The sequence below is a fragment of the Schistocerca serialis genome, chromosome 11 (assembly GCF_023864345.2).
Source record: "Schistocerca serialis cubense isolate TAMUIC-IGC-003099 chromosome 11, iqSchSeri2.2, whole genome shotgun sequence".
Classification (NCBI taxonomy): Eukaryota; Metazoa; Arthropoda; class Insecta; order Orthoptera; family Acrididae; genus Schistocerca; species Schistocerca serialis.
The window spans coordinates 17,137,267-17,281,445 of NC_064648.1; positions in this window are offsets into that span (position 1 = coordinate 17,137,267).

Here is a 144,179-nt window from a genome sequence, read left to right on the forward strand (position 1 = left end):
AACAGGACTCACAGGAGAGGTTCTAATCATAGAAAGTTATAATGTCAGTCCTCTTGTACTTAAGTCGGCATTGTGTTTTTTGTATTAAATGCGGATGCAATTTCTGTGTTTCATCGTCAATAAGAAGGCACAAGGTATACAGTTAACCTGAAGTGAAGCATCGGAATCTAAAGCTGGACTCACAGGAGAGGTTCAAATCATAGAAAGGGAGAGTGTCAGTCCTCTTTTACTGATGTGGGCATTGTGCCTTTTGTATTAAATTCTGATGCAATTTCTGTGTTTCTTCGTCAATAAAAAGGTGCAAGGTATACAGTGAACCTGAAGTGAAGCTTCGTAATCTAAAACTGGACTCATAGGAGAGGTTCAAATCACAGAAAGTGAGAGTGTCAGTCCTCTTCTACTTAGGTCGGCATTGTGCCTTTTGAATTTAATTCCGATGCAATTTCTGTGTTTCATCGTCAATACGAAGGTCCAAAGGATACACTAAACCTGAAGTGAAGCATCGGAATCTAAAACTGGACTCACAGGAGAGGTTCAAATCATAGAAAGTTAGAATGTCAGTCCTCTTGTACTTAAGTCGGCATTGTGGAATTTGTATTAAATTCGGATGCAATTTCTGTGTTTCATCGTCAATAAGAATGTCCAATGGATACAATAAACCTGAAGTGATGCATCGGAATCTAAAACTATACTCACAGGAGAGGTTCAAATCATAGAAAGTTAGAGTGTCAGTCCTCTTTTACTGAAGTCGGCATTGTGCCTTTTGTATTAAATTCGGATGCAATTTCTGTGTTTCATCGTCAATAAGAAGGTCCAAAGGATACAGTAAACCTGAAGTGAAGCATCGGAATCTAAAACTGGACTCACAGGAGAGGTTCAAATCATAGAAAGTTAGAGTGTCAGTCCCCTTTTACTTAAGTCGGCATTGTGCCTTTGAATTTAATTCCGATGCTATTTCTGTGTTTCATTGTCAATAAGAAGGTCCAAGGGATACAGTAGAACTGAAGTGAAGCATTGGAATCTAAAACTGGACTCACAGGAGAGGTTCTTATCATAGAAAGTTAGAATGTCATTCCTCTTGTACTTAAGTCGGCATTGTGCCTTTTGTAATACATTCGGATGTAATTTCTGTGTTTCATCGTCAATATGAACGTGCAAGGTATACAGTAATCCTGAAATGAAGCATCGGAATCTAAAACTGGACTCACAGGAGAGGTTCAAATCATAGAAAGTGAGAGTGTCAGTCCTCTTGTACTTAAGTCGCCATTGTGCCTTTTGTATTAAATTCGGATGCAATTTCTGTGTTTCATCGTCAATAAGAAGGTCCAAGGGATACAGTAAACCTGAAGTGAAGCATCGGAATCTAAAACTGGACTCACAGGAGAGGTTCAAATCATAGAAAGTGAGAGTGTCAGTCCTCTTGTACTTAAGTCGACATTGTGCCATTTGTATTAAATTCGGATGCAATTTCTGTGTTTCATCGTCAATAAGAAGGTCCGAGGGATTCAGTAAATCTGAAGTGATGCATTGGAATCTAAAACTGGACTCACAGGAGAGGTTCAAATCATAGAAAGTTAGAGTGTCAGTCCTCTTTTACTTAATTCGGCATTGTGCCTTTCGAATTTAATTCCGATGCTATTTCTGTGTTTCATTGTCAATAAGAAGTTCCAAGGGATACAGTGTACCTGAGGTGAAGCATTGGAATCTAAAACAGGACTCACAGGAGAGGTTCTAATCATAGAAAGTTAGAATGTCAGTCCTCTTGTACTTAAGTCGGCATTGTGCCTTTTGTATTAAATTCGGATGCAATTTCTGTGTTTCATCGTCAATAAGAAGGTGCAAGGTGTACAGTAAACCTGAAGTGAAGCATCGGAATCTAAAACAGGACTCACAGGAAAGGTTCAAATCATAGAAAGGGAGAGTGTCAGTCCTCTTGTACTTATGTCGGCATTGTGGCATTTGTATCAAATTCGGATGCATTTTCTGTGTTTCATCGTCAATAAGAAGGTCCAAGGGATACAGTAAACCTGAAGTGAAGCATCGGAATCAAAAACTGGACTCACAGGAAAGGTTCAAATAATAGAAAGTGAGAGTGTCAGTCCTCTTGTACTTAAGTCGGCATTGTGTTTTTTGTATTAAATGCGGATGCAATTTCTGTGTTTCATCGTCAATAAGAAGGCACAAGGTATACAGTTAACCTGAAGTGAAGCATCGGAATCTAAAGCTGGACTCACAGGAGAGGTTCAAATCATAGAAAGGGAGAGTGTCAGTCCTCTTTTACTGATGTCGGCATTGCGCCTTTTGTATTAAATTCTGATGCAATTTCTGTGTTTCTTCGTCAATAAAAAGGTGCAAGGTATACAGTGAACCTGAAGTGAAGCTTCGTAATCTAAAACTGGACTCATAGGAGAGGTTCAAATCACAGAAAGTGAGAGTGTCAGTCCTCTTCTACTTAGGTCGGCATTGTGCCTTTTGAATTTAATTCCGATGCAATTTCTGTGTTTCATCGTCAATACGAAGGTCCAAAGGATACACTAAACCTGAAGTGAAGCATCGGAATCTAAAACTGGACTCACAGGAGAGGTTCAAATCATAGAAAGTTAGAATGTCAGTCCTCTTGTACTTAAGTCGGCATTGTGGAATTTGTATTAAAGTCGGATGCAATTTCTGTGTTTCATCGTCAATAAGAATGTCCAAGGGATACAATAAACCTGAAGTGATGCATCGGAATCTAAAACTATACTCACAGGAGAGGTTCAAATCATAGAAAGTTAGAGTGTCAGTCCTCTTTTACTGAAGTCGGCATTGTGCCTTTTGTATTAAATTCGGATGCAATTTCTGTGTTTCATCGTCAATAAGAAGGTCCAAAGGATACAGTAAACCTGAAGTGAAGCATCGGAATCTAAAACTGGACTCACAGGAGAGGTTCAAATCATAGAAAGTTAGAGTGTCAGTCCCCTTTTACTTAAGTCGGCATTGTGCCTTTGAATTTAATTCCGATGCTATTTCTGTGTTTCATTGTCAATAAGAAGGTCCAAGGGATACAGTAGAACTGAAGTGAAGCATTGGAATCTAAAACTGGACTCACAGGAGAGGTTCTTATCATAGAAAGTTAGAATGTCATTCCTCTTGTACTTAAGTCGGCATTGTGCCTTTTGTAATACATTCGGATGTAATCTCTGTGTTTCATCGTCAATATGAACGTGCAAGGTATACAGTAAACCTGAAGTGAAGCATCGGAATCTAAAACTGGACTCACAGGAGAGGTTCAAATCATAGAAAGTGAGAGTGTCAGTCCTCTTGTACTTAAGTCGCCATTGTGCCTTTTGTATTAAATTCGGATGCAATTTCTGTGTTTCATCGTCAATAAGAAGGTCCAAGGGATACAGTAAACCTGAAGTGAAGCATCGGAATCTAAAACTGGACTCACAGGAGAGGTTCAAATCATAGAAAGTGAGAGTGTCAGTCCTCTTGTACTTAAGTCGACATTGTGCCATTTGTATTAAATTCGGATGCAATTTCTGTGTTTCATCGTCAATAAGAAGGTCCGAGGGATTCAGTAAATCTGAAGTGATGCATTGGAATCTAAAACTGGACTCACAGGAGAGGTTCAAATCATAGAAAGTTAGAGTGTCAGTCCTCTTTTACTTAATTCGGCATTGTGCCTTTCGAATTTAGTTCCGATGCTATTTCTGTGTTTCATTGTCAATAAGAAGTTCCAAGGGATACAGTGTACCTGAGGTGAAGCATCGGAATCTAAAACAGGACTCACAGGAGAGGTTCTAATCATAGAAAGTTAGAATGTCAGTCCTCTTGTACTTAAGTCGGCATTATGCCTTTTGTATTAAATTCGGATGCAATTTCTGTGTTTCATCGTCAATAAGAAGGTGCAAGGTGTACAGTAAACCTGAAGTGAAGCATCGGAATCTAAAACTGGACTCACAGGAAAGGTTCAAATCATAGAAAGGGAGAGTGTCAGTCCTCTTGTACTTATGTCGGCATTGTGGCATTTGTATCAAATTCGGATGCATTTTCTGTGTTTCATCGTCAATAAGAAGGTCCAAGGGATACAGTAAACCTGAAGTGAAGCATCGGAATCAAAAACTGGACTCACAGGAAAGGTTCAAATAATAGAAAGTGAGAGTGTCAGTCCTCTTGTACTTAAGTCGGAATTGTGGAATTTGTATTAAATTCGGATGCAATTTCTGTGTTTCATCGTCAATAAGAATGTGCAAGGGATACAATAAACCTAAAGTGATGCATCGGAATCTAAAACTGGACTCACAGGAGAGGTTCAAATCATAGAAAGTTCGAATGTCAGTCCTCTTTTACTGAAGTCGGCAATGTGCCTTTTGTATTAAATTCGGATGCAATTTCCGTGTTTCATCGTCAATAAAAAGGTGCAAGGTATACAGTGAACCTGAAGTGAAGCTTCGGAATCTAAAACTGGACTCATAGGAGAGGTTCAAATCATAGAAAGTGAGAGTGTCAGTCCTCTTCTACTTAGGTCGACATTGTGCCTTTTGAATTTAATTCCGATGCAATTTCTGTGTTTCATCGTCAATAAGAAGGTCCAAAGGATACAGTAAACCTGAAGTGAAGCATCTGAATCAAAAACTGGACTCACAGGTGAGATTTAAATCATAGAAAGTTAGAGTGTCACTCGTCTTGTACTTAGGTCGACATTGTGCCTTTTGAATTTAATTCCGATGCAATATCTGTGTTTCATCGTCAATAAGAAGGTCCAAAGGATACAGTAAACCTGAAGTGAAGCATCAGAATCTAAAACTGGACTCACAGGAGAGGTTCAAATCATAGAATGTTAGTGTGTCAGTCCTCATTTACTTAAGTCGGCATTGTGCCTTTTGTATTAAATTCCGATGCAATTTCTGTCTTTCATCGTCAATCAGAAGGTGCAAGGTATATAGTAAACCTGAAGTGAAGCATCGGAATCTAAAACTGGACTCACAGAGAGGTTCAAATCATTGAAAGTTAGAATGTCAGTCCTCTTGTACTTATGTCGGCATTGTGCCTTTTGTATTAAATTCGGATGCAATTTCTGTGTTTCATCGTCAATAAGAAGGTGCAAGGTATACAGTAAACCAGAAGTGAAGCATCGGAATCTAAAACTGGACTCACAGGAGAGGTTCAAATCATAGAAAGTGAGAGTGTCATTCCTCTTGTACTTAAGTCGACATTGTGCCATTTGTATTAATTTCGGATGCAATTTCGGTGTTTCATCGTCAATAAAAAGGTCCAAGGGATACAGTAAACCTGAAGTGAAGCATCGGAATCTAAATCTTTCCTCACAGGAGAGGCTCGAATCATAGAAAGTGAGAGTGTCAGCCCTCTTGTACTTAAGTCGGCATTGTGCCATTTGTATTAAATTCAGATGCAATTTCTGTGTTTCATCGTCAATAAGGAGGTCCAAGGGATGCAGTAAACCTGAGGGGAAGCATCGGAATCTAAAACTGGACTCACAGGAGAGGTTCAAATCATAGAAAGTGAGAGTGTCAGTCCTCTTATACTTAAGTCGCCATTGTGCATTTTGTATTAAATTCGGATGCAATTTCTATGTTTCATCGTCAATAAGAAGGTCCAAGGGATACAGTATACCTGAAGTGAAGCATCGGAATCCAAAACTGGACTCACAGGACAGGTTCAAATCATAGAAAGTTAGTGTGTCAGTCCTCTTGTCCTTAAGTCGGCATTGTGCTTTTGTATTAAATTCGGATGCAAACTCTGTGTTTCATCTTCAATAAGAAGGTCCAACGGATACAGTAAACCTGAAGTGAAGCATCGGAATCTAAAACCGGACTCACAGGAGAGGTTCAAATCATAGAAAGTTAGATTGTCAGTCCTCTTGTACTTAAGTCGGCATTGTGCCTTTTGAATTTAATTCCGATGCAATTCCTGTGTTTCATCGTCCATTAGAAGGTCCAAGTGATACAGTAAACCTGAAGTGAAGCATCGGAATCTAAAACTGGACTCACAGGAGAGGGTCAAATCATAGAAAGTGAGAGTGTCAGTCCTCTTTAACTTAAGTCGGCATTGTGCGTTTTGAATTTAAATCCGATGCAATTTCTGTGTTTCATCGTCAATAAGAAGGTCCAAGGGATACAGTAAACCTGAAGTGAAGCATCGGAATCTAAAACTGGACTCACAGGAGATGTTCAAATCATAGAAAGTGAGATTGTCAGTCCTCTTGTACTTAAGTCGCCATTGCGATTTTTGTATTAAATTCGGATGCAATTTCTGTGTTTCATCGTCAATAAGAAGGTCCAAGGGATACAGTAAACCTGAAGTGAAGCATCGGAATCTAAAACTGGACTCACAGGAGAGATTCAAATCATAGAAAGTTAGAGTGTCAGTCCTCTTGTACTAAAGTCGGTATTATACCTTTTGTATTAAATTCGGATGCAAACTCTGTGTTTCATCATCAATTAGAAGGTCCAAGGGATACAGTAAACCTCAAGTGAAGCATCGGAATCTAAAACTGGACTCACAGGAGAGGTTCAAATCATGGAAGGTGAGAGTGTCAGTCCTCTTGTACTTAAGACGGCATTGTGCCTTTTGAATATAATTCCGATGCAATTTCTGTGTCTCATCATCAATAAGAAGGTGCAAGGTATACAGAAATCCTGGAGTGAAGCATCGGAATCTAAATCTGACCTCAAAGGAGAGGTTCGAATCATAGAAAGTGAGAGTGTCTGTCCTCTTGTACTTAAGTCGGCATTGTGCCATTTGTATTAAATTCGGATGCAATTTCTGTGTTTCATCGTCAATAAGAAGGTCCAAGGGATACTGTAAACCTGAAGTGAAGCATCTGAATCTAAAACTGGACTCCACGAGAGGTTCAAATCATATTAAGTTAGAGTGTCAGTCCTCTTGTACCTAAGTCGGCATTGTGCCTTTTGAATTTAATTCCGATGCTATTTCTGTGTTTCATTGTCAATAAGAAGATCCAAGGGATACAGTAAACCTGAAGTGAGGCATCGGAATCTAAAACTGGACTCACAGGAGAGGTTCAAATCATAGAAAGTTAGAATGTCACTCCTCTTGTACTTAAGTCGGCATTGTGCCTTTTGTATTAAATTCGGATGCAATTTCTGTGTTTCATCGTCAATAAGACGGCGCAAGGTATACAGTAAACGTGAAGTGAAGCATCGGAATCTAAAACTGGATTCACAATAGAGGTTCAAATCATAGAAAGTGAGAGTGTCAGTCCTCTTGTACTTAAGTCGACATTGTGCCATTTGTATTAAATTCGGATGCAATATCTGTGTTTCATCGTCAATAAGAAGGTCCAAGGGATACAGTAAACCTGAAGTGAAGCATCGGAATCTAAAACTGGACTCACAGGAGAGGTTCAAATCATAGAAAGTTAGAGTGTCAGTCCTCTTTTACTTAAGTCGGCATTGTGCCTTTTGAATTTAATTCCGATGCTATTTCTGTGTTTCATTGTCAATAAGAAGGTCCAAGGGATACAGTAAACCTGAAGTGAAGCATCGGAATATAAAACTGGACTCACAGGAGAGGTTCTAATCATAGAAAGTTAGAATGTCATTCCTCTTGTACTTAAGTCGGCAATGTGCCTTTTGTATTACATTCGGATGCAATTTCTGTGTTTCATCGTCAATAAGAAGGTGCAAGGTATACAGTAAACCTGAAGTGAAGCATCGGAATCTAAAACTGGACTAACAGGAGAGGTTCAAATCATAGAAAGAGAGAGTTTCAGTCCTCTTGTACTTAAGTCGACATTGTGTCACTTGTATTAAATTCGGATGCAATTTCTGTGTTTCATCGTCAATAAGAAGGTCCAAGGGATACAGTAAACCTGGAGTGAAGCTTCGGAATCTAAAACTGGACTCACAGGAGAGGTTCAAATCATAGAAAGTGAGAGTGTCAGTCCTCTTCTACTTAGGTCGGCATTGTGCCTTTTGAATTTAATTCCGATGCAATTTCTGTGTTTCATCGTCCATAAGAAGGTCCAAGTGATACAGTAAACCTGAAGTGAAGCATCGGAATCCAAAACTGGACTCACAGGTGAGATTCAAATCATAGAAAGTTATAGTGTCACTCCTCTTGTACTTAAGTCGGTATTGTGCCTTTTGTATTAAATTCGTATGCAATTTCTGTGTTTCATCATCAATAAGAAAGTCCAAGGTATACAGTAAACATTAAGTGAAGCATCGGAATCAAAAACTGGACTCGCAGGAGAGGTTCAAATCATAGAATGTCAGAGAGTCAGTCCTCTTTTACTTAAGTCGGCATTCTGCCTTTTGTATTAGATTCCGATGCAATTTCTGTGTTTCATCGTTATTAAGAAGGTCCAAGAGATACAGTAAACCGGAAGTGAAGCATCACAATCTAAACCTGGACTCACAGGAGTGGTTCAAATCATAGAAAGTTAGAGTGTCAGTCCTCAATTACTTAAGTCGGCATTGTGCCTTTTGTATTAAATTCCGATGCAATTTCGGTGTTTCATCGTCAATCAGAAGGTGCAAGGTATACAGTAAACCAGAAGTGAAGCATCGGAATCTAAAACTGGACTCACAGGAGAGGTTCAAATCATAGAAAGTGAGAGTGTCAGTCCTCTTGTACTTAAGTCGACATTGTGCCATTTGTATTAAATTCGGATGCAATTTCTGTGTTTCATCGTCAATAAGAAGGTCCAAGGGATACAGTAAACCTGAAGTGAAGCATCGGAATCTAAAACTGGACTCACAGGAGAGGTTCAAATCATAGAAAGTTAGAGTGTCAGTCCTCTTTTACTTAAGTCGGCATTGTACCTTTTGTATTATATTCCGATGCAATTTCTATGTTTCATCGTCAATAAGAAAGCGCAAGTCATACAGTAAACCTGAATTGAAGCATCGGAATTTAAAACCGGTCTCACAGGAGAGGTTCAAATCATAGAAAGTGAGAGTGTCAGTCCTCTTGTACTTAAGTCGGCATTGTGAAATTTGTATTAAATACGGATGCGATTTCTGTGTTTTATCGTCAATAAGAAGGTCCAAGGGATACAGTAAACCTGAAGTGAAGCATCGGAATCTAAAGCTTTCCTCACAGGAGAGGTTCGAATCATAGAAAGTAAGAGTGTCAGCACTCTTGTACTTAAGGCGACATTGTGCCATTTGTATTAAATTCGGATGCAATTTCTGTGTTTCATCGTCAATAAGAAGGTCCAAGGGATACAGTAAACCTGAAGTGAAGCATCTGAATCTAAAACTGGACTCACAGGAGAGGTTCAAATCATAGAAAGTTTGAGTGTCAGTCCTCATTTACTTAAGTCGGTATTGTGCCTTTTGTATTAAATTTGTATGCAATTTCTGTGTTTCATCATCAATAAGAAGGTCCAAGGGATACAGTAAACATTAAGTGAAGCATCGGAATCAAAAACTGGACTCGCAGGAGAGGTTCAAATCATAGAATGTCAGAGTGTCAGTCCTCTTTTACTTAAGTCGGCATTGTGCCTTTTGTATTAAATTCCGATGCAATTTCTGTGTTTCATCGTCAATAAGAAGGTCCAAGGGATACAGTAAACCTGAAGTGAAGCATCAGAATCTAAAACTGGACTCACAGGAGAGGTTCAAATCATAGAAAGTTTGAGTGTCAGTCCTCATTTACTTAAGTCGGCATTGTGCCTTTTGTATTAAATTCCGATGCAATTTCGGTGTTTCATCGTCAATCAGAAGGTGCAAGGTATACAGTAAACCAGAAGTGAAACATCGGAATCTAAAACTGGACTCACAGGAGAGGTTCAAATCATAGAAGGTGAGAGTGTCAGTCCTCTTGTACTTAAGTCGACATTGTGCCATTAGTATTAAATTCGGATGCAATTTCTGTGTTTCATCGTCAATAAGAATGTCCAAGGGATACAGTAAACCAGAAGTGAAGCATCGGAATCTAAAACTGGAGTCACAGGGAGGTTCAAATCATAGAAAGTTAGAGTGTCAGTCGTCTTTTACTTAAGTCGGCATTGTGCCTTTTGTATTAAATTCCGATGCAATTTCTATGTTTCATCGTCAATAAGAAAGCGCAAGGCATACAGTAAACCTGAATTGAAGCATCGGAATTTAAAACCGGTCTCACAACAGAGGTTCAAATCATAGAAAGTGAGAGTGTCAGTCCTCTTGTACTTAAGTCGGCATTGTGAAATTTGTATTAAAAACTGATGCGATTTCTGTGTTTTATCGTCAATAAGAAGGTCCAAGGGATACAGTAAACCTGAAGTGAAGCATCGGAATCTAAAGCTTTCCTCACAGGAGAGGTTCGAATCATAGAAAGTGAGAGTGTGAGCCCTCTTGTACTTAAGGCGGCGTTGTGCCATTTGTATTAAATTCGGATGCAATTTCTGTGTTTCATCGTCAATAAGAAGGTCCAAGGGATGCAGTAAACCTGAGGGGAAGCATCGGCATCTAAAACTGGACTCACAGGAGAGGTTCAAATCATAGAAAGTGAGAGTGTCAGTCCTCTTACACTTAAGTCGCCATTGTGCATTTTGTATTAAATTCGAATGCAATTTTTGTGTTTCATCGTCAATAAGAAGGTCCAAGGGATACAGTAAAACTGAAGTGAAGCATCGGAATCCAAAACTGGACTCACAGGACAGGTTCATATCATAGAAAGTTAGTGTGTCAGTCCTCTTGTACTTAAGTCGGCATTGTGCCTTTTGTATTAAATTCGGATGCAATCTCTGTGTTTCATCGTCAATAAGAAGGTCCAAGGGATACAGTAAACCTGAAGTGAAGCATCGGAATCTAAAACCGGACTCACAGGAGAGTTTCAAATCATAGAATGTTAGATTGTCAGTCCTCTTGTACTTAAGTCGGCATTGTGCCTTTTGAATTTAATTCCGATGCAATTTCTGTGTTTTATCGTCCATAAGAAGGTCCAAGGAATACAGTAAACCTGAAGTGAAGCATCGGAATCTACAACTGGACTCACAGGAGAGGTTCAAATCATAGAAAGTGAGAGTGTCAGTCCTCTTTAACTTAAGTCGGCATTGTGCGTTTTGAATTTAAATCCGATGCAATTTCTGTGTTTCATCGTCAATAAGAAGGTCCAAGGGATACAGTAAACCTGAAGTAAAGCATCGGAATCTAAAACTGGACTCACAGGAGATGTTCAAATCATAGAAAGTGAGATTGTCAGTTCTCTTGTACTTAAGTCGCCATTGTGATTTTTGTATTAAATTCGGATGCAATTTCTGTGTTTCATCGTCAATAAGAAGGTCCAAGGGATACAGTAAACCTGAAGTGAAGCATCGGAATCTAAAACTAGACTCACAGGAGAGGTTCAAATCATAGAAAGGTAGAGTGCCAGTCCTCTTGTACTTAAGTCTGTATTGTACCTTTCGTATTAAATTCGGATGCAAACTCTGTGTTTCATCATCAATTAGAAGGTGCAAGGGATACAGTAAACCTGAAGTGAAGCATCGGAATCTAAAACTGGACTCACAGGAGAGGTTCAAATCATAGAAAGTGAGAGTGTCAGTCCTCTTGTACTTAAGACGGCATTGGGCCTTTGGAATTTAATTCCGATGCAATTTCTGTGTTTCATCATCAATAAGAAGGTGCAAGGTATACAGTAATCCTGGAGTGAAGCATCGGAATCTAAATCTGACCTCAAAGGAGAGGTTCGAATCATAGAAAATGAGAGTGTCTGTCCTCTTGTACTTAAGTCGGCATTGTGCCATTTGTATTAAATTCGGATGCAATTTCTGTGTTTCATCGTCAATAAGAAGGTCCAAGGGATACTGTTAACCTGAAGTGAAGCATCGGAATCTAAAACTGGACTCACACGAGAGGTTCAAATCATAGAAAGTTAGAGTGTCAGTCCTCTTGTACCTAAGTAGGCATTGTGCCTTTTGAATTTAATTCCGATGCTATTTCTGTGTTTCATTGTCAATATGAAGATCCAAGGGATACAGTAAACCTTGAGTGAAGCATCGGAATCTAAAACTGGACTCACAGGAGAGGTTCAAATCATAGAAAATTAGAATGTCAGTCCTCTTGTACTTAAGTCGGCATTGTGCCCTTTGTATTACATTCGGATGCAATTTCTGTGTTTCATCGTCAATAAGAAGGTCCAAGGGATACAGTAAACCTGAAGTGAAGCATCGGAATCCAAAACTGGACTCACAGGAGAGGTTCAAATCATAGAAAGTTAGAGTGTCAGTCCTCTTGTTTTTAAGTCGGCATTGTGCCACTTGTATTAAATTCGGATGCAAACTCTGTGTTTCATCGTCAATCAGAAGGTCCAAGGGATACAGTAAACCTGAAGTGAAGCATCGGAATCTAAAACTGGACTCACAGGAGAGGTTCAAATCATAGAAAGAGAGAGTGTCAGTCCTCTTGTACTTAAGTCGACATTGTGCCATTTGTATTAAATTCGGATGCAATTTCTGTGTTTCATCGTCAATAAGAAGGTCCTATGGATACAGTAAACCTGAAGTGAAGCATCAGAATCTAAAACTGGACTCACGAGAGAGTTTCAAATCATAGAAAGTTAGAGTGTCAGTCCTCTTTTACTTAAGTCGGCATTGTGCCTTTTGAATTTAATTCCGATGCTATTTCTGTGTTTCATTGTAAATAAGAAGGTCCAAGGGATACAGTAAACCTGATGTGAAGCATCGGAATCTAAAACAGGACACACAGGAGAGGTTCTAATCATTGAAAGTTAGAATGTCAGTCCTCTTGTACTTAAGTCGGCATTGTGCCTCTTGTATTAAATTCGGATGCAATTTCTGTGTTTCATCGTCAATAAGAAGGTGCAAGGTGTACAGTAGACCTGAAGTGAAGCATCGGAATCTAAAGCTGGACTCAAAAGAAAGGTTCAAATCATAGAAAGAGAGAGTGTCAGTCCTCTTGTACTTATGTCGGCATTGTGGCATTTGTATCAAATTCGGATGCATTTTCTGTGTTTCATCGTCAATAAGAAGGTCCAAGGGGTACAGTAAACCTGAAGTGAAGCATCGGAATCAAAAACTTGACTCACAGGAAAGGTTCGAATCATAGAAAGTGAGAGTGTCAGCCCTCTTGTACTTAAGGCGGCGTTGTGCCATTTGTATTAAATTCGGATGCAATTTGTGTGTTTCATCGTCAATAAGAAGGTCCAAGGGATGCAGTAAACCTGAGGGGAAGCATCGGCATCTAAAACTGGACTCACAGGAGAGGTTCAAATCATAGAAAGTGAGAGTGTCAGTCCTCTTACACTTAAGTCGCCATTGTGCATTTCGTATTAAATTCGGATGCAATTTTTGTGTTTCATCGTCAATAAGAAGGTCCAAGGGATACAGTAAACCTGAAGTGAAGCATCGGAATCCAAAACTGGACTCACAGGACAGGTTCATATCATTGAAAGTTAGTGTGTAAGTCCTCTTGTACTTAAGTCGGCATTGTGCCTTTTGTATTAAATTCGGATGCAATCTCTGTGTTTCATCGTCAATAAGAAGGTCCAAGGAATACAGTAAACCTGAAGTGAAGCATCGGAATCTAAAACTGGACTCACAGGAGAGGTTCAAATCATAGAAAGTGAGAGTGTCAGTCCTCTTTAACTTAAGTCGGCATTGTGCGTTTTGAATTTAAATCCGATGCAATTTCTGTGTTTCATCGTCAATAAGAAGGTCCAAGGGATACAGTAAACCTGAAGTGAAGCATCGGAATCTAAAACTGGACTCACAGGAGATGTTCAAATCATAGAAAGTGAGATTGTCAGTTCTCTTGTACTTAAGTCGCCATTGTGATTTTTGTATTAAATTCGGATGCAATTTCTGTGTTTCATCGTCAATAAGAAGGTCCAAGGGATACAGTAAACCTGAAGTGAAGCATCGGAATCTAAAACTAGACTCACAGGAGAGGTTCCAATCATAGAAAGTTAGAGTGTCAGTCCTCCTGTACTTAAGTCGGTATTGTACCTTTTGTATTAAATTCGGATGCAAACTCTGTGTTTCATCATCAATTAGAAGGTGCAAGGGATACAGTAAACCTGAAGTGAAGCATCGGAATCTAAAACTGGACTCACAGGAGAGGTTCAAATCATAGAAAGTGAGAGTGTCAGTCCTCTTGTACTTAAGACGGCATTGTGGCTTTGGAATTTAATTCCGATGCAATTTCTGTGTTTCATCATCAATAAGAAGGTGCAAGGTATACAGTAATCCTGGAGTGAAGCATCGTTATCTAAATCTGACCTCAAAGGAGAGGTTCGAATCATAGAAAATGAGAGTGTCTGTCCTCTTGTACTTAAGTCGGCAATGTGCCATTTGTATTAAATTCGGATGCAATTTCTGTGTTTCATCGTCAATAAGAAGGTCCAAGGGATACTGTTAACCTGAAGTGAAGCATCGGAATCTAAAACTGGACTCACACGAGAGGTTCAAATCATAGAAAGTTAGAGTGTCAGTCTTCTTGTACCTAAGTCGGCATTGTGCCTTTTGAATTTAATTCCGATGCTATTTCTGTGTTTCATTGTCAATATGAAGATCCAAGGGATACAGTAAACCTGAAGTGAAGCAACGGAATCTAAAACTGGACTCACAGGAGAGGTTCAAATCATAGGAAGTTAGAATGTCACTCCTCTTGTACTTAAGTCGGCATTGTGCCTTTTGTATTAAATTCGGATGCAATTTCTGTGTTTCATCGTCAATAAGATGGTCCAAGGGATACAGTAAACCTGAAGTGAAGCATCGGAATCCAAAACTGGACTCACAGGAGAGGTTCAAATCATAGAAAGTTAGAGTGTCAGTCCTCTTGTATTTAAGTCGGCATTGTGCCACTTGTATTAAATTCGGATGCAAACTCTGTGTTTCATCGTCAATAAGAAGGTCCAAGGGATACAGTAAACCTGAAGTGAAGCATCGGAATCTAAAACTGGACTCACAGGAGAGGTTCACATCATAGAAATTGAGAGTGTCAGTAGACTTGTACTTAAGTCGACATTGTGCCATTTGTATTAAATTCGGATGCAATTTCTGTGTTTCATCGTCAATAAGAAGGTCCAATGGATACAGTAAACCTGAAGTGAAGCATCAGAATCTAAAACTGGACTCACGGGAGAGGTTCAAATCATAGAAAGTTAGAGTGTCAGTCCTCTTTTACTTAAGTCGGCATTGTGCCTTTTGAATTTAATTCCGATGCTATTTCTGTGTTTCATTGTAAATAAGAAGGACCAAGGGATACAGAAAACCTGAAGTGAAGCATCGGAATCTAAAACAGGACACACAGGAGAGTTTCTAATCATAGAAAGTTAGAATGTCAGTCCTCTTGTACTTAAGTCGGCATTGTGCCTTTTGTATTAAATTCGGATGCAATTTCTGTGTTTCATCGTCAATAAGAAGGTGCAAGGTATACAGTAAACCTGAAGTGAAGCATCGGAATCTAAAACTGGACTCAAAGGAAAGGTTCAAATCATAGAAAGAGAGAGTGTCAGTCCTCTTGTACTTATGTCGGCATTGTGGCATTTGTATCAAATTCGGATGCATTTTCTGTGTTTCATCGTCAATAAGAAGGTCCAAGGCATACATTAAACCTGAAGTGAGGCATCGGAATCTAAAACTGAAGTCACAGGAGAGGTTCAAATCATAGAATGTGAGAGTGTCAGTTCTTTTCTACTTAGGTCGTCATTGTGTCAATTCAATTTAATTCCGATGCAATTTCTGTGTTTCATCGTCAATAAGAAGGTCCAAGGGATACAGTAAACCTGAAGTGAAGCATCGGAATCTAAAACTAGACTCACAAGAGAGGTTCAAATCATAGAAAGTTAGAGTGTCAGTCCTCTTGTACTTAAGTCGGTATTGTACCTTTTGTATTAAATTCGGATGCAAACTCTGTGTTTCATCATCAATTAGAAGGTGCCAGGGATACAGTAAACCTGAAGTGAAGCATCGGAATCAAAAACTGGACTCACAGGAGAGGTTCAAATCATAGAAAGTGAGAGTGTCAGTCCTCTTGTACGTAAGACGGCATTGTGCCTTTGGAATTTAATTCCGATGCAATTTCTGTGTTTCATCATCAATAAGAAGGTGCAAGGTATACAGTAATCCTGGAGTGAAGCATCGGAATCTAAATCTGACCTCAAAGGAGAGGTTCGAATCATAGAAAATGAGAGTGTCTGTCCTCTTGTACTTAAGTCGGCATTGTGCCATTTGTATTAAATTCGGATGCAATTTCCGTGTTTCATCGTCAATAAGAAGGTCCAAGGGATACTGTTAACCTGAAGTGAAGCATCGGAATCTAAAACTGGACTCACACGAGAGGTTCAAATCATAGAAAGTTAGAGTGTCAGTCCTCTTGTACCTAAGTCGGCATTGTGCCTTTTGAATTTAATTCCGATGCTATTTCTGTGTTTCATTGTCAATATGAAGATCCAAGGGATACAGTAAACATGAAGTGAAGCATCGGAATCTAAGATTGGACTCACAGGAGAGGTTCAAATCATAGAAAGTTAGAATGTCACTCCTCTTGTACTTAAGTCGGCATTGTGCCTTTTGTATTAAATTCGGATGCAATTTTTGTGTTTCATCGTCAATAAGAAGGCGCAAGGTATACAGTAAACCTGAAGTGAAGCATCGGAATCTAAAACTGGATTCACAGGAGAGGTTCAAATCATAGAAAGTGAGAGTGTCAGTCCTCTTGTACTTAAGTCGACATTGTGCCATTTGTATTAAATTCGGATGCAATATCTGTGTTTCATCGTCAATAAGAAGGTCCAAGGGATACATTAAACCTGAAGTGAAGCATCGGAATCTAAAACTGAAGTCACAGGAAAGGTTCAAATCATAGAAAAATAGGGTGTCTCACCTCTTGTACCTAATTCGGTATTGTGCCTTTTGTATTAAAATCCGATGCATTTTCTGTGTTTCATCGTCAATAAGATGGTCCAAGGGATACAGTAAACCTGAAGGAAGCATCGTAATCTAAAACTGGACTCACAGGAGAGGTTCATATCATAGAAAGTTAGAGTGTCGCTCCTCTTGTACTTAGGTCGGTATTGTGCTTTTTGTATTAAATTCGGGTGCAATTTCTGTGTGTCATCGTCAATAAGAAGGTCCAAAGGATACAGTAAACCTGAAGTGAAGCATCGGACTCTAAAACTGGACTCACAGGAGTGGTTCAAATCATAGAAAGTTAGAATGTCAGTCCTCTTGTACTTAAGTCGGCATTGTGCCTCTTGTATTAAATTCGGATGCAATTTCTGTGTTTCATCGTCAATAAGAAGGTCCAAGGGATACAGTAAACCTGAAGTGAAGCATCGGAATCTAAAACTGGACTCACAGGAGAGGTTCAAATCATAGAAAGTTAGAGTGTCAGTCCTCTTTTACTTAAGTCGGCAATGTGCCTTTTGAATATAATTCCGATGCTATTTCTGTGTTTCATTGTCAATGAGAAGGTCCAAGGGATACAGTAAATCTGAAGTGAAGCATCGGAATCTAAAACAGGACTCACAGGAGAGGTTCTAATCATAGAAATTTAGAATGTCTGTCCTCTTGTACTTAAGTCGGCAATGTGCCTTTTGTATTAAATTCGGATGCAATTTCTGGGTTTCATCGTCAATAAGAAGATGCAAGGTATACAGTAAACCTGAAGTGAAGCATCGGAATCTAAAACTGGACTCACAGGAAAGGTTCAAATCATAGAAATGGAGAGTGTCAGTCCTCTTGTACTTATGTCGGCATTGTGGCATTTGTATCAAATTCGCATGCATTTTCTGTGTTTCATCGTCAATAAGAAGGTCCAAGGGATACATTAAACCTGAAGTGAAGCATCGGAATCTGAAACTGGACTCACAGGAGAGGTTCAAATCATAGAAAGTTAGTGTGTCAGTCCTCTTGTACTTAAGTCGGCATTGTGCCTTTTGTATTAAATTCGGATGCAAACTCTGTGATTCATCGTCAGTAAGAAGGTCCAAGGGATACAGTAAACCTGAAATGAAGCATCGGAATCTAAAACTGGACTCACAGGAGATGTTCAAATCATAGAAAGTGAGATTGTCTGTCCTCTTGTACTTAAGTCGCCATTGTGATTTTTGTATTAAATTCGGATGCAATTTCTGTAATTCATCGTCAATAAGAAGGTCCAAGGGATGCAGTAAACCTGAAGTGAAGCATCGGAATCTAAAACTGGACTCACAGGAGAGGTTCAAACCATAGAAAGTTAGAGTGTCGGTCCTCTTGTACTTAACGCTGTATTGTACCTTTTGTATTAAATTCGGATGCAAACTCTGTGTTTCATCATCAATTAGAAGGTCCAAGGGATACAGTAAACCTGAAGTGAAGCATCGGAATCTAAAACTGGACTCACAGGAGAGGTTCAAATCATAGAAAGTGAGAGTGTCAGTCCTCTTGTACTTAAGACGGCATTGTGCCTTTTGAATTTAATTCCGATGCAATTTCTGTGTTTCATCATCAATAAGAAGGTGCAGGGTATACAGTAATCCTGGAGTGACACATCCGAATCTAAAACTGGACTCACACGATAGGTTCGAATCATAGAAAGTTCGAAAGTCAGTCCTCTTGTACCTAAGTCGGCATTGTGCCTTTTGAATTTAATTCCGATGCTATTTCTGTGTTTCATTGTCAATATGAAGATCCAAGGGATACAGTAAACCTGAAGTGAAGCATCGTACTCTAAAACTGGACTCACAGGAGAGGTTCAAATCATAGTATGTGAGAGTGTCATTTCTTTTCTACTTAGGTCGGCATTGTGCCTTTTCAATTTAATTCCGATGCAATTTCTGTGTTTCATCGTCAATAAGAAGGTCCAAAGGATACAGTAAAACTTAAGTGAAGCATCGGAATCTGAAACTGGACTCACAGGAGAGACTCAAATCATAGAAAGTTAGAGTGTCAGTCCTCTTGTACTTAAGTCGGCATTGTACCTTTTGTATTAAATTCGGATGCAAACTCTGTGTTTCATCGTCAATTAGAAGGTCCAAGGGATACTGTAAACCTGAAGTGAAGCATCGGAATCTAAAACTGGACTCACAGGAGAGGTTCAAATCAGAGAAAGTGAGAGTGTCAGTCCTCTTGTACTTAAGTCGGAATTGTGCCTTTCGAATTTAATTCCGATGCAATTTCTGTGTTTCATCGTCAATAAGAAGGTGCAAGGTATACAGTAAACCTGAAGTGAAGCATCGGAATCTAAATCTGACCTCACAGGAGAAGTTCGAATCATGGAAAGTGAGAGTGTCAGTGCTCTTGTATTTAAGTCGGCATTGTGACATTTGTATTATATTCGGATGCAATTTCTGTGTTTCATCGTCAATAAGAAGGTCCAAGGGATACAGTAAACCTGAAGTGAACAATCGGAATCTAAAACTGGACTCACAGGAGAGGTTCAAATCATAGAATGTGAGAGTGTCAGTTCTTTTCTACTTAGGTCGGCATTGTGCCTATTCAATTTAATTCCGATGCAATTTCTGTGATTCATCGTCAATAAGAAGGTCCAAAGGATACAGTAAAACTTAAGTGAAGCATCGTAATCTAAAACTGGACTCACAGGAGAGGTTCATATCATAGAAAGTTAGAGTGTCACTCCTCTTGTACTTAGGTCGGTATTGTGCCTTTTGTATTAAATTCGGGTGCAATTTCTGTGTGTCATCGTCAATAAGAATGTCCAAGGGATACAGTAAACCTGAAGTGAAGCATCGGAATCTAAAACTGGACTCACAGGAGAGGTTCAAATCATAGAAAGTTAGAGTGTCAGTCCTCTTTCACTTAAGTCGGCAATGTGCCTTTTGAATATAATTCCGATGCTATTTCTGTGTTTCATTGTCAATGAGAAGGTCCAAGGGATACAGTAAATCTGGAGTGAAGCATCGGAATCTAAAACAGGACTCACAGGAGAGGTTCTAATCATAGAAAATTAGAATGTCTGTCCTCTTGTACTTAAGTCGGCATTGTGCCTTTTGTATTAAATTCGGATGCAATTTCTGTGTTTCATCGTCAATAAGAAGATTTAAGGTATACAGTAAACCTGAAGTGAAGCATCGGAATCTAAAACTGGACTCACAGGAAAGGTTCAAATCATAGCATGGAGAGTGTCAGTCCTCTTGTACTTATGTCGGCATTGTGGCATTTGTATCAAATTCGGATGCATTTTCTGTGTTTCATCGTCAATAAGAAGGTCCAAGGGATACATTAAACCTGAAGTGAAGCATCGGAATCTGAAACTGGACTCACAGGAGAGGTTCAAATCATAGAAAGTTAGTGTCTCAGTCCTCTTGTACTTAAGTCGGCATTGTGATTTTTGTATTAAATTCGGATGCAATTTCTGTAATTCATCGTCAATAAGAAGGTCCAAGGGATACAGTAAACCTGAAGTGAAGCTTCGGAATCTAAAACTGGACTCACAGGAGAGGTTCAAACCATAGAAAGTTAGAGTGTCGGTCCTCTTGTACTTAACGCTGTATTGTACCTTTTGAATTAAATTCGGATTCAAACTCTGTGTTTCATCATCAATTAGAAGGTCCAAGGGATACAGTAAACCTGAAGTGAAGCATCGGAATCTAAAACTGGACTCACAGGAGAGGTTCAAATCATAGAAAGTGAGAGTGTCAGTCCTCTTGTACTTAAGACGGCATTGTGCCTTTTGAATTTAATTCCGATGCAATTTCTGTGTTTCATCATCAATAAGAATGTGCAGGGTATACAGTAATCCTGGAGTGACACATCCGAATCTAAAACTGGACTCACACGATAGGTTCGATTCATAGAAAGTTAGAAAGTCAGTCCTCTTGTACCTAAGTCGGCATTGTGCCTTTTGAATTTAATTCCGATGCTATTTCTGTGTTTCATTGTCAATATGAAGATCCAAGGGATACAGTAAACCTGAAGTGAAGCATCGGACTCTAAAACTGGACTCACAGGAGAGGTTCAAATCATAGAATGTGAGAGTGTCAGTTCTTTTCTACATAGGTCGGCATTGTGCCTTTTCAATTTAATTCCGATGCAATTTATGTGTTTCATCGTCAATAAGAAGGTCCAAAGGATACAGTAAAACTTAAGTGAAGCATCGGATTCTGAAACTGGACTCACAGGAGAGACTCAAATCATAGAAAGTTAGAGTGTCAGTCCTCTTGTACTTAAGTCGGAATTGTGCCTTTCGAATTTAATTCCGATGCAATTTCTGTGTTTCATCGTCAATAAGAAGGTGCAAGGTATACAGTAAACCTGAAGTGAAGCATCGGAATCTAAATCTGACCTCACAGGAGAAGTTCGAATCATGGAAAGTGAGAGTGTCAGTGCTCTTGTATTTAAGTCGGCATTGTGCCATTTGTATTATATTCGGATGCAATTTCTGTGTTTCATCGTCAATAAGAAGGTCCAAGGGATACAGTAAACCTGAAGTGAACAATCGGAATCTAAAACTGGACTCACAGGAGAGGTTCAAAACATAGAAAGTTAGAGTGTCAGTCCTCTTTTACTTAAGTCGGCATTGTGCCTTTTGAATATAATTCCGATGCTATTTCTGTGTTTCATTGTCAATGAGAAGGTCCAAGGGATACAGTAAACCTGAAGTGATGCATCGGAATCTAAAACAGGACTCACAGAAGAAGTTCTAATCATAGAAAGTTAGAATGTCTGTCCTCTTGTACTTAAGTCGGCATTGTGCCTTTTGTATTAAATTCGGATGCAATTTCTGTGTTTCTTCGTCAATAAGAAGGTCCAAGGGATACATTAAACCTGAAGTGAAGCATCGGAATCTAAAACTGGACTCACAGGAGTGGTTCAAATCATAGAAAGCTAGTGTGTCAGTCCTCTTGTACTTAAGTCGGCATTGTGCCTTTTGTATTACATTCGGATGCAAACTCTGTGATTCATCGTCAGTAAGAAGGTCCAAGGGATACAGTAAACCTGAAGTGAAGCATCGGAATCTAAATCCGGACTCACAGGAGAGGTTCAAATCATAGAAAGTTAGATTGTCAGTCCTCTTGTACTTAAGTCGGCATTGTGCCTTTTGAATTTAATTCCGATGCAATTTCTGTGTTTCATCGCCCATAAGATGGTCCAAGGGATACAGTAAACCTGAAGTGAAGCATCGGAATCTAAAACTGGACTCACAGGAGATGTTCAAATCATAGAAAGTGAGATTGTCAGTCCTCCTGTACTTAAGTCGCCATTGTGATTTTTGTATTAAATTCGGATGCAATTTCTGTGTTTCATCGTCAATAAGAAGGTCGAAGGGATACAGTAAAACTTAAGTGAAGCATCGGAATCTGAAACTGGACTCACAGGAGAGATTCAAATCATAGAAAGTTAGAGTGTCTCTCCTCTTGTACCTAATTCGGTATTGTGCCTTTTGTATTAAATTCCGATGCATTTTCTGTGTTTCATCGTCAATAAGAAGGTCTAAGGGGTACAGTAAACCTGAAGTGAAGCATCGGAATCAAAAACTTGACTCACAGGAGAGGTTCAAATCATAGAAAGTGAGAGTGTCAGTCCTCTTGGACTTAAGACGGCATTGTGCCTTTTGAATTTAATACCGATGCAATTTCTGTGTTTCATCATCAATAAGAAGGTGCAAGGTATACAGTAATCCTGGAGTGAAGCATCGGAATCTAAAACTGGGCTCACACGAGAGGTTCGAATCATAGAAAGTTAGAGTGTCAGTCCTCTTGTACCTAAGTCGTTATTGTGCCTTTTGAATTTAATTCCGATGCTATTTCTGTGTTTCATTGTCAACAAGAAGATCCAGGGGATACAGTAAACCTGAAGTGAAGCATCGGAATCTAAAACTGGACTCACAGGAGAGGTTCAAATCATAGAAAGTTGGAATGTCACTCCTCTTGTACTTAAGTCGGCGTTGTGCCTTTTGTATTAAATTCCGATGCAATTTCTGTGTTTCACCGTCAATAAGAAGGCGCAAGGTATACAGTAAACCTGAAGTGAAGCATCGGAATCTAAAACTGGATTCACAGGAGAGGTTCAAATCATAGAAAATGAGAGTGTCAGTCCTCTTGTACTTAAGTCGACATGGTGCCATTTGTATTAAATTCGGATGCAATATCTGTGTTTCATCGTCAATAAGAAGGTCCAAGGGATACAGTAAACCTGAAGTGAAGCATCGGAATCTAAAACTGGACTCACAGGAGAGGTTCAAATCATAGAAAGTTAGAGTGTCAGTCCTCTTTTACTTAAGTCGGCATTGTGCCTTTTGAATTTAATTCCGATGCTATTTCTGTGTTTCATTGTCAATAAGAAGGTCCAAGGGATACAGTAAACCTGAAGTGAAGCATCGGATTCTAAAACTGGACTCACAGGAGAGGTTCTAATCATAGAAAGTTAGAATGTCATTCCTCTTGTACTTAAGTCGGCATTGTGCGTTTTGTGTTACATTCGGATGCAATTTCTCTGTTTCATCGTCAATAAGAACGTGCAAGGTATACAGTAAACCTGAAGTGAAGCATCGTAATCTAAAACTGGGCTCACAGGAGAGGTTCAAATCATAGAAAGTGAGAGTGTCAGTCCTCTTGTACTTAAGTCGCCATTGTGTCTTTTGTATTAAATTCGGATGCAATTTCTGTGTTTCATCGTCAATAAGAAGGTCCAAGGGATACAGTAAACCTGAAGTGAAGCATCGGAATCTAAAACAGGACTCACAGGAGAGGTTCTAATCATAGAAAGTTAGAATGTCTGTCCTCTTGTACTTAAGTCGGCATTGTGCCTTTTGTATTAAATTCGGATGCAATTTCTGTGTTTCATCGTCAATAAGAAGATGCAAGGTATACAGTAAACCTGAAGTGAAGCATCGGAATCTAAAACTGGACTCACAGGAAAGGTTCAAATCATAGCATGGAGAGTGTCAGTCCTCTTGTACTTATGTCGGCATTGTGGCATTTGTATCAAATTCGGATGCATTTTCTGTGTTTCATCGTCAATAAGAAGGTCCAAGGGATACATTAAACCTGAAGTGAAGCATCGGAATCCGAAACTGGACTCACAGGAGAGGTTCAAATCATAGAAAGTTAGTGTCTCAGTCCTCTTGTACTTAAGTCGGCATTGTGATTTTTGTATTAAATTCGGATGCAATTTCTGTAATTCATCGTCAATAAGAAGGTCCAAGGGATACAGTAAACCTGAAGTGAAGCTTCGGAATCTAAAACTGGACTCACAGGAGAGGTTCAAACCATAGAAAGTTAGAGTGTCGGTCCTCTTGTACTTAACGCTGTATTGTACCTTTTGAATTAAATTCGGATGCAAACTCTGTGTTTCATCATCAATTAGAAGGTCCAAGGGATACAGTAAACCTGAAGTGAAGCATCGGACTCTAAAACTGGACTCACAGGAGAGGTTCAAATCATAGAATGTGAGAGTGTCAGTTCTTTTCTACATAGGTCGGCATTGTGCCTTTTCAATTTAATTCCGATGCAATTTCTGTGTTTCATCGTCAATAAGAAGGTCCAAAGGATACAGTAAAACTTAAGTGAAGCATCGGATTCTGAAACTGGACTCACAGGAGAGACTCAAATCATAGAAAGTTAGAGTGTCAGTCCTCTTGTACTTAAGTCGGAATTGTGCCTTTCGAATTTAATTCCGATGCAATTTCAGTGTTTCATCGTCAATAAGAAGGTGCAAGGTATACAGTAAACCTGAAGTGAAGCATCGGAATCTAAATCTGACCTCACAGGAGAAGTTCGAATCATGGAAAGTGAGAGTGTCAGTGCTCTTGTATTTAAGTCGGCATTGTGCCATTTGTATTATATTCGGATGCAATTTCTGTGTTTCATCGTCAATAAGAAGGTCCAAGGGATACAGTAAACCTGAAGTGAACAATCGGAATCTAAAACTGGACTCACAGGAGAGGTTCAAAACATAGAAAGTTAGAGTGTCAGTCCTCTTTTACTTAAGTCGGCATTGTGCCTTTTGAATATAATTCCGATGCTATTTCTGTGTTTCATTGTCAATGAGAAGGTCCAAGGGATACAGTAAACCTGAAGTGATGCATCGGAATCTAAAACAGGACTCACAGAAGAAGTTCTAATCATAGAAAGTTAGAATGTCTGTCCTCTTGTACTTAAGTCGGCATTGTGCCTTTTGTATTAAATTCGGATGCAATTTCTGTGTTTCATCGTCAATAAGAAGGTCCAAGGGATACATTAAACCTGAAGTGAAGCATCGGAATCTAAAACTGGACTCACAGGAGTGGTTCAAATCATAGAAAGCTAGTGTGTCAGTCCTCTTGTACTTAAGTCGGCATTGTGCCTTTTGTATTAAATTCGGATGCAAACTCTGTGATTCATCGTCAGTAAGAAGGTCCAAGGGATACAGTAAACCTGAAGTGAAGCATCGGAATCTAAATCCGGACTCACAGGAGAGGTTCAAATCATAGAAAGTTAGATTGTCAGTCCTCTTGTACTTAAGTCGGCATTGTGCCTTTTGAATTTAATTCCGATGCAATTTCTGTGTTTCATCGCCCATAAGATGGTCCAAGGGATACAGTAAACCTGAAGTGAAGCATCGGAATCTAAAACTGGACTCACAGGAGATGTTCAAATCATAGAAAGTGAGATTGTCAGTCCTCCTGTACTTAAGTCGCCATTGTGATTTTTGTATTAAATTCGGATGCAATTTCTGTGTTTCATCGTCAATAAGAAGGTCCAAGGGATACAGTAAACCTGAAGTGAAGCATCGGAATCTAAAACTGGACTCATAGGAGAGGTTCAAATCACAGAAAGTTAGAGTGTCAGTCCTCTTGTACTTAACGCGGTATTGTACTTTTGTATTAAATTCGGATGCAAACTCTGTGTTTCATCATCAATTAGAAGGTCCAAGGGATACAGTAAACCTGAAGTGAAGCATCGGAATCTAAAACCGGACTCACAGGAGAGGTTCAAATCATAGAAAGTGAGAGTGTCAGTCCTCTTGTACTAAAGACGGCATTGTGCCTTTTGAATTTACTTCCGATGCTATTTCTGTGTTTCATTGTCAATAAGAAGGTCCAAGGGATACAGTAAACCTGAAGTGAAGCATCGGAATCTAAAACAGGACACACAGGAGAGGTTCTAATCATAGAAAGTTAGAATGTCAGTCCTCTTGTACTTAAGTCGGCATTGTGCCTTTTGTATTAAATTCGGATGCAATTTCTGTGTTTCATCGTTAATAAGAAGGTGCTAGGTATACAGTAAACCTGTAGTGAAGCATCGGAATCTAAAACTGGATTCACAGGAAAGGTTCAAATCATAGAAAGAGAGAGTGTCAGTCCTCTTGTACTTATGTCGGCATTGTGGCATTTGTATCAAATTCGGATGCATTTTCTGTGTTTCATCGTCAATAAGAAGGTCCAAGGGATACATTAAACCTGAAGTGAAGCATCGGAATCTAAAACTGAAGCCACAGGAGAGGTTCAAATCATAGAATGTGAGAGTGTCAGTTCTTTTCTACTTAGGTCGGCATTGTGCCTTTTCAAATTAATTCCGATGCAATTTCTGTGTTTCATCGTCAATAAGAAGGTCCAAAGGATACAGTAAAACTTAAGTGAAGCATCGGAATCTGAAACTGGACTCACAGGAGAGATTCAAATCATAGAAAGTTAGAGTGTCTCTCCTCTTGTACCTAATTCGGTATTGTGCCTTTTGTATTAAATTCCGATGCATTTTCTGTGTTTCTTCGTCAATAAGAAGGTCTAAGGGGTACAGTAAACCTGAAGTGAAGCATCGGAATCAAAAACTTGACTCACAGGAGAGGTTCAAATCATAGAAAGTGAGAGTGTCAGTCCTCTTGTACTTAAGACGGCATTGTGCCTTTTGAATTTAATACCGATGCAATTTCTGTGTTTCATCATCAATAAGAAGGTGCAAGGTATACAGTAATCCTGGAGTGAAGCATCGGAATCTAAAACTGGGCTCACACGAGAGGTTCGAATCATAGAAAGTTAGAGTGTCAGTCCTCTTGTACCTAAGTCGTTATTGTGCCTTTTGAATTTAATTCCGATGCTATTTCTGTGTTTCATTGTCAACAAGAAGATCCAGGGAATACAGTAAACCTGAAGTGAAGCATCGGAATCTAAAACTGGACTCACAGGAGAGGTTCAAATCATAGAAAGTTGGAATGTCACTCCTCTTGTACTTAAGTCGGCGTTGTGCCTTTTGTATTAAATTCCGATGCAATTTCTGTGTTTCACCGTCAATAAGAAGGCGCAAGGTATACAGTAAACCTGAAGTGAAGCATCGGAATCTAAAACTGGATTCACAGGAGAGGTTCAAATCATAGAAAATGAGAGTGTCAGTCCTCTTGTACTTAAGTCGACATGGTGCCATTTGTATTAAATTCGGATGCAATATCTGTGTTTCATCGTCAATAAGAAGGTCCAAGGGATACAGTAAACCTGAAGTGAAGCATCGGAATCTAAAACCGGACTCACAGGAGAGGTTCAAATCATAGGAAGTTAGATTGTCAGTCCTCTTGTACTTAAGTCGGCATTGTGCCTTTTGAATTTAATTCCGATGCAATTTCTGTGTTTCATCGTCCATAAGAAGGTCCAAGGGATACAGTAAACCTGAAGTGAAGCATCGGAATCTAAAACTGGACTCACAGGAGATGTTCAAATCATAGAATGTGAAATTGAAAGTCCTCTTGTACTTAAGGCGCCATTGTGATTTTTGTATTAAATTCGGATGCAATTTCTGTGTTTTATCGTCAATAAGAAGGTCCAAGGGATACAGTAAACCTGAAGTGAAGCATCGGAATCTAAAACTGGACTCACAGGAGAGGTTCAAATCATAGAAAGTTAGAGTGTCAGTCCTCTTGTACTTAACGCGGTATTGTACTTTTGTATTAAATTCGGATGCAAACTCTGTGTTTCATCATCAATTAGAAGGTCCAAGGGATACAGTAAACCTGAAGTGAAGCATCGGAATCTAAAACCGGACTCACAGGAGAGGTTCAAATCATAGAAAGTGAGAGTGTCAGTCCTCTTGTACTAAAGACGGCATTGTGCCTTTTGAATTTACTTCCGATGCTATTTCTGTGTTTCATTGTCAATAAGAAGGTCCAAGGGATACAGTAAACCTGAAGTGAAGCATCGGAATCTAAAACAGGACACACAGGAGAAGTTCTAATCATAGAAAGTTAGAATGTCAGTCCTCTTGTACTTAAGTCGGCATTGTGCCTTTTGTATTAAATTCGGATGCAATTTCTGTGTTTCATCGTTAATAAGAAGGTGCTAGGTATACAGTAAACCTGTAGTGAAGCATCGGAATCTAAAACTGGACTCACAGGAAAGGTTCAAATCATAGAAAGAGAGAGTGTCAGTCCTCTTGTACTTATGTCGGCATTGTGGCATTTGTATCAAATTCGGATGCATTTTCTGTGTTTCATCGTCAATAAGAAGGTCCAAGGGATACATTAAACCTGAAGTGAAGCATCGGAATCTAAAACTGAAGCCACAGGAGAGGTTCAAATCATAGAATGTGAGAGTGTCAGTTCTTTTCTACTTAGGTCGGCATTGTGCCTTTTCAAATTAATTCCGATGCAATTTCTGTGTTTCATCGTCAATAAGAAGGTCCAAAGGATACAGTAAAACTTAAGTGAAGCATCGGAATCTGAAACTGGACTCACAGGAGAGATTCAAATCATACAATGTTAGAGTGTCTCTCCTCTTGTACCTAATTCGGTATTGTGCCTTTTGTATTAAATTCCGATGCATTTTCTGTGTTTCATCGTCAATAAGAAGTTCTAAGGGGTACAGTAAACCTGAATTGAAGCATCGGAATCAAAAACTTGACTCACAGGAGAGGTTCAAATCATAGAAAGTGAGAGTGTCAGTCCTCTTGTACTTAAGACGGCATTGTGCCTTTTGAATTTAATACCGATGCAATTTCTGTGTTTCATCAACAATAAGAAGGTGCAAGGTATACAGTAATCCTGGAGTGAAGCATCGGAATCTAAAACTGGGCTCACACGAGAGGTTCGAATCATAGAATGTTAGAGTGTCAGTCCTCTTGTACCTAAGTCGTTATTGTGCCTTTTGAATTTAATTCCGATGCTATTTCTGTGTTTCATTGTCAACAAGAAGATCCAAGGGATACAGTAAACCTGAAGTGAAGCATCGGAATCTAAAACTGGACTCACAGGAGAGGTTCAAATCATAGAAAGTTGGAATGTCACTCCTCTTGTACTTAAGTCGGCGTTGTGCCTTTTGTATTAAATTCCGATGCAATTTCTGTGTTTCACCGTCAATAAGAAGGCGCAAGGTATACAGTAAACCTGAAGTGAAGCATCGGAATCTAAAACTGGATTCACAGGAGAGGTTCAAATCGTAGAAAATGAGAGTGTCAGTCCTCTTGTACTTAAGTCGACATGGTGCCATTTGTATTAAATTCGGATGCAATATCTGTGTTTCATCGTCAATAAGAAGGTCCAAGGGATACAGTAAACCAGAAGTGAAGCATCGGAATCTAAACCTGGACTCACAGGAGAGGTTCAAATCATAGAAAGTTAGAGTGTCAGTCCTCTTTTACTTAAGTCGGCATTGTGCCTTTTGAATTTAATTCCGATGCTATTTCTGTGTTTCATTGTCAATAAGAAGGTCCAAGGGATACAGTAAACCTGAAGTGAAGCATCGGATTCTAAAACTGGACTCACAGGAGAGGTTCTAATCATAGAAAGTTAGAATGTCATTCCTCTTGTACTTAAGTCGGCATTGTGCGTTTTGTGTTACATTCGGATGCAATTTCTCTGTTCATCGTCAATAAGAACGTGCAAGGTATACAGTAAACCTGAAGTGAAGCATCGTAATCTAAAACTGGGCTCACAGGAGAGGTTCAAATCATAGAAAGTGAGAGTGTCAGTCCTCTTGTACTTAAGTCGCCATTGTGTCTTTTGAATTAAATTCGGATGCAATTTCTGTGTTTCATCGTCAATAAGAAGGTCCAAGGGATACAGTAAACCTGAAGTGAAGCATCGGAATCTAAAACAGGACTCACAGGAGAGGTTCTAATCATAGAAAGTTAGAATGTCTGTCCTCTTGTACTTAAGTCGGCATTGTGCCTTTTGTATTTAATTCGGATGCTATTTCTGTGTTTCATCGTCAATAAGAAGGTGCAAGGTATACAGTAAACCTGAAGGGAAGCATCGGAATCTTAAACTGGACTTACAGGAAAGGTTCAAATCATAGAAATGGAGAGTGTCAGTCCTCTTGTACTTATGTCGGCATTGTGGCATTTGTATCAAATTTGGATGCAAAGTCTGTGATTCATCGTCAGTAAGAAGGTCCAAGGGATACAGTAAACCTGAAGTGAAGCATCGGAATCTAAAACCGGACTCACAGGAGAGGTTCAAATCATAGGAAGTTAGATTGTCAGTCCTCTTGTACTTAAGTCGGCATTGTGCCTTTTGAATTTAATTCCGATGCAATTTCTGTGTTTCATCGTCCATAAGAAGGTCCAAGGGATACAGTAAACCTGAAGTGAAGCATCGGAATCTAAAACTGGACTCACAGGAGATGTTCAAATCATAGAATGTGAAATTGTCAGTCCTCTTGTACCTAAGGCGCCATTGTGATTTTTGTATTAAATTCGGATGCAATTTCTGTGTTTTATCGTCAATAAGAAGGTCCAAGGGATACAGTATACCTGAAGTGAAGCATCGGAATCTAAAACTGGACTCACAGGAGAGGTTCAAATCATAGAAAGTTAGAGTGTCAGTCCTCTTGTACTTAACGCGGTATTGAACCTTTTATATTAAATTCGGATGCAAACTCTGTGTTTCATCATCAATTAGAAGGTCCAAGGGATACAGTAAACCAGAAGTGAAGCATCGGAATCTAAAACTGGACCCACAGGAGAGGTTCAGATCACAGAAAGTGAGAGTGTCAGTCCTCTTGTACTTAAGACGGCATTGTGCCTTTTGAATTTAATTCCGATGCAATTTCTGTGTTTCTTCATCAATAAGAAGGTGCAAGGTACACAGTAATCCTGGAGTGAAGCATCGGAATCTAAAACTGGACTCACACGAGAGGTTCGAATCATAGAAAGTTAGAGTGTCAGTCCTCTTGTACCTAAGTCGGCATTGTGCCTTTTGAATTTAATTCCGATGCTATTTCTGTGTTTCATTGTCAATAAGAAGATCCAAGGGATACAGTAAACCTGAAGTGAAGCATCGGAATCTAAAACTGGACTCACAGGAGAGGTTCAAATCATAGAAAGTTAGAGTGTCAGTCCTCTTGTACTTAACGCGGTATTGTGCCATTTGTATTAAATTCGGATGCAAAGTCTGTGTCTCATCATCAATTAGAAGGTCCAAGGGATACAGTAAACCTGAAGTGAAGCATCGGAATCTAAAACTGGACTCACAGGAGAGGTTCAAATCATAGAAAGTTAGAGCGTCAGTCCCCTTTTACTTAAGTCGGCATTGTGCCTTTTGAATATAATTCCGATGATATTTCTGTATTTCATTGTCAATGAGAAGGTCCAAGGGATACAGTAAACCTGATCTGAAGCATCGGAATCTAAAACTGGACTCACAGGAAAGGTTCAAATCATAGAAAGGGAGAGTGTCAGTCCTCTTGTACTTATGTCGGCATTGTGGCATTTGTATCAAATTCGGATGCATTTTCTGTGTTTCATCGTCAATAAGAAGGTCCAAGGGATACATTAAACCTGAAGTGAAGCATCGGAATCTAAAACTGGACTCACAGGAGAGCTTCTAATCATAGAAAGTTAGAGTGTCAGTCCGCTTGTACTTAAGTCGGCATTGTGCCTTTTGTATTAAATTCGGATGCAAACTCTGTGATTCATCGTCAATAAGAAGGTCCAAGGGATACAGTAAACCTGAAGTGAAGCATCGGAATCTAAAACTGGACTCACAGGAGATGTTCAAATCATAGAAAGTGAGATTGTCAGTCCTCTTGTACTTAAGGCGCCATTGTGATTTTTGTATTAAATTAGGGTGCAATTTCTGTGTTTCATCGTCAATAAGATGGTCCAAGCGATACAGTAAACCTGAAGTGAAGCATCGGAATCTAAAACAGGAGAGGTTCAAATCATAGAAAGTTAGAGTGTCAGTCCTCTTGTACTTCAGTCGGCATTGTGCCGTTTGAATTTAATTCCGATGCAATTTCTGTGTTTCATCGTCCATAAGAAGGTCCAAGTGATACAGTAAACCTGAAGTGAAGCATCGGAATCCAAAACTGGACTCACAGGAGATGTTCAAATCATAGAAAGTGAGATTGTCAGTCCGTTTGTCCTTAAGGCGCCATTGTGATTTTTGTATTAAATTCGGATGCAATTTCTGTGTTTCATCGTCAATAAGAAGGTCCAAGGGATACAGTAAACCTGAAGTGAAGCATCGGAATCTAAAACTGGACTCACAGGAGAGGTTCAAATCATAGAAAGTTAGAGTGTCAGTCCTCTTGTACTTATGTCGGCATTGTGGCATTTGTATCAAATTCGGATGCAAACTCTGTGATTCATCGTCAGTAAGAAGGTCCAAGGGATTCAGTAAACCTGAAGTGAAGCATCGGAATCTAAAACCGGACTCACAGGAGAGGTTCAAATCATAGAAAGTTAGATTGTCAGTCCTCTTGTACTTAAGTCGGCATTGTGCCTTTTGAATTTAATTCCGATGCAATTTCTGTGTTTCATCGTCCATAAGAAGGTCCAAGGGATACAGCAAACCTGAAGTGAAGCATCGGAATCTAAAAGTGGACTCACAGGAGATGTTCAAATCATAGAAAGTGAGATTGTCAGTCCTCTTGTACTTAAGGCGCCATTGTGATTTTTGTATTAAATTCGGATGCAATTTCTGTGTTTCATCGTCAGTAAGAAGGTCCAAGGGATACAGTAAACCTGAAGTGAAGCATCGGAATCTAAAACTGGACTCACAGGAGAGGTTCATATCATAGAAAGTTAGAATGTCACTCCTCTTGTACTTAAGTCGGCATTGTGCCTTTTGTATTAAATTCGGATGCAATTTCTGTGTTTCATCGTCAATAAGAAGGCGCAAGGTACACAGTAAACCTGAAGTGAAGCATCGGAATCTAAAACTGGATTCACAGGAGAGGTTCAAGTCATAGAAAGTGAGAATGTCAGTCCTCTTGTACTTAAGTCGACATTGTGCCATTTGTATTAAATTCGGATGCAATATCTGTGTTTCATCGTCAATAAGAACGTCCAAGGGATACAGTAAACCTGAAGTGAAGTATCGGAATCTAAAACTGGACTCACAGGAGAGGTTCAAATCATAGAAAGTTAGAGTGTCAGTCCTCTTTTTTTTAAGTCGGCATTGTGCCTTTTGAATTTAATTCCGATGCTATTTCTGTGTTTCATTGTCAATAAGAAGGTCCAAGGGATACAGTAAACCTGAAGTGAAGCATCGGAATCTAAAACTGGACTCACAGGAGAGGTTCAAATCATAGAAAGTTGGAGTGTCAGTCCTCTTTTACTTAAGTCGGCATTGTGCCTTTTGAATATAATTCCGATGCTATTTCTGTGTTTCATTGTCAATGAGAAGGTCCAAGGGATACAGTAAACCTGAAGTGAAGCATTGGAATCTAAAACAGGACTCACAGGAGATGTTCTAATCATAGAAAGTTAGAAAGTCTGTCCTCTTGCACTTAAGTCGGCATTGTTCCTTTTGTATTAAATTCGGATGCAATTTCTGTGTTTCATCGTCAATAAGAAGGTGCAAGGTATACAGAAAACCTGAAGTGAAGCATCGGAATCTAAAACTGGACTCACAGGAAAGGTTCAAATCATAGAAAGGGAGAGTGTCAGTCCTCTTGTACTTATGTCGGCATTGTGGCATTTGTATCACATTCGGACGCATTTTCTGTGTTTCATCGTCAATAAGAAGGTCCAAGGGATACATTAAACCTGAAGTGAAGCATCGGAATCTAAAACTGGACTCACAGGAGAGCTTCAAATCATAGAAAGTTAGAGTGTCAGTCCGCTTGTACTTAAGTCGGCATTGTGCCTTTTGTATTAAATTCGGATGCAAACTCTGTGATTCATCGTCAATAAGAAGGTCCAAGGGATACAGCAAACCTTAAGTGAAGCATCGGAATCTAAAACCGGTCTCACAGGAGTGGTTCAAATCATAGAAAGTTAGATTATCAGTCCTCTTGTACTTAAGTCGGTATTGTGCCTTTTGTATTAAATTCGGATGCAAACTCTGTGATTCATAGTCAATAAGAAGGTCCAAGGGATACAGTAAACCTGAAGTCAAGCATTGGAATCTAAAACTGGACTCACCGGAGAGGTTCAAATCATAAAAAGTTAGAGTGTCACTCCTCTTCTACTTGAGTCGGTATTGTGCCTTTTGTATTAAATTCGGGTGCAATTTCTGTGTGACATTGTCAATAAAAAGGTCCAAGGGATACAGTAAACCTGAAGTGAAGCATCGGAATCTAAAACTGGACTCACAGGAGAGGTTCAAATCATAGAAAGTTGGAGTGTCAGTCCTCTTGTACTTAACGCGGTATTGTACCTTTTGTATTAAATTCGGATGCAAACTCTGTGTTTCATCATCCATTAGAAGGTCCAAGGGATACAGTAAACCTGAAGTGAAGCATCGGAATCTAAAACTGGACTCACAGGAGAGGTTCAAATCATAGAAAGTGAGAGTGTCAGTCCTCTTGTACTTAAGACGGCATTGTGCCTTTTGAATTTAATTCCGATGCAATTTTTGTGTTTCATCATCAATAAGAAGGTGCAAGGTATACAGTAATCCTGGAGTGAAGCATCGGAATCTAAAACTGGACTCACAGGAGAGGTTCGAATCATAGAAAGTTAGAGTGTCAGTCCTCTTGTACCTAAGTCGGCATTGTGCCTTTTGAATTTAATTCCGATGCTATATCTGTGTTTCATTGTCAATAAGAAGATCCAAGGGATACAGTAAACCTGAAGTGAAGCATCGGAATCTAAAACTGGACTCACAGGAGAGATTCAAATCATAGAAAGTTAGAATGTCACTCCTCTTGTACTTAAGTCGCATTGTGCCTTTTGTATTCAATTCGGATGCAATTTCTGTGTTTCATCGTCAATAAGAAGGCGCAAGGTATACAGTAAACCTGAAGTGAAGCATCGGAATCTAAAACTGGATTCACAGGAGAGGTTCAAATCATAGAAAGTGAGAGTGTCCGTCCTCTTGTACTTAAGTCGACATTGTGCCATTTGTATTAAATTCGGATGCAATATCTGTGTTTCATCGTCAATAAGAAGGTCCAAGGGATACAGTAAACCTGAAGTGAAGCATCGGAATCTAAAACTGGACTCACAGGAGAAGTTCATATCATAGAAAGTTAGAGTGTCAGTCCTCTTTTACTTAAGTCGGCATTGTGCCTTTTGAATATAATTCCGATGCTATTTCTGTGTTTCATTGTCAATGAGAAGGTCCAAGGGATACAGTAAACCTGAAGTGAAGCATCGGAATCTAAAACTGGACTCACAGGAGAAGTTCATATCATAGAAAGTTAGAGTGTCAGTCCGCTTATACTTAAGTCGGCATTGTGCTTTTGTATTAATTTCGGATGCAAACTCTGTGATTCATCGTCAATAAGAAGGTCCAAGGGATACAGTAAACCTGAAGTGAAGCATCTGAATCTATAACCGGTCTCACAGGAGTGGTTCAAATCATAGAAAGTTAGATTGTCAGTCCTCTTGTACTTAAGTCGGTATTGTGCCTTTTGTATTAAATTCGGATGCAAACTCTGTGATTCATCGTCAATAAGAAGGTCCAAGGGATACAGTAAACCTGAAGTCAAGCATCGGAATCTAAAACTGGACTCACCGGAGAGGTTCAAATCATAAAAAGTTAGAGTGTCACTCCTCTTCAACTTGAGTCGGTATTGTGCCTTTTGTATTAAATTCGGGTGCAATTTCTGTGTGACATTGTCAATAAAAAGGTCCAAGGCATACAGTAAACCTGAAGTGAAGCATCGGAATCTAAAACTGGACTCACAGGAGAGGTTCAAATCATAGAAAGTTAGAGTGTCAGTCCTCTTGTACTTAACGCGGTATTGTACCTTTTGTATTAAATTCGGATGCAAACTCTGTGTTTCATCATCAATTAGAAGGTCCAAGGGATACAGTAAACCTGAAGTGAAGCATCGGAATCTAAAACTGGACTCACAGGAGAGGTTCAAATCATAGAAAGTGAGAGTGTCAGTCCTCTTGTACTTAAGACGGCATTGTGCCTTTTGAATTTAATTCCGATGCAATTTTTGTGTTTCATCATCAATAAGAAGGTGCAAGGTATACATTAATCCTGGAGTGAAGCATCGGAACCTAAAACTGGACTCACAGGAGAGGTTCGAATCATAGAAAGTTAGAGTGTCAGTCCTCCTGTACCTAAGTCGGCATTGTGCCTTTTGAATTTAATTCCGATGCTATATCTGTGTTTCATTGTCAATAAGAAGATCCAAGGGAGACAGTAAACCTGAAGTGAAGCATCGGAATCTAAAACTGGACTCACAGGAGAGATTCAAATCATAGAAAGTTAGAATGTCACTCCTCTTGTACTTAAGTCGGCATTGTGCCTTTTGTATTAAATTCAGATGCAATTTCTGTGTTTCATCGTCAATAAGAAGGCGCCAGGTATACAGTAAACCTGAAGTGAAGCATCGGAATCTAAAACTGGATTCACAGGAGAGGTTCAAATCATGGAAAGTGAGAGTGTCAGTCCTCTTGTACTTAAGTCGACATTGTGCCATTTGTATTAAATTCGGATGCAATATCTGTGTTTCATCGTCAATAAGAAGGTCCAAGGGATACATTAAACCTGAAGTGAAGCATCGGAATCTAAAACTGGACTCACAGGAGAGCTTCAAATCATAGAAAGTTAGAGTGTCAGTCCGCTTGTACTTAAGTCGGCATTGTGCCTTTTGTATTAAATTCGGATGCAAACTCTGTGATTCATCGTCAATAAGAAGGTCCAAGGGATACAGTAAACCTGAAGTGAAGCATCGGAATCTAAAACCGGTCTCACAGGAGAGGTTCAAATCATAGAAAGTTTGATTGGCAGTCCTCTTGTACTTAAGTCGGCATTGTGCCTTTTGTATTAAATTCGGATGCAAACTCTGTGATTCATCGTCAATAAGAAGGTCCAAGGGATACAGTAAACCTGAAGTGAAGCATCGGAATGTAAAACTGGACTCACAGGAGAGGTTCAAATCATAGAAAGTGAGAGTGTCAGTCCTCTTGTTCTTAAGACGGCATTGTGCCTTTTGAATTTAATTCCGATGCAATTTCTGTGTTTCATCATCAATAAGAAGGTGCAAGGTATACAGTAATCCTGGAGTGAAGCATCGGAATCTAAATCTGACCTCACAGGAGAGGTTCGAATCATAGAAAGTGAGAGTGTCTGTCCTCTTGTACTTAAGTCGGCATTGTGACATTTGTATTAAATTCGGATGTAATTTCTGTATTTCATCGGCAATAAGAAGGTCCAAGGGATACTGTAAACCTGAAGTGAAGCATCGGAATCTAAAACTGGACTCACACGAGAGGTTCAAATCATAGAAAGTTAGAGTGTCAGTCCTCTTGTACCTAAGTCGGCATTGTGCCTTTTGAATTTAATTCCGATGCTATTTCTGTGTTTCATTGTCAATAAGAAGATCCAAGGGATACAGTAAACATGAAGTGAAGCATCGGAATCTAAAACTGGACTCACAGGAGAGGTTCAAATCATAGAAAGTTGTATGTCACTCCTCTTGTACTTAAGTCGGCATTGTACTTTTTGTATTAAATTCGGATGCAATTTCTGTGTTTCATCGTCAATAAGAAGGCGCAAGGTATACAGTAAACCTGAAGTGAAGCATCGGAATCTAAACCTGGATTCACAGGAGAGGTTCAAATCATAGAAAGTGAGAGTGTCAGTCCTCTTTGTTTAAGTCAACATTGTGCCATTTGTATTAAATTCGGATGCAATATCTGTGTTTCATCGACAATAAGAAGCTCCATGGGATACAGTAAACCTGAAGTAAAGCATCGGAATCTAAAACTGGACTCACAGCAGAGGTTCAAATCATAGAAAGTTAGAGTGTCAGTCCTCTTTTACTTAAGTCGGCATTGTGCCTTTTGAATTTAATTCCGATGCTATTTCTGTGTTTCATTGTCAATAAGAAGGTCCAAGGGATACAGTAAACCTGAAGTGAAGCATCGGAATCTAAAACTGGACACACAGGAGAGGTTCTAATCATAGAAAGTTAGAATGTCATTCCTCTTGTACTTAAGTCGGCATTGTGCCTTTTGTATTACATTCGGATGCAATTTCTGTGTTTCGTCGTCAATAAGAACGTGCAAGGTATACAGTAAACCTGAAGTGAAGCATCGTAATCTAAAACTGGACTCACAGGAGAGGTTCAAATCATAGAAAGTGAAAGTGTCAATCCTCTTGTACTTAAGTCGCCATTGTGCCTTTTGTATTAAATTCGGGTGCAATTTCTGTGTGTCATCGTCAATAAGAAGGTCCAAAGAATACAGTAAACCTGAAGTGAAGCATCGGACTCTAAAACTGGACTCACAGGAGAGGTTCAAAACATAGAAAGTTAGAATGTCAGTCCTCTTGTACTTAAGTCGGCATTGTGCCTCTTGTATTGAATTCGGGTGCAATTTCTGTGTTTCATCGTCAATAAGAAGGTGCAAGGTATACAGTAAACCTGAAGAGAAGAATCGGAATCTAAAACTGGACTCACTGGAGAGGTTCAAATCATAGAAAGTGAGAGTGTCAGTCCTCTTGTACTTAAGTCGACATTGTGCCATTTGTATTAAATTCGGATGCAAAAATCTGTGTTTCATCGTCAATAAGAAGGTGCAAGGTATACAGGAAACCTGAAGTGAAGCATCGGAATCTAAAACTGGACTCACAGGAGAGCTTCAAATCATAGAAAGTTAGAGTGTCAGTCCGCTTGTACTTAAGTCGGCATTGTACATTTTGTATTAAATTCGGATGCAAACTCTGTGATTCATCGTCAATAAGAAGGTCCAAGGGATACAGTAAACCTGAAGTGAAGCATCTGAATCTAAAACCGGTCTCACAGGAGAGGTTCAAATCATAGAAAGTTAGATTGTCAGTCCTCTTGTACTTAAGTCGGCATTGTGCCTATTGTATTAAATTCGGATGCAAACTCTGTGATTCATCGTCAATAAGAAGGTCCAAGGAATACAGTAAACCTGAAGTCAAGCATCGGAATCTAAAACTGGACTCACCGGAGAGGTTCAAATCATAGAAAGTTAGAGTGTCACTCCTCTTGTACTTAACGCGGTATTGTACCTTTTGTATTAAATTCGGATGCAAACTCTGTGTTTCATCATCAATTAGAAGGTCCAAGGGATACAGTAAACCTGAAGTGAAGCATCGGAATCTAAAACTGGACACACAGGAGAGGTTGAAATCATAGAAAGTGAGAGTGTCAGTCCTCTTGTACTTAAGACGGTATTGTGCCTTTTTAATTTAATTCCGATGCAACTTCTGTGTTTCATCATCAATAAGAAGGTGCAAGGTATACAGTAATCCTGGAGTGAAGCATCGGAATCTAAAACTGGACTCACAGGAGAGGTTCGAATCATAGAAAGTTAGAGTGTCAGTCCTCTTGTACCTAAGTCGGCATTGTGCCTTTTGAATTTAATTCCGATGCTATTTCTGTGTTTCATTGTCAATAAGAAGATCCAAGGGATACAGTAAACCTGAAGTGAAGCATCGGAATCTAAAACTGGACTCACAGGAGAGGTTCAAATCATAGAAAGTTAGAATGTCACTCCTCTTGTACTTAAGTCGGCAGTGTGCCTTTTGTATTAAATTCGGATGCAATTTCTGTGTTTCATCGTCAATAAGAAGGCGCAAGGTATACAGTAAACCTGAAGTGAAGCATCGGAATCTAAAACTGGATTCACAGGAGAGGTTCAAATCATAGAAAGTGAGAGTGTCAGTCCTCTTGTACTTAAGTCGACATTGTGCCATTTATATTAAATTCGGTTGCAATATCTGTGTTTCATCGTCAATAAGAAGGTCCAAGGGATACAGTAAACCTGAAGTGAAGCATCGGAATCTAAAACTGGACTCACAGGAGAGGTTCGAATCATAGAAAGTGAGAGTGTCTGTCCTCTTGTACTTAAGTCGGCATTGTGACATTTGTATTAAATTCGGATGCAATTTCTGTATTTCATCGGCAATAAGAAGGTCCAAGGGATACTGTAAACCTGAAGTGAAGCATCGGAATCTAAAACTGGACTCACACGAGAAGTTCAAATCATAGAAAGTTAGAGTGTCAGTCCTCTTGTACCTAAGTCGGCATTGTGCCTTTTGAATTTAATTCCGATGATATTTCTATGTTTCATTGTCGATAAGAAGATCCAAGGGATACAGTAAACCTGAAGTGAAGCATCGGAATCTAAAACTGGACTCACAGGAGAGGTTCAAATCATAGAAAGTTAGAATGTCACTCCTCTTGTACTTAAGTCGGCATTGTACTTTTTGTATTAAATTCGGATGCAATTTCTGTGTTTCATCGTCAATAAGAAGGCGCAAGGTATACAGTAAACCTGAAGTGAAGCATCGGAATCTAAAACTGGATTCACAGGAGAGGTTCAAATCATAGAAAGTGAAAGTGTCAGTCCTCTTGTACTTAAGTCGACATTGTGCCATTTGTATTAAATTCGGATGCAATATCTGTGTTTCATCGACAATAAGAAGCTCCAAGGGATACAGTAAACCTGAAGTAAAGCATCGGAATCTAAAACTGGACTCACAGGAGAGGTTCATATCATAGAAAGTTAGAGTGTCAGTTCTCTTTTACTTAAGTCGGCATTGTGCCTTTTGAATTTAATTCCGATGCTATTTCTGTGTTTCATTGTCACTAAGAAGGTCCAAGGGATACAGTAAACCTGAAGTGAAGCATCGGAATCTAAAACTGGACACACAGGAGAGGTTCTAATCATAGAAAATTAGAATGTCATTCCTCTTGTACTTAAGTCGGCATTGTGCCTTTTGTATAACATTCGGATGCAATTTCTGTGTTCCATCGTCAATAAGAACGTGCAAGGTATACAGTAAACCTGAAGTGAAGCATCGTAATCTAAAACTGGACTCAAAGGAGAGGTTCAAATCATAGAAAGTGAAAGTGTCAATCCTCTTGTACTTAAGTCGCCATTGTGCCTTTTGTATTAAATTCGGGTGCAATTTCTGTGTGTCATCGTCAATAAGAAGGTCCAAGGGATACAGTAAACCTGAAGTGAAGCATCGGACTGTAAAACTGGACTCACAGGAGAGGTTCAAAACATAGAAAGTTAGAATGTCAGTCCTCTTGTACTTAAGTCGGCATTGTGCCTCTTGTATTGAATTCGGGAGCAATTTCTGTGTTTCATCGTCAATAAGAAGGTGCAAGGTATACAGTAAACCTGAAGAGAAGCATCGGAATCTAAAACTGGACTCACTGGAGAGGTTCAAATCATAGAAAGTGAGAGTGTCAGTCCTCTTGTACTTAAGTCGACATTGTGCCATTTGCATTAAATTCGGATACAATTTCTGTGTTTCATCGTCAATAAGAAGGTCCAAGGGATACAGTAAACCTGAAGTGAAGCATCGGAATCTAAAACTGGACTCACAGGAGAGGTTCAAATCATAGAAAGTTAGAGTGTCAGTCCTCTTTTACTTAAGTTGGCATTGTGCCTTTTGAATATAATTCCGATGCTATTTCTGTGTTTCATTGTCAATGAGAAGGTCCAAGGGATACAGTAAACCTGAAGTGAAGCATCGGAATCTAAAACAGGACTCACAGGAGAGGTTCTAATCATAGAAAGTTCGAAAGTCTGTCCTCTTGCACTTAAGTCGGCATTGTGCCTTTTGTATTAAATTCGGATGCAATTTCTGTGTTTCATCGTCAATAAGAAGGTGCAAGGTATACAGAAAACCTGAAGTGAAGCATCGGAATCTAAAACTGGACTCACAGAAAAGGTTCAAATCATAGAAAGGGAGAGTGTCAGTCCTCTTGTACTTAAGTCGGCATAGTGGCATTTGTATCAAATTCGGATGCATTTTCTGTGTTTCATCGTCAATAAGAAGGTCCAAGGGATACATTAAACCTGAAGTGAAGCATCGGAATCTAAAACTGGACTCACAGGAGAGCTACAAATCATTGAAAGTTAGAGTGTCAGTCCGCTTGTACTTAAGTCGGCATTGTACCTTTTGTATTAAATTCGTATGCAAACTCTGTGATTCATCGTCAATAAGAAGGTCCAAGGGATACAGTAAACCTGAAGTGAAGCATCTGAATCTAAAACCGGTCTCACAGGAGAGGTTCAAATCATAGAAAGCTAGATTGTCAGTCCTCTTGTACTTAAGTCGGCATTGTGCCTATTGTATTAAATTCGGATGCAAACTCTCTGATTCATCGTCAATAAGAAGGTCCAAGGAATACAGTAAACCTGAAGTCAAGCATCGGAATCTAAAACTGGACTCACTGGAGAGGTTCAAATCATAGAAAGTGAGAGTGTCAGTCCTCTTGTACTTAAGTCGACATTGTGCCATTTGCATTAAATTCGGATACAATTTCTGTGTTTCATCGTCAATAAGAAGGTCCAAGGGATACAGTAAACCTGAAGTGAAGCATCGGAATCTAAAACTGGACTCACAGGAAAGGTTCAAATCATAGAAAGGGAGAGTGTCAGTCCTCTTAAACTTATGTCGGCATTGTGGCATTTGTATCAAATTCGGATGCATTTTCTGTGTTTCTTCGTCAATAAGAAGGTCCAAGGGATACATTAAACCTGAAGTGAAGCATCGGAATCTAAAACTGGACTCACAGGAGAGCTTCAAATCATAGAAAGTTAGAGTGTCAGTCTGCTTGTTCTTAAGTCGGCATTGTGCCTTTTGTATTAAATTCGGGTGCAATTTCTGTGTGACATTGTCAATAAGAAGGTCCAAGGGATACAGTAAACCTGAAGTGAAGCATCGGAATCTAAAACTGGACTCACAGGAGAGGTTCAAATCATAGAAAGTTAGAGTGTCAGTCCTCTTGTACTTAACGCGGTATTGTACCTTTTGTATTAAATTCGGATGCAAACTCTGTGTTTCATCATCAATTAGATGGTCCAAGGGATACAGTAAACCTGAAGTGAAGCATCGGAATCTAAAACTGGACTCACAGGAGAGGTTCAAATCATAGAAAGTGAGAGTGTCAGTCCTTTTGTACTTAAGACGGCATTAAGCCTTTTGAATTTAATTCCGATGCAATTTCTGTGTTTCATCATCAATAAGAAGGTGCAAGGTATACAGTAATCCTGGAGTGAAGCATCGGATTCTAAATCTGACCTCACAGGGGAGGTTCGAATCATAGAAAGTGAGAGTGTCTGTCCTCTTGTACTTAAGTCGGCATTGTGACATTTGTATTAAATTCGGATGCAATTTCTGTATTTCATCGTCAATAAGAAGGTCCAAGGGATACTGTAAACCTGAAGTGAAGCATCGAAATCTAAAACTGGACTCACACGAGAGGTTCAAATCATAGAAAGTTAGAGTGTCAGCCCTCTTGTACCTAAGTCGGCATTGTGCATTTTGAATTTAATTCCGATGCTATTTCTGTGTTTCATTGTCAATAAGAAGATCCAAGGGATACAGTAAACCTGAAGTGAAGCATCGGAATCTAAAACTGGACTCACAGGAGAGGTTCAAATCATAGAAAGTTAGAATGTCACTCCTCTTGTACTTAAGTCGGCATTGTACCTTTTGTATTAAATTCGGATGCAATTTCTGTGTTTCATCATCAATAAGAAGGCGCAAGGTATACAGTAAACCTGAAGTGAAGCATCGGAATCTGAAACTGGATTCACAGGAGAGGTTCAAATAATAGAAAGTGAGAGTGTCAGTCCTCTTGTACTTAAGTCGGCATTGTGCATTTTGTATTACATTCGGATGCAATTTCTGTGTTTCATCGTCAATAAGAACGTGCAAGGTACACAGTAAACCTGAAGTGAAGCATCGTAATCTAAAACTGGACTCAAAGGAGAGGTTCAAATCATAGAAAGTGAGAGTGTCAGTCCTCTTGTACTTAAGTCGCCATTGTGCTTTTTGTATTAAATTCGGATGCAATTTCTGTGTTTCATCGTCAATAAGAAAGTCCATGGGATACATTAAACCTGAAGTGAAGCATCGGAATCTAAAACTGAACTCACAGGAGAGGTTCAAATCATAGAATGTGGGAGTGTCAGTTCTTTTCTACTTAGATCGGCATTGTGAATTTTCAATTTAATTCCGATGCAATTTCTGTGTTTCATCGTCAATAAGAAGGTCCAAAGGATACAGTAAAAGTTAAGTGAAGCATCGGAATCTGAAACTGGACTCACAGGAGAGATTCAAATCATAGAAAGTTAGAGTGTCTCTCCTCTTGTACCTATTTCGGTATTGTGCATTTTGTATTAAATTCCGATGCAATTTCTGTGTTTCATCGTCACCAAGAAGGTCCAAGGGATACAGTAAACCTGAAGTGAAGCATCGTAATCTAAAACTGGACTCACAGGAGAGGTTGAAATAATAGAAAGTGAGAGTGTCAGTCCTCTTGTACTTAAGTCGGCATTGTGCCATTTGTATTAAATTCGGGTGCAATTTCTGGGTTTCATCGTCAATAAGAAGGTCCAAGGGGTACAGTAAACCTGAAGTGAAGCATCGGAATCTGAAACTTGACTCACAGGAACGGTTCATATCATAGAAAGTGAGAGAGTCAGTCCTCTTGTACTTAAGTCGGCATTGTGGCATTTGTATTAAATTTGGATGCATTTTCTGTGTTTCATCGTCAATAGGAAGATCGAAGGGATACAATAAACCAGAAGTCAAGCATCGGAATCTAAAACTGGACTCACAGGAGAGATTCAAATCATAGAAAGTTAGAGTGTCACTCCTCTTGTACTTAAGTCGACATTGTGCCATTTGTATTAAATTCGGATGCAATTTCTGTGTTTCTTCGTCAATAAGAAGGTCCAAGGGATACAGTAAACCTGAAGTGAAGCATCGGAATCTAAAACTGGACTCACAGGAGAGGTTAAAATCATAGGAAGTTAGAGTGTCAGTCCTCTTTTACTTAAGTCGGCATTGTGCCTTTTGAATTTAATTCCGATGCTATTTCTGTGTTTCATTGTCAATGAGAAGGTCCAAGGGATACAGTAAACCTGAAATGAAGCATCGGAATCTAAAACAGGACTCACAGGAGAGGTTCTAATCATAGAAAGTTAGAATGTCTGTCCTCATGTACTTAAGTCGGCATTGTGCCTTTTGTATTAAATTCGGATGCTATTTCTGTGTTTCATCGTCAATAAGAAGGTGCAAGGTATACAGGAAACCTGAAGTGAAGCATCGGAATCTAAAACTGGACTCACAGGAAAGGTTCAAATCATAGAAAGGGAGAGTGTCAGTCCTCTTGTACTTATGTCGGCATTGTGGCATTTGTATCAAATTCGGATGCATTTTCTGTGTTTCTTCGTCAATAAGAGGGTTCAAGGGATACATTAAACCTGAAGTGAAGCATCGGAATCTAAAACTGGACTCACAGGAGAGTTCAAATCATAGAAAGTTAGAGTGTCAGTCCTCTTTTACTTAAGTCGGCATTGTGCCTTTTGAATTTAATTCCGATGCAATTTCTGTGTTTCATTGTCAATAAGAAGGTCCAAGGGATACAGTAAACCTGAAGTGAAGCATCGGAATCTAAAACTGGACACACAAGAGAGGTTCTAATCATAGAAAGTTGGAATGACATTCCTCTTGTACTTAAGTCGGCATTGTGCCTTTTGTATTACATTTGGATGCAATTTCTGTGTTTCATCGTCAATACGAACGTGCAAGGTATACAGTAAATCTGAAGTGAAGCATCGTAATCTAAAACTGGACTCACAGGAGAGGTTCAAATCATAGAAAGTTAGAGTGTCACTCCTCTTGTACTTGAGTCGGTATTGTGCATTTTGTATTAAATTTGGGTGCAATTTCTGTGTGTCATCGTCAATAAGAAGGGGCAAGGGATACAGTAAACCTGAAGTGAAGCATCGGACTCTAAAACTGGACTCACAGGAGAGGTTCAAATCATAGAAAGTTAGAGTGTCAGTCCTCTTGTACTTAACGTGGTATTGTACCTTTTGTATTAAATTCGGATGCAAACTCTGTGTTTCATCATGAATTAGAAGGTCCAAGGGATTCAGTAAACCCGAAGTGAAGCATCGGAATCTAAAACTGGACTCACAGGAGAGGTTCAAATCATAGAAAGTGAGAGTGTCAGTCCTATTGTACTTAAGACGGCATTGTGCCTTTTGAATTTAATTCCGATGCAATTTCTGTGTTTCATCATCAATAAGAAGGTGCACGGTATACAGTAATCCTGGAGTGAACCATCGGAATCTTAACCTGACCTCACAGGAGAGGTTCGAATCATAGAAAGTGAGAGTGTCTGTCCTCTTGTACTTAAGTCGGCATTGTGACATTTGTATTAAATTCGGATGCAGTTTCTGTATTTCATCGGCAATAAGAAGGTCCAAGGGATACTGTAAACCTGAAGTGAAGCATCGGAATCTAAAACTGGACTCACACGAGAGGTTCAAATCATAGAAAGTTAGAGTGTCAGTCCTCTTGTACCTAAGTCGGCATTGTGCCTTTCGAATTTAATTCCGATGCTATTTCTGTGTTTCATTGTCAATAAGAAGATCCAAGGGATACAGTAAACCTGAAGTGAAGCATCGCAATCTAAAACTAGACTCACAGGAGAGGTTCAAATCATAGAAAGTTAGAATGTCACTCCTCTTGTACTTAAGTCGGCATTGTACCTTTTGTATTAAATTCGGATGCAATTTCTGTGTTTCATCGTCAATAAGAAGGCGCAAGGTATATAGTAAACCTGAAGTGAAGCATCGGAATCTAGAACTGGATTCACAGGAGACGTTCAAATCATAGAAAGTGAGAGTGTCAGTACTCTTGTACTTAAGTCGACATTGTGCCATTTGTATTAAATTCGGATGCAATATCTGTGTTTCATCGTCAATAAGAAGCTCCAAGGGATACAGTAAACCTGAAGTAAAGCATCGGATCCTAAAACTGGACTCACAGGAGAGGTTCAAATCATAGAAAGTTAGAATGTCAGTCCTCTTTTACTTAAGTCGGCATTGTGCCTTTTGAATTTAATTCCGATGCTATTTCTGTGTTTCATTGTCAATAAGAAGGTCCAAGGGATACAGTAAACCTGAAGTGAAGCATCGGAATCTAAAACTGGACACACAGGAGAGGTTCTAATCATAGAAAGTTAGAATGTCATTCCTCTTGTACTTAAGTCGGCATTGTGCCTTTTGTATTACATTCGGATGCAATTTCTGTGTTTCATCGTCAATAAGAACGTGCAAGGTATACAGTAAACCTGAAGTGAAGCATCGTAATCTAAAACTGGACTCACAGGAGAGGTTCAAATCATAGAAAGTTAGAGTGTCAGTCCTCTTGTACTTAAGTCGACATTGTGCCATTTGTATTAAATTCGGATGCAATTTCTGTGTTTCATCGTCAATAAGAAGGTCCAAGGGATACAGTAAACCTGAAGTGAAGCATCGGAATCTAAAACTGGACTCACAGAAAAGGTTCAAATCATAGAAAGGGAGAGTGTCAGTCCTCTTGTACTTATGTCGGCATTGTGCCATTTGTATTAAATTCGGGTGCAATTTCTGGGTTTCATCGTCAATAAGAAAGTCCAAGGGGTACAGTAAACCTGAAGTGAAGCATCGGAATCAAAAACTTGACTCACAGGAAAGGTTCATATCATAGAAAGTGAGAGATTCAGTCCTCTTGTACTTAAGTCGGCATTGTGGCATTTGTATTAAATTTGGATGCATTTTCTGTGTTTCATCGTCAATAAGAAGATCCAAGGGATACAATAAACCTGAAGTCAAGCATCGGAATCTAAAACTGGACTCACAGGAGAGATTCAAATCATAGAAAGTTAGAGTGTCACTCCTCTTGTACTTGAGTCGGTATTGTGCCTTTTGTATTAAATTCGGGTGCAATTTCTGTGTGTCATCGTCAATAAGAAGGTCAAAGGGATACAGTAAACCTGAAGTGAAGCATCGGACTCTAAAACTGGACTCGCAGGAGAGGTTCAAATCATAGAAAGTTAGAATGTCAGTCCTCTTGTACTTAAGTCGGCATTGAGCCTCTTGTATTGAATTCGGGTGCAATTTCTGTGTTTCATCGTCAATAAGAAGGTGCAAGGTATACAGTAAACCAGAAGAGAAGCATCGGAATCTAAAACTGGACTCACTGGAGAGGTTCAAATCATAGAAAGTAAGAGTGTCAGTCCTCTTGTACTTAAGCCGACATTGTGCCATTTGTATTAAATTCGGATGCAATTTCTGTGTTTCTTCGTCAATAAGAAGGTCCAAGGGATACAGTAAACCTGAAGTGAAGCATCGGAATCCAGAACTGGGCTCACAGGAGAGGTTAAAATCATAGAAAGTTAGAGTGTCAGTCCTCTTTTACTTAAGTCGGCAGTGTGCCTTTTGAATTTTATTCCGATGCTATTTCTGTGTTTCATTGTCAATGAGAAGGTCCAAGGGATACAGTAAACCTGAAGTGAAGCATCGGAATCTAAAACAGGACTCACAGGAGAGGTTCAAATCATAGAAAGTTAGAGTGTCACTCCTCTTCTACTTGAGTCGGTATTGTGCCTTTTGTATTAAATTTGGGAGCAATTTCTGTGTGCCATTGTCAATAAGAAGGTCCAAGGGATACAGTAAACCTGAAGTGAAGCATCGGAATCTAAAACTGGACTCACAGGAGAGGTTCAAATCATAGAAAGTTAGAGTGTCAGTCCTCTTGTACTTAACGCGGTATTGTACCTTTTGTATTAAATTCGGATGCAAACTTTGTGTTTCATCATCAATTAGAAGGTCCAAGGGATACAGTAAACATACAGTGAAGCATGGGAATCTAAAACTGGACTCACAGGAGAGGTTCAAATCATAGAAAGTGAGAGTGTCACTCCTCTTGTACTTAAGACGGCATTGTGCCTTTTGAATTTAATTCCGATGCAATTTCTGTGTTTCATCATCAATAAGAAGGTGCAAGGTATACAGTAATCCTGGAGCGAAGCATCGGAATCTAAAACTGGACTCATACGAGAGATTCAAATCATAGAAAGTTAGAGTGTCTCTCCTCTTGTACCTAATTCGGTATTGTGCCTTTTGTATTAATTTCGGATGCAAACTCTGTGTTTCATCGTCAATAAGAAGGTCCAAGGGATACAGTAAACCTGAAGTGAAGCATCGGAATCTGAAACTGGACTCACAGTAGAGATTCAAATCATAGAAAGTTAGAGTGTCTCTCCTCTTGTACCTAATTCGGTATTGTGCCTTTTGTATTAAATTCCGATGCAATTTCTGTGTTTCATCGTCATTAAGAAGGTCCAAGGGATACAGTAAACCTGAAGTGAAGCATCGTAATCTAAAACTGGACTCACAGGAGAGGTTGAAATCATAGAAAGTGAGAGTGTCAGTCCTCTTGTACTTAAGCCGGCATTGTGCCATTTGTATTAAATTCGGGTGCAATTTCTGGGTTTCATCGTCAATAAGAAGGTCCAAGGGGTACAGTAAACCTGAATTGAAGCATCGGAATCAAAAACTTGACTCACAGGAAAGGTTCATATCATAGAAAGTGAGAGAGTCAGTCCTCTTGTACTTAAGTCGGCATTGTGGCATTTGTATTAAATTTGGATGCATTTTCTGTGTTTCATCGTCAATAAGAAGATCCAAGGGATACAATAAACCTGAAGTCAAGCATCGGAATCTAAAACTGGACTCACAGGAGAGATTCAAATCATAGAAAGTTAGAGTGTCACTCCTCTTGTACCTAAGTCGGCATTGTGCCTTTTGAATTTAATTCCGATGCTATTTCTGTGTTTCATTGTCAATAAGAAGATCCAAGGGATACAGTAAACCTGAAGTGAAGCATCGGAATCTAAAACTAGACTCACAGGAGAGGTTCAATCATAGAAAGTTAGAATGTCCTTCTTCTTGTACTTAAGTCGGCATTGTACCTTTTGTATTAAATTCGGATGCAATTTCTGTGTTTCATCGTCAATAAGAAGGCGCAAGGTATACAGTAAACCTGAAGTGAAGCATCGGAATCTAAAACTGGATTCACAGGAGAGGTTCAAATCATAGAAAGTGAGAGTGTCAGTCCTCTTGTACTTAAGTCCACATTGTGCCATTTGTATTAAATTCGGATGCAATATCTGTGTTTCATCGTCAATAAGAAGCTCCAAGGGATACAGTAAACCTGAAGTAAAGCATCGGAATCTAAAACTGGACTCACAGGAGAGGTTCAAATCATAGAAAGTTAGAGTGTCAGTCCTCTTTTACTTAAGTCGGCATTGTGCCTTTTGAATTTAATTCCGATGCTATTTCTGTGTTTCATTGTCAATAAGAAGGTCCAAGGGATACAGTTAACCTGAAGTGAAGCATCGGAATCTAAAACTGGACACACAGGAGAGGTTCTAATCATAGAAAGTTAGAATGTCATTCCTCTTGTACTTAAGTCGGCATTGTGCCTTTTGTATTACATTCGGATGCAATTTCTGTGTTTCATCGTCAATAAGAACGTGCAAGGTATACAGTAAACCTGAAGTGAAGCATCGTAATCTAAAACTGGACTCACAGGAGAGGTTCAAATCATAGAAAGTGAGAGTGTCAGTCCTCTTGTTCATAAGTCGCCATTGTGCCTTTTGTATTAAATTCGGGTGCAATTTCTGTGTGTCATCGTCAATTAGTAGGTCCGAGGGATACAGTAAACCTGAAGTGAAGCATCGGACTCTAAAACTGGACTCACAGGAGAGGTTCAAATCATAGAAAGTTAGAATGTCAGTTTTCTTGTACTTAAGTCGGCATTGTGCCTCTTGTATTGAATTCTGGTGCAATTTCTGTGTTTCATCGTCAATAAGAAGGTGCAAGGTATACAGTAAACCTGAAGAGAAGCATCGGAATCTAAAACTGGACTTACTGGAGAGGTTGAAATCATAGAAAGTGAGAGCGTCAGTCCTCTTGTACTTAAGTCGACATTGTGCCATTTGTATTAAGTTCGGATGCAATTTCTGTGTTTCATCGTCAATAAGAAGGTCCAAGGGATACAGTAAACCTGAAGTGAAGTATCGGAATCTAAAACTGGACTCACAGGAGAGGTTAAAATCATAGAAAGTTAGAGTGTCAGTCCTCTTTTACTTAAGTTGGCATTGTGCATTTGAATATAATTCCGATGCTATGTCTGTGTTTCATTGTCAATGAGAAGGTCCAAGGGATACAGTAAACCTGAAGTGAAGCATCGGAATCTAAAACAGGACTCACAGGAGAGGTTCTAATCATAGAAAGTTAGAAAGTCTGTCCTCTTGCACTTAAGTCGGCATTGTGCGTTTTGTATTAAATTCGGATGCAATTTCTGTGTTTCATCGTCAATAAGAAGGTGCAAGGTATACAGAAAACCTGAAGTGAAGGATCGGAATCTAAAACTGGACTCACAGAAAAGGTTCAAATCATAGAAAGTGAGAGTGTCAGTCCTCTTGTACTTATGTCGGCATTGTGGCATTCGTATCAAATTCGGATGCATTTTCTGCGTTTCATCGTCAATAAGAAGGTCCAAGGGATACATAAACCTGAAGTGAAGCATCGGAATCTAAAACTGGACTCACAGGAGAGCTTCAAATCATAGAAAGTTAGAGTGTCAGTCCGCTTGTAGTTAAGTCGGCATTGTGCCTTTTGTATTAAATTCGGATGCAAACTCTGTGATTCATCGTCAATAAGAAGGTCCAAGGGATACAGTAAACCTGAAGTGAAGCATCTGAATCTAAAACCGGTCTCACAGGAGAGGTTCAAATCATAGAAAGTTAGATTGTCAGTCCACTTGTACTTAAGTCGGCATTGTGCCTTTTGTATTAAATTCGGATGCAAACTCTGTGATTCATCGTCAATAAGAATGTCCAAGGGATACAGTAAACCTGAAGTCAAGCATCGGAATCTAAAACTGTACTCACCGGAGAGGTTCAAATCATAGAAAGTTAGAGTGTCACTCCTCTTCTACTTGAGTCGGTATTGTGCCTTTTGTATTAAATTCGGGAGCAATTTCTGTGTGCCATTGTCAATAAGAAGGTCCAAGGGATACAGTAAACCTGAAGTGAAGCATCGGAATCTAAAACTGGACTCACAGGAGAGGTTCAAATCATAGAAAGTTAGAATGTCAGTCCTCTTGTACTTAAGTCGGCATTGTGCCTCTTGTATTGAATTCGGGTGCAATTTCTGTGTTTCATCGTCAATAAGAAGGTGCAAGGTATACAGTAAACCTGAAGAGAAGCATCGGAATCTAAAACTGGACTCACTGGAGAGGTTCAAATCATAGAAAGTAAGAGTGTCAGTCCTCTTGTACTTAAGTCGACATTGTGCCATTTGTATTAAATTCGGATGCAATTTCTGTGTTTCTTCGTCAATAAGAAGGTCCAAGGGATACAGTAAACCTGAAGTGAAGCATCGGAATCCAGAACTGGACTCACAGGAGTGGTTAAAATCATAGAAAGTTAGAGTGTCAGTCCTCTTGTACTTAACGCGGTATTGTACCTTTTGTATTAAATTCGGATGCAAACTTTGTGTTTCATCATCAATTAGAAGGTCCAAGGGATACAGTAAACCTACAGTGAAGCATGGGAATCTAAAACTGGACTCACAGGAGAGGTTCAAATCATAGAAAGTGAGAGTGTCACTCCTCTAGTACTTAAGATGGCATTGTGCATTTTGAATTTAATTCCGATGCAATTTCTGTGTTTCATCACCAATAAGAAGGTGCAAGGTATACAGTAATCCTGGAGCGAAGCATCGGAATCTAAAACTGCACTCACAGGAGAGGTTCAAATCATAGAAAGTAAGAGTGTCAGTCCTCTTGTACTTAAGTCGACATTGTGCCTTTTGTATTAAATTCGGATGCAATTTCTGTGGGTCATCGTCAATTAGAAGGTCCAAGGGATACAGTAAACCTTAAGTAAATCATCGGAATCTAAAACTGGACTCACAGGAGAGGTTCAAATCATAGAAAGATAGAGTGTCAGTCCTCTTGTACTTAAGTCGGCATTGTGCCTTTTGTATTAATTTCGGATGCAAACTCTGTGTTTCATCGTCAATATGAAGGTCCAAGGGATACAGTAAACCTGAAGTGAAGCATCGGAATCTGAAACTGGACTCACAGTAGAGATTCAAATCATAGAAAGTTAGAGTGTCTCTCCTCTTGTACCTAATTCGGTATTGTGCCTTCTGTATTAAATTCCGATGCAATTTCTGTGTTTCATCACCAATAAGAAGGTGCAAGGTATACAGTAATCCTGGAGCGAAGCATCGGAATCTAAAACTGCACTCACAGGAGAGGTTCAAATCATAGAAAGTAAGAGTGTCAGTCCTCTTGTACTTAAGTCGACATTGTGCCTTTTGTATTAAATTCGGGTGCAATTTCTGTGTTTCATCGTCAATAAGAAGGTCCAAGGGGTACAGTAAACCTGAAGTGAAGCATCGGAATCAAAAACTTGACTCACAGGAAAGGTTCATATCATAGAAAGTGAGAGAGTCAGTCCTCTTGTACTTAAGTCGGCATTGTGGCATTAGTATTAAATTTGGATGCATTTTCTGTGTTTCATCGTCAATAAGAAGATCCAAGGGATACAATAAACCTGAAGTCAAGCATCGGAATCTAAAACTGGACTCACAGGAGAGATTCAAATCATAGAAAGTTAGAGTGTCACTCCTCTTGTACTTGAGTCGGTATTGTGCCTTTTGTATTAAATTCGGGTGCAATTTCTGTGTGTCTTCGTCAATAAGAAGGTCAAATGGATACAGTAAACCTGAAGTGAAGCATCGGACTCTAAAACTGGACTCGCAGGAGAGGTTCAAATCATAGAAAGTAAGAATGTCAGTCCTCTTGTACTTAAGTCGGCATTGTGCCTCTTGTATTGAATTTGGGTGCAATTTCTGTGTTTCATCGTCAATAAGAAGGTGTAAGGTATACAGTAAACCTGAAGTGAAGCATCGGAATCTGAAACTGGACTCACAGTAGAGATTCAAATCATAGAAAGTAAGAGTGTCAGTCCTCTTGTACTTAAGTCGGCAGTGTGCCTTTTGAATTTAATTCCGATGCTATTTCTGTGTTTCATTGTCAATGAGAAGGTCCTAGGGATACAGTAAACCTGAAGTGAAGCATCGGAATCTAAAACAGGACTCACAGGAGAGGTTCAAATCATAGAAAGTTAGAGTGTCACTCCTCTGCTACTTGAGTCGGTATTGTGCCTTTTGTATTAAATTCGGGAGCAATTTCTGTGTGCCATTGTCAATAAGAAGGTCCAAGGGATACAGTAAACCTGAAGTGAAGCATCGGAATCTAAAACTGGACTCACAGGAGAGGTTCAAATCATAGAAAGTTAGAGTGTCAGTCCTCTTGTACTTATCGCGGTATTGTATCTTTTGTATTAAATTCGGATGCAAACTTTGTGTTTCATCATCAATTAGAAGGTCCAAGGGATACAGTAAACCTACAGTGAAGCATGGGAATCTAAAACTGGACTCACAGGAGAGGTTCAATTCATAGAAAGTGAGAGTGTCACTCCTCTTGTACTTAAGACGGCATTGTGCCTTTTGAATTTAATTCCGATGCAATTTCTGTGTTTCATCATCAATAAGAAGGTGCAAGGTATACAGTAATCCTGGAGCGAAGCATCGGAATCTAAAACTGGACTCATACGAGAGGTTCGAATCATAGAAAGTAAGAGTGTCAGTCCTCTTGTACCTAAGTCGGCATTGAGCCTTTTGAATTTAATTCCGATGCTATTGCTGTGTTTCATTGTCAATAAGAAGATCCAAGGGATACAGTAAACCTGAAGTGAAGCATCGGAATCTAAAACTGGACTCACAGGAGAGGTTCAAATCATTGAAAGTTAGAATGTCACTCCTCTTGTACTTAAGTCGGCATTGTGCCTTTTGTATTAAATTCGGATGCAATTTCTGTGTTTCATCGTCAATAAGAAGGCGCAAGGTATACAGTAAACCTGAAGTGAAGCATCGTAATCTAAAACTGGACTCACAGGAAAGGTTCAAATCATAGAAAGGGAGAGTGTCAGTCCTCTTGTACTTATGTCGGCATTGTGGCATTTGTATCAAATTCGGATGCCTTTTCTGTGTTTCTTCGTCAATAAGAAGGTCCAAGGGATACATTAAACCTGAAGTGAAGCATCGGAATCTAAAACTGGACTCACAGGAGAGCTTCAAATCATAGAAAGTTAGAGTGTCAGTCCGCTTGTACTTAAGTCGGCATTGTGCCTTTTGTATTAATTTCGGATGCAAACTCTGTGATTCATCGTCAATAAGAAGGTCCAAGGGATACAGTAAACCTGAAGTGAAGCATCGGAATCTAAAACCGGTCTCACAGGAGAGGTTCAAATCATAGAAAGTTAGATTGTCAGTCCTCTTGTACTTAAGTCGGCATTGTGCATTTTGTATTTAATTCCGATGCAATTTCTGTGATTCATCATCAATAAGAAGGTGCAAGGTATACAGTAATCCTGGAGTGAAGCATCGGAATCTAAATATGACCTCACAGGAGAGGTTCGAATCATAGAAAGTGAGAGTGTCTGTCCTGTTGTACTTAAGTCGGCATTGTGACATTTGTATTAAATTCGGATGCAATTTCTGTATTTCGTCGTCAATAAGAAAGTCCAAGGGATACTGTAAACCTGAAGTGAAGCATCGGAATCTAAAACTGGACTCACAGGAGAGATTCAAATCATAGAAAGTTAGAGTGTCACTCCTCTTGTACTTGAGTCGGTATTGTGCCTTTTGTATTAAATTCGGGTGCAATTTCTGTGTGTCATCGTCAATAAGAAGGTCCAAGGGATACAGTAAACCTGAAGTGAAGCATCGGACTCTAAAACTGGACTCACAGGAGAGGTTCAAATCATAGAAATTTAGAATGTCAGTCCTCTTGTACTTAAGTCGGCATTGTGCCTCTTGTATTGAATTCGGGTGCAATTTCTGTGTTTCATCGTCAATAAGAAGATGCAAGGTATACAGTAAACCTGAAGAGAAGCATCGGAATCTAAAACTGGACTCACTGGAGAGGTTCAAATCATAGAAAGTGAGAGTGTCAGTCCTCTTGTACTTAAGTCGACATTGTGCCATTTGTATTAAATTCGGATGCAATTTCTGTGTTTCTTGGTCAATAAGAAGGTCCGAGGGATACAGTAAACCTGAAGTGAAGAATCGGAATCTAAAACTGGACTCACAGGAGAGGTTAAAATCATAGAAAGTTAGAGTGTCAGTCCTCTTTTACTTAAGTCGGCAGTGTGCCTTTTGAATTTAATTCCGATGCTATTTCTGTGTTTCATTGTCAATGAGAAGGTCCAAGGGATACAGTAAACCTGAAGTGAAGCATCGGAATCTAAAACAGGACTCACAGGAGAAGTTCTAATCATAGAAAGTTAGAATGTCTGTCCTCTTGTACTTAAGTCGGCATTGTGCCTGTTGTATTAAATTCGAATGCAATTTCTGTGTTTCATCGTCAATAAGAAGGTGCAAGGTATACTGTAAACCTGAAGTGAAGCATCGGAATCTAAAACTGGACTCACAGGAAAGGTTCAAATCATAGAAAAGGAGAGTGTCAGTCCTCTTGTACTTATGTCGGCATTGTGGCATTTGTATCAAATTCGGATGCATTTTCTGTGTTTCATCGTCAATAAGAAGATCCAAGGGATACATTAAACCTGAAGTGAAGCATCGGAATCTAAAACTGGACTCACAGGAGAGGTTCAAATCATAGAAAGTGAGAGTGTCAGATCTCTTCTACTTAGGTCGGCATTGTGCCTTTTGAATCTAATTCCGATGCAATTTCTGTGTTTCATCGTCAATAAGAAGGTCCAAAGGATACAGTAAAACTGAAGTGAAGCATCGGAATCTAAAACTGGACTCATAGGAGAGATACAAATCATAGAAAGTTAGAGTGTCTCTCCTCTTGTACCTAATTCGGTATTGTGCCTTTTGTATTAAATTCGGATGCAATTTCTGTGTTTCATCGTCAATAAGAAGGTCCAAGGGATACAGTAAACCTTAAGTAAATCATCGGAATCTAAAACTGGACTCACAGGAGAGGTTCAAAACATAGATAGATAGAGTGTCAGTCCTCTTGTACTTAAGTCGGCATTGTGCCTTTTGTCTTAATTTCGGATGCAAACTCTGTGTTTCATCGTCAATAAGAAGGTCCAAGGGATACAGTAAACCTGAAGTGAAGCATCGGAATCTAAAACTGGACTCACAGAAGAAGTTCAAATCATAGAAAGTTAGAGTGTCAGTCCTCTTGTACTTAAGTCGGCATTGTGCCTTTTGTATTAATTTCGGATGCAAACTCTGTGTTTCATCGTCAATAAGAAGGTCCAAGGGATACAGTAAACCTGAAGTGAAACATCGGAATCTGAAAATGGAATCAAAGGAGAGGTTCAAATCATAGAAAGTTAGAATGTCAGTCCTCTTGTACTTAAGTCGGCATTGTGCCTTTTGTATTGAATTCGGGTGCAATTTCTGTGTTTCATCGTCAATAAGAAGGTGCAAGGTATACAGTAAACCTGAAGAGAAGCATCGGAATCTAAAACTGGACTCACTGAAGAGGTTCAAATCATAGAAAGTGAGAGTGTCAGTCCTCTTGTACTTAAGTCGGCATTGTGGCATTTGTATTAAATTCGGATGCAATTTCTGTGTTTCATCGTCAATAAGAAGGTCCAAGGGATACAGTAAACCTGAAGTGAAGCATCGGAATCCAAAACTGGACTCACAGGAGAGGTTCAAATCATAGAAAGTTAGAGTGTGAGTCCTCTTGTATTTAAGTCGGCATTGTGCCTTTTGTATTAAATTCGGATGCAAACTCTGTGTTTCATCGTCAACAAGAACGTGCAAGGTATACAGTAAACCTGAAGTGAAGCATCGTAATCTAAAACTGGACTCACAGGAGAGGTTCAAATCATAGAAAGTGAGAGTGTCAGTCCTCTTGTACTTAAGTCGCCATTGTGCCTTTTATATTAAATTCGGATGCAATTTCTGTGTTTCATCGTCAATAAGAAGGTCCAAAGGATACAGTAAAACTTAAGTGAAGCATCGGAATCTGAAACTGGACTCACAGTAGAGATTCAAATCATAGAAAGTTAGAGTGTCTCTCCTCTTGTACCTAATTCGGTATTGTGCCTTTTGTATTAAATTCCGATGCAATTTCTGTGTTTCATCGTCAATAAGAAGGTCCAAGGGATACAGTAAACCTGAAGTGAAGATTCGTAATCTAAAACTGGACTCACAGGAGGGGTTGAAATCATAGAAAGTGAGAGTGTCAGTCCTCTTGTACTTAAGCCGGCATTGTGCCATTTGTATTAAATTTGGGTGCAATATCTGGGTTTCATCGTCAATAAGAAGGTCCAAGGGGTACAGTAAACCTGAAGTGAAGCATCGGAATCAAAAACTTGACTCACAGGAAAGGTTCATATCATAGAAAGTGAGAGAGTCAGTCCTCTTGTACTTAAGTCGGCATTGTGGCATTTGTATTAAATTTGGATGCATTTTCTTTGTTCATCGTCAATAAGAAGATCCAAGGGATACAATAAACCTGAAGTCAAGCATCGGAATCTAAAACTGGACTCACAGGAGAGATTCAAATCATAGAAAGTTAGAGTGTCACTCCTCTTGTACTTGAGTCGGTGTTGTGCCTTTTGTATTAAATTCGGGTGCAATTTCTGTGTGTCATCGTCAATAAGAAGGTCAAAGGGATACAGTAAACCTGAAGTGAAGCATCGGACTCTAAAACTGGACTCGCAGGAGAGGTTCAAATCATAGAAAGTTAGAATGTCAGTCCTCTTGTACTTAAGTCGGCATTGTGCCTCTTGTAATGAATTCGGGTGCAATTTCTGTGTTTCATCGTCAATAAGAAGGTGCAATGTATACAGTAAACCTGAAGAGAAGCATCGGAATCTAAAACTGGACTCACTGGAGAGGTTCAAATCATAGAAAGTAAGAGTGTCAGTCCTCTTGTACTTAAGTCGACATTGTGCCATTTGTATTAAATTCGGATGCAATTTCTGTGTTTCTTCGTCAATAAGAAGGTCCAAGGGATACAGTAAACCTGAAGTGAAGCATCGGAATCCAGAACTGGACTCACAGGAGAGGTTAAAATCATAGAAAGTTAGAGTGTCAGTCCTCTTTTACTTAAGTCGGCAGTGTGCCTTTTGAATTTAATTCCGATGCTATTTCTGTGTTTCATTGTCAATGAGAAGGTCCAAGGGATACAGTAAACCTGAAGTGAAGCATCGTAATCTAAAACAGGACTCACAGGAGAGGTTCAAATCATAGAAAGTTAGAGTGTCACTCCTCTTCTACTTGAGTCGGTATTGTGCCTTTTGTATTAAATTCGGGAGCAATTTCTGTGTGCTATTGTCAATAAGAAGGTCCAAGGGATACAGTAAACCTGAAGTGAAGCATCGGAATCTAAAACTGGACTCACAGGAGAGGTTCAAATCATTGAAAGTTAGAGGGTCAGTCCTCTTGTACTTAACGCGGTATTGTACCTTTTGTATTAAATTCGGATGCAAACTCTGTGTTTCATCATCAATTAGAAGGTCCAAGGGATACAGTAAACCTGAAGTGAAGCATCGGAATCTAAAACTGGACTCACAGGAGAGGTTCAAATCATAGAAAGTGAGAGTGTCAGTCCTCTTGTACTTAAGACGACATTGTGCCTTTTGAATTTAATTCCGATGCAATTTTTGTGTTTCATCATCAATAAGAAGGTGCAAGGTATACAGTAATCCTGGAGTGAAGCATCGGAATCTAAAACTGGACTCACAGGAGAGGTTCGAGTCATAGAAAGTTAGAGTGTCAGTCCTCTTGTACCTAAGTCGGCATTGTGCCTTTTGAATTTAATTCCGATGCTATATCTGTGTTTCATTGTCAATAAGAAGATCCAAGGGATACAGTAAACCTGAAGTGAAGCATCGGAATCTAAAACTGGACTCACAGGAGAGATTCAAATCATAGAAAGTTAGAATGTCACTCCTCTTGTACTTAAGTCGGCATTGTGCCTTTTGTATTAAATTCGGATGCAATTTCTGTGTTTCATCGTCAATAAGAAGGCGCAAGGTATACAGTAAACCTGAAGTGAAGCATCGGAATCTAAAACTGGATTCACAGGAGAGGTTCAAATCATAGAAAGTGAGAGTGTCCGTCCTCTTGTACTTAAGTCGACATTGTGCCATTTGTATTAAATTCGGATGCAATATCTGTGTTTCATCGTCAATAAGAAGGTCCAAGGGATACAGTAAACCTGAAGTGAAGCATCGGAATCTAAAACTGGACTCACAGGAGAAGTTCATATCATAGAAAGTTAGAGTGTCAGTCCTCTTTTACTTAAGTCGGCATTGTGCCTTTTGAATATAATTCCGATGCTATTTCTGTGTTTCATTGTCAATGAGAAGGTCCAAGGGATACAGTAAACCTGAAGTTAAGCATCGGAATCTAAAACAGGACTCACAGGAGAGGTTCTAATCATAGAAAGTTAGAAAGTCTGTCCTCTTGGACTTAAGTCGGCTTTGTTCCTTTTGTATTAAATTCGGATGAAATTTCTGTGTTTCATCGTCAATAAGAAGGTGCAAGGTATACAGAAAACCTGAAGTGAAGCATCGGAATCTAAAACTGGACTCACAGGAAAGGTTCAAATCATAGAAAGGGAGAGTGTCAGTCCTCTTGTACTTATGTCGGCATTGTGGCATTTGTATCAAATTCGGATGCATTTTCTGTGTTTCATCGTCAATAAGAAGGTCCAAGGGATACATTAAACCTGAAGTGAAGCATCGGAATCTAAAACTGGACTCACAGGAGAGCTTCAAATCATAGAAAGTTAGAGTGTCAGTCCGCTTGTACTTAAGTCGGCATTGTGCCTTTTGTATTAAATTCGGATGCAAACTCTGTGATTCATCGTCAATAAGAAGGTCCAAGGGATACAGTAAACCTGAATTGAAGCATCTGATTCTAAAACCGGTCTCACAGGAGTGGTTCAAATCATAGAGAGTTAGATTGTCAGTCCTCTAGTACTTAAGTCGGTATTGTGCCTTTAGTATTAAATTCGGATGCAAACTCTGTGGTTCATCGTCAATAAGAAGGTCCAAGGGATACAGTAAACCTGAAGTCAAGCATCGGAATCTAAAACTGGACTCACCGGAGAGGTTCAAATCATAAAAAGTTAGAGTGTCACTCCTCTTCTACTTGAGTCGGTATTGTGCCTTTTGTATTAAATTCGGGTGCAATTTCTGTGTGACATTGTCAATAAAAAGGTCCAAGGGATACAGTAAACCTGAAGTGAAGCATCGGAATCTAAAACTGGACTCACAGGAGAGGTTCAAATCATAGAAACTTAGAGTGTCAGACCTCTTGAACTTAACGCGGTATTGTACCTTTTGTATTAATTTCGGATGCAAACTCTGTGTTTCATCATCAATTAGAAGGACCAAGGGATACAGTAAACCTGAAGTGAAGCATCGGAATCTAAAACTGGACTCACAGGAGAGGTTCAAATCATAGAAAGTGAGAGTGTCAGTCCTCTTGTACTTAAGACGGCATTGTGCCTTTTGAATTTAATTCCGATGCAATTTTTGTGTTTCATCATCAATAAGAAGGTGCAAGGAATACAGTAATCCTGGAGTGAAGCATCGGAATCTAAAACTGGACTCACAGGAGAGGTTCGAATCATAGAAAGTTAGAGTGTCAGTCCTCTTGTACCTAAGTCGGCATTGTGCCTTTTGAATTTAATTCCGATGCTATATCTGTGTTTCATTGTCAATAAGAAGATCCAAGGGATACAGTAAACCTGAAGTGAAGCATCGGAATCTAAAACTGGACTCACAGGAGAGATTCAAATCATAGAAAGTTAGAATGTCACTCCTCTTGTACTTAAGTCGGCATTGTGCCTTTTGTATTAAATTCGGATGCAATTTCTGTGTTTCATCGTCAATAAGAAGGCGCAAGGTATACAGTAAACCTGAAGTGAAGCATCGGAATCTAAAACTGGATTCACAGGAGAGGTTCAAATCATAGAAAGTGAGAGTGTCAGTCCTCTTGTACTTAAGTCGACATTGTGCCATTTGTATTAAATTCGGATGCAATATCTGTGTTTCATCGTCAATAAGAAGGTCCAAGGGATACAGTAAACCTGAAGTGAAGCATCGTAATCTAACACTGGACTCACAGGAGAGGTTCAAATCATAGAAAGTTAGAATGTCAGTCCTCTTGTACTTAAGTCGGCATTGTGCCTCTTGTATTGAATTCGGGTGCAATTTCTGTGTTTCATCGTCAATAAGAAGGTGCAAGGTATACAGTAAACCTGAAGAGAAGCATCGGAATCTAAAACTGGACTCACTGGAGAGGTTCAAATCATAGAAAGTGAGAGTGTCAGTCCTCTTGTACTTAAGTCGACATTGTGCCATTTGTATTAAATTCGGATGCAATTTCTGTGTTTCATAGTCAATAAGAAGGTCCAAGGGATACAGTAAACCTGAAGTGAAGCATCGGAATCTAAAACCGGTCTCACAGGAGAGGTTCAAATCATAGAAAGTTAGATTGTCAGTCCTCTTGTACTTAAGTCGGCATTGTGCCTTTTGTATTTAATTCCGATGCAATTTCTGTGATTCATCATCAATAAGAAGGTGCAAGGTATACAGTAATCCTGGAGTGAAGCATCGGAATCTAAATATGACCTCACAGGAGAGGTTCGAATCATAGAAAGTGAGAGTGTCTGTCCTGTTGTACTTAAGTCGGCATTGTGACATTTGTATTAAATTCGGATGCAATTTCTGTATTTCGTCGTCAATAAGAAAGTCCAAGGGATACTGTAAACCTGAAGTGAAGCATCGGAATCTAAAACTGGACTCACAGGAGAGATTCAAATCATAGAAAGTTAGAGTGTCACTCCTCTTGTACTTGAGTCGGTATTGTGCCTTTTGTATTAAATTCGGGTGCAATTTCTGTGTGTCATCGTCAATAAGAAGGTCCAAGGGATACAGTAAACCTGAAGTGAAGCATCGGACTCTAAAACTGGACTCACAGGAGAGGTTCAAATCATAGAAATTTAGAATGTCAGTCCTCTTGTACTTAAGTCGGCATTGTGCCTCTTGTATTGAATTCGGGTGCAATTTCTGTGTTTCATCGTCAATAAGAAGATGCAAGGTATACAGTAAACCTGAAGAGAAGCATCGGAATCTAAAACTGGACTCACTGGAGAGGTTCAAATCATAGAAAGTGAGAGTGTCAGTCCTCTTGTACTTAAGTCGACATTGTGCCATTTGTATTAAATTCGGATGCAATTTCTGTGTTTCTTGGTCAATAAGAAGGTCCGAGGGATACAGTAAACCTGAAGTGAAGCATCGGAATCTAAAACTGGACTCACAGGAGAGGTTAAAATCATAGAAAGTTAGAGTGTCAGTCCTCTTTTACTTAAGTCGGCAGTGTGCCTTTTGAATTTAATTCCGATGCTATTTCTGTGTTTCATTGTCAATGAGAAGGTCCAAGGGATACAGTAAACCTGAAGTGAAGCATCGGAATCTAAAACAGGACTCACAGGAGAAGTTCTAATCATAGAAAGTTAGAATGTCTGTCCTCTTGTACTTAAGTCGGCATTGTGCCTGTTGTATTAAATTCGAATGCAATTTCTGTGTTTCATCGTCAATAAGAAGGTGCAAGGTATACTGTAAACCTGAAGTGAAGCATCGGAATCTAAAACTGGACTCACAGGAAAGGTTCAAATCATAGAAAAGGAGAGTGTCAGTCCTCTTGTACTTATGTCGGCATTGTGGCATTTGTATCAAATTCGGATGCATTTTCTGTGTTTCATCGTCAATAAGAAGATCCAAGGGAAACATTAAACCTGAAGTGAAGCATCGGAATCTAAAACTGGACTCACAGGAGAGGTTCAAATCATAGAAAGTGAGAGTGTCAGATCTCTTCTACTTAGGTCGGCATTGTGCCTTTTGAATCTAATTCCGATGCAATTTCTGTGTTTCATCGTCAATAAGAAGGTCCAAAGGATACAGTAAAACTGAAGTGAAGCATCGGAATCTAAAACTGGACTCATAGGAGAGATACAAATCATAGAAAGTTAGAGTGTCTCTCCTCTTGTACCTAATTCGGTATTGTGCCTTTTGTATTAAATTCGGATGCAATTTCTGTGTTTCATCGTCAATAAGAAGGTCCAAGGGATACAGTAAACCTTAAGTAAATCATCGGAATCTAAAACTGGACTCACAGGAGAGGTTCAAATCATAGATAGATAGAGTGTCAGTCCTCTTGTACTTAAGTCGGCATTGTGCCTTTTGTCTTAATTTCGGATGCAAACTCTGTGTTTCATCGTCAATAAGAAGGTCCAAGGGATACAGTAAACCTGAAGTGAAGCATCGGAATCTAAAACTGGACTCACAGAAGAAGTTCAAATCATAGAAAGTTAGAGTGTCAGTCCTCTTGTACTTAAGTCGGCATTGTGCCTTTTGTATTAATTTCGGATGCAAACTCTGTGTTTCATCGTCAATAAGAAGGTCCAAGGGATACAGTAAACCTGAAGTGAAACATCGGAATCTAAAAATGGAATCAAAGGAGAGGTTCAAATCATAGAAAGTTAGAATGTCAGTCCTCTTGTACTTAAGTCGGCATTGTGCCTTTTGTATTGAATTCGGGTGCAATTTCTGTGTTTCATCGTCAATAAGAAGGTGCAAGGTATACAGTAAACCTGAAGAGAAGCATCGGAATCTAAAACTGGACTCACTGAAGAGGTTCAAATCATAGAAAGTGAGAGTGTCAGTCCTCTTGTACTTAAGTCGGCATTGTGGCATTTGTATTAAATTCGGATGCAATTTCTGTGTTTCATCGTCAATAAGAAGGTCCAAGGGATACAGTAAACCTGAAGTGAAGCATCGGAATCCAAAACTGGACTCACAGGAGAGGTTCAAATCATAGAAAGTTAGAGTGTGAGTCCTCTTGTATTTAAGTCGGCATTGTGCCTTTTGTATTAAATTCGGATGCAAACTCTGTGTTTCATCGTCAATAAGAACGTGCAAGGTATACAGTAAACCTGAAGTGAAGCATCGTAATCTAAAACTGGACTCACAGGAGAGGTTCAAATCATAGAAAGTGAGAGTGTCAGTCCTCTTGTACTTAAGTCGCCATTGTGCCTTTTATATTAAATTCGGATGCAATTTCTGTGTTTCATCGTCAATAAGAAGGTCCAAAGGATACAGTAAAACTTAAGTGAAGCATCGGAATCTGAAACTGGACTCACAGTAGAGATTCAAATCATAGAAAGTTAGAGTGTCTCTCCTCTTGTACCTAATTCGGTATTGTGCCTTTTGTATTAAATTCCGATGCAATTTCTGTGTTTCATCGTCAATAAGAAGGTCCAAGGGATACAGTAAACCTGAAGTGAAGATTCGTAATCTAAAACTGGACTCACAGGAGGGGTTGAAATCATAGAAAGTGAGAGTGTCAGTCCTCTTGTACTTAAGCCGGCATTGTGCCATTTGTATTAAATTTGGGTGCAATATCTGGGTTTCATCGTCAATAAGAAGGTCCAAGGGGTACAGTAAACCTGAAGTGAAGCATCGGAATCAAAAACTTGACTCACAGGAAAGGTTCATATCATAGAAAGTGAGAGAGTCAGTCCTCTTGTACTTAAGTCGGCATTGTGGCATTTGTATTAAATTTGGATGCATTTTCTTTGTTCATCGTCAATAAGAAGATCCAAGGGATACAATAAACCTGAAGTCAAGCATCGGAATCTAAAACTGGACTCACAGGAGAGATTCAAATCATAGAAAGTTAGAGTGTCACTCCTCTTGTACTTGAGTCGGTGTTGTGCCTTTTGTATTAAATTCGGGTGCAATTTCTGTGTGTCATCGTCAATAAGAAGGTCAAAGGGATACAGTAAACCTGAAGTGAAGCATCGGACTCTAAAACTGGACTCGCAGGAGAGGTTCAAATCATAGAAAGTTAGAATGTCAGTCCTCTTGTACTTAAGTCGGCATTGTGCCTCTTGTAATGAATTCGGGTGCAATTTCTGTGTTTCATCGTCAATAAGAAGGTGCAATGTATACAGTAAACCTGAAGAGAAGCATCGGAATCTAAAACTGGACTCACTGGAGAGGTTCAAATCATAGAAAGTAAGAGTGTCAGTCCTCTTGTACTTAAGTCGACATTGTGCCATTTGTATTAAATTCGGATGCAATTTCTGTGTTTCTTCGTCAATAAGAAGGTCCAAGGGATACAGTAAACCTGAAGTGAAGCATCGGAATCCAGAACTGGACTCACAGGAGAGGTTAAAATCATAGAAAGTTAGAGTGTCAGTCCTCTTTTACTTAAGTCGGCAGTGTGCCTTTTGAATTTAATTCCGATGCTATTTCTGTGTTTCATTGTCAATGAGAAGGTCCAAGGGATACAGTAAACCTGAAGTGAAGCATCGTAATCTAAAACAGGACTCACAGGAGAGGTTCAAATCATAGAAAGTTAGAGTGTCACTCCTCTTCTACTTGAGTCGGTATTGTGCCTTTTGTATTAAATTCGGGAGCAATTTCTGTGTGCTATTGTCAATAAGAAGGTCCAAGGGATACAGTAAACCTGAAGTGAAGCATCGGAATCTAAAACTGGACTCACAGGAGAGGTTCAAATCATTGAAAGTTAGAGGGTCAGTCCTCTTGTACTTAACGCGGTATTGTACCTTTTGTATTAAATTCGGATGCAAACTCTGTGTTTCATCATCAATTAGAAGGTCCAAGGGATACAGTAAACCTGAAGTGAAGCATCGGAATCTAAAACTGGACTCACAGGAGAGGTTCAAATCATAGAAAGTGAGAGTGTCAGTCCTCTTGTACTTAAGACGACATTGTGCCTTTTGAATTTAATTCCGATGCAATTTTTGTGTTTCATCATCAATAAGAAGGTGCAAGGTATACAGTATTCCTGGAGTGAAGCATCGGAATCTAAAACTGGACTCACAGGAGAGGTTCGAGTCATAGAAAGTTAGAGTGTCAGTCCTCTTGTACCTAAGTCGGCATTGTGCCTTTTGAATTTAATTCCGATGCTATATCTGTGTTTCATTGTCAATAAGAAGATCCAAGGGATACACTAAACCTGAAGTGAAGCATCGGAATCTAAAACTGGACTCACAGGAGAGATTAAAATCATAGAAAGTTAGAATGTCACTCCTCTTGTACTTAAGTCGGCATTGTGCCTTTTGTATTAAATTCGGATGCAATTTCTGTGTTTCATCGTCAATAAGAAGGCGCAAGGTATACAGTAAACCTGAAGTGAAGCATCGGAATCTAAAACTGGATTCACAGGAGAGGTTCAAATCATAGAAAGTGAGAGTGTCCGTCCTCTTGTACTTAAGTCGACATTGTGCCATTTGTATTAAATTCGGATGCAATATCTGTGTTTCATCGTCAATAAGAAGGTCCAAGGGATACAGTAAACCTGAAGTGAAGCATCGGAATCTAAAACTGGACTCACAGGAGAAGTTCATATCATAGAAAGTTAGAGTGTCAGTCCTCTTTTACTTAAGTCGGCATTGTGCCTTTTGAATATAATTCCGATGCTATTTCTGTGTTTCATTGTCAATGAGAAGGTCCAAGGGATACAGTAAACCTGAAGTTAAGCATCGGAATCTAAAACAGGACTCACAGGAGAGGTTCTAATCATAGAAAGTTAGAAAGTCTGTCCTCTTGGACTTAAGTCGGCTTTGTTCCTTTTGTATTAAATTCGGATGAAATTTCTGTGTTTCATCGTCAATAAGAAGGTGCAAGGTATACAGAAAACCTGAAGTGAAGCATCGGAATCTAAAACTGGACTCACAGGAAAGGTTCAAATCATAGAAAGGGAGAGTGTCAGTCCTCTTGTACTTATGTCGGCATTGTGGCATTTGTATCAAATTCGGATGCATTTTCTGTGTTTCATCGTCAGTAAGAAGGTCCAAGGGATACATTAAACCTGAAGTGAAGCATCGGAATCTAAAACTGGACTCACAGGAGAGCTTCAAATCATAGAAAGTTAGAGTGTCAGTCCGCTTGTACTTAAGTCGGCATTGTGCCTTTTGTATTAAATTCGGATGCAAACTCTGTGATTCATCGTCAATAAGAAGGTCCAAGGGATACAGTAAACCTGAATTGAAGCATCTGATTCTAAAACCGGTCTCACAGGAGTGGTTCAAATCATAGAGAGTTAGATTGTCAGTCCTCTAGTACTTAAGTCGGTATTGTGCCTTTAGTATTAAATTCGGATGCAAACTCTGTGATTCATCGTCAATAAGAAGGTCCAAGGGATACAGTAAACCTGAAGTCAAGCATCGGAATCTAAAACTGGACTCACCGGAGAGGTTCAAATCATAAAAAGTTAGAGTGTCACTCCTCTTCTACTTGAGTCGGTATTGTGCCTTTTGTATTAAATTCGGGTGCAATTTCTGTGTGACATTGTCAATAAAAAGGTCCAAGGGATACAGTAAACCTGAAGTGAAGCATCGGAATCTAAAACTGGACTCACAGGAGAGGTTCAAATCATAGAAACTTAGAGTGTCAGACCTCTTGTACTTAACGCGGTATTGTACCTTTTGTATTAATTTCGGATGCAAACTCTGTGTTTCATCATCAATTAGAAGGACCAAGGGATACAGTAAACCTGAAGTGAAGCATCGGAATCTAAAACTGGACTCACAGGAGAGGTTCAAATCATAGAAAGTGAGAGTGTCAGTCCTCTTGTACTTAAGACGGCATTGTGCCTTTTGAATTTAATTCCGATGCAATTTTTGTGTTTCATCATCAATAAGAAGGTGCAAGGAATACAGTAATCCTGGAGTGAAGCATCGGAATCTAAAACTGGACTCACAGGAGAGGTTCGAATCATAGAAAGTTAGAGTGTCAGTCCTCTTGTACCTAAGTCGGCATTGTGCCTTTTGAATTTAATTCCGATGCTATATCTGTGTTTCATTGTCAATAAGAAGATCCAAGGGATACAGTAAACCTGAAGTGAAGCATCGGAATCTAAAACTGGACTCACAGGAGAGATTCAAATCATAGAAAGTTAGAATGTCACTCCTCTTGTACTTAAGTCGGCATTGTGCCTTTTGTATTAAATTCGGATGCAATTTCTGTGTTTCATCGTCAATAAGAAGGCGCAAGGTATACAGTAAACCTGAAGTGAAGCATCGGAATCTAAAACTGGATTCACAGGAGAGGTTCAAATCATAGAAAGTGAGAGTGTCAGTCCTCTTGTACTTAAGTCGACATTGTGCCATTTGTATTAAATTCGGATGCAATATCTGTGTTTCATCGTCAATAAGAAGGTCCAAGGGATACATTAAACCTGAAGTGAAGCATCGGAATCTAAAACTGGACTCACAGGAGAGCTTCAAATCATAGAAAGTTAGAGTGTCAGTCCGCTTGTACTTAAGTCGGCATTGTGCCTTTTGTATTAAATTCGGATGCAAACTCTGTGATTCATCGTCAATAAGAAGGTCCAAGGGATACAGTAAACCTGAATTGAAGCATCTGATTCTAAAACCGGTCTCACAGGAGTGGTTCAAATCATAGAGAGTTAGATTGTCAGTCCTCTAGTACTTAAGTCGGTATTGTGCCTTTAGTATTAAATTCGGATGCAAACTCTGTGATTCATCGTCAATAAGAAGGTCCAAGGGATACAGTAAACCTGAAGTCAAGCATCGGAATCTAAAACTGGACTCACCGGAGAGGTTCAAATCATAAAAAGTTAGAGTGTCACTCCTCTTCTACTTGAGTCGGTATTGTGCCTTTTGTATTAAATTCGGGTGCAATTTCTGTGTGACATTGTCAATAAAAAGGTCCAAGGGATACAGTAAACCTGAAGTGAAGCATCGGAATCTAAAACTGGACTCACAGGAGAGGTTCAAATCATAGAAACTTAGAGTGTCAGACCTCTTGTACTTAACGCGGTATTGTACCTTTTGTATTAATTTCGGATGCAAACTCTGTGTTTCATCATCAATTAGAAGGACCAAGGGATACAGTAAACCTGAAGTGAAGCATCGGAATCTAAAACTGGACTCACAGGAGAGGTTCAAATCATAGAAAGTGAGAGTGTCAGTCCTCTTGTACTTAAGACGGCATTGTGCCTTTTGAATTTAATTCCGATGCAATTTTTGTGTTTCATCATCAATAAGAAGGTGCAAGGAATACAGTAATCCTGGAGTGAAGCATCGGAATCTAAAACTGGACTCACAGGAGAGGTTCGAATCATAGAAAGTTAGAGTGTCAGTCCTCTTGTACCTAAGTCGGCATTGTGCCTTTTGAATTTAATTCCGATGCTATATCTGTGTTTCATTGTCAATAAGAAGATCCAAGGGATACAGTAAACCTGAAGTGAAGCATCGGAATCTAAAACTGGACTCACAGGAGAGATTCAAATCATAGAAAGTTAGAATGTCACTCCTCTTGTACTTAAGTCGGCATTGTGCCTTTTGTATTAAATTCGGATGCAATTTCTGTGTTTCATCGTCAATAAGAAGGCGCAAGGTATACAGTAAACCTGAAGTGAAGCATCGGAATCTAAAACTGGATTCACAGGAGAGGTTCAAATCATAGAAAGTGAGAGTGTCAGTCCTCTTGTACTTAAGTCGACATTGTGCCATTTGTATTAAATTCGGATGCAATATCTGTGTTTCATCGTCAATAAGAAGGTCCAAGGGATACAGTAAACCTGAAGTGAAGCATCGTAATCTAAAACTGGACTCACAGGAGAGGTTCAAATCATAGAAAGTTAGAATGTCAGTCCTCTTGTACTTAAGTCGGCATTGTGCCTCTTGTATTGAATTCGGGTGCAATTTCTGTGTTTCATCGTCAATAAGAAGGTGCAAGGTATACAGTAAACCTGAAGAGAAGCATCGGAATCTAAAACTGGACTCACTGGAGAGGTTCAAATCATAGAAAGTGAGAGTGTCAGTCCTCTTGTACTTAAGTCGACATTGTGCCATTTGTATTAAATTCGGATGCAATTTCTGTGTTTCATCGTCAATAAGAAGGTCCAAGGGATACAGTAAACCTGAAGTGAAGCATCGGAATCTAAAACTGGACTCCCATGAGAGGTTCAAATCATAGAAAGTTAGAGTGTCAGTCCTCTTTTACTTAAGTCGGCATTGTGCCTTTTGAATTTAATTCCGATGCTATTTCTGTGTTTCATTGTCAATGAGAAGGTCCAAGGGATACATTAAACCTGAAGTGAAGCATCGGAATCTAAAACTGGACTCACAGGAGAGCTTCAGATCATAGAAAGTTAGAGTGTCAGTCCGCTTGTACTTAAGTCGGCATTGTGCCTTTTGTATTAAATTCGGATGCAAACTCTGTGATTCATCGTCAATATGAAGGTCCAAGGGATACAGTAAACCTGAAGTGAAGCATCGGAATCTAAAACTGGAATCACAGGAGAGGTTCAAATCATAGAAAGTTAGATTGTCAGTCCTCTTGTACTTAAGTCGGCATTGTGCCTTTTGTATTAAATTCGGATGCAACCTCTGTGATTCATCGTCAATAAGAAGGTCCAAGGGATACAGTAAACCTGAAGTGAAGCATCGGAATCTAAAACTGGACTCACAGGAGAGGTTCAAATCATAGAAAGTTAGAGTGTCAGTCCTCTTGTACTTAAGACGGCATTGTGCCTTTTGAATTTAATTCCGATGCAATTTCTGTGTTTCATCATCAATAAGAAGGTGCAAGGTATACAGTAATCCTGGAGTGAAGCATCGGAATCTAAATCTGACCTCACAGGAGAGGTTCGAATCATAGAAAGTGAGAGTGTCTGTCCTCTTGTACTTAAGTCGGCATTGTGACATTTGAAATAAATTCGGATGTAATTTCTGTATTTCATCGGCAATAAGAAGGTCCAAGGGATACTGTAAACCTGAAGTGAAGCATCGGAATCTAAAACTGGACTCACACGAGAGGTTAAAATCATAGAAAGTTAGAGTGTCAGTCCTCTTGTACCTAAGTCGGCATTGTGCCTTTTGAATTTAATTCCGATGCTATTTCTGTGTTTCATTGTCAATAAGAAGATCCAAGGGATACAGTAAACATGAAGTGAAGCATCGGAATCTAAAACTGGACTCACAGGAGAGGTTCAAATCATAGAAAGTTGTATGTCACTCCTCTTGTACTTAAGTCGGCATTGTACTTTTTGTATTAAATTCGGATGCAATTTCTGTGTTTCATCGTCAATAAGAAGGCGCAAGGTATACAGTAAACCTGAAGTGAAGCATCGGAATCTAAAACTGGATTCACAGGAGAGGTTCAAATCATAGAAAGTGAGAGTGTCAGTCCTCTTGTACTTAAGTCGACATTGTGCCATTTGTATTAAATTCGGATGCAATATCTGTGTTTCATCGACAATAAGAAGCTCCAAGGGATACAGTAAACCTGAAGTAAAGCATCGGAATCTAAAACTGGACTCACAGGAGAGGTTCAAATCATAGAAAGTTAGAGTGTCAGTCCTCTTTTACTTAAGTCGGCATTGTGCCTTTTGAATTTAATTCCGATGCTATTTCTGTGTTTCATTGTCAATAAGAAGGTCCAAGGGATACAGTAAACCTGAAGTGAAACATCGGAATCTAAAACTGGACACACAGGAGAGGTTCTAATCATAGAAAGTTAGAATGTCATTCCTCTTGTACTTAAGTCGGCATTGTGCCTTTTGTATTACATTCGGATGCAATTTCTGTGTTTCATCGTCAATAAGAACGTGCAAGGTATACAGTAAATCTGAAGTGAAGCATCGTAATCTAAAACTTGACTCACAGGAGAGGTTCAAATCATAGAAAGTGAAAGTGTCAATCCTCTTGTACTTAAGTCGCCATTGTGCCTTTTGTATTAAATTCGGGTTCAATTTCTGTGTGTCATCGTCAATAAGAAGGTCCAAGGGATACAGTAAACCTGAAGTGAAGCATCGGACTCTAAAACTGGACTCACAGGAGAGGTTCAAAACATAGAAAGTTAGAATGTCAGTCCTCTGGTACTTAAGTCGGCATTGTGCCTCTTGTATTGAATTCGGGTGCAATTTCTGTGTTTCATCGTCAATAAGAAGGTGCAAGGTATACAGTAAACCTGAAGAGAAGCATCGGAATCTAAAACTGGACTCACTGGAGAGGTTCAAATCATAGAAAGTGAGAGTGTCATTCCTCTTGTACTTAAGTCGGCATTGTGCCTTTTGTATTACATTCGGATGCAATTTCTGTGTTTCATCGTCAATAAGAACGTGCAAGGTATACAGTAAACCTGAAGTGAAGCATCGGAATCTAAAACTGGACTCACAGGAGTGCTTCAAATCATAGAAAGTTAGAGTGTCAGTCCGCTTGTACTTAAGTCGGCATTGTACCTTCTTTATTAAATTCGGATGCAAACTCTGTGATTCATCGTCAATAAGAAGGTCCAAGGGATACAGTAAACCTGAAGTGAAGCATCTGAATCTAAAACCGGTCTCACAGGAGAGGTTCAAATCATAGAAAGTTAGATTGTCACTCCTCTTGTACTTAACGCGGTATTGTACCTTTTGTATTAAATTCGGATGCAAACTCTGTGTTTCATCATCAATTAGAAGGTCCAAGGGATACAGTAAACCTGAAGTGAAGCATCGGAATCTAAAACGGGACTCACAGGAGAGGTTCAAATCATAGAAAGTGAGAGTGTCAGTCTTCTTGTACCTAAGTCGGCATTGTGCCTTTTGAATTTAATTCCGATGCTATTTCTGTGTTTCATTGTCAATAAGAAGATCCAAGGGATACAGTAAACCTGAAGTGAAGCATCGGAATCTAAAACTGGACTCACAGGAGAGGTTCAAATCATAGAAAGTTAGAATGTCACTGCTCTTGTACTTAAGTCGGCAGTGTGCCTTTTGTATTAAATTCGGATGCAATTTCTGTGTTTCATCGTCAATAAGAAGGCGCAAGGTATACAGTAAACCTGAAGTGAAGCATCGGAATCTAAAACTGGATTCACAGGAGAGGTTCAAATCATAGAAAGTGAGAGTGTCAGTCCTCTTGTACTTAAGTCGACATTGTGCCATTTGTATTAAATTCGGTTGCAATATCTGTGTTTCATCGTCAATAAGAAGGTTCAAGGGATACAGTAAACCTGAAGTGAAGCATCGGAATCTAAAACTGGACTCACAGGAGAGGTTCAAATCATAGAAAGTTAGAATGTCACTCCTCTTGTACTTAAGTCGGCATTGTACTTTTTGTATTAAATTCGGATGCAATTTCTGTGTTTCATCGTCAATAAGAAGGCGCAAGGTATACAGTAAACCTGAAGTGAAGCATCGGAATCTAAAACTGGATTCACAGGAGAGGTTCAAATCATAGAAAGTGAAAGTGTCAGTCCTCTTGTACTTAAGTCGACATTGTGCCATTTGTATTAAATTCGGATGCAATATCTGTGTTTCATCGACAATAAGAAGCTCCAAGGCATACAGTAAACCTGAAGTAAAGCATCGGAATCTAAAACTGGACTCACAGGACAGGTTCAAATCATAGAAAGTTAGAGTGTCAGTTCTCTTTTACTTAAGTCGGCATTGTGCCTTTTGAATTTAATTCCGATGCTATTTCTGTGTTTCATTGTCAATAAGAAGGTCCAAGGGATACAGTAAACCTGAAGTGAAGCATCGGAATCTAAAACTGGACACACAGGAGAGGTTCTAATCATAGAAAGTTAGAATGTCATTCCTCTTGTACTTAAGTCGGCATTGTGCCTTTTGTATTACATTCGGAGGCAATTTCTGTGTTTCATCATCAATAAGAACGTGCAAGGTATACAGTAAACCTGAAGTGAAGCATCGGAATCCAAAACTGGACTCAAAGGAGAGGTTCAAATCATAGAAAGTGAAAGTGTCAATCCTCTTGTACTTAAGTCGCCATTGTGCCTTTTGTATTAAATTCGGGTGCAATTTCTGTGTGTCATCGTCAATAAGAAGGTCCAAGGGATACAGTAAACCTGAAGTGAAGAATCGGACTCTAAAACTGGACTCACAGGAGAGGTTCAAAACATAGAAAGTTAGAATGTCAGTCCTCTTGTACTTAAGTCGGCATTGTGCCTCTAGTATTGAATTCGGGTGCAATTTCTGTGTTTCATCGTCAATAAGAAGGTGCAAGGTATACTGTAAACCTGAAGAGAAGCTTCGGAATCTAAAACTGGACTCACTGGAGACGTTCAAATCATAGAAAGTGAGAGTGTCAGTCCTCTTGTACTTAAGTCGACATTGTGCCATTTGCATTAAATTCGGATACAATTTCTGTGTTTCATCGTCAATAAGAAGGTCCAAGGGATACAGTAAACCTGAAGTGAAGCATCGGAATCTAAAACTGGACTCAGAGGAGAGGTTCAAATCATAGAAAGTTAGAGTGTCAGTCGACTTTTACTTAAGTTGGCATTGTGCCTTTTGAATATAATTCCGATGCTATTTCTGTGTTTCATTGTCAATGAGAAGGTCCAAGGGATACAGTAAACCTGAAGTGAAGCATCGGAATCTAAAACAGGACTCACAGGAGAGGTTCTAATCATAGAAAGTTAGAAAGTCTGTCCTCTTGCACTTAAGTCGGCATTGTGCCTTTTGTATTAAATTCGGATGCAATTTCTGTGTTTCATCGTCAATAAGAAGGTGCAAGGTATACAGAAAACCTGAAGTGAAGCATCGGAATCTAAAACTGGACTCACAGAAAAGGTTCAAATCATAGAAAGGGAGAGTGTCAATCCTCTTGTACTTAAGTCGGCATAGTGGCATTTGTATCAAATTCGGATGCATTTTCTGTGTTTCATCGTCAATAAGAAGGTCCAAGGGATACATTAAACCTGAAGTGAAGCATCGGAATCTAAAACTGGACTCACAGGAGAGCTTCAAATCATAGAAAGCTAGAGTGTCAGTCCGCTTGTACTTAAGTCGGCATTGTACCTTTTGTATTAAATTCGGATGCAAACTCTGTGATTCATCGTCAATAAGAAGGTCCAAGGGATACAGTAAACCTGAAGTGAAGCATCTGAATCTAAAACCGGTCTCACAGGAGAGGTTCAAATCATAGAAAGTTAGATTGTCAGTCCTCTTGTACTTAAGTCGACATTGTGCCTATTGTATTAAATTCGGATGCAAACTCTGTGATTCATCGTCAATAAGAAGGTCCAAGGAATACAGTAAACCTGAAGTCAAGCATCGGAATCTAAAACTGGACTCACCGGAGAGGTTCAAATCATAGAAAGTTAGAGTGTCACTCCTCTTCTACTTGAGTCGGTATTGTGCCTTTTGTATTAAATTCGGGTGCAATTTCTGTGTGACATTTTCAATAAGAAGGTCCAAGGGATACAGTAAACCTGAAGTGAAGCATCGGAATCTAAAACTGGACTCACAGGAGAGGTTCAAATCATAGAAAGTTAGAGTGTCAGTCCTCTTGTACTTAACGCGGTATTGCACCTTTAGTATTAAATTCGGATGCAAACTCTGTGTTTCATCATCAATTAGAAGGTCCAAGGGATACAGTAAACCTGAAGAGAAGCATCGTAATCTAAAACTGGACTCACAGGAGAGGTTCAAATCATAGAAAGTGAGAGTGTCAGTCCTCTTGTACTTAAGACGGCATTGTGCCTTTTTAATTTAATTCCGATGCAATTTCTGTGTTTCATCATCAGTAAGAAGGTGCAAGGTATACAGTAATCCTGGAGTGAAGCATCGGAATCTAAAACTGGACTCACACAAGAGGTTCGAATCATAGAAAGTTAGAGTGTCAGTCCTCTTGTACCTAAGTCGGCATTGTGCCTTTTGAATTTAATTCCGATGCTATTTCTGTGTTTCATTGTCAATAAGAAGGTCCAAGGGATACAGTAAACCTGAAGTGAAGCATCGGAATCTAAAACTGGACACACAGGAGAGGTTCTAATCATAGAAAGTTAGAATGTCATTCCTCTTGTACTTAAGTCGGCATTGTGCCTTTTGTATTACATTCGGATGCAATTTCTGTGTTTCATCGTCAATAAGAACGTGCAAGGTATACAGTAAACCTGAAGTGAAGCATCGTAATCTAAAACTGGACTCAAAGGAGAGGTTCAAATCATAGAAAGTGAAAGTGTCAATCCTCTTGTACTTAAGTCGCCATTGTGCCTTTTGTATTAAATTCGGATGCAATTTCTGTGTGTCATCGTCAATAAGAAGGTCCAAGGGATACAGTAAACCTAAAGTGAAGCATCGGACTCTAAAACTGGACTCACAGGAGAGGTTCAAAACATAGAAAGTTAGAATGTCAGTCCTCTTGTACTTAAGTCGGCATTGTGCCTCTTGTTTTGAATTCGGGTGCAATTTCTGTGTTTCATCGTCAATAAGAAGGTGCAAGGTATACTGTAAACCTGAAGAGAAGCATCGGAATCTAAAACTGGACTCACTGGAGAGGTTCAAATCATAGAAAGTGAGAGTGTCAGTCCACTTGTACTTAAGTCAACATTGGGCCATTTGCATTAAATTCGGATACAATTTCTGTGTTTCATCGTCAATAAGAAGGTCCAAGGGATACAGTAAACCTGAAGTGAAGCATCGGAATCTAAAACTGGACTCACAGGAGGGGTTCAAATCATAGAAAGTTAGAGTGTCAGTCCTCTTGTACTTAAGTCGGCATAGTGGCATTTGTATCAAATTCGGATGCATTTTCTGTGTTTCATCGTCAATAAGAAGGTCCAAGGGATACATTAAACCTGAAGTGAAGCATCGGAATCTAAAACTGGACTCACAGGAGAGCTTCAAATCATAGAAAGTTAGAGTGTCAGTCCGCTTGTACTTAAGTCGGCATTGTACCTTTTGTATTAAATTCGGATGCAAACGCCGTGATTCATCGTCAATAAGAAGGTCCAAGGGATACAGTAAACCTGAAGTGAAGTATCTGAATCTAAAACCGGTCTCACAGGAGAGGTTCAAATCATAGAAAGTTAGATTGTCAGTCCTCTTGTACTTAAGTCGGCATTGTGCCTATTGTATTAAATTCGGATGCAAACTCTGTGATTCATCGTCAATAACAAGGTTCAAGGAATACAGTAAACCTGAAGTCAAGCATCGGAACCTAAAACTGGGCTCACCGGAGAGGTTCAAATCATAGAAAGTTAGAGTGTCACTCCTCTTCAACTTGAGTCGGTATTGTGCCTTTTGTATTAAATTCGGGTGCAATTTCTGTGTGACATTGTCAATAAGAAGGTCCAAGGGATACAGTAAACCTGAAGTGAAGCATCGGAATCTAAAACTGGACTCACAGGAGAGGTTCAAATCATAGAAAGTTAGAGTGTCAGTTCTCTTGTACTAAACGCGGTATTGTACCTTTTGTATTAAATTCGGATGCAAACTCTGTGTTTCATCATCAATTAGAAGGTCCAAGGGATACAGTAAACCTGAAGTGAAGCATCGTAATCTAAAACTGAACTCACAGGAGAGGTTCAAATCATAGAAAGTTAGAGTGTCAGTCCTCTTGTACTTAAGTCGGCATTGTACTTTTTGTATTAAATTCGGATGCAATTTCTGTGTTTCATCGTCAATAAGAAGGCGCAAGGTATACAGTAAACCTGAAGTGAAGCATCGGAATCTAAAACTGGATTCACAGGAGAGGTTCAAATCATAGAAAGTGAGAGTGTCAGTCCTCTTGTACTTAAGTCGACATTGTGCCATTTGTATTAAATTCGGATGCAATATCTGTGTATCATCGACAATAAGAAGCTCCAAGGGATACAGTAAACCTGAAGTAAAGCATCGGAATCTAAAACTGGACTCACAGGAGATGTTAAAATCATAGAAAGTTAGAGTGTCAGTCCTCTTTTACTTAAGTCGGCATTGTGCCTTTTGAATTTAATTCCGATGCTATTTCTGTGTTTCATTGTCAATAAGAAGGTCCAAGGGATACAGTAAACCTGAAGTGAAGCATCGGAATCTAAAACTGGACACACAGGAGAGGTTCTAATCATAGAAAGTTAGAATGTCATTCCTCTTGTACTTAAGTCGGCATTGTGCCTTTTGTATTACATTCGGTTGCAATTTCTGTGTTTCATCGTCAATAAGAACGTGCAAGGTATACAGTAAACATGAAGTGAAGCATCGTAATCTAAAACTGGACTCACAGGAGAGGTTCAAATCATAGAAAGTGAAAGTGTCAATCCTCTTGTACTTAAGTCGCCATTGTGCCTTTTGTATTAAATTCGGGTGCAATTTCTGTGTGTCATCGTCAATAAGAAGGTCCAAGGGATACAGTAAACCTGATGCGAAGCATCGGACTCTAAAACTGGACTCACAGGAGAGGTTCAAAACATAGAAAGTTAGAATGTCAGTCCTCTTGTACTTAAGTCGGCATTGTGCCTCTTGTATTGAATTCGGGTGCAATTTCTGTGTTTCATCGTCAATAAGAAGGTGCAAGGTATACAGTAAACCTGAAGAGAAGCATCGGAATCTAAAACTGGACTCACTGGAGAGGTTCAATTCATAGAAAGTGAGAGTGTCAGTCCTCTTGTACTTAAGTCGACATTGTGCCATTTGCATTAAATTCGGATACAATTTCTGTGTTTCATTGTCAATAAGAAGGTCCAAGGGATACAGTAAACCTGAAGTGAAGCATCGGAATCTAAAACTGGACTCACAGGAGAGGTTCAAATCATAGAAAGTTAGAGTGTCAGTCCTCTTTTACTTAAGTTGGCATTGTGCCTTTTGAATATAATTGCGATGCTATTTCTGTGTTTCATTGTCAATGAGAAGGTCCAAGGGATACAGTAAACCTGAAGTGAAGCATCGGAATCTAAAACAGGACTCACAGGAGAGGTTCTAATCATAGAAAGTTAGAAAGTCTGTCCTCTTGCACTTAAGTCGGCATTGTGCCTTTTGTATTAAATTCGGATGCAATTTCTGTGTTTCATCGTCAATAAGAAGGTGCAAGGTATACAGGAAACCTGAAGTGAAGCATCAGAATGTAAAACTGGACTCACAGAAAAGGTTCAAATCATAGAAAGGGAGAGTGTCAGTCCTCTTGTACTTAAGTCGGCATAGTGGCATTTGTATCAAATTCGGATGCATTTTCTGTGTTTCATCGTCAATAAGAAGGTCCAAGGGATACATTAAACCTGAAGTGAAGCATCGGAATCTAAAACTGGACTCACAGGAGAGCTTCAAATAATAGAAAGTTAGAGTGTCAGTCCGCTTGTACTTAAGTCGGCATTGTACCTTTTGTATTAAATTCGGATGCAAACTCTGTGATTCATCGTCAATAAGAAGGTCCAAGGGATACAGTAAACCTGAAGTGAAGCATCTGAATCTAAAACCGGTCTCACAGGAGAGGTTCAAATCATAGAAAGTTAGATTGTCAGTCCTCTTGTACTTAAGTCGGCATTGTGCCTATTGTATTAAATTCCGATGCAAACTCTGTGATTCATCGTCAATAAGAAGGTCCAAGGAATACAGTAAACCTGAAGTCAAGCATCGGAATCTAAAACCGGACTCACCGGAGAGGTTCAAATCATAGAAAGTTAGAGTGTCACTCCTCTTGTACTTAACGCGGTATTGTACCTTTTGTATTAAATTCGGATGCAAACTCTGTGTTTCATCATCAATTAGAAGGTCCAAGGGATACAGTAAACCTGAAGTGAAGCATCGGAATCTAAAACTGGACTCACAGGAGAGGTTCAAATCATAGAAAGTGAGAGTGTCAGTCCTCTTGTACCTAAGTCGGCATTGTGCCTTTTGAATTTAATTCCGATGCTATTTCTGTGTTTCATTGTCAATAAGAAGATCCAAGGGTTACAGTAAACCTGAAGTGAAGCATCGGAATCTAAAACTGGACTCACAGGAGAGGTTCAAATCATAGAAAGTTAGAATGTCACTGCTCTTGTACTTAAGTCGGCAGTGTGCCTTTTGTATTAAATTCGGATGCAATTTCTGTGTTTCATCGTCAATAAGAAGGCGCAAGGTATACAGTAAACCTGAAGTGAAGCATCGGAATCTAAAACTGGATTCACAGGAGAGGTTCAAATCATAGAAAGTGAGAGTGTCAGTCCTCTTGTACTTAAGTCGACATTATGCCATTTGTATTAAATTCGGTTGCAATATCTGTGTTTCATCGTCAATAAGAAGGTTCAAGGGATACAATAAACCTGAAGTGAAGCATCGGAATCTAAAACTGGACTCACAGGAGAGGTTCGAATCATAGAAAGTGAGAGTGTCTGTCCTCTTGTACTTAAGTCGGCATTGTGACATTTGTATTAAATTCGGATGCAATTTCTGTATTTCATCGGCAATAAGAAGGTCCAAGGAATACTGTAAACCTGAAGTGAAGCATCGGAATCTAAAACTGGACTCACACGAGAGGTTCAAATCATAGAAAGTTAGAGTGTCAGTCCTCTTGTACCTAAGTCGGCATTGTGCCTTTTGTATTTAATTCCGATGATATTTCTATGTTTCATTGTCAATAAGAAGATCCAAGGGATACAGTAAACCTGAAGTGAAGAATCGGAATCTAAAACTGGACTCACAGGAGAGGTTCAAATCATAGAAAGTTAGAATGTCACTCCTCTTGTACTTAAGTCGGCATTGTACTTTTTGTATTAAATTCGGATGCAATTTCTGTGTTTCATCGTCAATAAGAAGGCGCAAGGTATACAGTAAACCTGAAGTGAAGCATCGGAATCTAAAACTGGATTCACAGGAGAGGTTCAAATCATAGAAAGTGAAAGTGTCAGTCCTCTTGTACTTAAGTCGACATTGTGCCATTTGTATTAAATTCGGATGCAATATCTGTGTTTCATCGACAATAAGAAGCTCCAAGGGATACAGTAAACCTGAAGTAAAGCATCGGAATCTAAAACTGGACTCACAGGACAGGTTCAAATCATAGAAAGTTAGAATGTCATTCCTCTTGTACTTAAGTCGGCATTGTGCCTTTTGTATTACATTCGGATGCAATTTCTGTGTTTCATCGTCAATAAGAACGTGCAAGGTATACAGTAAACCTGAAGTGAAGCATCGGAATCTAAAACTGGACTCAAAGGAGAGGTTCAAATCATAGAAGGTGAAAGTGTCAATCCTCTTGTACTTAAGTCGACATTGTGCCATTTGCATTAAATTCGGATACAATTTCTGAGTTTCATCGTCAATAAGAAGGTCCAAGGGATACAGTAAACCTGAAGTGAAGCATCGGAATCTAAAACTGGACTCAGAGGAGAGGTTCAAATCATAGAAAGTTAGAGTGTCAGTCCTCTTTTACTTAAGTTGGCATTGTGCCTTTTGAATATAATTCCGATGCTATTTCTGTGTTTCATTGTCAATGAGAAGGTCCAAGGGATACAGTAAACCTGAAGTGAAGCATCGGAATCTAAAACAGGACTCACAGGAGAGGTTCTAATCATAGAAATTTAGAAAGTCTGTCCTCTTGCACTTAAGTCGGCATTGTGCCTTTTGTATTAAATTCGGATGCAATTTCTGTATTTCATCGTCAATAAGAAGGTGCAAGGTATACAGAAAACCTGAAGTGAAGCATCGGAATCTAAAACTGGACTCACAGAAAAGGTTCAAATCATAGAAAGGGAGAGTGTCAATCCTCTTGTACTTAAGTCGGCATAGTGGCATTTGTATCTAATTCGGATGCATTTTCTGTGTTTCATCGTCAATAAGAAGGTCCAAGGGATACATTAAACCTGAAGTGAAGCATCGGAATCTAAAACTGGACTCACAGGAGAGCTTCAAATCATAGAAAGTTAGAGTGTCAGTCCGCTTGTACTTAAGTCGGCATTGTACCTTTTGTATTAAATTCGGATGCAAACTCTGTGATTCATCGTCAATAAGAAGGTCCAAGGGATACAGTAAACCTGAAGTGAAGCATCTGAATCTAAAACCGGTCTCACAGGAGAGGTTCAAATCATAGAAAGTTAGATTGTCTGTCCTCTTGTACTTAAGTCGGCATTGTGCCTATTGTATTAAATTCGGATGCAAACTCTGTGATTCATCGTCAATAAGAAGGTCCAAGGAATACAGTAAACCTGAAGTCAAGCATCGGAATCTAAAACTGGACTCACCGGAGAGGTTCAAATCATAGAAAGTTAGAGTGTCACTCCTCTTCTACTTGAGTCGGTATTGTGCCTTTTGTATTAAATTAGGGTGCAATTTCTGTGTGACATTTTCAATAAGAAGGTCCAAGGGATACAGTAAACCTGAAGTGAAGCATCGGAATCTAAAACTGGACTCACAGGAGAGGTTCAAATCATAGAAAGTTAGAGTGTCAGTCCTCTTGTACTTAACGCGGTATTGCACCTTTTGTATTAAATTCGGATGCAAACTCTGTGTTTCATCATCAATTAGAAGGTCCAAGGGATACAGTAAACCTGAAGTAAAGCATCGTAATCTAAAACTGGACTCACAGGAGAGGTTCAAATCATAGAAGGTGAGAGTGTCAGTCCTCTTGTACTTAAGACGGCATTGTGCCTTTTTAATTTAATTCCGATGCAATTTCTGTGTTTCATCATCAGTAAGAAGGTGCAAGGTATACAGTAATCCTGGAGTGAAGCATCGGAATCTAAAACTGGACTCACACAAGAGGTTCGAATCATAGAAAGTTAGAGTGTCAGTCCTCTTGTACCTAAGTCGGCATTGTGCCTTTTGAATTTAATTCCGATGCTATTTCTGTGTTTCATTGTCAATAAGAAGGTCCAAGGGATACAGTAAACCTGAAGTGAAGCATCGGAATCTAAAACTGGACACACAGGAGAGGTTCTAATCATAGAAAGTTAGAATGTCATTCCTCTTGTACTTAAGTCGGCATTGTGCCTTTTGTATTACATTCGGATGCAATTTCTGTGTTTCATCGTCAATAAGAACGTGCAAGGTATACAGTAAACCTGAAGTGAAGCATCGTAATCTAAAACTTGACTCAAAGGAGAGGTTCAAATCATAGAAAGTGAAAGTGTCAATCCTCTTGTACTTAAGTCGCCATTGTGCCTTTTGTATTAAATTCGGATGCAATTTCTGTGTGTCATCGTCAATAAGAAGGTCCAAGGGATACAGTAAACCTGAAGTGAAGCATCGGACTCTAAAACTGGACTCACAGGAGAGGTTCAAAACATAGAAAGTTAGAATGTCAGTCCTCTTGTACTTAAGTCGGCATTGTGCCTCTTGTATTGAATTCGGGTGCAATTTCTGTGTTTCATCGTCAATAAGAAGGTGCAAGGTATACTGTAAACCTGAAGAGAAGCATCGGAATCTAAAACTGGACTCACTGGAGAGGTTCAAATCATAGAAAGTGAGAGTGTCAGTCCTCTTGTACTTAAGTCGACATTGTGCCATTTGCATTAAATTCGGATACAATTATTGTGTTTCATCGTCAATAAGAAGGTCCAAGGGATACAGTAAACCTGAAGTGAAGCATCGGAATCTAAAACTGGACTCACAGGAGAGGTTCAAATCATAGAAAGTTAGAGTGTCAGTCCTCTTGTACTTAAGTCGGCATAGTGGCATTTGTATCAAATTCGGATGCATTTTCTGTGTTTCATCGTCAATAAGAAGGTCCAAGGGATACATTAAACCTGAAGTGAAGCATCGGAATCTAAAACTGGACTCACAGGAGAGCTTCAAATCATAGAAAGTTAGAGTGTCAGTCCGCTTGTACTTAAGTCGGCATTGTACCTTTTGTATTAAATTCGGATGCAAACTCTGTGATTCATCGTCAATAAGAAGGTCCAAGGGATACAGTAAACCTGAAGTGAAGCATCTGAATCTAAAACCGGTCTCACAGGAGAGGTTCAAATCATAGAAAGTTAGATTGTCATTCCTCTTGTACTTAAGTCATCATTGTGCCTATTGTATTAAATTCGGATGCAAACTCTGTGATTCATCGTCAATAAGAAGGTCCAAGGAATACAGAAAACCTGAAGTGAAGCATCGGAATCTAAAACTGGACTCACAGAAAAGGTTCAAATCATAGAAAGTTAGAGTGTCAGTCCGCTTGTACTTAAGTCGGCATTGTACCTTTTGTATTAAATTCGGATGCAAACTCTGTGATTCATCGTCAATAAGAAGGTCCAAGGGATACAGTAAACCTGAAGTGAAGCATCGGAATCTAAAACTGGACTCACAGGAGAGGTTCAAATCATAGAAAGTTAGAGTGTCAGTCCTCTTGTACTTAAGTCGGCATAGTGGCATTTGTATCAAATTCGGATGCATTTTCTGTGTTTCATCGTCAATAAGAAGGTCCAAGGGATACATTAAACCTGAAGTGAAGCATCGGAATCTAAAACTGGACTCACAGGAGAGCTTCAAATCATAGAAAGTTAGAGTCAGTCCGCTTGTACTTAAGTCGGCATTGTACCTTTTGTATTAAATTCGGATGCAAACTCTGTGATTCATCGTCAATAAGAAGGTCCAAGGGATACAGTAAACCTGAAGTGAAGCATCTGAATCTAAAACCGGTCTCACAGGAGAGGTTCAAATCATAGAAAGTTAGATTGTCATTCCTCTTGTACTTAAGTCATCATTGTGCCTATTGTATTAAATTCGGATGCAAACTCTGTGATTCATCGTCAATAAGAAGGTCCAAGGAATACAGAAAACCTGAAGTGAAGCATCGGAATCTAAAACTGGACTCACAGAAAAGGTTCAAATCATAGAAAGTTAGAGTGTCAGTCCGCTTGTACTTATGTCGGCATTGTACCTTTTGTATTAAATTCGGATGCAAACTCTGTGATTCATCGTCAATAAGAAGGTCCAAGGGATACAGTAAACCTGAAGTGAAGCATCTGAATCTAAAACCGGTCTCACAGGAGAGGTTCAAATCATAGAAAGTTAGATTGTCAGTCCTCTTGTACTTAAGTCGGCATTGTGCCTATTGTATTAAATTCGGATGCAAACTCTGTGATTCATCTTCAATAAGAAGGTCCAAGGAATACAGTAAACCTGAAGTCAAGCATCGGAATCTAAAACTGGACTCACCGGAGAGGTTCAAATCATAGAAAGTTAGAGTGTCACTCCTCTTCTACTTGAGTCGGTATTGTGCCTTTTGTATTAAATTCGGGTGCAATTTCTGTGTGACATTTTCAATAAGAAGGTCCAAGGGATACTGTAAACCTGAAGTGAAGCATCGGAATCTAAAACTGGACTCACAGGAGTGGTTCAAATCATAGAAAGTTAGAGTGTCAGTCCTCTTGTACTTAACGCGGTATTGCACCTTTTGTATTAAATTCGGATGCAAACTCTGTGTTTCATCATCAATTAGAAGGTCCAAGGGATACAGTAAACCTGAAGTGAAGCATCGGAATCTAAAACTGGACTCACAGGAGAGCTTCAAATCATAGAAAGTTAGAGTGTCAGTCCGCTTGTACTTAAGTCGGCATTGTACCTTTTGTATTAAATTCGGATGCAAACTCTGTGATTCATCGTCAATAAGAAGGTCCAAGGGATACAGTAAACCTGAAGTGAAGCATCTGAATCTAAAACCGGTCTCACAGGAGAGGTTCAAATCATAGAAAGTTAGATTGTCAGTCCTCTTGTACTTAAGTCATCATTGTGCCTATTGTATTAAATTCGGATGCAAACTCTGTGATTCATCGTCAATAAGAAGGTCCAAGGAATACAGTAAACCTGAAGTCAAGCATCGGAATCTAAACTGGACTCACCGGAGAGGTTCAAATCATAGAAAGTTAGAGTGTCACTCCTCTTCAACTTGAGTCGGTATTGTGCCTTTTGTATTAAATTCGGGTGCAATTTCTGTGTGACATTGTCAATAAGAAGGTCCAAGGGATACAGTAAACCTGAAGTGAAGCATCGGAATCTAAAACTGGACTCACAGGAGAGGTTCAAATCATAGAAAGTTAGAGTGTCAGTCCTCTTGCACTAAACGCGGTATTGTACCTTTTGTATTAAATTCGGATGCAAACTCTGTGTTTCATCATCAATTAGAAGGTCCAAGGGATACAGTAAACCTGAAGTGAAGCATCGTAATCTAAAACTGGACTCACAGGAGAGGTTCAAATCATAGAAAGTGAGAGTGTATGTCCTCTTGTACTTAAGACGGCATTGTGCCTTTTTAATTTAATTCCGATGCAATTTCTGTGTTTCATCATCAGTAAGAAGGTGCAAGGTATACAGTAATCCTGGAGTGAAGCATCGTAATCTAGAACTGGACTCACAGGAGAGGTTCATATCATAGAAAGTTAGAGTGTCACTCCTCTTGTACTTGAGTCGGTATTGTGCCTTTTGAATTTAATTCCGATGCTATTTCTGTGTTTCATTGTCAATAAGAAGGTCCAAGGGATACAGTAAACCTGAAGTGAAGATTCGGAATCTAAAACTGGACACACAGGAGAGGTTCTAATCATAGAAAGTTAGAATGTCATTCCTCTTGTACTTAAGTCGGCATTGTGCCTTTTGTATTACATTCGGATGCAATTTCTGTGTTTCATCGTCAATAAGAACGTGCAAGGTATACAGTAAACCTGAAGTGAAGCATCGGAATCTAAAACTGGACTCACAGGAGAGGTTCAAATCATAGAAAGTTAGAATGTCAGTCCTCTTGTACTTAAGTCGGCATTGTGCCTCTTGTATTGAATTCGGGTGCAATTTCTGTGTTTCATCGTCAATAAGAAGGTGCAAGGTATACAGTAAACCTGAAGAGAAGCATCGGAATCTAAAACTGGACTCACTGGAGAGGTTCAAATCATAGAAAGTGAGAGTGTCAGTCCTCTTGTACTTAAGTCGACATTGTGCCATTTGCATTAATTTCGGATACAATTTCTGTGTTTCATCGTCAATAAGAAGGTCCAAGGGATACAGTAAACCTGAAGTGAAGCATCGGAATCTAAAACTGGACTCAGAGGAGAGGTTCAAATCATAGAAAGTTAGAGTGTCAGTCCTCTTTTACTTAAGTTGGCATTGTGCCTTTAGAATATAATTCCCATGCTATTTCTGTGTTTCATTGTCAATGAGAAGGTCCAAGGGATACAGTAAACCTGAAGTGAAGCATCGGAATCTAAAACAGGACTCACAGGAGAGGTTCTAATCATAGAATGTTAGAAAGTCTGTCCTCTTGCACTTAAGTCGGCATTGTGCCTTTTGTATTAAATTCGGATGCAATTTCTGTGTTTCATCGTCAATAAGAAGGTGCAAGGTATACAGAAAACCTGAAGTGAAGCATCGGAATCTAAAACTGGACTCACAGAAAAGGTTCAAATCATAGAAAGGGAGAGTGTCAATCCTCTTGTACTTAAGTCGGCATAGTGGCATTTGTATCAAATTCGGATGCATTTTCTGTGTTTCATCGTCAATAAGAAGGTCCAAGGGATACATTAAACCTGAAGTGAAGCATCGGAATCTAAAACTGGACTCACAGGAGAGCTTCAAATCATAGAAAGTTAGAGTGTCAGTCCGCTTGTACTTAAGTCGGCATTGTACCTTTTGTATTAAATTCGGATGCAAACTCTGTGATTCATCGTCAATAAGAAGGTCCAAGGGATACAGTAAACCTGAAGTGAAGCATCTGAATCTAAAACCGGTCTCACAGGAGAGGTTCAAATCATAGAAAGTTAGATTGTCAGTCCTCTTGTACTTAAGTCGGCATTGTGCCTATTGTATTAAATTCGGATGCAAACTCTGTGATTCATCGTCAATAAGAAGGTCCAAGGAATACAGTAAACCTGAAGTCAAGCATCGGAATCTAAAACTGGACTCACCGGAGAGGTTCAAATCATAGAAAGTTAGAATGTCAGTCCTCTTGTACTTAAGTCGGCATTGTGCCTCTTGTATTGAATTCGGGTGCAATTTCTGTGTTTCATCGTCAATAAGAAGGTGCAAGGTATACAGTAAACCTGAAGAGAAGCATCGGAATCTAAAACTGGACTCACTGGAGAGGTTCAAATCATAGAAAGTGAGAGTGTCAGTCCTCTTGTACTTAAGTCGACATTGTGCCATTTGCTTTAAATTCGGATACAATTTCTGTGTTTCATCGTCAATAAGAAGGTCCAAGGGATACAGTAAACCTGAAGTGAAGCATCGGAATCTAAAACTGGACTCAGAGGAGAGGTTCAAATCATAGAAAGTTAGAGTGTCAGTCCTCTTTTACTTAAGTTGGCATTGTGCCTTTTGAATATAATTCCGATGCTATTTCTGTGTTTCATTGTCAATGAGAAGGTCCAAGGGATACAGTAAACCTGAAGTGAAGCATCGGAATCTAAAACAGGACTCACAGGAGAGGTTCTAATCATAGAAAGTTAGAAAGTCTGTCATCTTGCACTTAAGTCGGCATTGTGCCTTTTGTATTAAATTCGGATGCAATTTCTGTGTTTCATCGTCAATAAGAAGGTGCAAGGTATACAGAAAACCTGAAGTGAAGCATCGGAATCTAAAACTGGACTCACAGAAAAGGTTCAAATCATAGAAAGGGAGAGTGTCAATCCTCTTGTACTTAAGTCGGCATAGTGGCATTTGTATCAAATTCGGATGCATTTTCTGTGTTTCATCGTCAATAAGAAGGTCCAAGGGATACATTAAACCTGAAGTGAAGCATCGGAATCTAAAACTGGACTCACAGGAGAGCTTCAAATCATAGAAAGTTAGAGTGTCAGTCCGCTTGTACTTAAGTCGGCATTGTACCTTTTGTATTAAATTCGGATGCAAACTCTGTGATTCATCGTCAATAAGAAGGTCCAAGGGATACAGTAAACCTGAAGTGAAGCATCTGAATCTAAAACCGGTCTCACAGGAGAGGTTCAAATCATAGAAAGTTAGATTGTCAGTCCTCTTGTACTTAAGTCGGCATTGTGCCTATTGTATTAAATTCGGATGCAAACTCTGTGATTCATCGTCAATAAGAAGGTCCAAGGAATACAGTAAACCTGAAGTCAAGCATCGGAATCTAAAACTGGACTCACCGGAGAGGTTCAAATCATAGAAAGTTAGAGTGTCACTCCTCTTCTACTTGAGTCGGTATTGTGCCTTTTGTATTAAATTCGGGTGCAATTTCTGTGTGACATTTTCAATAAGAAGGTCCAAGGGATACAGTAAACCTGAAGTGAAGCATCGGAATCTAAAATTGGACTCACAGGAGAGGTTCAAATCATAGAAAGTTAGAGTGTCAGTCCTCTTGTACTTAACGCGGTATTGCACCTTTTGTATTAAATTCGGATGCAAACTCTGTGTTTCATCATCAATTAGAAGGTCCAAGGGATACAGTAAACCTGAAGTGAAGCATCGTAATCTAAAACTGGACTCACAGGACAGGTTCCAATCATAGAAAGTTAGAGTGTCAGTTCTCATTTACTTAAGTCGGCATTGTGCCTTTTGAATTTAATTCCGATGCTATTTCTGTGTTTCATTGTCAATAAGAAGGTCCAAGGGATACAGTAAACCTGAAGTGAAGCATCGGAATCTAAAACTGGACACACAGGAGAGGTTCTGATCATAGAAAGTTAGAATGTCATTCCTCTTGTACTTAAGTCGGCATTGTGCCTTTTGTATTACATTCGGATGCAATTTCTGTGTTTCATCGTCAATAAGAACGAGCAAGGTATACAGTAAACCTGAAGTGAAGCATCGGAATCTAAAACTGAAATCAAAGGAGAGGTTCAAATCATAGAAAGTGAAAGTGTCAATCCTCTTGTACTTAAGTCGCCATTGTGCCTTTTGTATTAAATTCGGGTGCAATTTCTGTGTGTCATCGTCAATAAGAAGGTCCAAGGGATACAGTAAACCTGAAGTGAAGCATCGGACTCTAAAACTGGACTCACAGGAGAGGTTCAAAACATAGAAAGTTAGAATGTCAGTCCTCTTGTACTTAAGTCGGCATTGTGCCACTTGTATTGAATTCGGGTGCAATTTCTGTGTTTCATCGTCAATAAGAAGGTGCAAGGTATACAGTAAACCTGAAGAGAAGCATCGGAATCTAAAACTGGACTCACTGGAGAGGTTCAAATCATAGAAATTGAGAGTGTCAGTCCTCTTGTACTTAAGTCGACATTGTGCCATTTGCATTAAATTCGGATACAATTTCTGTGTTTCATCGTCAATAAGAAGGTCCGAGGGATACAGTAAACCTGAAGTGAAGCATCGGAATCTAAAACTGGACTCAGAGGAGAGGTTCAAATCATAGAAAGTTAGAGTGTCAGTCCTCTTTTACTTAAGTTGGCATTGTGCCTTTTGAATATAATTCCGATGCTATTTCTGTGTTTCATTGTCAATGAGAAGGTCCAAGGGATACAGTAAACCTGAAGTGAAGCATCGGAATCTAAAACAGGACTCACAGGAGAGGTTCTAATCATAGAAAGTTAGAAAGTCTGTCCTCTTGCACTTAAGTCGGCATTGTGCCTTTTGTATTAAATTCGGATGCAATTTCTGTGTTTCATCGTCAATAAGAAGGTGCAAGGTATACAGAAAACCTGAAGTGAAGCATCGGAATCTAAAACTGGACTCACAGAAAAGGTTCAAATCATAGAAAGGGAGAGTGTCAATCCTCTTGTACTTAAGTCGGCATATTTGCATTTGTATCAAATTCGGATGCATTTTCTGTGTTTCATCGTCGATAAGAAGGTCCAAGGGATACATTAAACCTTAAGTGAAGCATCGGAATCTAAAACTGGACTCACAGGAGAGCTTCAAATCATAGAAAGTTAGAGTGTCAGTCCGCTTGTACTTAAGTCGGCATTGTACCTTTTGTATTAAATTCGGATGCAAACTCTGTGATTCATCGTCAATAAGAAGGTCCAAGGGATACAGTAAACCTGAAGTGAAGCATCTGAATCTAAAACCGGTCTCACAGGAGAGGTTCAAATCATAGAAAGTTAGATTGTCAGTCCTCTTGTACTTAAGTCGGCATTGTGCCTATTGTATTAAATTCGGATGCAAACTCTGTGATTCATCGTCAATAAGAAGGTCCAAGGAATACAGTAAACCTGAAGTCAAGCATCGGAAACTAAAACAGGACTCACCGGAGAGGTTCAAATCATAGAAAGTTAGAGTGTCACTCCTCTTCTACTTGAGTCGGTATTGTGCCTTTTGTATTAAATTCGGGTGCAATTTCTGTGTGACATTTTCAATAAGAAGGTCCAAGGGATACAGTGAACCTGAAGTGAAGCATCGGAATCTAAAACTGGACTCACAGGAGAGGTTCAAATCATAGAAAGTTAGAGTGTCAGTCCTCTTGTACTTAACGCGGTATTGCACCTTTTGTATTAAATTCGGATGCAAACTCTGTGTTTCATCATCAATTAGAACTTCCAAGGGATACAGTAAACCTGAAGTGAAGCATCGTAATCTAAAACTGGACTCACAGGAGAGGTTCAAATCATAGAAAGTGAGAGTGTCAGTCCTCTTGTACTTAAGACGGCATTGTGCCTTTTTAATTTAATTCCGATGCAATTTCTGTGTTTCATCATCAGTAAGAAGGTGCAAGGTATACAGTAATCCTGGAGTGAAGCATCGGAATCTAAAACTGGACTCACACAAGAGGTTCGAATCATAGAAAGTTAGAGTGTCAGTCCTCTTGTACCTAAGTCGGAATTGTGCCTTTTGAATTTAATTCCGATGCTATTTCTGTGTTTCATTGTCAATAAGAAGGTCCAAGGGATACAGTAAACCTGAAGTGAAGCATCGGAATCTAAAACTGGACACACAGGAGAGGTTCTAATCATAGAAAGTTAGAATGTCATTCCTCTTGTACTTAAGTCGGCATTGTGCCTTTTGTATTACATTCGGATGCAATTTCTGTGTTTCATCGTCAATAAGAACGTGCAAGGTATACAGTAAACCTGAAGTGAAGCATCGTAATCTAAAACTGGACTCAAAGGAGAGGTTCAAATCATAGAAAGTGAAAGTGTCAATCCTCTTGTACTTAAGTTGCCATTGTGCCTTTTGTATTAAATTCGGATGCAATTTCTGTGTGTCATCGTCAATAAGAAGGTCCAAGGGATACAGTAAACCTGAAGTGAAGCATCGGACTCTAAAACTGGACTCACAGGAGAGGTTCAAAACATAGGAAGTTAGAATGTCAGTCCTCTTGTACTTAAGTCGGCATTGTGCCTCTTGTATTGAATTCGGGTGCAATTTCTGTGTTTCATCGTCAATAAGAAGGTGCAAGGTATACTGTAAACCTGAAGAGAAGCATCGGAATCTAAAACTGGACTCACTGGAGAGGTTCAAATCATAGAAAGTGAGAGTGTCAGTCCTCTTGTACTTAAGTCGACATTGTGCCATTTGCATTAAATTCGGATACAATTTCTGTGTTTCATCGTCAATAAGAAGGTCCAAGGGATACAGTAAACCTGAAGTGAAGCATCGGAATCTAAAACTGGACTCACAGGAGAGGTTCAAATCATAGAAAGTTAGAGTGTCAGTCCTCTTCTACTTAAGTCGGCATAGTGGCATTTGTATCAAATTCGGATGCATTTTCTGTGTTTCATCGTCAATAAGAAGGTCCAAGGGATACATTAAACCTGAAGTGAAGCATTGGAATCTAAAACTGGACTCACAGGAGAGCTTCAAATCATAGAAAGTTAGAGTGTCAGTCCGCTTGTACTTAAGTCGGCATTGTACCTTTTGTATTAAATTCGGATGCAAACTCTGTGATTCATCGTCAATAAGAAGGTCCAAGGGATACAGTAAACCTGAAGTGAAGCATCTGAATCTAAAACCGGTCTCACAGGAGAGGTTCAAATCATAGAAAGTTAGATTGTCAGTCCTCTTGTACTTAAGTCGGCATTGTGCCTATTGTATTAAATTCGGATGCAAACTCTGTGATTCATCGTCAATAAGAAGGTCCAAGGAATACAGTAAACCTGAAGTCAAGCATCGGAATCTAAAACTGGACTCACAGGAGAGGTTCAAATCATAGAAAGTTAGAGTGTCACTCCTCTTCAACTTGAGTCGGTATTGTGCCTTTTGTATTAAATTCGGGTGCAATTTCTGTGTGACTTTGTCAATAAGAAGGTCCAAGGGATACAGTAAACCTGAAGTGAAGCATCGGAATCTAAAACTGGACTCACAGGAGAGGTTCAAATCATAGAAAGTTAGAGTGTCAGTCATCTTGTACTAAACGCGGTATTGTACCTTTTTTATTAAATTCGGATGCAAACTCTGTGTTTCATCATCAATTAGAAGGTCCAAGGGATACAGTAAACCTGAAGTGAAGCATCGTTATCTAAAACTGGACTCACAGGAGAGGTTCAAATCATAGAAAGTGAGAGTGTCAGTCCTCTTGTACTTAAGACGGCATTGTGCCTTTTTAATTTAATTCCGATGCAATTTCTGTGTTTCATCATCAGTAAGAAGGTGCAAGGTATACAGTAATCCTGGAGTGAAGCATCAGAATCTAAAACTGGACTCACACGAGAGGTTCGAATCATAGAAAGTTAGAGTGTCAGTCCTCTTGTACCTAAGTCGGCATTGTGCCATTTGTATTAAATTCGGATGCAATATCTGTGTTTCATCGTCAATAAGAAGCTCCAAGGGATACAGTAAACCTGAAGTGAAGCATCGGAATCTAAAACTGGACTCACAAGAGAGGGTCTAATCATAGAAAGTTAGAATGTCATTCCTCTTGTACTTAAGTCGGCATTGTGCCTTTTGTATTACATTCGGATGCAATTTCTGTGTTTCATCGTCAATAAGAACGTGCAAGGTATACAGTAAACCTGAAGTGAAGCATCGTAATCTAAAACTGGACTCACAGGAGAGGTTCATATCATAGAAAGTTAGAGTGTCACTCCTCTTGTACTTGAGTCGGTATTGTGCCTTTTGTATTAAATTCGGGTGCAATTTCTGTGTGTCATCGTCAATAAGAAAGTGCAAGGGATACAGTAAACCTGAAGTGAAGCATCGGACTCTAAAACTGGACTCACAGGAGATGTTCAAATCATAGAAAGTTAGAATGTCAGTCCTCTTGTACTTAAGTCGGCATTGTGCCTCTTGTATTGAATTCGGGTGCAATTTCTGTGTTTCATCGTCAATAAGAAGGTGCAAGATATACAGAAAACCTGAAGTGAAGCATCGGAATCTAAAACTGGACTCACAGGAAAGGTTCAAATCATAGAAAGGGAGAGTGTCAGTCCTCTTGTACTTATGTCGGCATTGTGGCATTTGTATCAAATTCGGATGCATTTTCTGTGTTTCTTCGTCAATAAGAAGGTCCAAGGGATACATTAAACCTGAAGTGAAGCATCGGAATCTAAAACTGGACTCACAGGAGAGCTTCAAATCATAGAAAGTTTGAGTGTCAGTCTGCTTGTACTTAAGTCGGCATTGTGCCTTTTGTATTAAATTCGGATGCAAACTCTGTGATTCATCGTCAATAAGAAGGTCCAGGGAATACAGTAAACCTGAAGTGAAGCATCGGAATCTAAAACCGGTCTCACAGGAGAGGTTCAAATCATAGAAAGTTAGATTGTCAGTCCTCTTGTACTTAAGTCGGCATTGTGCCTTTTGTATTAAATTCGGATGCAAACTCTGTGATTCATCGTCAATAAGAAGGTCCAAGGGATACAGTAAACCTGAAGTCAAGCATCGGAATCTAAAACTGGACTCACCGGAGAGGTTCAAATCATAGAAAGTTAGAGTGTCACTCCTCTTCTACTTGAGTCGGTATTGTGACTTTTGTATTAAATTTGGGTGCAATTTCTGTGTGACATTGTCAATAAGAAGGTCCAAGGGATACAGTAATCCTGAAGAGAAGCATCGGAATCTAAAACTGGACTCACAGGAGAGGTTCAAATCATAGAAAGTTAGTGTGTCAGTCCTCTTGTACATAACGCGGTATTGTACCTTTTGTATTAAATTCGGATGCAAACTCTGTGTTTCATCATCAATTAGAAGGTCCAAGGGATTCAGTAAACCTGAAGTAAAGCATCGGAATCTAAAACTGGACTCACAGGAGAGGTTCAAATCATAGAAAGTGAGAGTGTCAGTCCTTTTGTACTTAAGACGGCATTGTGCCTTTTGAATTTAATTCCGATGCAATTTCTGTGTTTCATCATCAATAAGAAGGTGCAAGGTATACAGTAATCCTGGAGTGAAGCATCGGAATCTAAATCTGACCTCACAGGGGAGGTTCGAATCATAGAAAGTGAGAGTGTCTGTCCTCTTGTACTTAAGTCGGCATTGTGACATTTGTATTAAATTCGGATGCAATTTCTGTATTTCATCGTCAATAAGAAGGTCAAAGGGATAGTGTAAACCTGAAGTGAAGCATCGGAATCGAAAACTGGACTCACAGGAGAGGTTCAAATCATAGAAAGTTAGAATGTCACTCCTCTTGTACTTAAGTCGGCATTGTACCTTTTGTATTAAATTCGGATGCAATTTCTGTGTTTCATCGTCAATAAGAAGGCGCAAGGTATACAGTAAACCTGAAGTTAAGCATCGGAGTCTAAAACTGGATTCACAGGAGAGGTTCAAATCATAGAAAGTGAGAGTGTCAGTCCTCTAGTACTTAAGTCGACATTGTGCCATTTGTATTAAATTCTGATGCAATATCTGTGTTTCATCGTCAATAAGAAGCTCCAAGGGATACAGTAAACCTGAAGTCAAGCATCGGAATCTAAAACTGGACTCACAGGAGAGGTTCAAATCATAGAACGTTAGAGTGTCAGTCCTCTTTTACTTAAGTCGGCATTGTGCCTTTTGAATTTTATTCCGATGCTATTTCTCTGTTTCATTGTCAATAAGAAGGTCCAAGGGATACAGTAAACCTGAAGTGAAGCATCGGAATCTAAAACTGGACTCACAGGAGAGGTTCTAATCATAGAAAGTTAGAATGTCATTCCTCTTGTACTTAAGTCGGCATTGTGCATTTTGTATTACATTCGGATGCAATTTCTGTGTTTCATCGTCAATAAGAACGTGCAAGGTATACAGTAAACCTGAAGTGAAGCATCGTAATCTAAAACTGGACTCACAGGAGAGGTTCAAATCATAGAAAGTGAGAGTGTCAGTCCTCTTGTACTTAAGTCGCCATTGTGCCTTTTGTATTAAATTCGGATGCAATTTCTGTGTTTCATCGTCAATAAGAAAGTCCAAGGGATACATTAAACCTGAAGTGAAGCATCGGAATCTAAAACTGAACTCAATGGAGAGGTTCAAATCATAGAATGTGGGAGTGTCAGTTCTTTTCTACTTAGGTCGGCATTGTGCCTTTTCAATTTAATTCCGATGCAATTTCTGTGTTTCATCGTCAATAAGAAGGTCCAAAGGATACAGTAAAAGTTAAGTGAAGCATCGGAATCTGAAACTGGACTCACAGGAGAGGTTGAAATCATAGAAAGTGAGAGTGTCAGTCCTCTTGTACTTAAGTCGGCATTGTGCCATTTGTATTAAATTCGGGTGCAATTTCTGGGTTTCATCGTCAATAAGAAGGTCCAAGGGATACAGTAAACCTGAAGTGAAGCATCGGAATCTAAAACTTGACTCACAGGAACGGTTCATATCATAGAAAGTGAGAGAGTCAATCCTCTTGTACTTAAGTCGGCATTGTGGCATTTGTATTAAATTTGGATGCATTTTCTGTGTTTCATCGTCAATAAGAAGATCCAAGGGATACAATAAACCTGAAGTCAAGCATCGGAATCTAAAACTGGACTCACAGGAGAGATTCAAATCATAGAAAGTTATAGTGTCACTCCTCTTGTACTTAAGTCGACATTGTGCCATTTGTATTAAATTCGGATGCAATTTCTGTGTTTCTTCGTCAATAAGAAGGTCCAAGGGATACAGTAAACCTGAAGTGAAGCATCGGAATCTAAAACTGGACTCACAGGAGAGGTTAAAATCGTAGAAAGTTAGAGTGTCAGTCCTCTTTTACTTAAGTCGGCATTGTGCCTTTTGAATTTAATTCCGATGCTATTTCTGTGTTTCATTGTCAATGAGAAGGTCCAAGGGATACAGTAAACCTGAAATGAAGCATCGGAATCTAAAACAGGACTCACAGGAGAGGTTCTAATCATAGAAAGTTAGAATGTCTGTCCTCATGTACTTAAGTCGGCATTGTGCCTTTTGTATTAAATTCGGATGCTATTTCTGTGTTTCATCGTCAATAAGAAGGTACAAGGTATACAGAAAACCTGAAGTGAAGCATCGGAATCTAAAACTGGACTCACAGGAAAGGTTCAAATCATAGAAAGGGCGAGTGTCAGTCCTCTTGTACTTATGTCGGCATTGTGGCATTTGTATCAAATTCGGATGCATCATCTGTGTTTCTTCGTCGATAAGAGGGTCCAAGGGATACATTAAACCTGAAGTGAAGCATCGGAATCTAAAACTGGACTCACAGGAGAGCTTCAAATCATAGAAAGTTAGAGTGTCAGTCCTCTTTTACTTAAGTCGGCATTGTGCCTTTTGAATTTAATTCCGATGCAATTTCTGTGTTTCATTGTCAATAAGAAGGTCCAACGGATACAGTAAACCTGAAGTGAAGCATCGGAATCTAAAACAGGACTCACAGGAGAGGTTCTAATCATAGAAAGTTAGAATGTCTGTCCTCATGTACTTAAGTCGGCATTGTGCCTTTTGTATTAAATTCGGATGCTATTTCTGTGTTTCATCGTCAATAAGAAGGTGCAAGGTATACAGAAAACCTGAAGTGAAGCATCGGAATCTAAAACTGGACTCACAGGAAAGGTTCAAATCATAGAAAGGGCGAGTGTCAGTCCTCTTGTACTTATGTCGGCATTGTGGCATTTGTATCAAATTCGGATGCATCATCTGTGTTTCTTCGTCGATAAGAGGGTCCAAGGGATACATTAAACCTGAAGTGAAGCATCGGAATCTAAAACTGGACTCACAGGAGAGCTTCAAATCATAGAAAGTTAGAGTGTCAGACCTCATTTACTTAAGTCGGCATTGTGCCTTTTGTATTAAATTCCGATGCAATTTCTGTGTTTCATCGTCAATCAGAAGGTGCAAGGTATACAGTAAACCTGAAGTGAAGCATCGGAATCTAAAACTGGACTCACAGGAGAGGTTCAAATCATTTAAAGTTAGAATGTCATTCCTCTTGTACTTAAGTCGGCATTGTGCCTTTTGTATTACATTCGGATGCAATTTCTGTGTTTCATCGTCAATAAGAACGTGCAAGGTATACAGTAAACCTGAAGTGAAGCATCGTAATCTAAAACTGGACTCACAGGAGAGGTTCAAATCATAGAAAGTTAGAGTGTCACTCCTCTTGTACTTGAGTCGGTATTGTGCCTTTTGTATTAAATTCGGATGCAAACTCTGTGTTTCATCATCAAATAGAAGCTCCAAGGGATACAGTAAACCTGAAGTGAAGCATCGGAATCTAAAACTGGACTCACAGGAGAGGTTCAAATCATAGAAAGTGAGAGTGTCAGTCCTATTGTACTTAAGACGGCATTGTGCCTTTTGAATTTAATTCCGATGCAATTTCTGTGTTTCATCATCAATAAGAAGGTGCACGGTATACAGTAATCCTGGAGTGAACCATCGGAATCTTAATCTGGCCTCACAGGAGAGGTTCGAATCATAGAAAGTGAGAGTGTCTGTCCTCTTGTACTTAAGTCGGCATTGTGACATTTGTGTTAAATTCGGATGCAATTTCTGTATTTCATCGGCAATAAGAAGGTCCAAGGGATACTGTAAACCTGAAGTGAAGCATCGGAATCTAAAACTGGACTCACACGAGAGGTTCAAATCATAGAAAGTTAGAGTGTCAGTCCTCTTGTACCTAAGTCGGCATTGTGCCTTTTGAATTTAATTCCGATGCCATTTCTGTGTTTCATTGTCAATAAGATGATCCAAGGGATACAGTAAACCTGAAGTGAAGCATCGGAATCTAAAACTGGACTCACAGGAGAGGTTCAAATCATAGAAAGTTAGAATGTCACTCCTCTTGTACTTAAGTCGGCATTGTACCTTTTGTATTAAATTCGGATGCAATTTCTGTGTTTCATCGTCAATAAGAAGGCGCAAGGTATACAGTAAACCTGAAGTTAAGCATCGGAGTCTAAAACTGGATTCACAGGAGAGGTTCAAATCATAGAAAGTGAGAGTGTCAGTCCTCTAGTACTTAAGTCGACATTGTGCCATTTGTATTAAATTCTGATGCAATATCTGTGTTTCATCGTCAATAAGAAGCTCCAAGGGATACAGTAAACCTGAAGTCAAGCATCGGAATCTAAAACTGGACTCACAGGAGAGGTTCAAATCATAGAAAGTTAGAGTGTCAGTCCTCTTTTACTTAAGTCGGCATTGTGCCTTTTGAATTTTATTCCGATGCTATTTCTCTGTTTCATTGTCAATAAGAAGGTCCAAGGGATACAGTAAACCTGAAGTGAAGCATCGGAATCTAAAACTGGACTCACAGGAGAGGTTCTAATCATAGAAAGTTAGAATGTCATTCCTCTTGTACTTAAGTCGGCATTGTGCATTTTGTATTACATTCGGATGCAATTTCTGTGTTTCATCGTCAATAAGAACGTGCAAGGTATACAGTAAACCTGAAGTGAAGCATCGTAATCTAAAACTGGACTCACAGGAGAGGTTCAAATCATAGAAAGTGAGAGTGTCAGTCCTCTTGTACTTAAGTCGCCATTGTGCCTTTTGTATTAAATTCGGATGCAATTTCTGTGTTTCATCGTCAATAAGAAAGTCCAAGGGATACATTAAACCTGAAGTGAAGCATCGGAATCTAAAACTGAACTCAATGGAGAGGTTCAAATCATAGAATGTGGGAGTGTCAGTTCTTTTCTACTTAGGTCGGCATTGTGCCTTTTCAATTTAATTCCGATGCAATTTCTGTGTTTCATCGTCAATAAGAAGGTCCAAAGGATACAGTAAAAGTTAAGTGAAGCATCGGAATCTGAAACTGGACTCACAGGAGAGGTTGAAATCATAGAAAGTGAGAGTGTCAGTCCTCTTGTACTTAAGTCGGCATTGTGCCATTTGTATTAAATTCGGGTGCAATTTCTGGGTTTCATCGTCAATAAGAAGGTCCAAGGGATACAGTAAACCTGAAGTGAAGCATCGGAATCTAAAACTTGACTCACAGGAACGGTTCATATCATAGAAAGTGAGAGAGTCAATCCTCTTGTACTTAAGTCGGCATTGTGGCATTTGTATTAAATTTGGATGCATTTTCTGTGTTTCATCGTCAATAAGAAGATCCAAGGGATACAATAAACCTGAAGTCAAGCATCGGAATCTAAAACTGGACTCACAGGAGAGATTCAAATCATAGAAAGTTATAGTGTCACTCCTCTTGTACTTAAGTCGACATTGTGCCATTTGTATTAAATTCGGATGCAATTTCTGTGTTTCTTCGTCAATAAGAAGGTCCAAGGGATACAGTAAACCTGAAGTGAAGCATCGGAATCTAAAACTGGACTCACAGGAGAGGTTAAAATCGTAGAAAGTTAGAGTGTCAGTCCTCTTTTACTTAAGTCGGCATTGTGCCTTTTGAATTTAATTCCGATGCTATTTCTGTGTTTCATTGTCAATGAGAAGGTCCAAGGGATACAGTAAACCTGAAATGAAGCATCGGAATCTAAAACAGGACTCACAGGAGAGGTTCTAATCATAGAAAGTTAGAATGTCTGTCCTCATGTACTTAAGTCGGCATTGTGCCTTTTGTATTAAATTCGGATGCTATTTCTGTGTTTCATCGTCAATAAGAAGGTGCAAGGTATACAGAAAACCTGAAGTGAAGCATCGGAATCTAAAACTGGACTCACAGGAAAGGTTCAAATCATAGAAAGGGCGAGTGTCAGTCCTCTTGTACTTATGTCGGCATTGTGGCATTTGTATCAAATTCGGATGCATCATCTGTGTTTCTTCGTCGATAAGAGGGTCCAAGGGATACATTAAACCTGAAGTGAAGCATCGGAATCTAAAACTGGACTCACAGGAGAGCTTCAAATCATAGAAAGTTAGAGTGTCAGTCCTCTTTTACTTAAGTCGGCATTGTGCCTTTTGAATTTAATTCCGATGCAATTTCTGTGTTTCATTGTCAATAAGAAGGTCCAACGGATACAGTAAACCTGAAGTGAAGCATCGGAATCTAAAACAGGACTCACAGGAGAGGTTCTAATCATAGAAAGTTAGAATGTCTGTCCTCATGTACTTAAGTCGGCATTGTGCCTTTTGTATTAAATTCGGATGCTATTTCTGTGTTTCATCGTCAATAAGAAGGTGCAAGGTATACAGAAAACCTGAAGTGAAGCATCGGAATCTAAAACTGGACTCACAGGAAAGGTTCAAATCATAGAAAGGGCGAGTGTCAGTCCTCTTGTACTTATGTCGGCATTGTGGCATTTGTATCAAATTCGGATGCATCATCTGTGTTTCTTCGTCGATAAGAGGGTCCAAGGGATACATTAAACCTGAAGTGAAGCATCGGAATCTAAAACTGGACTCACAGGAGAGCTTCAAATCATAGAAAGTTAGAGTGTCAGTCCTCATTTACTTAAGTCGGCATTGTGCCTTTTGTATTAAATTCCGATGCAATTTCTGTGTTTCATCGTCAATCAGAAGGTGCAAGGTATACAGTAAACCTGAAGTGAAGCATCGGAATCTAAAACTGGACTCACAGGAGAGGTTCAAATCATTTAAAGTTAGAATGTCATTCCTCTTGTACTTAAGTCGGCATTGTGCCTTTTGTATTACATTCGGATGCAATTTCTGTGTTTCATCGTCAATAAGAACGTGCAAGGTATACAGTAAACCTGAAGTGAAGCATCGTAATCTAAAACTGGACTCACAGGAGAGGTTCAAATCATAGAAAGTTAGAGTGTCACTCCTCTTGTACTTGAGTCGGTATTGTGCCTTTTGTATTAAATTCGGATGCAAACTCTGTGTTTCATCATCAAATAGAAGCTCCAAGGGATACAGTAAACCTGAAGTGAAGCATCGGAATCTAAAACTGGACTCACAGGAGAGGTTCAAATCATAGAAAGTGAGAGTGTCAGTCCTATTGTACTTAAGACGGCATTGTGCCTTTTGAATTTAATTCCGATGCAATTTCTGTGTTTCATCATCAATAAGAAGGTGCACGGTATACAGTAATCCTGGAGTGAACCATCGGAATCTTAATCTGGCCTCACAGGAGAGGTTCGAATCATAGAAAGTGAGAGTGTCTGTCCTCTTGTACTTAAGTCGGCATTGTGACATTTGTGTTAAATTCGGATGCAATTTCTGTATTTCATCGGCAATAAGAAGGTCCAAGGGATACTGTAAACCTGAAGTGAAGCATCGGAATCTAAAACTGGACTCACACGAGAGGTTCAAATCATAGAAAGTTAGAGTGTCAGTCCTCTTGTACCTAAGTCGGCATTGTGCCTTTTGAATTTAATTCCGATGCCATTTCTGTGTTTCATTGTCAATAAGATGATCCAAGGGATACAGTAAACCTGAAGTGAAGCATCGGAATCTAAAACTGGACTCACAGGAGAGGTTCAAATCATAGAAAGTTAGAATGTCACTCCTCTTGTACTTAAGTCGGCATTGTACCTTTTGTATTAAATTCGGATGCAATTTCTGTGTTTCATCGTCAATAAGAAGGCGCAAGGTATACAGTAAACCTGAAGTGAAGCATCGGAATCTAAAACTGGACTCACAGGAGAGGTTCAAATCATAGAAAGTTAGAGTGTCAGTCCTCTTTTACTTAAGTCGGCATTGTGCCTTTTGAATTTAATTCCGATGCTATTTCTGTGTTTCATTGTCAATAAGAAAGTCCAAGGGATACAGTAAACCTGAAGTGAAGCATCGGAATCTAAAACTGGACACACAGGAGAGGTTCTAATCATAGAAAGTTAGAATGTCATTCCTCTTGTACTTAAGTCGGCATTGTGCCTTTTGTATTACATTCGGGTGCAATTTCTGTGTTTCATCGTCAATAAGAACGTGCAAGGTATACAGTAAACCTGAAGTGAAGCATTGTAATCTAAAACTGGACTCACAGGAGACGTTCAAATCATAGAAAGTGAGAGTGTCAGTGGTCTTGTACTTAAGTCGCCATTGTGCCTTTTGTATTAAATTCGGGTGCAATTTCTCTGTGTCATCGTCAATAAGAAGGTCCGAGGGATACAGTAAACCTGAAGTGAAGCATCGGACTCTAAAACTGGACTCACAGGAGAGGTTCAAATCATAGAAAGTTAGAATGTCAGTCCTCTTGTACTTAAGTCGGCATTGTGCCTCTTGTATTGAATTCTGGTGCAATTTCTGTGTTTCATCGTCAATAAGAAGGTGCATGGTATACAGTAAACCTGAAGAGAAGCATCGAAATCTAAAACTGGACTCACTGGAGAGGTTCAAATCATAGAAAGTGAGAGTGTCAGTCCTCTTGTACTTATGTCGACATTGTGCCATTTGTGGTAAATTCGGATGCAATTTCTGTGTTTCATCGTCAATAAGAAGGTCCAAGGGATACAGTAAACCTGAAGTGAAGTATCGGAATCTAAAACTGGACTCACAGGAGAGGTTCAAATCATAGAAAGTTAGAGTGTCAGTCCTCTTTTACTTAAGTTGGCATTGTGCCTTTTGAATATAATTCCGATGCTATTTCTGCGTTTCATTGTCAATGAGAAGGTCCAAGGGATACAGTAAACCTGAAGTGAAGCATCGGAATCTAAAACAGGACTCACAGGAGAGGTTCAAATCACAGAAAGTTAGATTGTCAGTCCTCTTGTCCTTAAGTCGGCATTGTGCCTTTTGTATTAAATTCGGATGCAAACTCTGTGATTCGTCGTCAATAAGAATGTCCAAGGGATACAGTTAACCTGAAGTCAAGCATCGGAATCTAAAACTGGACTCACCGGAGAGGTTCAAATCATTGAAAGTTAGAATGTCACTCCTCTTGTACTTAAGTCAGTATTGTGCCTTTTGTATTAAATTCGGGTGCAATTTCTGTGTGTCATCGTCAATAAGAAGGTGCAAGGGATACAGTAAACCTGAAGTGAAGCATCGGACTCTAAAACTGGACTCACAGGAGATGTTCAAATCATAGAAAGTTAGAATGTCAGTCCTCTTGTACTTAAGTCGACATTGTGCCTCTTGTATTGAATTCGGGTGCAATTTCTGTGTTTCATCGTCAATAAGAAGGTGCAAGGTATACAGAAAACCTGAAGTGAAGCATCGGAATCTACAACTGGACTCACAGGAAAGGTTCAAATCATAGAAAGTTAGAGTGTCAGTCCGCTTGTACTTAAGTCGGCATTGTGCCTTTTGTATTAATTTCGGATGCAAACTCTGTGATTCATCGTCAATAAGAAGGTCCAAGTGATACTGTAAACCTGAAGTGAAGCATCGGAATCTAAAACTGGACTCACACGAGAGGTTGAAATCATAGAAAGTTAGAGTGTCAGTCCTCTTGTACCTAAGTCGGCGTTGTGCCTTTTGAATTTAATTCCGATGCTATTTCTCTGTTTCATTGTCAATAAGAAGGTCCAAGGGATACAGTAAACCTGAAGTGAAGCATCGGAATCTAAAACTGGACTCACAGGAGAGATTCAAATCATAGAAAGTAAGAGTGTCACTCCTCTTGTACTTGAGTCGGTATTGTGCCTTTTGTATTAAATTCGGGTGCAATTTCTGTGTGTCATCGTCAATAAGAAGGTCCAAGGGATACAGTAAACCTGAAGTGAAGCATCGGACTCTAAAACTGGACTCACAGGAGAGGTTCAAATCATAGAAAGTTAGAATGTCAGTCCTCTTGTACTTAAGTCGGCATTGTGCCTCTTGTATTGAATTCGGGTGCAATTTCTGTGTTTCATCGTCAATAAGAAGGTGCAAGGTATACAGTAAACCTGAAGAGAAGCATCGGAATCTAAAACTGGACTCACTGGAGAGGTTCAAATCATAGAAAGTGAGAGTGTCAGTCCTCTTGTACTTAAGTCGACATAGTGCCATGTGTATTAAATTCGGATGCAATTTCTGTGTTTTTTCGTCAATAAGAAGGTCCAAGGGATACAGTAAACCTGAAGTGAAGCATCGGAATCTAAAACTGGACTCACAGGAGAGGTTAAAATCATAGAAAGTTAGAGTGTCAGTCCTCTTTTACTTAAGTCGGCAGTGTGCCTTTTGACTTTAATTCCGATGCTATTTCTGTGTTTCATTGACAATGAGAAGGTCCAAGGGATACAGTAAACCTGAAGTGAAGCATCGGAATCTGAAACAGGACTCACAGGAGAAGTTCTAATCATTGAAAGTTAGAATGTCTGTCCTCTTGTACTTAAGTCGGCATTGTGCCTTTTGTATTAAATTCGGATGCAATTTCTGTGTTTCATCGTCAATAAGAAAGTGCAAGGTATACAGTAAACCTGAAGTGAAGCATCGGAATCTAAAACTGGACTCACAGGAGAGGTTCAAATCATAGAAAGTGAGAGTGTCAGATCTCTTCTACTTAGGTCGGCATTGTGCCTTTTGAAGCTAATTCCGATGCAATTTCTGTGTTTCATCGTCAATAAGAAGGTCCAAAGGATACAGTAAAACTAAAGTGAAGCATCGGAATCTAATACTGGACTCATAGGAGAGATTCAAATCATAGAAAGTTAGAGTGTCTCTCCTCTTGTACCTAATTCGGTATTGTGCCTTTTGTATTAAATTCGGATGCAATTTCTGTGTTTCATCGTCAATAAGAAGGTCCAAGGGATACAGCAAACCTTAAGTAAATCATCGGAATCTAAAACTGGACTCACAGGAGAGGTTCAAATCATAGAAAGATAGAGTGTCAGTCCTCTTGTACTTAAGTCGGCATTGTGCCTTTTGTATTAATTTCGGATGCAAACTCTGTGTTTCATCGTCAATAGGAAGGTCCAAGGGATACAGTAAACCTGAAGTGAAGCATCGGAATCTAAAACTGGACTCACAGAAGAAGTTCAAATAATAGAAAGTTAGAGTGTCAGTCCTCTTGTACTTAAGTCGGCATTGTGCCTTTTGTATTAATTTCGGATGCAAACTCTGTGTTTCATCGTCAATAAGAAGGTCCAAGGGATACAGTAAACCTGAAGTGAAACATCGGAATCTAAAAATGGAATCACAGGAGAGGTTCAAATCATAGAAAGTTAGAATGTCAGTCCTCTTGTACTTAAGTCGGCATTGTGCCTTTTGTATTGAATTCAGGTGCAATTTCTGTGTTTCATCGTCAATAAGAAGGTGCAAGGTATACAGTAAACCTGAAGAGATGCATCGGAATCTAAAACTGGACTCACTGGAGAGGTTCAAATCGTAGAAAGTGAGAGTGTCAGTCCTCTTGTACTTAAGTCGCCATTGTGCCTTTTGTATTAAATTCAGATGCAATTTCTATGTTTCGTCGTCAATAAGAAAGTCCAAGGGATACATTAAACCTGAAGTGAAGCATCGGAATCTAAAACTGAACTCACAGGAGAGGTTCAAATCATAGAATGTGGGAGTGTCAGTTCTTTTCTACTTAGGTCGGCATTGTGCCTTTTCAATTTAATTCCGATGCAATTTCTGTGTTTCATCGTCAATAAGAAGGTCCAAAGGATACAGTAAAACTTAAGTGAAGCATCGGAATCTGAAACTGGACTCACAGTAGAGATTCAAATCATAGAAAGTTAGTGTGTCTCTCCTCTTGTACCTAATTCGGTATTGTGCCTTTTGTATTAAATTCCGATGCAATTTCTGTGTTTCATCGTCAATAAGAAGGTCCAAGGGATACAGTAAACCTGCAGTGAAGCATCGTAATCTAAAACTGGACTCACAGGAGAGGTTGAAATCATAGAAAGTGAGAGTGTCAGTCCTCTTGTACTTAAGCCGGCATTGTGCCATTTGTATTAAATTCGGGAGCAATTTCTGGGTTTCATCGTCAATAAGAAGGTCCAAGGGGTACAGTAAACCTGAAGTGAAGCATCGGAATCAAAAACTTGACTCACGGGAAAGGTTCATATCATAGAAAGTGAGAGAGTCAGTCCTCTTGTACTTAAGTCGGCATTGTGGCATTTGTATTAAATTTGGATGCATTTTCTGTGTTTCATCGTCAATAAGAAGATCCAAGGGATACAATAAACCTGAAGTCAAGCATCGGAATCTAAAACTGGACTCACAGGAGAGATTCAAATCATAGAAAGTTAGAGTGTCACTCCTCTTGTACTTGAGTCGGTATTGTGCCTTTTGTATTAAATTCGGGTGCAATTTCTGTGTGTCATCGTCAATAAGAAGGTCAAAGGGATACAGTAAACCTGAAGTGAAGCATCGGACTCTAAAACTGGACTCGCAGGAGAGGTTCACATCATAGAAAGTTAGAATGTCAGTCCTCTTGTACTTAAGTCGGCATTGTGCCTCTTGTATTGAATTCGGGTGCAATTTCTGTGTTTCATCGTCAATAAGAAGGGGCAAGGTATACAGTAAACCTGAAGAGAAGCATCGGAATCTAAAACTGGACTCACAGGAGAGGTTCAAATCATAGAAAGTGAGAGTGTTAGTCCTCTTGTACTTAAGACGGCATTGTGCCTTTTGAATTTAATTCCGATGCAATTTCTGTGTTTCATCATCAATAAGAAGGTGCAAGGTATACAGTAATCCTGGAGCGAAGCATCGGAATCTAAAACTGGACTCACACGAGAGGTTCGAATCATAGAAAGTTAGAGTGTCAGTCCTCTTGTACCTAAGTCGGCATTGAGCCTTATGAATTTAATTCCGATGCTATTTCTGTGTGTCATCGTCAATAAGAAGGTGCAAGGTATACAGTTAACCTGAAGTGAAGCATAGTAATCTAAAACTGGACTCACAGGAGAGGTTCAAATCATAGAAAGTTAGAGTGTCACTCCTCTTGTACTTGAGTCGGTATTGTGCCTTTTGTATTAAATTCGGGTGCAATTTCTGTGTGTCATCGCCAATAAGAAGGTGCAAGGGGTACAGTAAACCTGAAGTGAAGCATCGGACTCTAAAACTGGACTCACAGGATATGTTCAAATCATAGAAAGTTAGAATGTCAGTCCTCTTGTACTTAAGTCGGCATTGTGCCTCTTAAATTGAATTCGGGTGCTATTTCGGTGTTACATCGTCAATAAGAAGGTGCAAGGTATACAGAAAACCTGAAGTGAAGCATCGTAATCTACAACTGGACTCACAGGAAAGGTTCAAATCATAGAAAGGGAGAGTGTCAGTCCTCTTGTACTTATGTCGGCATTGTGGCATTTGTATCAAATTCGGATGCTTTTTCTGTGTTTCTTCGTCAATAAGAAGGTCCAAGGGATACATTAAACCTGAAGTGAAGCATCGGAATCTAAAACTGGACTCACAGGAGAGCTTCAAATCATAGAAAGTTAGAGTGTCAGTCCGCTTGTACTTAAGTCGGCATTGTGCCTTTTGTATTAATTTCGGATGCAAACTCTGTGATTCATCGTCAATAAGAAGGTCCAAGGGATACAGTAAACCTGAAGTGAAGCATCGGAATCTAAAACCGGTCTCACAGGAGAGGTTCAAATCATAGAAACTTAGATAGTCAGTCCTCTTGTACTTAAGTCGGCATTGTGCCTTTTGTATTTAATTCCGATGCAATTTCTGTGTTTCATCATCAATAAGAAAGTGCAAGGTATACAGTAATCCTGGAGTGAAGCATCGGAATCTAAATATGACCTCACAGGAGAGGTTCGAATCATAGAAAGTGAGAGTGTCTGTCCTCTTGTACTTAAGTCGGCATTGTGACATTTGTATTAAATTCGGATGCAATTTCTGTATTTCATCGTCAATAAGAAGGTCCAAGGGATACGGTAAACCTGAAGTGTAGCATCGGAATTTAAAACTGGACTCACACGAGAGGTTCAAATCATAGAAAGTTAGAGTGTCAGTCCTCTTGTACCTAAGTCGGCGTTGTGCCTTTTGAATTTAATTCCGATGCTATTTCTGTGTTTCATTGTCAATAAGAAGATCCAAGGGGTACAGTAAACCTGAAGTGAAGCATCGGAATCTAAAACTGGACTCACAGGAGAGGTTCAAATCATAGAAAGATAGAATGTCACTCCTCTTGTACTTAAGTCGGCATTGTACATTTTGTATTACATTCGGATGCAATTTCTGTGTTTCATCGTCAATAAGAGGGCGCAAGGTATACAGTAAACCTGAAGTGAAGCATCGGAATCTAAAACTGGATTCACAGGAGAGGTTCAAATCATAGAAAGTGAGAGTGTCAGTCCTCTTGTACTTAAGTCGACATTGTGCCATTTGTATTAAATTCGGATGCAATATCTGTGTTTCATCGTCAATAAGAAGCTCCAAGGGATACAGTAAACCTGAAGTAAAGCATCGGAATCTAAAACTGGACTTACAGGAGAGGTTCAAATCTTAGAAAGTTAGAGTGTCAGTCCTCTTTTACTTAAGTCGGCATTGTGCCTTTTGAATTTAATTCCGATGCTATTTCTCTGTTTCATTGTCAATAAGAAGGTCCAAGGGATACAGTAAACCTGAAGTGAAGCATCGGAATCTAAAACTGGACTCACAGGAGAGATTCAAATCATATAAAGTTAGAGTGTCACTCCTCTTGTACTTGAGTCGGTATTGTGCCTTTTGTATTAAATTCGGGTGCAATTTCTGTGTGTCATCGTCAATAAGAAGGTCCAAGGGATACAGTAAACCTGAAGTGAAGCATCGGACTCTAAAACTGGACTCACAGGAGAGGTTCAGATCATAGAAAGTTAGAATGTCTGTCCTCTTGTACTTAAGTCGGCATTGTGCCTCTTGTATTGAATTCGGGTGCAATTTCTGTGTTTCATCGTCAATAAGAAGGTGCAAGGTATACAGTAAACCTGAAGTGAAGCATCGGAATCTAAATCTGGACTCACAGGAAAGGTTCAAATCATAGAAAAGGAGAGTGTCAGTCCTCTTGTACTTATGTCGGCATTGTGGCATTTGTATCAAATTCGGATGCATTTTCTGTGTTTCATTGTCAATAAGAAGATCCAAGGGATACATTAAACCTGAAGTGAAGCATCGGAATCTAAAACTGGACTCATAGGAGAGATTAAAATCATAGAAAGTTAGAGTGTCTCTCCTCTTGTACCTAATTCTGTATTGTGCCTTTTGTATTAAATTCGGATGCAATTTCTGTGTATCATCGTCAATAAGAAGGTCAAGGGATACAGTAAACCTTAAGTAAATCATCGGAATCTAAAACTGGACTCACAGGAGAGGTTCAAATCATAGAAAGTTAGAGTGTCAGTCATCTTGTACTTAAGTCGGCATTGTGCCTTTTGTATTAATTTCGGATGCAAACTCTGTGTTTCATCGTCAATAAGAAGGTCCAAGGGATACAGTAAACCTGAAGTGAAGCATCGGAATCTAAAACTGGACTCACAGAAGAAGTTCAAATCAAAGAAAGTTAGAGTGTCAGTCCTTTTGTACTTAAGTCGGCATTGTGCCTTTTGTATTAATTTCGGATGCAAACTCTGTGTTTCATCGTCAATAAGAAGGTCCAAGGGATACAGTAAACCTGAAGTGAAACATCGGAATCTCAAACTGGAATCACAGGAGAGGTTCAAATCATAGAATGTTAGAATGTCAGTCCTCTTGTACTTAAGTCGGCATTGTGCCTTTTGTATTGAATTCGGGTGCAATTTATGTGTTTCATCGTCAATAAGAAGGTGCAAGGTATACAGTAAACCTGAAGAGAAGCATCGGAATCTAAAACTGGACTCATTGGAGAGGTTCAAATCATAGAAAGTGAGAGTGTCAGTCCTCTTGTACTTAAGTCGGCATTGTGGCATTTGTATTAAATTCGGATGCAATTTCTGTGTTTCATCGTCAATAAGAAGGTCCAAGGGATACAGTAAACCTGAAGTGAGGCATCGGAATCCAAAACTGGACTCACAGGAGAGGTTCAAATCATAGAAAGTTAGAGTGTGAGTCCTCTTGTATTTAAGTCGGCAGTGTGCCTTTTGTATTAAATCCGGATGCAAACCCTGTGTTTCATCGTCAATAAGAACGTGCAAGGTATACAGTAAACCTGAAGTGAAGCATCGTAATCTAAAACTGGACTCACAGGAGAGGTTCAAATCATAGAAAGTGAGAGTGTCAGTCCTCTTGTACTTAAGTCGGCATTGTGCCTCTTGTATTGAATTCGGGTGCAATTTCTGGGTTTCATCGTCAATAAGAAGGTCCAAGGGGTCCAGTAAACCTGAAGTGAAGCATCGGAATCAAAAACTTGACTCACAGGAAAGGTTCATATCATAGAAAGTGAGAGAGTCAGTCCTCTTGTACTTAAGTCGGCATTGTGGCATTTGTATTGAATTTGGATGCATTTTCTGTGTCTCATCGTCAATAAGAAGATCCAAGGGATTCAATAAACCTGAAGTCAAGCATCGGAATCTAAAACTGGACTCACAGGAGAGATTCAAATCATAGAAAGTTAGAGTGTCACTCCTCTTGTACTTGAGTCGGTATTGTGCCTTTTGTATTAAATTCGGGTGCAATTTCTGTGTTTCATCGTCAATAAAAAAGGTCCAAGGGATACAATAAACCTGAAGTGAAGCATCGGACTCTAAAACTGGCCTCGCAGGAGAGGTTCAAATCATAGAAAGTTAGAATGTCAGTCCTCTTGTACTTAAGTCGGCATTGTGCCTCTTGTATTGAATTCGGGTGCAATTTCTGTGTTTCATCGTCAATAAGAAGGTGCAAGGTATACAGTAAACCTGAAGAGAAGCATCGGAATCTAAAACTGGACTCACTGGAGAGGTTCAAATCATAGAAAGTGAGAGTGTCAGTGCTCTTGTACTTAAGTCGACATTGTGCCATTTGTATTAAATTCGGATGCAATTTCTGTGTTTCTTCGTCAATAAGAAGGTCCAAGGGATACAGTAAACCTGAAGTGAAGAATCGGAATCTAAAACTGGACTCACAGGAGAGGTTAAAATCATAGAAAGTTAGAGTGTCAGTCCTCTTTTACTTAAGTCGGCAGTGTGCCTTTTGAATTTAATTCCGATGCTATTTCTGTGTTTCATTGTCAATGAGAAGGTCCAAGGGATACAGTAAACCTGAAGTGAAGCATCGGAATCTAAAACAGGACTCACAGGAGAGGTTCTTATCATAGAAAGTTAGAATGTCTGTCCTCTTGTACTTAAGTCGGCATTGTGCCTTTTGTATTAAATTCGGATGCAATTTCTGTGTTTCATCGTCAATAAGAAGGTGCAAGGTATACAGTAAACCTGAAGTGAAGTATCGGAATCTAAAACTGGACTCACAGGAAAGGTTCAAATCATAGAAAGTTAGAGTGTCAGTCCTCTTGTACTTAAGTCGGCATTGTGCCATTTGTATTAATTTCGGATGCAAACTCTGTGTTTCATCGTCAATAAGAAGGTCCAAGGGATACAGTAAACCTGAAGTGAAGCATCGGAATCTAAAACTGGACTCACAGAAGAAGTTCACATCATAGAAAGTTAGAGTGACAGTCCACTTGTACTTAAGTCGGCATTGTGCCTTTTGTATTAATTTCGGATGCAAACTCTGTGTTTCATCGTCAATAAGAAGGTCCAAGGGATACAGTAAACCTGAAGTGAAACATCGGAATCTAAAACTGGAATCACAGGAGAGGTTCAAATCATAGAAAATTAGAATGTCAGTTCTCTTGTACTTAAGTCGGCATTGTGCCTTTTGTATTGAATTCGGGTGCAATTTCTGTGTTTCATCGTCAATAAGAAGGTGCAAGGTATTCAGTAAACCTGAAGAGAAGCATCGGAATCTAAAACTGGACTCCCTGGAGAGGTTCAAATCATAGAAAGTGAGAGTGTCAGTCTTGTACTTAAGTCGGCATTGTGGCATTTGTATTAAATTCGGATGCAATTTCAGTGTTTCATCGTCAATAAGAAGGTAGAAGGGATACAGTAAACTGAAGTGAAGCATCGGAATCCAAAACTGGACTCACAGGAGAGGTTCAAATCATAGAAAGTGAGAGTGTCAGTCCTCTTGTACTTAAGTCGACATTGTGCTATTTGTATAAAAATTCGGATGCAATTTCTGTGTTTCATCGTCAATAAGAAGGTCCAAGGGATACAGTAAACCCGAAGTGAAGCATCGGAATATAAAACTGGACTCACAGGAGAGGTTCAAATCATAGAAAGTGAGAGTGTCAGATCTCTTCTACTTAGGTCGGCATTGTGCCTTTTGAATCTAATTCCGATGCAATTTCTGTGTTTCATCGTCAATTAGAAGGTCCAAAGGATACAGTTAATCTGAAGTGAAGCATCGGAATCTAAAACTGGACTCATAGGAGAGATTAAAATCATAGAAAGTTAGTGTGTCTCTCCTCTTGTACCTAATTCGGTATTGTGCCTTTTGTATTAAATTCGGATGCAATTTCTGTGTTTCATCGTCAATAAGAAGGTCAAGGGATACAGTAAACCTTAAGTAAATCATCGGAATCTAAAACTGGACTCACAGAAGAGGTTCAAATCATAGAAAGTTAGAGTGTCAATCCTCTTGTACTTAAGTCGGCATTGTGCCTTTTGTATTAATTTCGGATGCAAACTCTGTGTTTCATCGTCAATAAGAAGGTCCAAGGGATACAGTAAACCTGAAGTGAAACATCGGAATCTAAAACTGGAATCACAGGAGAGGTTCAAATCATAGAATGTTAGAATGTCAGTCCTCTTGTACTTAAGTCGGCATTGTGCCTTTTGTATTGAATTCGGGTGCAATTTCTGTGTTTCATCGTCAATAAGAAGGTGCAAGGTATACAGTAAACCTGCAGAGAAGCATCGGAATCTAAAACTGGACTCACTGGAGAGGTTCAAATCATAGAAAGTGAGAGTGTCAGTGCTCTTGTACTTAAGTCGACATTGTGCCATTTGTATTAAATTCGGATGCAATTTCTGTGTTTCTTCGTCAATAAGAAGGTCCAAGGGATACAGTAAACCTGAAGTGAAGCATCGGAATCTAAAACTGGACTCACAGGAGAGGTTAAAATCATAGAAAGTTAGAGAGTCAGTCCTCTTTTACTTAAGTCGGCAGTGTGCCTTTTGAATTTAATTCCGATGCTATTTCTGTGTTTCATTGTCAATGAGAAGGTCCAAGGGATACAGTAAACCTGAAGTGAAGCATCGGAATCTAAAACAGGACTCACAGGAGAGGTTCTTATCATAGAAAGTTAGAATGTCTGTCCTCTTGTACTTAAGTCGGCATTGTGCCTTTTGTATTAAATTCGGATGCAATTTCTGTGTTTCATCGTCAATAAGAAGGTGCACGGTATACAGTAAACCTGAAGTGAAGCATCGGAATCTAAAACTGGACTCACAGGAAAGGTTCAAATCATAGAAAGTTAGAGTGTCAGTCCTCTTGTACTTAAGTCGGCATTGTGTCATTTGTATTAATTTCGGATGCAAACTCTGTGTTTCATCGTCAATAAGAAGGTCCAAGGGATACAGTATACCTGAAGTGAAGCATCGGAATCTAAAACTGGACTCACAGAAGAAGTTCAAATCATAGAAAGTTAGAGTGACAGTCCACTTGTACTTAAGTCGGCATTGTGCCTTTTGTATTAATTTCGGATGCAAACTCTGTGTTTCATCGTCAATAAGAAGGACCAAGGGATACAGTAAACCTGAAGTGAAACATCGGAATCTAAAACTGGAATCACAGGAGAGGTTCAAATCATAGAAAATTAGAATGTCAGTCCTCTTGTACTTAAGTCGGCATTGTGCCTTTTGTATTGAATTCGGGTGCAATTTCTGTGTTTCATCGTCAATAAGAAGGTGCAAGGTATACAGTAAACCTGAAGAGAAGCATCGGAATCTAAAACTGGACTCCCTGGAGAGGTTCAAATCATAGAAAGTGAGAGTGTCAGTCCTCTTGTATTTAAGTCGGCATTGTGGCATTTGTATTAAATTCGGATGCAATTTCAGTGTTTCATCGTCAATAAGAAGGTCCAAGGGATACAGTAAACTGAAGTGAAGCATCGGAATCCAAAACTGGACTCACAGGAGAGGTTCAAATCATAGAAAGTTAGAGTGTTAGTCCTTTTGTATTTAAGTCGGCATTGTGCCTTTTGTATTAAATTCGGATGCAAACTCTGTGTTTCATCGTCAATAAGAAAGTGCAAGGTATACAGTAAACCTGAAGTGAAGCATCGGAATCTAAAACTGGACTCACAGGAGAGATTCAAATTATAGAGAGTGAGAGTGTCAGTCCTCTTGTACTTAAGTCGACATTGTGCCATTTGTATAAAAATTCGGATGCAATTTCTGTGTTTCATCGTCAATAAGAAGGTCCAAGGGATACAGTAAACCCGAAGTGAAGCATCGGAATATAAAACTGGACCCACAGGAGAGGTTCAAATCATAGAAAGTTAGAGTGTCAGTCCTCTTTTACTTAAGTCGGCATTGTGCCTTTTGAATTTAATTCCGATGCTATTTCTGTGTTTCATTGTCATTAAGAAGATCCAAGGGATACATTAAACATGAAGTGAAGCATCGGAATCTAAAACAGGACTCACAGGAGAGGTTCTAATCATGGAAAGTTAGAATGTCAGTAATCATGTACTTAAGTCGGCATTGTGCCTTTTGTATTAAATTCGGATGCAATTTCTGTGTTTCATCGTCAATAAGAAGGTGCAAGGTATACAGTAAACCCTTAAGTGAAGCACCGGAATCTAAAATTGGACTCACTGGAAAGGTTCAAAACATAGAAAGGGAGAGGGTCAGTCCTCTTGTACTTATGTCGGCATTGTGGCCTTTGTATCAAATTCGGATGCATTTTCTGTGTTTCATCGTCAATAAGAAGGTCCAAGGGATACAGTAAATCTGAAGTGAAGCATCGGAATTTAAAACTGGACTCACAGGAGAGGTTCAAATCATAGAAAGTGAGAGTGTCAGTTCTCTTCTACTTAGGTCGTCATTGTGCCTTTTGGATTTAATTCCGATGAAATTTCTATGTTTCATCGTCAATAAGAAGGTCCAAACGATACAGTAAAACTGAAGTGAAGCATCGGAATCTAAAACTGGACTCACAGGAGAGATTCAAATCATAGAAAGTTTGAGTGTCTCTCCTCTTGTACCTAATTTGGTATTGTTCCTTTTGTATTAAATTCGGATGCAATTTCTGTGTTTCATCGTCAATATGAAGGTCCAAGGGATACAGTAAACCTTAAGTAAATCATCGGAATCTAAAACTGGACTCACACGAGAGGTTCAAATCATAGAAAGTTAGAGTGTCAGTTCTCTTGTACTTAAGTCGGCATTGTGCCTTTTGTATTAATTTCGGATGCAAACTCTGTGTTTCATCGTCAATAAGAAGGTCCAAGGGATGCAGTAAACATGATGTGAAGCATTGAAATCTAAAACTGGACTCACAGAAGAAGTTCAAATCATAGAAAGTTAGAGTGTCAGTCCTCTTGTACTTAAGTCGGCCTTGTGATTTTTGAATTTAATTCCGATGCAATTTCTGTGTTTCTTCGTCAATAAGAAGGTCCAAGAGATACAGTTAACCTGGAGTAAAGCATCGGAATCTAAGACTGGACTCACTGGAGAGGTACAAATCATAGAAAGTGAGAGTGTCAGTCCTCTTGTACTTAAGTCGGCATTGTGCCATTTGTATTAAATTCGGGTGCAATTTCTGGGTTTCATCGTCAATAAGAAGTTCCAAGGGGTACAGTAAACCTGAAGTCAGCATCGGAATCAAAAACTTGACTCACAGGTAAGGTTCAAATCATAGAAAGTGAGAGTGTCAGTCCTCTTGTACTTAAGTCGACATTGTGCCATTTGTATTAAATTCGGATGCAATTTTTGTGTTTCATCGTCAATAAGAAGGTCCAAGGGATACAGTAAACCTGAAGTGAAGCATCGGAATCTAAAACTGGACTCACACGAGAGGTTCAAATCATAGAAAGTTAGAGTGTCAGTCCTCTTTTACTTAAGTCGGCATTGTGCCCTTTGAATTTCATTCCGATGCTATTTCTGCGTTCCATTGTCAATAAGAAGGTCCAAGGGATACAGTAAACCTGAAGTGAATCATCGGAATCTAAAACAGGACTCACAGGAGAGGTTCTAATCATAGAAAGTTACAATGTCAGTCCTCTTGTACTTAAGTCGGCATTGTGCCTTTTGTATTAAATTCGGATGCAATTTCTGTGTTTCATCGTCAATAAGAAGGTGCAAGGGATACAGTAAACCTTAAGTAAATCATCGGAATCTAAAACTGGACTCACAGGAGAGGTTCAAATCATAGAAAGTGAGAGTGTCAGTTCTGTTCTACTTAGGTCGGCATTGTGCCTTTTGAATTTAATTGCGATGCAATGTCTGTGTTTCATCGTCAATAAGAAGGTCCAAACGATACAGTAAAACTGAAGTGATGCATCGGAATCTAAAACTGGACTCACAGGAGAGATTCAAATCATAGAAAGTTATGGTGTCACCTCTCTTGTACCTAATTCGGTATTGTGCCTTTTGTATTAAATTTGGATGCAATTTCTGTGTTTCATCGTCAATAAGAAGGTCCAAGGGATACAGTAAACCTGATGTGAAGCATCGAAATCTAAAACAGGACTCACAGAAGAAGTTCAAATCATAGTAAGTTAGAGTGTCAGTCCTCTTGTACTTAAGTCGGCATTGTGATTTTTGAATTTAATTCCGATGCAATTTCTGTGTTTCATCGTCAATAAGAAGGTCCAAGGGATACAGTTAACCTGGAGTGAAGCATCGGAATCTAAGGCTGGACTCACAGGAGAGGTTCAAATCATAGAAAGTGAGAGTGTCATTCCTCTTTTACTTAAGTTGGCATTGTGCGTTTTAATTTAATTCCGATGCAATTTCTGTGTTTCATCGTCAATAAGAAGGTGCAAGGTATACAGTAAACTTGAAGTGAAGCATCGGAATTTAGAACCGGTCTCACACTAGAGGTTCAAATCATAGAAAGTGAAAGTGTCAGTCCTCTTGTACTTAAGTCGGCATTGTGGCATTTGTATTAAATTTGGAGGCAATCTCTGTGTTTCATCGTCAATAAGAAGGTCCAAGGGATACAATAAACATGAAGTGAAGCATCGGAATCTAAAACTGGACTCACAGGAGAGGTTCAAATCATAGAAATTGAGACTGTCAGTCCTCTTGTACTTAAGTCGACATTGTGCCATTTGTATTACATTCGGATGCAATTTCTGTGTTTCATCGTCAATAAGAAGGTCCAAGGGATACAGTAAACCTGAACAGAAGCATCGGAATCTAAAACTGGACTCACAGGAGAATTTCAAATCATAGAAAGTTAGAGTATCAGTCCTCTTTTACTTAAGTCGGCATTGTGCCTTTTGTATTAAATTCCGATGCAATCTCTATGTTTCATCGTCAATAAGAAGGTGCAAGGTATACAGTAAACTTGAAGTGAAGCATCGGAATTTAGAACTGGTCTCACACTAGAGGTTCAAATCATAGAAAGTGAAAGTGTCAGTCCTCTTGTACTTAAGTCGGCATTGTGCCTTTTGTATTAATTTCGGATGCAAACTCTGTGTTTCATCGTCAATAAGAAGGTTGAAGGGATACAGTAAACCTGAAGTGAAGCATCGGAATCTAAAACTCAACTCACACGAGAGGTTCAAATCATAGAAAGTTAGAGTGTCAGTCCTCTTTTACTTAAGTCGGCATTGTGCCTTTTGAATTTCATTCCGATGCTATTTCTGTGTTCCATTGTCAATAAGAAGGTCCAAGGGATACAGTAAACCTGAAGTGAATCATCGGAATCAAAAACAGGACCCACAGGAGAGGTTCTAATCATAGAAAGTTACAATGTCAGTCCTCTTGTACTTAAGTCGGCATTGTGCCTTTTGTATTAAATTCGGATGCAATTTCTGTGTTTCATCGTCAATAAGAAGGTGCAAGGTATACAGTAAACCCTTAAGTGTAGCATCGGAATCTAAAACTGGACTCACAGGAAAGGTTCAAATCATAGAAAGGGAGAGTGTCAGTCCTCTTGTACTTATGTCGGCATTGTGGCATTTATATCAAATTCGGATGCATTTTCTGTGTTTCATCGTCAATAAGAAGGTCCAAGGGATACAGTAAACCTGAAGTGAAGCATCGGAATCTAAAACTGGACTCACAGGAGAGGTTCAAATCATAGAAAGTGAGAGTGTCAGTTCTGTTCTACTTAGGTCGGCATTGTGCCTTTTGAATTTAATTGCGATGCAATGTCTGTGTTTCATCGTCAATAAGAAGGTCCAAACGATACAGTAAAACTGAAGTGATGCATCGGAATCTAAAACTGGACTCACAGGAGAGATTCAAATCATAGAAAGTTATAGTGTCACCTCTCTTGTACCTAATTCGGTATTGTGCCTTTTGTATTAAATTTGGATGCAATTTCTGTGTTTCATCGTCAATAAGAAGGTCCAAGGGATACAGTAAACCTGAAGTGAAGCATCGGAATCTAAAACTCAACTCACACGAGAGGTTCAAATCATAGAAAGTTAGAGTGTCAGTCCTCTTTTACTTAAGTCGGCATTGTGCCTTTTGAATTTCATTCCGATGCTATTTCTGTGTTCCATTGTCAATAAGAAGGTCCAAGGGATACAGTAAACCTGAAGTGAATCATCGGAATCTAAAACAGGACTCACAGGAGAGGTTCAAATCATAGAAAGTTAGAGTGTCAGTCCTCTTGTACTTAAGACGGCATTGTGCCTTTTGTATTCATTTCGGATGCAAACTCTGTGTTTCATCGTCAATAAGAAGGTCCAAGGGATACAGTAAACCTGATGTGAAGCATCGAAATCTAAAACTGGACTCACAGAAGAAGTTCAAATCATAGTAAGTTAGAGTGTCAGTCCTCTTGTACTTAAGTCGGCATTGTGATTTTTGAATTTAATTCCGATGCAATTTCTGTGTTTCATCGTCAATAAGAAGGTCCAAGGGATACAGTTAACCTGGAGTGAAGCATCGGAATCTAAGGCTGGACTCACAGGAGAGGTTCAAATCATAGAAAGTGAGAGTGTCATTCCTCTTTTACTTAAGTTGGCATTGTGGGTTTTGAATTTAATTCCGATGCAATTTCTGTGTTTCATCGTCAATAAGAAGGGCCAAGGGATACAGTAAACCTGAAGTGAAGCATCGGAATCTAAAACTGGACTCACAGGAGAGGTTCAAATGATAGAAAGTGAGACTGTCAGTCCTCTTGTACTTAAGTCGACATTGTGCCATTTGTATTACATTCGGATGCAATTTCTGTGTTTCATCGTCAATAAGAAGGTCCAAGGGATACAGTAAACCTGAACAGAAGCATCGTAATCCAAACTGGACTTACAGGAGAGGTTCAAATCATAGAAAGTTAGAGTGTCAGTCCTCTTGTGCTTAAGTCGGCATTGTGCCTTTTGTATTAATTTCGGATGCAAACTCTGTGTTTCATCGTCAATAAGAAGGTTGAAGGGATACAGTAAACCTGAAGTCAAGCATCGGAATCTAAAACTGGACCTTACAGTAGTGGTTCAGATCATAGAAAGTGAAGGTGTCAGTCCTCTTGTACTTAAGACGGCATTGTGCCTTTTGAATTTAATTCCGATGCTTTTTCTGTGTTTCATTGTCAATAAGAAGGTCCAAGGGATACAGTAAACCTGAAGTGAAGCATCGGAATCTAAAACTGGACTCACAGGAGAGGTTCAAATCATAGATAGTTACAATGTCAGTCCTCTTGTACTTAAGTCGGCATTGTGCCTTTTGTATTAAATTCGGATGCAATTAATGTGTTTCATCGTCAATAAGAAGGTCCAAGGGATACAGTAAACCTGAAGTGAAGCATCAGAATCCAAAACTGCACTCACAGGAGAGGTTCAAATCATAGAAAGTTAGAGTGTCAGTCGTCTTGTCCTTAAGTCGGTATTGTGCCTTTTGTATTAAATTCGGATGCAAACTCTGTGTTTCATCGTCAATTAGAAGGTCCAAGAGATACAGTAGACCTGAAGTGAAGCATCGGAATCCAAAACTGGACTCACAGGAGATGTTCAAATCATAGAAAGTTAGAGTGTCAGTCCTCTTGTCCTTAAGTCGGTAGTGTGCCTTTTGTATTAAATTCGGATGCAAACTCTGTGTTTCATCGTCAATAAGAAGGTCCAAGGGATACAGTAAACCTGAAGTGAAGCATCGGAATCTAAAACTGGACTCACAGGAGAGGTTCAAATCATAGAAAGTTAGAGTGTCAGTCCTCTTGTACTTAAGTCGGCATTGTGCCATTTGAATTTAAATCCGATGCAATTTCTGTGTTTCATCGTCAATAAGAAGGTCCAAGAGATACAGTAGACCTGAAGTGAAGCATCGGAATCTGAAACTGGACTCACAGGAGAGGTTCAAATCATAGAAAGTGAGAGTGTCAGTCCTCTTGTACTTAAGTCGCCCTTGTGCCTTTTGTATTAAATTCGGATGCAATTTCTGTGTTTCATCGTCAATAAGAAGGTCCAAGGGATACAGTAAACCTGAAGTGAAGCATCAGAATCCAAAACTGCACTCACAGGAGAGGTTCAAATCATAGAAAGTTAGAGTGTCAGTCCTCTTGTCCTTAAGTCGGTATTGTGCCTTTTGTATTAAATTCGGATGCAAACTCTGTGTTTCATCGTCAATTAGAAGGTCCAAGAGATACAGTAGACCTGAAGTGAAGCATCGGAATCCAAAACTGGACTCACAGGAGATGTTCAAATCATAGAAAGTTAGAGTGTCAGTCCTCTTGTCCTTAAGTCGGTAGTGTGCCTTTTGTATTAAATTCGGATGCAAACTCTGTGTTTCATCGTCAATAAGAAGGTCCAAGGGATACAGTTAACCTGGAGTGAAGCATCGGAATCTAAGGCTGGACTCACAGGAGAGGTTCAAATCATAGAAAGTGAGAGTGTCATTCCTCTTTTACTTAAGTTGGCATTGTGCGTTTTGAATTTAATTCCGATGCAATTTCTGTGTTTCATCGTCAATAAGAAGGTCCAAGGGATACAGTAAACCTGAAGTGAAGCATCGGAATCTAAAACTGGACTCACAGGAGAGGTTCAAATCATAGAAAGTGAGAGTGTCAGTCCTCTTGTACTTAACTCGGCATTGTGCCATTTGTATTAAATTCGGGTGCAATTTCTGGGTTTCATCGTCAATAAGAAGGTCCTAGGGGTACAGTAAACCTGAAGTGAAGCATCGGAATCAAAAACTTGACTCACAGGAAAGGTTCAAATCATAGAAAGTGAGAGTGTCAGTCCTCTTGTACTTAAGTCGGCATTGTGGCATTTGTATTAAATTTGGAGGCAATTTCTGTGTTTCATCGTCAATAAGAAGGTCCAAGGGATACAATAAACTTGAAGTGAAGCATCGGAATCTAAAACTGGACTCACAGGAGAGGTTCAAATCATAGAAAGTGAGACTGTCAGTCCTATTGTACTTAAGTCGACATTGTGCCATTTGTATTACATTCGGATGCAATTTCTGTGTTTCATCGTCAATAAGAAGGTCCAAGGGATACAGTAAACCTGAACAGAAGCATCGGAATCTAAAACTGGACTCACAGGAGAGTTTCAAATCATAGAAAGTTAGAGTATCAGTCCTCTTTTACTTAAGTCGGCATTGTGCCTTTTGTATTAAATTCCGATGCAATCTCTATGTTTCATCGTCAATAAGAAGGTGCAAGGTATAGAGTAAACTTGAAGTGAAGCATCGGAATTTAGAACCGGTCTCACACTAGAGGTTCAAATCATAGAAAGTGAAAGTGTCTGTCCTCTTGTACTTAAGTCGCCATTGTGCCTATTGTATTAATTTCGGATGCAATTTCTGTGTTTCATCGTCAATAAGAAGGTCCAAGGGATACAGTAAACCTGAAGTGAAGCATCGTAATCCAAACTGGACTTACAGGAGAGGTTCAAATCATAGAAAGTTAGAGTGTCAGTCCTCTTGTGCTTAAGTCGGCATTGTGAATTTTGTATTAATTTCGGATGCAAACTCTGTGTTTCATCGTCAATAAGAAGGTTGAAGGGATACAGTAAACCTGAAGTCAAGCATCGGAATCTAAAGCTGGACCCACAGTAGAGGTTCAGATCATAGAAAGTGAGGGTGTCAGTCCTCTTGTACTTAAGACGGCATTGTGCCTTTTGAATTTAATTCCGATGCTTTTTCTGTGTTTCATTGTCAATAAGAAGGTCCAAGGGATACAGTAAACCTGAAGTGAAGCATCGGAATCTAAAACTGGACTCACAGGAGAGGTTCAAATCATAGATAGTTACAATGTCAGTCCTCTTGTACTTAAGTCGGCATTGTGCCTTTTGTATTAAATTCGGATGCAATTAATGTGTTTCATCGTCAATAAGAAGGTGCAAGGTATACAGCAAACCTGAAGTACAGCATCGGAATCTGAAACTGGACTCACAGGAGAGGTTCAAATCATAGAAAGTGAGAGTGTCAATCCTCTTGTACTAAAGTCGACATTGTGCCATTTGTATTAAATTCGGATGCAATTTCTGTGTTTCATCGTCAATAAGAAGGTCCAAGGGATACAGTAAACCTGAAGTGAAGCATCGGAATCTAAAACTGAACTCACAGGAGAGGTTAAAATAATAGAAAGTGAGAGTGTCAGTCGTCTTGTACTTAAGTCGCCATTGTGCCTTTTGTACTAAATTCGGATGCAATTTCTGTGTTTCATCGTCAATAAGAAGGTCCAAGGAATACAGTAAACCTGAAGTGAAGCATCGGAATCCAAAACTGGACTCACAGGTGAGGTTCAAAACATAGAAAGTGAGAGTGTCAGTCCTCTTGTACTTAAGTCGGTATTGTGCCTTTTGTATTAAATTCGGATGCAAACTCTGTGTTTCATCGTCAATAAGAAGGTCCAAGGGATACGGTAAACCTGAAGTGAAGCATCGGAATCTAAAACTGGACTCACAGGAGAGGTTCAAATCATAGAAAGTTAGAGTGTCAGTCCTCTTGTACTTAAGTCGGCATTGTGCCATTTGAATTTAATTCCGATGCAATTTCTGTGTTTCATCGTCAATAAGAAGGTCCAAGAGATACAGTAGACCTGAAGTGAAGCATCGGAATCTGAAACTGGACTCACAGGAGAGGTTCAAATCATAGAAAGTGAGAGTGTCAGTCCTCTTTTACTTAAGTCGCCCTTGTGCCTTTTGTATTAAATTCGGATGCAATTTCTGTGTTTCATCGTCAATAAGAAGGTCCAAGGGATACAGTAAACCTGAAGTGAAGCATCAGAATCCAAAACTGCACTCACAGGAGAGGTTCAAATCATAGAAAGTTAGAGTGTCAGTCCTCTTGTCCTTAAGCCGGTATTGTGCCTTTTGTATTAAATTCGGATGCAAACTCTGTGTTTCATCGTCAATTAGAAGGTCCAAGAGATACAGTAGACCTGAAGTGAAGCATCGGAATCCAAAACTGGACTCACAGGAGAGGTTCAAATCATAGAAAGTTAGAGTGTCAGTCCTCTTGTCCTTAAGTCGGTATTGTGCCTTTTGTATTAAATTCGGATGCAAACTCTGTGTTTCATCGTCAATAAGAAGGTCCAAGGGATACTGTTAACCTGGAGTGGATCATCGGAATCTAAGGCTGGACTCACAGGAGAGGTTCAAATCATAGAAAGTGAGAGTGTCATTCCTCTTTTACTTAAGTTGGCATTGTGCGTTTTGAATTTAATTCCGATGCAATTTCTGTGTTTCATCGTCAATAAGAAGGTCCAAGGGATACAGTAAACCTGAAGTGATGCATCGGAATCTAAAACTGGACTCACAGGAGAGGTTCAAATCATAGAAAGTGAGAGTGTCAGTCCACTTGTACTTAACTCGGCATTGTGCCATTTGTATTAAATTCGGGTGCAATTTCTGGGTTTCATCGTCAATAAGAAGGTCCTAGGGGTACAGTAAACCTGAAGTGAAGCATCGGAATCAAAAACTTGACTCACAGGAAAGGTTCAAATCATAGAAAGTGAGAGTGTCAGTCCTCTTGTACTTAAGTCGGCATTGTGGCATTTGTATTAAATTTGGAGGCAATTTCTGTGTTTCATCGTCAAAAGAAGGTCCAAGGGATACAATAAACATGAAGTGAAGCATCGGAATCTAAAACTGGACTCACAGGAGAGGTTCAAATCATAGAAAGTGAGACTGTCAGTCCTATTGTACTTAAGTCGACATTGTGCCATTTGTATTACATTCGGATGCAATTTCTGTGTTTCATCGTCAATAAGAAGGTCCAAGGGATACAGTAAACCTGAACAGAAGCATCGGAATCTAAAACTGGACTCACAGGAGAGTTTCAAATCATAGAAAGTTAGAGTATCAGTCCTCTTTTACTTAAGTCGGCATTGTGCCTTTTGTATTAAATTCCGATGCAATCTCTATGTTTCATCGTCAATAAGAAGGTGCAAGGTATACAGTAAACTTGAAGCGAAGCATCGGAATTTAGAACCGGTCTCACACTAGAGGTTCAAATCATAGAAAGTGAAAGTGTCAGTCCTCTTGTACTTAAGTCGCCATTGTGCCTTTTGTATTAATTTCGGATGCAATTTCTGTGTTTCATCGTCAATAAGAAGGTCCAAGGGATACAGTAAACCTGAAGTGAAGCATCGTAATCCAAACTGGACTTACAGGAGAGGTTCAAATCATAGAAAGTTAGAGTGTCAGTCCTCTTGTGCTTAAGTCGGCATTGTGCCTTTTGTATTAATTTCGGATGCAAACTCTGTGTTTCATCGTCAATAAGAAGGTTGAAGGGATACAGTAAACCTGAAGTCAAGCATCAGAATCTAAAGCTGGACCCACAGTAGAGGTTCAGATCATAGAAAGTGAGGGTGTCAGTCCTCTTGTACTTAAGACGGCATTGTGCCTTTTGAATTTAATTCCGATGCTTTTTCTGTGTTTCATTGTCAATAAGAAGGTCCAAGGGATACAGTAAACCTGAAGTGAAGCATCGGAATCTAAAACTGGACTCACAGGAGAGGTTCAAATCATAGATAGTTACAATGTCAGTCCTCTTGTACTTAAGTCGGCATTGTGCCTTTTGTATTAAATTCGGATGCAATTAATGTGTTTCATCGTCAATAAGAAGGTGCAAGGTATACAGCAAACCTGAAGTGAGGCATCGGAATCTAAAACTGGACTCACAGGAGAGGTTCAAATCATAGAAAGTGAGAGTGTCAGTCCTCTTGTACTTAAGTCGACATTGTGCCATTTGTATTAAATTCGGATGCAATTTCTGTGTTTCATCGTCAATAAGAAGGTCCAAGGGATACAGTAAACCTGAAGTGAAGCATCGGAATCTAAAACTGAACTCACAGGAGAGGTTAAAATAAAAGAAAGTGAGAGTGTCAGTCGTCTTGTACTTAAGACGGCATTGTGCCTTTTGAATTTAATTCCGATGCAATTTCTGTGTTTCATCGTCAATAAGAAGGTCCAAGAGATACAGTAGACCTGAAGTGAAGCATCGGAATCTAAAACTGGACTCACAGGAGAGGTTCAAATCATAGAAAGTGAGAGTGTCAGTCCTCTTGTACTTAAGTCGCCCTTGTGCCTTTTGTATTAAATTCGGACGCAATTTCTGTGTTTCATCGTCAATAAGAAGGTCCAAGGGACACAGTAAACCTGAAGTGAAGCATCGGAATCCAAAACTGGACTCACAGGAGAGGTTCAAATCATAGAAAGGTAGAGTGTCAGTCCTCTTGTCCTTAAGTCGGTATTGTGCCTTTTGTATTAAATTCGGATGCAAACTCTGTGTTTCATCGTCAATAAGAAGGTCAAGGGATACAGTAAACCTGAAGTGAAGCATCGGAATCTAAAACTGGACTCACAGGACAGGTTCAAATCATAGAAAGTTAGAGTGTCAGTCCTCTTGTACTTAAGTCGGCATTGTGCCCTTTGAATTTAATTCCGATGCAATTTCTGTGTTTCATCGTCAATTAGAAGGTCCTAGGGATACAGTAAACCTGAAGTGAAGCATCGGAATCTGAAACTGGAATCACGGGAGAGGTTCAAATCTTAGAAAGTGAGAGTGTCAGTCCTCTTGTACTTAAGACGGCGTTGTGCCTTTGGAATTTAATTCCGATGCATTTTCTGTGTTTCATCGTCAATAAGAAGGTGCTAGGTATGCAGTAAACCTGAAGTGAAGCATCGGAATCTAAAACTGGACTCACAGGAGAGGTTCAAATCATAGAAAGTGAGAGTGTCAGTCCTCTTGTACTTAACTCGGCATTGTGCCATTTGTATTAAATTCGGGTGCAATGTCTGGGTTTCATCGTCAATAAGAAGGTCCTAGGGGTACAGTAAACCTGAAGTGAAGCATCGGAATCAAAAACTTGACTCACAGGAAAGGTTCAAATCATAGAAAGTGAGAGTGTCAGTCCTCTTGTACTTAAGTCGGCATTGTGGCATTTGTATTAAATTTGGAGGCAATTTCTGTGTTTCATCGTCAATAAGAAGGTCCAAGGGATACAATAAACATGAAGTGAAGCATCGGAATCTAAAACTGGACTCACAGGAGAGGTTCAATTCATAGAAAGTGAGACTGTCAGTCCTCTTGTACTTAAGTCGACATTGTGCCATTTGTATTACATTCGGATGCAATTTCTGTGTTTCATCGTCAATAAGAAGGTCCAAGGGATACAGTAAACCTGAACAGAAGCATCGGAATCTAAAACTGGACTCACAGGAGAGTTTCAAATCATAGAAAGTTAGAGTATCAGTCCTCTTTTACTTAAGTCGGCATTGTGCCTTTTGTATTAAATTCCGATGCAATCTCTATGTTTCATCGTCAATGAGAAGGTGCAAGGTATACAGTAAACTTGAAGTGAAGCATCGGAATTTAGAACCGGTCTCACACTAGAGGTTCAAATCATAGAAAGTGAAAGTGTCAGTCCTCTTGTACTTAAGTCGCCATTGTGCCTTTTGTATTAATTTCGGATGCAATTTCTGGGTTTCATCGTCAATAAGAAGGTCCAAGGGATACAGTAAACCTGAAGTGAAGCATCGTAATCCAAACTGGACTTACAGGAGAGGTTCAAATCATAGAAAGTTAGAGTGTCAGTCCTCTTGTGCTTAAGTCGGCATTGTGCCTTTCGTATTAATTTCGCATGCAAACTCTGTGTTTCATCGTCAATAAGAAGGTTGAAGGGATACAGTAAACCTGAAGTCAAGCATCGGAATCTAAAACTGGACCCACAGTAGAGGTTCAGATCATAGAAAGTGAGGGTGTCAGTCCTCTTGTACTTAAGACGGCATTGTGCCTTTTGAATTTAATTCCGATGCTTTTTCTGTGTTTCATTGTCAATAAAAAGGTCCAAGGGATACAGTAAACCTGAAGTGAAGCATCGGAATCTAAAACTGGACTCACAGGAGAGGTTCAAATCATAGATAGTTACAATGTCAGTCCTCTTGTACTTAAGTCGGCATTGTGCCTTTTGTATTAAATTCGGATGCAATTAATGTGTTTCATCGTGAATAAGAAGGTGCAAGGTATACAGCAAACCTGAAGTGAAGCATCGGAATCTAAAACTGGACTCACAGGAGAGGTTCAAATCATAGAAAGTGAGAGTGTCAGTCCTCTTGTACTTAAGTCGACATTGTGCCATTTGTATTAAATTCGGATGCAATTTCTGTGTTTCATCGTCAATAAGAAGGTCCAAGGGATACAGGTAACCTGAAGTGAAGCATCGGAATCTAAAACTGAACTCACAGGAGAGGTTAAAATAATAGAAAGTGAGAGTGTCAGTCGTCTTGTACTTAAGACGCCATTGTGCCTTTTGTACTAAATTCGGATGCAATTTCTGTGTTTCATCGTCAATAAGAAGGTCCAAGGGGTACAGTAAACCTGAAGTGAAGCATCGGAATCCAAAACTGCACTCACAGGAGGGGTTCAAATCATAGAAAGTTAGAGTGTCAGTCCTCTTGTCCTTAAGTCGGTATTGTGCCTTTTGTATTAAATTCGGATGCAAACTCTGTGTTTCATCGTCAATAAGACGGTCCAAGAGATACAGTAGACCTGAAGTGAAGCATCTGAATCCAAAACTGGACTCACAGGAGAGGTTCAAATCATAGAAAGTTAGAGTGTCAGTCCTCTTGTCCTTAAGTCGGTATTGTGCCTTTTGTATTAAATTCGGATGCAAACTCTGTGTTTCATCGTCAATAAGAAGTTCCAAGGGATACAGTTAACCTGGAGTGATGCATCGGAATCTAAGGCTGGACTCACAGGAGAGGTTCAAATCATAGAAAGTGAGAGTGTCATTCCTCTTTTACTTAAGTTGGCATTGTGCGTTTTGAATTTAACTCCGATGCAATTTCTGTGTTTCATCGTCAATAAGAAGGTCCAAGGGATACAGTATACCTGAAGTGAAGCATCGGAATCTAAAACTGGACTCACAGGAGAGGTTCAAATCATAGAAAGTGAGAGTGTCAGTCCTCTTGTACTTAAGTCGGCATTGTGCCATTTGTATTAAATTCGGGTGCAATTTCTGGGTTTCATCGTCAATAAGAAGGTCCTAGGGGTACAGTAAACCTGAAGTGAAGCATCGGAAACAAAAACTTGACTCACAGGAAAGGTTCAAATCATAGAAAGTGAGAGTGTCAGTCCTCTTGTACTTAAGTCGGCATTGTGGCATTTGTATTAAATTTGGAGGCAATTTCTGTGTTTCATCGTCAATAAGAAGGTCCAAGGGATACAATAAACATGAAGTGAAGCATCGGAATCTAAAACTGGACTCACAGGAGAGGTTCAAATCATAGAAAGTGAGACTGTCAGTCCTCTTGTACTTAAGGCGACATTGTGCCATTTGTATTACATTCGGATGCAATTTCTGTGTTTCATCGTCAATAAGAAGGTCCAAGGGATACAGTAAACCTGAACAGAAGCATCGGAATCTAAAACTGGACTCACAGGAGAGTTTCAAATCATAGAAAGTTAGAGTATCAGTCCTCTTTTACTTAAGTCGGCATTGTGCCTTTTGTATTAAATTCCGATGCAATCTCTATGTTTCATCGTCAATAGGAAGGTGCAAGGTATACAGTAAACTTGAAGTGAAGCATCGGAATTTAGAACCGGTCTCACACTAGAGGTTCAAATCATAGAAAGTGAAAGTGTCAGTCCTCTTGTACTTAAGTCGCCATTGTGCCTTTTGTATTAATTTCGGATGCAATTTCTGTGTTTCATCGTCAATACGAAGGTCCAAGGGATACAGTAAACCTGAAGTGAAGCATCGTAATCCAAACTGGACTTACAGGAGAGGTTCAAATCATAGAAAATCAGAGTGTCAGTCCTCTTGTGCTTAAGTCGGCATTGTGCCTTTTGTATTAATTTCGGATGCAAACTCTGTGTTTCATCGTCAATAAGAAGGTTGAAGGGATACAGTAAACCTGAAGTCAAGCATCGGAATCTAAAACTGGACCCACAGTAGAGGTTCAGATCATAGAAAGTGAGGGTGTCAGTCCTCTTGTATTTAAGACGGCATTGTGCCTTTTGAATTTAATTCCGATGCTTTTTCTGTGTTTCATTGTCAATAAGAAGGTCCAAGGGATACAGTAAACCTGAAGTGAAGCATCGGAATCTAAAACTGGACTCACAGGAGAGGTTCAAATCATAGATAGTTACAATGTCAGTCCTCTTGTACTTAAGTCGGCATTGTGCCTTTTGTATTAAATTCGGATGCAATTAATGTGTTTCATCGTCAATAAGAAGGTGCAAGGTATACAGCAAACCTGAAGTGAAGCATCGGAATCTAAAACTGGACTCACAGGAGAGGTTTAAATCATAGAAAGTGAGAGTGTCAGTCCTCTTGTACTTAAGTCGACATTGTGCCATTTGTATTAAATTCGGATGCAATTTCTGTGTTTCATCGTCAATAAGAAGGTCCAAGGGATACAGTAAACCTGAAGTGAAGCATCGGAATCTAAAACTGAACTCACAGGAGAGGTTAAAATAATAGAAACTGAGAGTGTCAGTCGTCTTGTACTTAAGTCGCCATTGTGCCTTTTGTACTAAATTCGGATGCAATTTCTGTGTTTCATCGTCAATAAGAAGGTCCAAGGGATACAGTAAACCTGAAGTGAAGCATCGGAATCCAAAACTGGACTCACAGGTGAGGTTCAAAACATAGAAAGTGAGAGTGTCAGTCCTCTTGTACTTAAGTCGGTATTGTGCCTTTTGTATTAAATTCGGATGCAAACTCTGTGTTTCATCGTCAATAAGAAGGTCCAAGGGATACAGTAAACCTGAAGTGAAGCATCGGAATCTAAAACTGGACTCACAGGAGAGGTTCAAATCATAGAAAGTTAGAGGGTCAGTCCTCTTGTACTTAAGTCGGCATTGTGCCTTTTGAATTTAATTCTATTGCAATTTCTGTGTTTCATCGTCAATAAGAAGGTCCAAGAGATACAGTAGACCTGAAGTGAAGCATCGGAATCTAAAACTGGACTCACAGGAGAGGTTCAAATCATAGAAAGTGAGAGTGTCAGTCCTCTTGTCCTTAAGTCGCCCTTGTGCCTTTTGTATTAAGTTCGGATGCAATTTCTGTGTTTCATCGTCAATAAGAAGGTCCAAGGGATACAGTAAACCTGAAGTGAAGCATCGGAATACAAAACTGGACTCACAGGAGAGGTTCAAATCATAGAAAGTTAGAGTGTCAGTCCTCTTGTCCTTAAGTCGGTATTGTGCCTTTTGTATTAAATTCGGATGCAAACTCTGTGTTTCATCGTCAATAAGAAGGTCCTAGGGATACAGTAAACCTGAAGTGAAGCATCGGAATCTAAACCTGGACTCACAGGACAGGTTCAAATCATAGAAAGTTAGAGTGTCAGTCCTCTTGTACTTAAGTCGGCATTGTGCCCTTTGAATTTAATTCCGATGCAATTTCTGTGTTTCATCGTCAATTAGAAGGTCCAAGGGATACAGTAAACCTGAAGTGAAGCATCGGAATCTGAAACTGGAATCACGGGAGAGGTTCAAATCTTAGAAAGTGAGAGTGTCAGTCCTCTTGTACTTAAGACGGCGTTGTGCCTTTTGAATTTATTTCCGATGCATTTTCTGTGTTTCATCGTCAATAAGAAGGTGCTAGGTATGCAGTAAACCTGAAGTGAAGAATCGGAATCTAAATCTGATCTCACAGGAGAGGTTCGAATCATAGAAAGTGAGAGTGTCAGTCCTCTTGTACTTAAGTCGGCATTGTGCCATTTGAATTAAATTCGGATGCAATTTCTGTGTTTCGTTGTCAATAAGAAGGTCCAAGGGATACAGTAAACCTGAAGTGAAGCATCGGAATCTAAAACTGGACTCACAGGGGAGTTTCAAATCATAGAAAGTGAGAGTGTCAGTCCTCTTGTACTTAAGTCGCCATTGTGCCTTTTGTATTAAATTCGGATGCAATTTCTGTTTTCATCGTCAATAAGAAAGTCCAAGGGATACAGTAAACCTGAAGTAAAGCATCGGAATCTAAAACTGGACTCACAGGAGAGGTTCAAATCATAGAAAGTTAAAGTGTCAGTCCTTTTGAACTTAAGTCGGCATTGTGCCTTTTGTATTAAATTCGGATGCAAACTCTGTGTTTCATCGTCAATAAGAGGGTGCAAGGGATACAGTTAACCTGAAGTGAAGCATCAGAATCTAAAACTGGACTCACAGGAGAGGTTCAAATCATAAACAGTTAGAGTGTCAGTCCTCTTGTACTTAAGTCGGCATTGTGCCTTTTGAATTTAATTCCGATGCTATTTCTGTGTTTCATTGTCAATAAGAAGGTCCAAGGGATACAGTTAACCTGAAGTGAAGCATCGGAATCTAAAACTGGACTCACAGGAGAGATTCAAATCATAGAAAGTGAGAGTGTCAGTCCTCTTTTACTTAAGTCGGCATTGTGCGTTTTAAATTTAATTCCGATGCTATATCTGTGTTTCATCGTCAATAAGAAGGTCCAAGGGATACAGTAAACCTGAAATGAAGCATCGGAATCTGGAACTGGACTCACAGGAGATGTTCAAATCATAGAAAGTGAGAGTGTCAGTCCTCTTGTACTAAAGCCGCCATTGTGATTTTTGTATTAAATTCGGATGCAATATCTGTGTTTCATTGTGAATAAGAAGGTCCAAGGAATACAGTAAACCTGAAGTGAAGCATCCGAATGTAAAACTGGACTCACAAGAGAGGTTCAAATCATAGAAAGTGAGAGTGTCAGTCCTCTTGTACTTAAGTCGGCATTGTGCCTTTTGAATTTAATCCGATGCAATTTCTGTGTTTCATCGTCAATAAGAAGCTGCAAGGTATACAGTAAACCTGAAGTGAAGCTTCAGAATCTAAAACTGGACTCACAGGAGAGGTTGAAATCATAGAAAGTGAGAGTGTTAGTCCTCTTCTACTTAGGTCGGCACTGTTCCTTTTGAATTTCATTCCGATGCAATTTCTGTGTTTCATCGTCAATAAGAAGGTCCAAGGGATACAGTAAACCTGAAGTGAAGCATCGGAATCTAAAACTGGACTCACAGGATAGGTTCAAATCATAGAAAGTTAGAGTGTCAGTCCTCTTGTACTTAAGTCGGCATTGTGCCTTTTGAATTAAATTCCGATGCTATTTCTGTGTTTCATTGTCAATAAGAAGGTCCAAGGGATACAGTAAACCTGAAGTGAAGCATCGGAATCTAAATCTGACCTCACAGGAGAGGTTCAAATCATAGAAAGTGAGAGTGTCAGTCCTCTCTTACTTAAGTCGTCATTGTGCGTTTTAAATTTAATTCCGATACAATATCTGTGTTTCATCGTCAATAAGAAGGTCCAAGGGATACAGTAAACCTGAAATGAAGTCCGGAATCTAAAACTGGACTCACAGGAGAGGTGCAAATCATAGAAAGTTAGAGTGTCAGTCCTCTTGTACTTAAGTCGGCATTGTACCTTCTGTATTAAATTCGGACGCAAACTCTGTGTTTCATCGTCAATTAGAAGGTCCAAGGGAAACAGTAAACCTGAAGTGAAGCATCGGAATCTAAATCAGACCTCACAGGAGAGGTTCGAATCATAAAAAGTGAGAGAGTCAGTCCTCTTGTACTTAAGTCGGCATTGAGCCATTTGTATTAAATTCGGATGCAATTTCTGTGTTTCATCGTCAATAAGAATGTCCAAGAGATACAGTTAACCTGAGGTGAAGCATCGGAATCTAAAACTGGACTTACAGGAGAGGTTCAAATCATAGAAAGTGAGAGTGTCAGTCCTCTTGTACTTAAGTCACCATTGTGACTTTTGTATTAATTTCGGATGCAATTTCTGTGTTTCATCGTCAATAAGAAGGTCCAAGGGATACAGTAAACCTGAAGTGACGCATCGGAATCTAAAACTGGACTCACAGGAGAGGTTGAAATCATAAAAACTTAGAGTGTCAGTCCTCTTGTACTTAAGTCGGCATTGTGCCTTTTGTATTAAATTCGGATGCAATTTCTGTGTGTCATCGTGAATAAGAAGGTCCAAGGGACACAGTAAACCTGAAGTAAGACATCGGAATCTAAAACTGGACTCACAGGAGAGGTTCAAATCAAAGAAAGTTAGAGTGTCAGTCCTCTTGTACTTAAGTCGGCATTGTGCCTTTTGTATTAAATTCGGATGCAAACTCTGTGTTTCATCGTCAATAAGAAGGTCTAAGGGATACAGTAAACCTGAAGTGAAGTTTCGGAATCTAAAACTGGACTCACAGGATAGGTTCAAATCATAGAAAGTTAGAGTGTCAGTCCTCTTGTACTTAAGTCGGCATTGTACCTTCTGAATTTAATTCCGATGCTATTTCTGTGTTTCATTGTCAATAAGAAGGTCCAAGGGATACAGTAAACCTGAAGTGAAGCATCGGAATCTAAATCTGACCTCACAGGAATGGTTCAAATCATAGAAAGTGAGAGTGTCAGTCACTTGTACTTAAGTCACCATTGTGACTTTTGTATTAATTTCGGATGCAATTTCTGTGTTTCATCGTCAATAAGAAGGTCCAAGGGATACAGTAAACCTGAAGTGACGCATCGGAATCTAAAACTGGACTCACAGGAGAGGTTCAAATCATAAAAAGTAAGAGTGTCAGTCCTCTTGTACTTAAGTCGGCATTGTGCATTTTGTATTAAATTCGGATGCAATTTCTGTGAGTCATCGTGAATAAGAAGGTCCAAGGGATACAGTAAACCTGAAGTAAAACATCGGAATCTAAAACTGGACTCACAGGAGAGGTTCAAATCATAGAAAGTTAGAGTGTCAGTCCTCTTGTACTTAAGTCGGCATTGTGCCTTTTGTATTAAATTCGGATGCAAACTCTGTGTTTCATCGTCAATAAGAAGGTCTAAGGGATACAGTAAACCTGAAGTGAAGCATCGGAATCTAAAACTGGACTCACAGGAGATGTTCAAATCATAGAAAATGAGATTGTCGGTCCTCTTGTACTAAAGTCGCCATTGTGATTTTTGTATTAAATTCGGATGCAATTTCTGTGTTTCATAGTCAATAAGAAGGTCCAAGGGATACAGTAAACCTGAAGTGAAGCATCGGCATCTAAAACTGGACTCACTTGAGAGGTGCAAATCATAGAAATTTAGAGTGTCAGCCCTCTTGTACTTAAGTCGGCATTGTACCTTTTGTATTAAATTCGGATGCAAACTCTGTGTTTCATCGTCAATTAGAAGGTCCAAGGGACACAGTAAACCTGAAGTGAAGCATTGGAATCTAAATCAGACCTCACTGGAGAGGTTCGAATCATAAAAAGTGTGAGTGTCAGTCCTCTTGTACTTAAGTCGGCATTGTGCCACTTGTATTAAATTCGGATGCAATTTCTATGTTTCGTCGTCAATAAGAAGGTCCAAGGGATACAGTAAACCTGAAGTGAAGCATCGGAATCTAAAACTGGACTCACAGGAGAGGTTCAAATCATAGAAAGTGAGAGTGTCAGTCCTCTTGTACTTAAGTCACCATTGTGACTTTTGTATTAATTTCGGATGCAATTTCTGTGTTTCATCGTCAATAAAAAGGTCCAAGAGATACAGTAAACCTGAAGTGAAGCATCGGCATCTAAAACTGGACTCACAGGATAGGTTCAAATCATAAAAAGTTAGAGTGTCAGTCCTCTTTTACTTAAGACGGCATTGTGCGTTTTAAATTTAATTCCGATGCATTATCTGTGTTTCATCGTCAATAAGAAGGTCCAAGGGATACAGTAATCCCGAAGTGAAGCATCGGAATTTAAAACCGGTCTCACAGGAGAGGTTCAAATCATAGAAAGTGCGAGTGTCAGTCCTCTTGTACTTAAGTCGGCATTGTGCCATTTGTATTAAATTCGGATGCGATTTCCGTGTTTTATCGTCAATAAGAAGGTCCAAGGGACACAGTAAACCTGAAGTGAAGCATCGGAATCTAAATCTGACCTCACAGGAGAGGTTCGAATCATAGAAAGTGAGAGTGTCAGCCCTCTTGTACTTAAGTCGGCATTGTGCCATTTGTATTAAATTCGGATGCAATTTCTGTGTTTCATCGTCAATAAGAATGTCGAAGGGATAAAGTTAACCTGAGGTGATGCATCGGAATCTAAAACTGGACTCAGAGGAGAGGTTCAAATCATAGAAAGTGAAAGTGTCAGTCCTCTTGTACTTAAGTCAACATTGTGCCTTTTGTATTAAATTCGGATGCAATTTCTGTGTTTCATCGTCAATAAGATGGTCCAAGGGATACAGTAAACCTGAAGTGAAGCATCGGAATCCAAAAGTGGACTCACAGGAGAGGTTCAAATCATAGAAAGTTAGAGTGTTAGTCCTCTTGTACATAACGCGGGATTGTACCTTTTGTATTAAATTCGGATGCAAACTCTGTGTTTCATCGTCAATTAGAAGGTCCGAGGGATACAGTAAACCTGAAGTGAAGCATCGGAATCTAAATCAGACCTCACAGGAGAGGTTCGAATCATAAACGTGAGAGTGTCAGTCCTCTTGTACTTAAGTCGGCATTGAGCCATTTGTATTAAATTCGGATGCAATTTCTGTATTTCATCGTCAATAAGAAGGTCCAAGGGATACAGTAAACCTGAAGTGAAGCATCGGAATCTAAAACTGGACTCACAGGAGAGGTTCAAATCATAGAAAGTGAGAGTGTCAGTCCTCTTGTACTTAAGTCACCATTGTGACTTTTGTATTAATTTCGGATGCAATTTCTGTGTTTCATCGTCAATAAGAAGGTCCAAGGGATACAGTAAACCTGAAGTGAAGCATCGGAATCTAAAACTGAACTCACAGGATAGGTTCAAATCATAGAAAGTGAAAGTGTCAGTCCTCTTGTACTTTAGCCGCCATTGTGCCTTTTGTATTAAGTTCGGATGCAATTTCTGTGTTTCATCGTCAATAAGAAGGTCCAAGGGATACAGTAAACCTGAAGTGAAGCATCTGAATCTAAAACTGGACACACAGGAGTGGTTCAAATCATAGAAAGTGAGGGTGTCAGTCGTCTTGTACTTAAGACGGCATTGTGAATCTTGAATTTAATTCCGATGCAATTTCTGTGTTTTATCGTCAATAACAAGGTGCAAGGTATACAGTAAACATGAAGTGAAGCATCGGAATCTATATCTGACCTCACAGGAGAGGTTCGAATCATAGAGAGTGAGAGTGTCAGACCTCTTGTACTTATGTCGACATTGTGCCATTTGTATTAAATTTGGATGCAATTTCTGTGTTTCATCGTCAATAAGAAGGTCCAAGGGATACAGTAAACCTGAAGTGAAGCATCGGTATCTAAAACTGGACACACAGGAGAGGTTAAAATCATAGAAAGTGAAAGTGTCAGTCCTCTTGTACTTAAGCCGCCATTGTGCCTTTTGTATTAAGTTCGGATGCAATTTCTGTGTTTCATCGTCAATAAGAAGGTCCAAGGGATACAGTAAACCTGAAGTGAAGCATCGGAATCTAAAACTGGACTCACAGGAGAGGTTCAAATCATAGAAAGTTAGACAGTCAGTCCTCTTGTACTTAAGACGGCATTGTGCCCTTTGTATTAAATTCGGATGCAATTTCTGTGTTTCATCTTCAATAAGAAGGTGCAAGGTATACAGCAAACCTGAAGTGAAGCATCGGAATCTAAAACTGGACTCACAGGAGAGTTTCAAATCATAGAAAGTGAGAGTGTCAGTCCTCGATTACTTAAGTCGACATTGTGCCATTTGTATTAAATTCGGATGCAATTTCTGTGTTTCATCGTCAATAAGAAGGTCCAAGGGATACAGTAAACCTGAAGTGAAGCATCGGAATCTAAAACTGGACTCACAGGGGGGGTTCAAATCAAAGAAAGCGAGAGTGTCAGTCCTTTCGTACTTAAGTCGCCATTGTGCCTTTTGTATTTAATTCCGATACAATTTCTGTGTTTCATCGTCAATAAGAAGGTCCAAGGGATACAGTAAACCTGAAGTGAAGCATCGGAATCTATAACTGGACTCTCAGGAGAATTTCAAATCATAGAAAGTGAGAGTGTCAGTCCGCTTGTACTTAAGTCGCCATTGTGCCTTTTGTATTAAATTCGGATGCAATTTCTGTGTTTCATCGTCAATAAGAAGGTCCAAGGGATACAGTAAACCTGAAGTGAAGCATCGGAATCCAAAACTGGACTCACAGGAGAGGTTCAAGTCATAGAAAGTTAGAGTGTTAGTCCTCTTGTACTTAAGTCGGTATTGTGCCTTTTGTATTAAATTCGGATGCAAACTCTGTGTTTCATCGTCAATAAGAAGGTCCAAGGGATACAGTAAACCTGAAGTGAAGCATCGGAATCTAAAACTGGACTCACAGGAGAGGTTCAAATCCTAGAAAGTGAGAGTGTCAGTCCTCTTTTGCTTAAGTCGGCATTGTGCGTTTTGAATTTAATTCCGATGCAATTTCTGTGTTTCATCGTCAATACGAAGGTCCATGGGATACAGTAAACCTGGAGTGGAGCATCGGAATCTAAAACTGGACTCACAGGAGATGTTCAAATCATAGAATGTGAGAGTGTCAGTCCTCTTGTACTTAAGACGGCATTGTGCCTTTTGAATTTAATTCCGATGCATTTTCTGTGTTTTATCGTCAATAAGAAGGTGCAAGGTATACAGTAAACCTGAAGTGAAGCATCGGAATCTATATCTGACCTCACAGGAGAGGTTCGAATCATAGATAGTGAGAGTGTCAGTCCTCTTTTACTTAAGTCGGCATTGTGCGTTTTAAATTCCATTCCGATGCATTATCTGTGTTTCATCGTCAATAAGAAGGTCCAAGGGATACATTGAACCTGAAGTGAAGCATCGGATTCTAGAACTGGCCTCACAGGAGATGATCAAATCATAGAAAGTCAGAGTGTCAGTCCTCTTGTACTTAAGCCGCTATTGTGATTTTTTTATTAAATTCGGATGCAATTTCTGTGTTTCATCGTCAACAAGAAGGTCCAAGGGATACAGTAAACCTGAAGTGAAGCATCAGAATTTAAAACTGGACTCACAGGGGAGGTGCAAATCATAGAAAGTTAGAGTGTCAGTCCTCTTGTACTTAGGTCGGCATTGTACCATTTGTATTAAATTCTGATGCAAACTCTGTGTTTCATCGTCAATTAGAAGGTCCAAGGGATACAGTAAACCTGAAGTGAAGCATCGGAATCTAAATCTGGAATCACAGGAGAGTTTCAAATCATAGAATGTGAGAGTGCCAGTCCTCTTGTACTTAAGACGGCATTGTGCCTTTTGAATTTAATTCCGATGCATTTTCTGTGTTTTATCGTCAATAAGAAGGTGCAAGGTATACAGTAAACCTGAATTGAAGCATCGGAATCTAAATCTGACCTCACAGGAGAGGTTCGAATCATAGAAAGTGAGAGTGTCAGTCCTCTTGTACTTAAGTCGGCATTGTGCCATTTGAATTAAATTCGGATGCAATTTCTGTGTTTCGTCGTCAATAAGAAGGTCCAAGGGATACAGTAAACCTGAAGTGAAGCATCGGAATCTAAAACTGGACTCACAGGAGAGGTTCAAATCATAGAAAGTTAAGGTGTCAGTCCTCTTGTACTTAAGTCGGCATTGTGCCTTTTGTATTAAATTCGGCTGCAAACCCTGTGCTTCATCGTCAATAAGAAGGTCCAAGGGATACAGTACACCAGAAGTGAAGCATCGGATTCTAAAACTGGACTAACAGGGGAGGTTCAAATCATAAAAAGTTAGAGTGTCAGTCCTCTTGTACTTAAGTCGGCATTGTGCCTTTTGAATTTAATTCCGATGCTATTTCTGTGTTTCATTGTCAATAAGAATGTCTAAGGGATACAGTAAACCTGAAGTGAAGCATCGGAATCTAAAACTGGACTCACAGGAGAGATTCAAATCATAGAAAGTGAGAGTGTCAGTCCTCTTTTACTTAAGTCGGCATTGTGCGTTTCAAATTTAATTCCGATGCTATATCTGTGTTTCATCGTCAATAAGAAGGTCCAAGGGATACAGTAAACCAGAAGTGAAGCATCGGAATCTAGAACCGGACTCACAGGAGATGTTCAAATCATAGTAAGTGAGACTGTCAGTCCTCTTGTAATTAAGCCGCCAATGTGATTTTTGTATTAACTACGGATGCAATTTCTGTGTTTCATCGTCAATAAGAAGGTCCAAGGGATACAGTAAACCTGAAGTGAAGCATCGGAATCTAAAACTGGACTCACAGGAGAGGTGCAAATCATAGAAAGTTATAGTGTCAGTCCTCTTGTACCTAAGTCGGCATTGTACATTTATATTAAATTCGGATGCAAACTCTGTGTTTCATCGTCAATTACAGGGTCCAAGGGATACAGTAAACCTGAAGTGAAGCATCGGAATGTAAAACTGGACTCACAGGAGAGGTGCAAATCTTAGAAAGTGAGATTGTCAGTCCTCTTGTACTTAAGTCGGCGTGGTGCCTTTTGAATTTAATTCCGATGCAATTTCTGTGTATCATCGTCAATAAGAACGTCCAAGGGATACAGGAAACCTGATGTGAAGCATCGGAATCTAAAACTGGACTCACAGGAGAGGTTCGAATCATAGAATGTGAGAGTGTCAGTCCTCATGCACGTAAGTCACCATTGTGACTTTTGTATTAATTTCGGATGCAATTTCTGTGTTTCATCGTCAATAAGAAGGTCCAAGGGATACAGTAAACCTGAAGTCAAGGATCGGAATCTAAAACTGGACTCACAGGAGAGGTTCAAATCATAGAAAGTGAGAGTGTCTGTCCTCTTTTACTTAAGTCGCCATTGTGCCTTTTGTATTAAATTCGGATGCAATTTCTGTGTGTCATCGTCAATAAGAAGGTCCAAGGTATACAGTAATCCTGAACTAAAGCATCGGAATCTGAAACTGGACTCACAGTCGAGGTTCAAATCATAGAAAGTTAGAGTGTCAGTCCTCTTTTACTTAAGTCGGCATTGTGCCTTTTGTATTAAATTGGGATGCAAACTCTGTGTTTCATCGTCAATAAGAAGGTCCAAGGGATACAGTAAACCTGAAGTGAAGCATCGGAATCTAAAACTGGACTCACAGGAGAGGTTCAAATCATAGAAAGTTAGAGTGTCAGTTCTCCGGTACTTAAGTCGGCATTGTGCCTTTTGAATTTAATTCCGATGCTTTTTCTGTGTTTCATTGTCAATAAGAAGGCCCACGGGATATAGTGAACCTGAAGTGAGGCATCGGAATCTAAAACTGGACTCACAGGAGAGGTTCAAATCATAGAAAGTTAGAGTGTCAGTCCTCTTTTACTTAAGACGGCATTGTGACATTTGTATTAAATTCGGATGCGATTTCTGTGTTTTATCGTCAACAAGAAGGTCCAAGGGATACAGTAAACCTGAAGTGAAGCATCGGAACTTAAATCTGACCTCACAGGAGAGGTTTGAATCATAGAAAGTGAGAGTGTCAGCCCTCTTGTACTTAAGTCGGCATTGTCCCATTTGTATTAAATTCGGATGCAATTTCTGTGTTTCATCGTCAATAAGAAGGTCCAAGAGATACAATAACCTGAGGTGAACCATCGGAATCTAAAACTGGACTCACAGGAGAGGTTCAAATCATAGAAAGTGAGAGTGTCAGTCCTCTTGTACTTAAGTCACCATTGTGACTTTTGTATTAATTTCGGATGCAATTTCTGTGTTTCATCGTCAATAAGAAGGTCCAAGAGATACAATAACCTGAGGTGAACCATCGGAATCTAAAACTGGACTCACAGGAGAGATTCAAATCATAGATAGTGAGAGTGTCAGTCCTCTTTTACTTAAGTCGGCAATTTGCGTTTTAAATTTATTTCCGATGCACTATCTGTGTTTCATCGTCAATAAGAAGGTCCAAGGGATACAGTGAACCTGAAGTGAAGCATCGGAATCTAGAACTGGACTCACTGGAGATGATCAAATCATAGAAAGTGAGCGTGTCAGTCCTCTTGTACTTAAGCCGCCATTGTGATTTTTTTATTAAATTCGGATGCAATTTCTGTGCTTCATCGTCAACAAGAAGGTCCAAGGGATACAGTAAACCTGAAGTGAAGCATCGGAATCTAAAACTGGACTCACAGGAGAGGTGCAAATCATAGAAAGTTAGAGTGTCAGTCCTCTTGTACTTAAGTCGGCATTGTACCTTTTGTATTAAATTCGGATGCAAACTCTGTGTTTCATCGTCAATTAGAGGGTCCAAGGGATACAGTAAACGTGAAGTGAAGCATCGGAATCTAAAACTGGACTCACAGGAGAGGTTAAAATCATAGAAAGTGAGAGTGTCAGTCCTCTTGTACTTAAGTCGCCATTGTGCCTTTTGTATTAAATTCGGATGCATTTTCTGTGTGTCATCGTCAATAAGAAGGTCCAAGGGATACAGTAAACCTGAACTAAAGCATAGGAATCTGAAACTGGACTCACAGGCGAGGTTCAAATCATAGAAAGTTAGAGTGTCAGTCCTCTTGTACTTAAGTCGGCATTGTGCCTTTTGTATTAAATTGGGATGCAAACTCTGTGTTTCATCGTCAATAAGAAGGTCCAAGGGATACAGTAAACCTGAAGTGAAGCAACGGAATCTAAAACTGGACTCACAGGAGAGGTTCAAATCATAGAAAGTTAGAGTGTGAGTCCTCTTTTACTTAACACGGCATTGTGACATTTGTATTAAATTCGGATGCGATTTCTGTGTTTTATCGTCAACAAGAAGGTCCAAGCGATACAGTAAACCAGAAGTGAAGCATCGGAATCTAAATCTGACCTCACAGGAGATGTTCGAATCATAGAAAGTGAGAGTGTCAGCCCTCTTGTACTTAAGTCGGCATTGTGCCA